We start from the raw sequence: 144179 nt of genomic DNA, 5'->3' as shown, positions 1-144179 counted from the left end.
AAGTGGCATTCGGAACCCCTGTAAACTGACACTGCTGGCTTGTACATTCATGGTGTATACTATTTGTTAACAACACTGTGGGTGGCACAGTGGTGTAGTGGGTAGTACTCTCGCCTAGCAGTAAAAAGGGTCTCTGGTTCGAATCCCAACCACGACACTACCTGCCTGGAGTTTGCATGTTTCCCCTGTGCCTGCGTGGGTTTCCTCCGGGTACTCCGGTTTCCTCCCACACTCCAAAGACATGCTGGTAGGTTAATTGGCTTCTGTCCAAAATTGGCCCTAGAATGTGAATTTGGGGACCTTGGATTGTCGGCTCCTTGAGGGTAGGGATTGTGAGTGTGCGATGTATGTGTGGAGCGATGCATAAATTGACAGCACTATATGGGTACCTTAAATAAATAGGGATAATTGTAGACACGCACACTCACTCAGGTTGAACTGGATGGACTGGTGTCTTTATTCAACCTTACTAACTATGTAACACTAATTGTAACAACAGATTTACCCTATGAAGTGGAATTATTATGTACTGAAATCTTTTGTAATATGTGGGCACAGATTTTTTTTTTTAGGTTCCTAATAAGTCAGGAGATCGCTTCACTGCTGATTCATCTGTTTATATGTTCTCTAGCCTGTTAATTTAGGATAGGAATGTCATTAGCCAGCAGTAAGCAAAGCTGCACTGACACTGGGGAAGAAATATAAAGTATTGTTACAGTGTGACATAAGTCCACCTTGTTCAACCATTAAAAACAAAATGAATAGAAAACCTTTACATACAGAAATCTATATGCACAGTTGATCCAGAGGAGGGCAAAAAAAAAAAAATCCTAAAAAAAAAAAACAGTCCAATTTGCTGCAACGGGTGGAAAAAAATCCTTCCTGATCCCCTGAAGGCAATTGGGATATTCCCTGGAAAGACAACTACTACTGACAGGAGATAGTTGATAGAAACATTTTCTAAGGCTTTTTATAAAAAAATTAAGTTCTTTGTTTTCCCATACAGTATACTGTATGTAATGGTAGAAAATTCTTGAACACCAGTGACAACAAACATGGTGTGGCTTTGTGGTGCTGCAATTTGTTGAATGGAGAAAGTGTAGCTTCACTGTTGGCTAACAGTGTCAGAAGAAGCAGGAATGTATTGTGTGAAATATCTTACAACACTTCATACATATTTCTGTGTTGGAATGGTCACTCTGTTTGGGCACTGCGCAAATTTGGCCAACCCACACAACTTTAGAACAATCAAGAACACATTCAAGTAGCAGCTGTAACTGGAACCAAATGGCACTGTGTTGTTTTGGAAGCAGAGAAAAACACTTAGGGGTTGATTTACTAAAACTGGTGCACTTAGAATCTGGTGCAGTTATGTATGGAAGCCTCAGCTTCTAACCTCAGCTTCTTCAGTTAGGTTTTGGCAATAAAACCTGAAAGCTGATTGGTTTCTTTGAAGAGTTACACCAGATTTTGCACTCTCCAGCCTTAGTAAATAAACCCTTTAGGCTCTGTTTCCACTACTGCGAGTTGTTGTGCGACTTGACACATGTAAAGTCGCATGTGACATGGAAATTTATAGATAGGCAATTCCTATCCTCATATTGATTAGGGGTTCCAAATTAATAATAACTTCTGCAGTAGGGAACAGACACAAAAGATACACTCCGCATCTTTCCAAATAACTGTTCTGCTTTATTATGACACAATTGAAGGGTTTTATACACATGATTACATAGGTATCACATTAATATTACAAATGTAACATTTATGGTAACAAGGGGCGTAACATAGGCAGACTAATTCTAATCAGGACTCGAAAGAATGTAAACATGTACTGAAAACTTTATTAGTCCCGTGTGCACAGTGAGGGCAGTGTGCAATACATATAAAATAGAATACAATTATATACAGAACTTACAAATTTCCTTTACATATGACAAGTCAAAATCCATGTATTTCAATGGTCTCAGTTCTAATTGGTGCAACTCAAGTTGCAACGACTACAAAAATGTTTTTTGCACTACTTTGTTCTGACTTCAGTGCGACTTCTTCTCCATATAAAGTAATTAAGTCACAATGAAGTTGCATGTACATGTATGTCATCGCGACTTTTTTCGCGACGGAAGTCTGTGGAAGCACATGATCTCTGCTCCTCCCAAAGACATCACTTCCCAGATGTATGTGTACATGTACGAGTGTGGAAGACAGCAGGAAGCAGGCTCAGGCCTAAAAAGAACAAGCGATAAGTTCATAACAATAAAGGAATCATTTGGCTTGTCAGACAATGTTCGGCAATATATCACCTCAGAGATCCATGTTACAAAGATCATGTAAAGAAGAAAAGAGCATGGTTGGAAGTGGCTCGCATGTATTATGAAATGTGGGACTCTTTATCAGCTACAGAATGGTCAGCAAAAAGTAAGTGGTTGATATATGCTGCTTAGCACTTTGCAGCTTGCACCTATTTATTCCTATAGCAGGGGCAGGACCAAAGCAGCTTGCAGAGGAGGACACTGGGTGAGTTGCTGGCAATTGGTGAATAGTAATAATGTGCAGTAACCTCTAGCAACCAATAGGTGTGTGGTAATAATGTGCAGTAACCTCTAGCAACCAATGGGTGTGTGGTAATAATGTGCACTGTGTTCTCCTGGTGGGGACTGCTTCCCTTGCCGGGAGATCACAATAGTTTTGGAGGAGGAAATCCTCTGTCAACACTGTCTGTGTTGATGGGGGGATTTAGCTAGTTTCTTTCATGCAACTTGTGGCTGCAGGAAAGAAACTAGCTCCATCTGTGTGTGTGTGGGGGGGCTCCAAAAAATATTTGCCCAGGGTCCAAACAATATTAAAGATGGCCCTGACCACATCCTTTAGCACATCACAGATTATTCTGTAGGTGTCATGGATAATATAGCTTGCGGTTTTTGAACTTGGTATTGTCTTTATGTTTTGCAGTGCACTCGGTACAAACTCGATGGAGAAGTCTCAAAGACTGTTACAACCGGTACCTATGAAATGTAAAAGAAGAAAGGAGTGGCTCCAGCTCTAAAAGATTAGCCACATATGCCCCATCCCGGGGATCTCAAATTTTTAAAACCGGTGTTGGAAATGCGAGAGTAAGTTATCAGCAGGCATATTTCAAGGTATTTGACATATAAAATTGTAATGCTTTCTTTAACAATTTGTTATTCCTATTTTAGAACCCAGCAAGCTGGGAAGACAGCACACAGGGTTTTCCACCGGAAGATGAGGCAGAGGAGGCTGCTGAGGAGGAGGAGGAAGAACAATTCCAAGACACTCTTGACCAGGAACTGTTCGTAGATGAAAGAAGGTCAACAACAAACTTCATTAATGAGGAGGAGGCTGAACCAGGGCCTAGCAAAGTCTCTAGGCCTTTGCGAAGATCTACAAGGGGAAGTGCTAGGGCTGGGAAACCCATGGATCAAATCTTCCTTGCGTTCAGTGAGATGTCCACTAAAATTCCCGATAACCAGTATGAAGACATAGCATTTCCCACTGTAATTTTAGGCATATGTAAACAGGTCCCCGGAGACAAAAAATATACACTCAGGATGGCTTTGATGTCAACTACTTAATCCTTTGTGGGTGAGGAGCCAACAACATCCTCAGCATGTATGCAAAGGGTGGAAAGGGTGGATTATGGTGATAAAGGGGATATGGGGGGGCTATATCCCCTTTATCACCAGTATCCATCCTTTCCAAGTACATAGTATGCCCCACCAATAAACCGCCCATTCTGTGACCAGTATGGTAATATGCTGAATCCCTCAAGGCCACGCATGTTACATCCAAATTCTGCCCCCACTACCTCCACCCTTGGCCCCCCGACTAATCACCAACTTATGCAGCCTCGACCCAGTCATGTTCTGCCTTTTCTAAGGAAAGGCAATACTACCCAACATCAGTGGAATACCCTGGACCATCCACTAGTTCAGGTTCCGGGACCACTGATCCAAAAACATACCAGCAATTGTAAGGTTTTTTTTTTTTTGGTGTTGTTTTGATACCTGTTAACCGGTTCAATACAGGGCATTTTCACCCCCTTCCTTCCCAGGCCAATTTTTAGTTTTAAGCGCTTTAAACGACAATTACGCGGTCGTGCAACGTTGTACCCCAAAAAAATTGACGTCCTTTTTTCCTCACAAATAGAGCTTTCTTTTGGTGGTATTTGATCGCCTCTGCGGTTTTTATTTTTTGCGCTATAAACAAAAGAAGAGCGACAATTTTGAAAAAAAACACAATATTTTTTACTTTTTGCTATAATAAATATCCCAATTTTTTTTTTAAAAAACAAATTTTTTCCTCAGTTTTGGCCGATACGTATTCTTCTACATATTTTTGGTAAAAAAAAAAAATCGTAATAAGCGTATATTGATTGGTTTGCGTAAAAGTTATAGCGTCTACAAAATACGGGATAGATGGCATTTTAAAAATATATATATTTATTTATTTTTTTAGCGGCGATCGCAATTTTTTTTCGTGACTGCAACATTATGGCGGACACATCGGACACTTTTGACACATTTTTGGGACCATTCACATTTATACAGCGATCAATGCTATAAAATTGCATTGATTACTGTGTAAATGTGACAGGCAGTGAAGGGGTTAACCACTAGGGGGCGGGGAGGGGTTAATATGTTTCCTAGGGAATGATTCTAACTGTAGGGGGAGGGGACGCACAAGGGGAGGAGACCGATCAGTGTTCCTCCGTTCTGGGAACACAGATCGGTCTCCTCTCACCTGACAGGCTGTGGATCTGTGTGTTTACACACACACACAGATCCACGGTCCGGCCTGGTTAACGGGCAATCGCGTGTGCCCGGCGGACATCGCGGCCGCCGGGCACACGCACCGGGTCCCGAGCAACGCGGCGGGCGCGCGCGCGCCCCCTAGACGGCCGGGAATCCCAGGACGTCATATGACGTCCACCCAGGATGGGAGATCCCATCCCAGGACGTCATATGTCTATGGCTGGGTAGGGAAGTGGTTAATTTATGTTACTTTGTTGTGGTTGCCAAAAAAAAAAAAAAAAATGGTGTAGTTCGTCGAAAAACAGTTTTTTTGTGCATTCTTGCAAAAAGCATTTGTAAAAAAAAGATATTCAGTTTATATATCGTTTGTTTGTTTTTTTTATGCCTTTTTTTTTTGGTGTTGTTCAAATTGATATATGTTAATTTTTTTTCCCTTGTTGTGGTTGGCAAAAGAAACAACCAAAAAATGGTGGAGTTGAAAATAACTTTATTTTTTGTACATTCTTACAAGAAAATTTTGCAAATAAAAAATATTCTGGTTATATTTTGTGTTTTTTTATTATCCTATTATCATTGTTATTATCATAATGACTGTTGACCCAACACACTGCATAGCCAACATGTTTGTTAAGCACTATAAAACACATGACAACTAAAAGAGGAAGCGGAAATGACTGAGCAGGAAAAGGAATTATGTCACTAGGACCAAATCGCATAACATCAAAGTCGCATGAAGTCGTTTGAAAAGTCACATGAAATTGCATCAAAAATCGTATTGCAAAGACGCACTGGAATTTGTGCGACTTTGGGGTTGCAATAGTGGAAACCTAGCCTAACACTCTACACTCTGGGTAGGCAGGGCATTTTATTGAGGATGCACAAATAAATATTTCAAGACTAAGCAAGTTTCTTTGTCAAGATGCAAAAACATATCAGTTGTACTTGACAAAATATTTATACATCTACAATAAAATGTCACCTTCTAGACTGCAATGCTCAGAACACAGTTCATTTTATTATTTTCAGTGTTCTTACATCCAAACAGAAACTGATTTATGTGCCTAGAACAGCTTATGCATGTTGCCCATTTCTCTGTAATATACTTTACAATCTGGCAAAAATGAACACTGTACAATTGTAATCCCTTGTGCCAGTCCTATAGTAAAGTGACCCTGAATTCGCTTAAATGGCTCCAACATTGATGTTGGTACATTGAGAGTAATGCCCTGGTTTTTTGAAGATCTTTCTGAAATACCAATACTGCTGAATGGCATGCAGAGTGGTATCAGCATGGCACAATCACTTATCCCTTGCCACGTGGATGTCTGGTTTACCATTCTGTAATTTTGAGGGAGGGTAGAACCCTGTTTTTTTATGGTTTTAAAATGTTTAATACCTTTTTTTTTTTTTTTATTCCAGCAGCTCTCTAACAAGACAAGAGCATGGTTAGACTGCAAGATACTAGAGTTTTACTTGTCCGGAGCAGAAGAAAAGAAAAACATCTCTTCTCTTTTACATTACATTTGTGAATCAGTTGTTTATAAAGTATTGAAATGTTCCTTCTTTGATAAATCAAGTGATATTTTTACATGTAGTGTACTTGCAATATGCCATTTTTAGCATGAAATATGTATTACTGCAGCAGGCGATGTATAAACTTACAGCATCCATCAAAGGACATCAATATACGATTTACAGAAATGACCGTTAAAATTCAGCTTAAAGTGGTATTAATCAGAATAATAACAAGATTTGTACTACACTTAGAAATAGAGGTTTTGCAAATCATAGCAACCAAAGCGCTGGTTTATTTTTACATTTATGTCTTATACATATGGGACTCAGAATTTAAAGAAGTACGAGATTTGAAATAAAAAAACCCTATGTACTCACCTATATGGCTGCAGCATCAGTCCAATGCTGCAGCTGTCCCCGGCTGGTTCTGAGACTGAGAACTGAGTGATGTCGGTCTTCTGTGTGCAGAAAGGCAATGTCTGCAGGGGAGAGGAGAGAGTGCTCGACAATGGTTGTAAATGCCTAGGAGCGGTGACATCGCCCATAGGTTTCCATGTCTCAGCCATTGATGTTGCTCCCTCCTCTCCCTTGCAACCATCACTGGCTGACACAGGGACCTGGATCACGTGACTGGATCAGAGCGGGCTGAGAATACACAAGTATACCATACAAGTTAGTCAGCATATGTGTTGGGGGGGGGGCTTTTTTAACCACCGCTCACCCAGCCTATAGTAATAAAATGGCTGGGCAGGAACACTGCTATCACGGGTGGACATCATATGATTATGACAGTGCTGGAAACTGGAAATTGGCCTGGGCAGGAAGGGATGAATGTGTCCTGTATTGACATGGTTAAAGTAATACTAAAGTCTTTTTTTCCTTTGTTTAAAAATAACAAACATGTTATATTTATCTGCTCTGTGCAGTGGTTTTGCACAGAGCAGTCTGGGTCCCCCTCCCTCTTTCCGAGTGCCTCCTACAGCAAGCAGCTGTCTTGGCCCCGCCCCCTCTCCTCATTGGCTCACTGACTTTGATTGAAAGTCAGACTTAGCCAATGAGGGAGAGTCACCAGGCAGCCGAGGCTCCCATGCAAAAATCGCTGGATCGAGATCGGACTAGGTATTTGAGGGCTGAGGGTGGGTGGCTGCTGCACACAGAAGGTTTTTTATCTTAATGCATAAAAGATCTAAATGGATTGCCAAGACCCTGAAACTGAGCTGCAGCACGGTGGCTAAGACCATACAGAGGCTTAACAGGACAGGTTCCACTCAGAACAGGCCTCACCATGATAGAACAAAGAAGTTGAGAGCACAGGCTCAGCGTCATATCCAGAGGTTGTCTTTGGGAAATAGACGTATGAGTGCTGCCAGCATTGCTGCAGAGGTTGAAGGGGTGGGGGTCAGCCTGTCAGTGTTCAGACCATACGCCACACATTGCAACAAATTGGTCTGCATGGCTGTCATCCCAGAAGGAAACCTCTTCTAAAGACGATGCACAAGAAAGCCCGCAAACAGTTTGCTGAAGACAAGCAGACTAAGGACATGGATTACTGGAACCATGTCATGTGGTCTGATGAGACCAAGATAAACTTATTTGGTTCAGATGGTGTCAAGCATGTGTGGCAGCAATCAGGTGAGGAGTACAAAGACAAGCATGGTGGTGGGAGTGTCATGGTCTGGGGCTGCATGAATGCTGCCGACACTAGGGAGCTACAGTTCATTGAGGGAACCATGAATGCCAACATGTACTGTGACATACTGAAGCAGAGCATGATCCCCTCCCTTCAGAGACTAGGCCGCAGGGCAGTATTCTAACATGATAACAACCCCAAACACACCTCCAAGATGACCACTGTCTTGCTAAAGAAGCTGAGGGTAAAGGTGATGGACTAACCAAGCATGTCTCCAGACCTAAACCCTATTGAGCATCTGTGGGGCATCTTCAAACAGAAGGTGGAGAAGCGCAACGTCTCTAACATCCACCAGCTCTGTGATGTCGTCATGGAGGAGTGGAAGAGGACTCCAGTGGCAACCTGTGAAGCTCTAGTGAATTCCATGCCCAAGAGGGTTAAGGCAGTGCTTGAAAATAATGGTGGCCACACAAAATATTGATACTTTGGGCCCAATTTGGACATTTTCACTTAGGGGTGTACTCACTTTTTTTGCCAGCAGTTTAGACATTAATGGCTGTGTGTTGAGTTATTTTCAGGGGACAGCAAATTTACACCATTACACAAGCTATACATTCATTACTTTACATTGTAGCAAAGTGTAATTTCTTCAGTGCTGTCACATGAAAAGATATAATAAAATATTTACAAAAATGTGAGGGGTGTACTCACTTTTGTGAGATACTGTATATACACACACACACACATATATACATACATATACACTCACCAGCCACTTTATTAGTTACACCTGTTCAATTGCTTGGTAACACAAATTGCTAATCAGCCAATCACATGGCAGCAACTTAATGCATTTAGGCATCTAAACTTGGTGAAGATGACTTGCTGGAGTTCAAACCGAGCATCAGAATGGGGAAGAAAGGTGATTTAAGTGACTTTGAACGTAGCATGGTTGTTGGTGCCAGACAGGCTAGTCTGAGTATTTAAAAAACTGCTGATCGACTGGGGTTTCTTAAACATGACAATGTGTTCACTGTACTCCAATGGCCTTCACAGTCACCAGATCTCAATCCAATATTTGGGATGTGGTGGAACAGGAGATTCGCATCATCTGCAATTCTGCAGCAACTGCGTGATGCTATCATGTCAACATGGACCAAAATCTCTTCAACACCTTGTTGAAACTATGCCACGAAGAATTGAGGTAGTTCTGAAGTCAGAAGCGGGTCCAACCTGGTACTAGCAAAGTGTACCTCATAAAGTGGCCAGTGAGTTTATGTATACTGTATGGCATGGCTCTCACAAACTGCCCTGAATTAAAATGATAAATTACCAGTAAATTTCCATTTAAAATTTGCTCCTCAATGCTCAAATATATTAAAATTTCCGCAGATCTCACTAAGCTGTATAGGGAAAATGATTACCCTCTTATACAATACAAGATCTTAAGAAATATGATCGAGCCCAACACTCATGGTTTGGGAGGATCAACATCTTAAAAATGGACATAGTATCGCCCTTATTTTATCTCTTTCAAACTACACCCATTGTGATCCCCTGTTTTTTTGTTATTTTACAATCTGCTTTTACAAAGTTAATTTGGGGAGGCAATAAACCTATAGTACAAAGTAGAACTCGATCTCTCCCCAAAGAAAAGGGTGGTGTGAGGGCACCAGACCTATATCATTACCACGCTGCAGCGGTCTTAACTAGACTAGTTAATTGGTTCCATCATTCCCATCTTAAGCAATGGGTTTATATAGAGCAGTTGATTGCCCCCTTCGATCTCCAGGCGCTTCCCTGGTTAGACGCTTCTGTCCATGGCCCACTTTCCTCTTTAACCCTCCTTACAGCACATTTAGTGCATGTTTGGGATAAAATGCAAATCCAACTGGGAATTTCTCCCAAAATAGGACCAATGACTCCATTATTCGGCAACCCCCGTTTTCCTCCGGCAGTTGCATGGAGTCGTTTCCTGGTATGGAGCAAGGAGACAAGCCATCAAATATCTCAAATTCTTTGCCAGGGAACTCTCCCACTGTTGTCAAGTCTAATTCCTATACAGCAACAATCAATTACACATTGGTTGTCATATGGTCAGTTATCGTCTTTTTTATCAACATTTTCTTCAAGGGATGTATTTAATAGAGAATTGGATACCTTTGAATCTCTTCTTTTACAGGACAATATACCAGATCATATCCTTTCTGCAGTATATAGGGCTCTTATTTTGAAACTCCATCCACACCTCCCAGAATTTACAGATAGGTGGACTTTAGATTTAAAGGCTCAAATTAAACCAGAAGAATGGGAGAAAGCGTTTACCCGCACTCACTGTATGTCATTGGCAACTAAAGCACATTAGACAAATTTTAAGCTTCTTTATCGATGGTATAGATGTCCGACATTGCTTAAGCGGATATACCCAAATGTCTCAGATTTATGCTGGTGTTGTCATTCCGCTAAGGGTTCTCTATTCCATATCTGGTGGGAATGCCCATCTGTCCATGATTTCTGCGGTGCCATTTTACATCTCCATACCCATGCAACTTGGGTGACTGTCCCCAACATACCTCAAATTACTCTGCTATTTATTCTACCTGGCTCGTATAAAAGCATTAAAAAAGGCCTCCTTAGGCACTGGCTGACAGCAGCAAGAGCAGTTATACCGTGCCATTGGAGATCAGCACAGGCTCCACCACTGATCGAGTGGGTTATAGAGATGGACCATATTGAGATCATGGAGACACTCCTGTCAGGTGAATTGGACACATATGAACAATGTTCCCAAATCTAGCATTCCTGTGTGCTGCTCAGGGAATCCTCCAAAATGCAAAATATATATACGGGTCGGCCATAAGACTTAAACCCATCTAGAGGTGGAATGAGCGAAGCGATGTCTGTTCATGAGCCTAATACTGGCTGCATTATATCCCCCTTGTTTTCTTTTTTTTTTTCTTCCTCTTTTTCTTTTCAGTTTTTGTTTGGTCTTGGTATATATGATGTGCCCTACACCCTTATGAGAGAGTAGTAAACCATAGACCACAATCTTGTTAGGTTGAGGAAGATATGACTGGGTTATTCTTTCCAGGGGTCCGACAATCTAAGTAACCCAGTGTATCATTTATTTATTTTTTTCCCCTTATAATATATAAGCTTTAGAATTGGTAGATGTTCCCCAATGGTATTCTAATTGTTCATGCATGCCATTTATTGGGTAAGGTTTTTTTTGTAGGGTTTCTGTATATGTTTATGTGTAACATGTTTTTATGTTAAGTACATTTCCTATTATAGTCTTGTACTGATTGTTTGTGGTATGTGGATAATATCTTTTGCTGTATAAATTTGTTTGAAAACTTCAATAAAATTAGATTGAAACCAGTAGTGGAATTCATATTGTATTTGTTTTGTGTATATAACCGTTTATACAGTATAGATGAATTCATATAACAGTGTTTAGAGTTCAAGGCATCTGGAGTAGCTATGCTCAAAATTACAGTGTTCTGAACTGCTAGCCATCTTTGGAAACAAAGTGATTGCGTGTATGTTTCTCTGAGATGTAATTTGGGTGCACTATGACCTTCTCTACCTGGTAATTTACTATTATGTTGATTACAAATAAAGACAGATTTTACGTTACAAACAAGGAAGATTCTATGTTATCTAGAAACATAGAATAAAAAGAAGCCATCATCTAAATGCAGCTGCCTCTGAACTGCACAGCTCCTATAATAGAACTCTCCCACAGAAAATATCATAAACGTGTGTTATTTTGTTTCTGCAATCCATCACTACTTTATTAGGCAGCAAAATATGGTAATGTTGTGTAATCTAAAAACTCTATTAGGTTTTCCAATGAATATCCTTGTAAGCATTTTCATGATCATTTATTTGTTAAAGTAGGCCATATTAATTTTGAGGAAAATAAAAAAAGTTGTCTTTTTTTCTACTTCGCCTAAAACTCATTTCTCCATTAATTTATTAGAGGACATATGACCCCATTCTTCAATATGTTGGTATAGCACAGCCCTATCTAGTGTCATCTGCATACAAACTCAGTAGTAACAAAGCAGTGAACAGGATAAAACAACCATTCACAACATAATTACCAAACTTTGACAACAGGTCAGTAACCCATATTAAGCGAGCCAATTGTGGTCTTCAATTAATTACTGAGGAAAAATGATTTTGTGGGTACAAATAATCCTTCTGTTTTTGTCCTACTACTGAAGTGCAGGCAAGGACACCATCCATAAAGGGAACAAAACCTAGCAACCCTCTAAAAACAATAGTCCACTTTGCCACCTGCAGGACCCTATGTAAAAAGCTAGCATCTGCTTATGCAGCCCCATTCACACTGTAATATCAAGTAAGGGTATGAACTAAGGACCAGGGAGCAGCCTTACAACTCTAGGACCAAAAAGTCTTGGGCTGAAGAAGTGCCCAGTAGAATTAAGGCCTTCAAAGCCTGAGAAATAACCTCACAAGTCCATCTGCATATGGTTGCACTGGTTCTGAAACACCTCTCTCTTAAATACTGGACTTAGCAAAGAGACCATTCCTCCAGTTCTAAGCTTTGACAACTCAGGAAATCTGCTTGCCAGGTTTTCCACTCTTGTAAAGTGGACCACCAAGAGGGCCAGGACCCAGCGAAAGCCATTTTACATCTAGAGCCATCCTGGTTTCTATTTCCAGTAAACTTGTAGGCAGTTTGAATTCCTCCCATATCTGTTGGCCCTGCACCAGAGTATCCAGAAAGCCTCCATAGACAGAGAAGCTTGCATCAGTGGTGAGGATTATCCAGTGGAGAGGGCAAAAAGAACCTGTACAATATGCAGAAAAACATCTGTAGTCAACACAACAGGGATACCCAGGTCTGCAGAATAAGAGAAATCACCCTGTCCAGAGGGAATGGAGATCGGTTCCATGTGGACTGGGCAACTGGGCTAAAGGGGCTTGCTTCAAAAAACAAAATCGGGGCCTGGGAATTTCCTTGGTAGAGAGACCCACCACTGAATGAACCACTTACATGCAATACTTCCCAGTGTGTACGAATATTCTAAAACTTTCAAGTCCAGCATAGATCAGCAGAGATGTCATGTTTGGGAAAGGCGAAAAGGTTTGAACAAATTCACCAAGCGTTTGTGAAGAGGAAAATAAACAATTACTCCTTGCTATTCAAGCCCCTGTATGGCTTGGGACAGTATGCTACATAGGAAACAAGGTAATCAGAAACCCAAAATCTTGTTTTGGGGGTGAAGGTAGATGATCTTGCCTTCTGCAGATACCAGCTTTAGCACCTAAACATTAAAAATATCCTGTAAAGATCCCCAAAAGTCAGCAGATATCCCCCATGTTATTGGCAGGTGAGTGCAAACCTCTATGCAGCAGGAGGTTAGTAAGATTTGAAGACATGCAAGAGACCTTACAAAACATCTTCCAAAAGGAGATTCTACCTTTCATCAAGAGAGGATTAGGCTTGCAGCTCGGGGGGCATCCCTTACGATTCCTTCAGATATTAATCAAAGTCATTCCTATAGAAAATGGAGTAGAATGAAAGACTTCTTGATGGCCCAAATGGCTGACCAGCCTTTCAGTAACAGAATTCTACAACAAATCATGCTACTGACTTGAGCTAAAGCAAAAAGTGAAATTAGCCAAATTAGTTCTAGAAGGCATTACAAGACTACTTTGCTACCCGCATGACCTGATCAATCAGACTGATGAGATATTAAATAGTGTTCTCAAGTTCCTGCGGAACAAAGCAGCCCTACCATCTGAAGAGATGGCCAAGGCATGTTCCAGCAGTTTGCAAATCTGATACAAACACCTCAACTCAGAAATGCTGGCTGCAGTAACAAAAATGTACTTGTTCCACGTCAATGTTTTAGAAAGTACTGAATCTCTACTGGCAAATCAACAGCATGACAACAACCATTTTCAGAACAAGGAGAGAGAAATGGTCACTTCCCAAATCTCTTACTACAGGTATCCTTAACGTTACAGCTGTGGCATACAGTCTGTGAGTGAGATCGAAACAGCATGGTTAGCACTGTGGAATGCAAAAGGAGAGAAAAAGTTCCTGATTCTTGACCTGTACTGAAATATGGAAAGGTGTCATTCCACACCTCCCTCTCAAAATACCAGTTGGAAGTCCTAACCTACAAATTGGTTCCAGGTTTATGAATCATCACGACAGCCAGAGGGTAAGCATTTCACAAACAGGATACTGGCAAGCTTTCCTGTGCCCTCAATACATGTTACCTTTCAAACAGAAATTAGCACATAGCATGCAGTTGTGTTTGAAGAGGCCTGGGGGGGGGGGGGGGGAGAGGGGCTGCTTTGAAATTGAGTTTAAGTGAACTTGTTAGTGAACAATTCCAGTACTAGATCCTGGCCACAAACAGGTAATTTGTCGTTGAACCCGAGGCCCTGCATTTCTGACATATTAGGTTGAAGATGTCTGGGTGAAGGGCCCATTCCCCTAAATCCAGACAATGGTGGCTGACGTTATCTGCTTTACAGTTGTCCACTTCTGGGATGCACAGAGATCGATGGACAGTGAGCCCTTGTTCACATTGAATGCGGCTTTCGCATAATTTCAAAGCCGCATATCAGTGTGACTTCAGGTGCGACTTTGAAAACATCTGTGCAGCTTCATGCACAAATATCTATTCAAGTCGCACCCGCAATCTCCAATGGTAGTGCTGGAACTACTTTTTCAAATCAATGTGGCACCACAAAGTTGTCGTCTCATAAATTTGAACAGCACCATTGTCGACAATAGTGTGTGACTTTTCATGCCATTTGACCTGTCAAAGCACATGACAAGTCACTCCAATGTTAACGAGGGTTGAGTCTCCATCCATGTCTGGCATCTGTTAATGCTTTCTAGTGATGAGAAAGAAAAAACTTCCGTATTGTATAAGCTGGGCTGGAGATCCACCAAGTTAGGGAATTCCTTGTTTGGCTGGACAGGAGCATAGGTATGTCGAGAGAAGGAGTATGCTTGTTCTGGGTCAACAAGCTGTCAGTGCTGGAGAGGTCTGGAATGAGATTGGGCGAATGGAGAATCTCATTGTGGGATGTCTCTTTGACCTGAATTCTCAAGTGTGAGCACTGAGAGTGTGAATATTCTTCTCTGGAAGGGAAACCTTTGCTTGTGATGCGTCTGACTAGACTCAAGTAATGCATGTGAAGAGCTTTTGGAAACAAATCACTCAAGGGAAAGCCTGGAGCATCTGAATCCTGTGGATGTTTGCTGACAGCTGGAAGAGAGAGCAGTCCTTTAAGCAAAGGTTGTCTAGATAGCCTGTGACCTGATGCTCCGAGTTTTCAGAAGGGCAAGAGATGCAGTGCAAAAAAACTGTAAATGTCTGTCTGTCACTGCAAAGTGTAAAAAATGCTAATGAGATGGAAAAATGAGAATATGACGATCTTGGACATCTACCCCTTGTCCAGCAAAACATGGAGTTTGAAAGTATTTGTTGAGACCTTTCAGTCTAGAATAGGATAAATACTCCTGTTGGGCTTTGGTACTGTGAACAGGTTTGAATAGAAACCTTTGAACCTGTCTTGTGGAGGTACTTTCACAACTAATCCGGGGACAAGAGATGGTTCAGGACATTCTGCAAGGAACTCTCCTTGGGCAATTTTGGGTTCAGTATTGAATTATATTTTGTACCTCTTTAAACACACAGGTCCCTGACCAAGGCAAATTGTAACAGGTGTCCTGAGACTCTTAGGAGTGAGGGCGCCCAATGGGAAGAAGGCATTAGGGAAGACTGTGAGCTTTGTGGGCCAGGTCTTACAGAAAGGAAGGGCTCAACTTAGGTTTGGAAGTTAAAGCCTGGGTAGAGCAGTTTTAGTGCTCTGCATTTGAAAGAGGTAGAGGCTCCTCAGGAGAGGGTTTTGGAATTCTTTCCTGCGGAAGTAAAACCTATTCAAGGTGTAACATGTAACAAATTCACCCCCCCCCTCCATGGCTTCCCTTTGTGACAGGCGGCGGGGGATCTTTCAACCGCGCTCTCTGTCACAATTTGCAAAGAGCGTGTTCTGTGAATGAAAGACTACAAGGTTGGGCAGCCTTTGAAGCTGTCGGCTTGTAGTTCTCAATGAGCTACCAGGGCACTGTTGAGTGCCGTGGTAGTTCATTGATGCTTCCTGTAAGTGTGTATCTGCTTGGCCATATGATGTATGGCCAGACAGCTTACACACAGAGTCTGCAAGAGCCCTGCATTGCACCAATGATCTACTGATTGTGGGTGCAATGCTTTCCAGGCTCCCAATTAAAAAAATGCACATTTTGTACCTGCAAAATGATAATAAATCATGTATTATTTTTTTTAATAAACTGTGAATTGATACTTTAAAAAAACTTTAAGAGTGGGATGGCAGGATCAACTACCAGAACAGACCATGCAAAAGACACTGGCATGGAGTGGGTAACAGGGTTGTGTCTCAGTCCTATTTAGTACATGCACCACAACTATTTATAGTCCATGGGACTTTAACCTAATCACACCACCAAAATATAAAATATAAGTAAAATTTATTACAAGAAAAAATACTTACATATATTATAAAACACACATTATCATACATGTATACCAACAGTAAAAAGGCATAAACAAATGGCATTCAAAACCTTAAAGTTTGAAAATCTGGCATTAACATATGTCAACTAAGCTGAAGTTCTCCATCAGCCAGGATGGTCCGTGCCAGTGTTCTCTACGCATTTCACGAGATAAAAAACTTGCTTCCTCAGGACATAGTTGTGGTGTATATACCAGAACAGACCACTTTTTAGTGAATCCTTTTTCCTCTGGACGGAGTTCAGCAAGGAATTTTGGGAGTGAAAATCTTTTCATGAGTGATCCATGATTGCCCATTCTACTTGTTCATGAACAGTAAATGTTGTTATAGATTTTGCAGGTCTCTGTGTCCAAAGAGGTATGGCAAGATGTAAGGGTGACATTGCCAAGCCTTTTGCACACAGCAAAAATGAGCATATCCACATTAACAAGCATGTTGGATTAAGCTTCAGGTGCAAAAAGAGGGTGGGGGTAAGAAATCCTACACAGCCTCCTCTAACACTGTCTCCGTGTCATCTTCATTACCTTCTGTGTCTGCCTTTTCTAAGCCAGGCATACTTGGATCTGACTGAGGAGCTGGAGAAGAGACTTGGCATTTTGCAGCCCAGGACAAAGATGACTGTATTAAAGCCCTTAGTTGGTGGAGGAACTGTAACATAAATCTGCTTTGTCAGGCTCCTTGTTGAGGAAATTTTATACTTACCTTACTGTAATTTTCCTTTCCTGATGCAAAGCATGACAGCATATATGTATGGCTAGGCTCCGCCCCCTCCCCCTATTCCAGGACTGGTTATACTATATAAGTAAGTCTCCTCCCTGCAGGCAGAATTCTCTTAACTTAGGATCACTTCAAAGCCCTTTAGGGAGGGACCTATACACTGTCATGCTTTGCATTAGGAAAGGAAAATTACCATCAGGTAGGTACTGTATAACATTTTCCTCTTTCCTGACACATCATATACGTATGGGATGTACCAATCACCAGACGACAAGGGAGGGTAATGCTGAAGTGTTGAGGATTAGATCTATTGCCACCAACGACTGAAATGTATTATAGCTAAGGCCGCTGGGTCCATTTTAAAATGGGACCACAACATGTTGAATGTAGACCAGGTCGCAGTTTACATATTCGTTATGGAGGGACTCCTTTGAGTTCCGTCCATGGATGCGCAATCCGTCTCGGAAAGTGGTCTCTGCCCTAAATTGATGGATTTGTCCTAGCCTTCTAAGCCCCTTGACTAACTTGATCCGCACCACTGCGATTGTCTTTAATGGACAGCGATTGTCCTCTTCTGATGTCGCTAGGCCTGAAGAGCCTAATGTTTGCTCTTTGAAGAAGGGCCATTTCTATGTCTCTCTTCCACCTTGAATCTATTGCCAATGCTTGTGATACTTCAAACACTTTAGTTTGGATATGCCGGAAGGATGATGTCCTAACCAAGATGCTGATTAATGCTGAGGAAGCGACTAGAGCCATTTTGCCTGATAATTTCAGCAACAAGGTGGTTTTATGGCTTGACACTTGGATGTCTGAGATCCTTCTAGACCTATTAGTCATGCAATATACTTCTTCAGTGTTACTGGCCATACTGAGGATGTCTTATCCCTCTGAATGGAGAGTGAGACAATATATCCCACACTATTTGGAAGACCCTAGGGGAAAGAACAATCTGCCTAGGTTTTTCAGAATTGGTTTACCAAGACATGCAACAGTTACTGGATCCCAGAGAGTGAGGACACGACCGAGCCTCATCTATCCTTTAATGCCGTCTCTAGGCTTACTTGTATACAATTCAATCCTTACAGCAGAGAACAGAGGATTCCATCCTTTAAATTCTGTAGGGTTTCCTATGATCTAATATACTTGAAGTTTGGAGTAGGCTCCCTGACCTCCAAAGGATTTCAAATGCTAAAGGTGAGACCGCCAGGTGAGCCTTCACTTCTTGGTCTCCAAAATCTAGATATAACTTGTTTGAATTTGGAAAATACAGTTGGCCACGCTGTATGAGGTATTGTATCTCAGGAAGGAGAATAGGTGGTTCCCGGATCCAAGACTGTACCCGCGGATACCATGGCCTGCAGGCCACCGGGCAATTATTATCTTCATCACCACTGAACAACTGCGGATCCTGATAAGGATCCCAGAGACCATTCGTTTTGTTCGATATACATATTGGCTAATCTGCAGACCCAGCTGGATGTCAGTAGTTTCACTGCTTTCACCTCTGGGAAGCCACCAAGGTTACTGTCAGATCAATATCATGATAGCCTTATTTGCTGCCGATCCCTTGAACAGCTCGTTGGTTTGGAGACCATCCCTTGACATCCAACGGCTTTGTACCTTACGGCGTCTGACAGGAAGTTCTAGGAAACCCGAACCTAAAGGGCTGGCAGACCTGACTGGGTGATACCTCTGACAGAAGTTGACTAGTCTTGCATTCCTTCTCGATAGCGAAGATAGGACTTCACAATTTTTCTGAGTCTTTGCAGCATAGCTGAGGCTCTCTTTGTTGCGTTTTTGGAAGGACTTCAGCCTGCAACCACTGCAACTCTGACTTTGGACACCTTGTCCTCCATGAATACTCGACAAGTAATAGATTTCCATGATTGGTATGCCTAGTAGCTGATAAGCTAAAAGATTAGCTAGCTTAGCTACTTCCCAAAAGGGACTTGTCTCCTCTGTGGAGTCACTGTTCCTGGTGCAGGAAGCAAGTCTTCCCTTACTACAAAACCAGTTAATAAAAGTTGTCAACTTTCCATTGGGCCCCTCAGACCACATGGCTGACTACAGGTTACTTCTCTACCCTTTTGCAACCGTGGAATGCAACCAATGGGAAAGAGCTATAATTTAAGTGAGATACTTCTCTCTCTGAGGGTAACTCTACTGTATTCTTTACAGATTCATAACCACTTCCAGGCAGGACATTGCTGTAATGAGACTAGTTGGTCTCAATGATAGCTCCTCCCAATGTGATCAGAATCTGAACTAGAACTTTTTTCCAGGACCTGGAAGACATTGCGCCAGGCTGTTGCCCAAACAAGGATCACCAGAAGCCCTTGCTCCCACAAGTCAGCCACTACTGGGCCTAATGTCCTGGGAGATGCCCTGAGTTTGTGGAAAGGCCAACGTCTGCTAGATGAACTTGTAGTGAACTCTTGAACGGCCAAGCGAAGGTACTTGCAGAAGCATGGGTGTCTCAAAGTATGTATACAGTATACACACACACACACCTGCTAAGTCTAAAGACAATCTACAATCTTAGCCTAGGCTTCCACTATTGCAATCTAAAAGCTGTGCGATTTTGCTGCGATTTTTATGAGGCTTGAAGCAATGCCTGTGTATTCTTGAAGTCTATGGACCCCAAGTCGCATCAAAGTAGGATCAACATAGTGCAGGGACTACTTTGAAGTCGCTGCAATTTGCAGTGGCACAGCTATGAACAGTACTCCTTGGAAATGATTTGTGGAAGCCGAGCATTACTGATGGCTGGAGAGATTGATTGCAACAATGCTATATTAAGTTTTGGATCCTAATCCTTCTGCTTATTGACCAAGTCTTACTTTTGACTAAAGAAAATGCAGTCATAACCCTTGACATCTTCTTTGGCTGGATGGCTCGCTATTAAACCAGGTGTGGGAACACTTGTTTTCCAGAGTTAATTGCTCTAGTGTGTCATGGAGGGAATGGAATCAGTTGGAGGAGAGGAATGAAAATTCCATTGGCTTCCTTAATGCACAGGACCCACGGATCCTAAAGCTCAAATTTACATATAATTCTGCCGGCCGACCCTACTGGGCAACTTGGGTAGACTCGGCTTTAGGCAGACAAATAAAGATGATTATTGATTCTTTATTCTCCTCTACAGTTTTCACCTGTAATTCAATCTTCCTTACTTTGCCTTTTGGCTATCCTCTGGTCATTGGCAATTAACATAAGGGATTAATCCCCCTTCTAGATATCACTGGATCCGACTTGAACAGTCACCACTCCGACTTAAAAGTGGTATGTGTTTCTTGTGGGATGAGCCATAAGGGTTAACTGACTATAATGGACTACTAGAGAAACAGCATACAGTCTTGTATCCACAGTGGCTGAACTGCATCACTGCTTACTTAATTTTCACTCTAGGATCAGCCATCATAGAGAGTTTATCACTGACCAGAGCTCTGCTTTCATCTTGTCTGAGATCCTGATAGTCTGGCTACCGAAGTGAGATCAACCGCAGGTCACAAAACACTACCTAATAGTAGTGTGAACCTCCAGATCCATTCGCTGTTCCAGGGCCTATGCAAAGGATATTGCTTTTCTGCTGGCAGAATGGCACCCCTGGCTAATCTGATGAAGACTGTTTGGCTGGCTACTTTTGAGGCAGAGGTACCCTGTAAATAACTTAGTCATTTGATTAGCTTAGTACCTAAGCATTATTGAATAGAGATCCACACAGTCAGTTTGGACCGAGTTAAAACATCCACTTTTTGCTTCTGATATGCCAACTTGCCAAAGCAACTTCCTAGAAGCAAGCTAAGGCCATCTGGCCAGTCTGATAAAGACTCCCTGGCCAACTGCATCTGAGGTAGAAGTTGCCTTTAAACAAACGCAGCTGTTTAATTAGGCTTGGTATGGAACCATTAGAGACTATAGACCTTCTCAGTCTCTGTCCATTTACCGCTGCCTCTGGCCTGCAACTTAGCATGCATTTGGGCCGACACACGGCAGCCACCAGTCCACTATCACCCCCGATGATTATTGTAGAGATTTCCTTGGTCTGCCTCTTCTGGCAGTTAAATACATAGTGGGTCCTTCAGGGCTAAAGTGGACCTGTCCCTGTTGCAGAAGCAGGTTGACTCTCCTCTTCCTGAGAAGTGGTGTTGGTATTGAGAGCTGGAGAGATTTACAATCCATATGCCCATGCTCTTTTAGGATAAAGAATATACCTACCTGCCCTCACCTTAATGAACGTTGCTGGTCTCTAGGAAGGCTGATTGCTACTGGCCCCACGGATGAGATGAATGACTGGTGCCATGCCTGGGAGTATTTGTTAAAAAAAAAAACATCAGTAGTAACCACTACAAGCAGCAAACCACATATCCCACTGTAGTGTACCACAAATAACACAAGCAATTACACATTGCTAACAGGTAAAGGACTAAGAAAATGTAACTAAGCAGATCCTGACTTTCATATTTAGCATCAAGGTCAGCATGTAAATGCATAGTAATAAATGCATAGCCATCATTAGTACTGTAGAGTCAATGTAATCACAGGCAAGCAGCACGGGTTAATAGTCATCAGACGATTAGCACTAGCAGGTTAAACCTACCTTAGAAATATGTACTGCAAAGGTCCATACCACAACCAAGCATTAATACACCGTAAGCCCAGCCTACAGGGCCAGGCCCTGCGTTAATAGGAAAGGCTCAGCACCACCTATTATCAGCCTAAGCATTAGCAATACTGCAGACAGACACAGACCGCAACCTGTGAAACATTAGTAAACAGAGTGGCACTATGGACAGCCAGTAAGCTTCACAGGTGTGATATATGCTTTCAGTGGTGCAAGCTAACAGCATACCTGCAAACAATAAGTCAAGCCTGTAGGGCCAGGCCTTGCTGAATTAATAGGAAGGCTTCAGCCCAGCACAGCACACCTTCTTACAGCATTACCTGTATTGAAGACAGAACCACAACCTGTGAGGCATTAGTAAACAATTTGAAACTATGCCCAAGCCAGAAAAATTCAAGTGTGACATTTGCTTTCAGTGGTGCAAGCTAACAACACACTTGCAGCAGTAATGGAATACTATAGATTTGTGCACCATGTGGTGCCTTACCACCTGCACGCTTCATGGCCAAACAGGAAGTCCAATGAATGTCTATCCATGGAGTCATGATGAAGGAGCAATCCCTAGAGACCAGATGATATCACCCCCCTCATCCTGGATCCTGAGGGGGGTCTCTCCTATATAGGAGATTTACAGCCTGTACAGCGGGGAGCTTCGTCACAGGAGAGGCTTCATGGCCAAACAGGAAGTCCAATGAATGTCCATCCATGGAGTAATGATGAAGAAGCAATCCCTAGAGACCAGATGCTATCACTCCCCTCAACCTGGATCCTGAGGGGGGTCTCTCCTATATAGGAGATTTACAGCCTGTACAGCGGGGAGCTTCGTCACAGGAGAGGCTTGAACCTATGTGGCTTGGCCAGATGAATCCGGCAAGGTGAGGGAAAAAAAATCCTGCTTTCAGCAGCAGCATAACCAGCTATAGCAGTGAGGAAAAAAAAGAGAATGCTGCCTGCAGGGAGGAGACTTACTTATATAGTATAACTGATCCTGGAATAGGGCAGGGGGTGGAGCCTACCCATACGTATATGCTGTCATGCTTGTGTCAGGAAAGCCTCATCACTCTGAGATTATGTGTTGTGGGGGCCTTCCCCAGAGTGAATGTTCACCTGAGATTTTGCTGTGGCACCCTTTTGCCTGGTTTTCGCCATAGCTACAGATGAGGGTATTCCTCTGTGGGGTATTCACAGAGCAGGTTGTGGAATATGGGGTGAGCGTGTCCAAAAGTAGTACACAGCAACCCAGGTGTAGACCATCCTTTAGCAAAGTTCTGGTGGCAAAAGGGCCTGAGTACTTTACAAGAGCTCCAAGAGAAAGTGGAGGTAAAGTGTGTGATCAGCATTAAGACCAAGCTCTATATGGTTTAGTTTCAGTGTTATGTTTGAAAAGGTTACATTGTAAAGTGTAGACATTCCAAACATAGTCAGTTTTTACAGTGACAGTTAAAGATACTGGGTGGAAAAAATAGTAAAATATTCTCCACATGTTGCAACCATCATAATATGCAGTTAATGTGTGCAAATGTGTTTATCCCAAATCAAAAAAAAGACTATTATAACAATTACAAGAAATGGTAATAAGGGATCAATACAAAATTACAAAACCTTTACTGAAGCACACAGTACTTAAACAGGATGGATAACCCCAGACCAAATATTCCCACTGTTAAATTAAAAGAACATGTTGTCAATCTCCTTTTAATGTCACACATGGATCCACATACAATTTGAGAAACAGAACAGCACATGGTTAAACACTGTAATAGAATAGTATGTCAACAAAGCATACCATCATGGAACATACTGAAAGATGGTGTTATATAAACCATGTAAGCAGCTATAGATGAGCAGACATTAGATCCAGCAGTGAAACTGGATTTTTGGTCTGCAGGTATCCATGCTGTCCTTAATACTGTGTGCTTTCATAAACTTTTTGTAATTGTGTTTATTCCTTTTTACCATTTCTTGTTATTTGTGTTAAACTGTTCTTATGTGTCCATGACACTGGACCGCAATATAGAGTTCAAGGCTTAGCCCATCATGGTGGGTATACCCCAAAAGGGGTCTTCAGGGTTTGGGTTCCATAGGGATGGACCACAGCCCTGGACCCGTATACTACCCTGCAGCAAAAGTTCCACTGTGAGTGTCTGTACAGGATCCAGTGAACAACACAAACAGAGGCCATTCTCCAGATGTGGGTTCTACAGTCTCCATGTTTTTACTGAGGTTGCAATGATCCGGATGCACTACTTGTATTGTGGTATTCTGAAGAAAGTGAGGAGTTGATTAAAGAGTTGATTGAAGAATCAGAAGATAAAATAGTAAACTAGTTAAGCTAAGAGTGATTTCTCCACAAGGTAGATAAGGTCCATCACCTTTAAACACTAGCAAAAAAACAGAGGACTCACGTCGTGGGGAAGGGTTATGAGGGTATGTCCTTAACGCTTAACTCCAGCCAATTTTTTGTCCTATGCAGTGGGGCTGTGCCCACACTGCATGGGTAATCTGCTTGCTTTTTTTTTCTATGGCTAAGCATAAAGTTCATACTCACCGGAACCGCCAATCCTCCGGAAAACTGCACTCTCCCACAGTCTAGCAGTGGCCTGTTCCTGTCTATGGAGCATGCTGACGTCAAGAACAGTCCCATCTTCAAAACCACTGAAGCACGGGGGTGCTGGAGTGGTCTTTGCAGGAAGGATCAGTGGATCAGGTAAGTTTATCTCCGCTGTCCTCTCCCCCAGAACAAAACGAGCAAAAATGCCTGGAGTTCTGCTTTAAAAGCTTTACCAGTGTTAATCCAATGACCTCCAGATGCAAGCTCAAACCCAAATCTATGAATACTCAGCCTGTGTCCTGTAGTTCAGTACACTAACAGTAACTGAACTTAACAGTTAAGATAACAGTATTCTGACAAGTTAGATATCCTTGTGCATCCGTTACAGTTTTTCCTCTTATATGTTTGCACCAGAAGGCCTTCTGCATAGGTTGGCCACAGGTGTTTATCTGCAGTGACCATTCATGTTCCAGACAGGTGCTTCGAGGAGCTTGCAGTGCACCCCCAGTTTGCCCTCGTCTATGGACAGCCTAATAGTCCCTATCCAAAGATTGTGCAGACTAAAGTTTTTATAGTGGTTTAAACACTTGCACATTCTTCATCTACAGTGACCATCAATAAATTTGAATCAGAGACTATGTAAGAATCTGATGCATATTGCACTATAACCCCTCTTTCATGCTCAAGTTGTTAGTAACCATAGCAAAAAGATAAACACTCTTGTAGAGCAAATGACAGGACCAGAAATAAGAAACCTAGCTTAAGTCTGGCAGTATGATGTTGGTGCCATCTACTGGTGCTCATCTAATCGAACTCCCTGCTCTCACCTCATGAGTCTAATCATATTTTGGATAATGTAAAAGACATTGAATTACAATTCAGCTGTAGACAGCAGTCATCTCCTATTTACTGTATGTAATTAGGGGTTCCTGTCACAAACCTATAATCCGGCAGTGTTACACGCAGCTAAAGCAACCCAGTGGGATCAGTGCAAAATTTTACTGACAGTTAAAATTACATCCTGGGCCTGGAAGGCTCCACTTATTAACTGTCCACTGCCAAATATCACTGATTTCCCACAATGCCATCCCTGCTGCTGCCAAGTAGGGAGGCAGAATTTGTGCGTAAGCCAGGTGTAATTTTTCATCATTTACCTTACCTGACTGCATTGCAATACATGAAATAATTATCTCCCCTTTTATCCCTAAGCAATCTCAGATCTAGATACGAACTTTGCTTTGTGAAAGAGAAAAATACATTGCAATGCAAACTAAGTAAATAAGCAATCATGACATTTATTATAATTTGCAAAAGGAAGCATTTGGGAGTTTGCTAAGAAGTTGATAGTGGCAGAACAGAGACCCATCTATAATTAAAAAGCGATGTAAAAGAATAAAGATAGATTCATTTTTTCTGTTGACTACTACTGTCTGCTACTGCCATCTAGTGGCCATTGAGATAGCCAACAGTGAAAATTCATGCTCTTGAACCCATCGACTGTCAGCGAGAGATTTAATAAGTGCTGGGAATCAGCGTTATGGGTCATGAAACCCTAAGTTCAGCATCGATTGATAGATCCATACCTTTAAATCACATCTGTCGTTTGCAAAGCAGGTTAAACTGTCAATCGTTTCAAGCTGAAACAGCACCTTCCAGATAATGGAACAGCCAAATAAATAGATCACCTCAATAACAGAGGAATAAATTGCCTGACAGAAAGTAAGTCTTGATTCTTGGTAAAAAAAAAATAAAAATAAAAAATGGGTAGTTGAAAACATTGTCGCACCAACATCCTCCAGTAATTACGGTACCCCAAAAGAAATATGAAATGATTTGCGAAAAAGACTGCAAAGGGATGCTGAAAAAGACAGAAGTGCTTGAAATGAACCTGTACTTAATTTTAGAAAAGTAAGAGCAAACACCACAAGATGTCTGCTACTACCTTTATTTGCCAGAAAAGAATTGTTTGTGCCCACTTAAAGTCAGCTTTCCTTTGTTACTTGATAGCTAAGCCCCAATACTACTGTACGTCTAATAACAGTGTTTTTATCAACCATCCTCATTGGACAGTAAAAACAACTGTTTGCATGGTTTAGCCAATTCAGAAAGTCAGGCCCCTCACATAACAGCAGGTTTTCAGAATATTGCAAATAGCTGCTGGTGTTATTAGCGGTTAGGCCAGACTTTGACTTTTTAAAAGCAAGAGTTTAAAGCGGAGTTTCAGACATTTTTTACACCCTACCCCCGCGCGTTCATGATCAGTTTCTGACACCGATTTGGACTCGGAAGGAGGAACAAGTGGGCTTCAGATGCCCATGCTAAAGATGGGAGCGTGCTTGCTGGGGACAACAAGGTGAGTTTATTTTAAAAGAATTAGAGTACCTACATGTGATACATATACCATTATGCATAGCATTAGGTGTAACCGTCATGGGGATATTTAAAAAAAATAAAATAAACAAGCTGGAACTCCGCATTAAAGCAATCAACAATTTAATGTACAATATATATGGTCAATCCACTTCTGCCTGTCATTTAAAGTGGACTTTTACCCATAACTTGATAAAAAAATACATTTACTTTTTTTAGTTGTAACATGCTAAAATGTGGAACATTTCAAGGGGTATGAATTCTTTTTCAAGGCACGGTAATTATTAAGGTGGAATGTATGTTCCTTGCAAAAAAAAAAAACATTATTTTATTGGGATTTTATGTGATAGACCAACACAAAGTGGCACATAATTGTGAAGTGGAAGGAAAATGATAAATGGTTTTCCAAACATAAAAATAAATACAAACAAATATCTGAAAAGTGTTGGCGTGCATTTGTATTCAGCTCCCTTTACTCTAAAACCCCTAACTAAAATCTAGTGGAACCAATTGCCTTCAGAAGTCACCTAATTCGTAAATAGAGACCACCTGTGTGTAATTTAATCTCAGTATAAATACAGCTGTTCTGTGAAGACCTCAGAGGTTTGTTACAGAACCTTAGTATACAAGGAGCATCATGAAGGCCAAGGAACAGACCAGACAGGTCAGGGATAAAGTTGTTAAAGAAGTTTAAAGCGGGGTTAGGTTTAAAAAAATAACTCAAGCTTTTAACATCTCACAGAGCACTGTTCAATCCATCATCCAAAAATGGAAGAGAGTATGGCACAACTACAAACCTACCAAGACATGGCCGTCCACTTAAACTGACCTGGCCTGGCCTGGCAAGGAGAGCATTAAATCAGAGAAGCAGCCATGAGGCCCATGGTAACTCTGGAGGAGCTGCAGAGATCCACAGCTCAGGTGGAAGAATCAGCCCACAGGACAACTATTAGTCATGTACTCTACAAATCTGGCCTTTATGAAAGAGTGGCAATAAGAAAGCAATAAGAAGTCCCATTTGCAGTTTGCGAGAACACTGCAAACATTTGGAAGGTGCTCTGGTCAGATGAGAAATGGAAAAAATGGAAATGTTGGCCATAAAAGCAAAACGATATGTGCGGCAGAAAACTAACACTGCACGTCACCCTGAGCACACCATCCACTCCGTGAAACATGGTGGTGGCAGCATCATGTTGTGGGGATGCTTTTTTTCAACAGAGACAGGGAAGCTGGTCAGAGTTGATGGGAAGATGGATGGAGCCAAATACAGGGCAATCTTAGAAGAAAACCTGTTAAGAGTCTGCAAAAGACTGGAGACTGGGATGAAGGTTCACGTTCCAGTAGGACAATGACCCTAAACATACAGCCAGAGCTTTAGGTTTTATTTCAGTTGTTCGTAAGCGGAGACACTGTTCCAGGTGACAGTCCATTAGTCTTGTTCTAATTTTCTGTAAAGTTTTCACTGAAATTCCGAGACACTTCACCATGACTTTGTTTCTTTGCTGTTTTGGATACATTTTCCATCGAGTTGAATGACAGAACTTGAATAGGGGGGGGGGGGGGGGGGGTAGGCAAAAGATGGCGATCTACCTGAACAACACAAAAGAGATCAAATATATCACTGGGGTTCAGCGCACTTTAATTTAATTTTTTTTTTTTTTGTTAAAGAAATTCATTAGCAAGGCCTGGCCCTAACTAAAATAGTAAGGACAACTTACAAAGATGTCACTGTAAAAATATAAACTTAGCCTAGAGCAGTGGACAGGGTCAGTAGAGCAGTAGATGGTATCAATAGTTTATTTTTTTACAATTTTATTTACTTTTTTTTTTACAATGCTTTTGGGGGAGCGTGGGCAGTGGACAGTGTCAGTAGAGCAGTGGACAGTGTCAGTAGTTTCTTACTTTTATTATTCAATTTTTTTACAATTTAATTTTCTATTTTTTTTTTTCTTGCACAATGGGTTTGGGGGAGGGGGCAGAGAACAGTGTCATTACGCCAGTGGATGGTGTCCGTAGTTTTTTACTTTTATCAATGTATTCTTTTTTACAAGTAAATTTTTTCTTTTTTATTAAAAAAAAATATGTTAAACACTTTCTTTTTTTAAATTTTATTTTCTATTATTTTTTACATATTTTTTAGCTGCCCTTTCAGGGGGGCTTTGGTAAAATATCAGGGGTCTAACAGACCCCTGATGTCTCACTTTAGAGACAGAGATAGAGACTGAGGATAGAAATGCCCCAGTCCCTTTCTCTGCAGTCTCAGCTGCACTGGACAGTGAATAAATGGAAAGCGCTCTGTGCCGAGTGGCTTCCTGTTCATTCACGGTGTATATCCAGAAAAGGAAGGGGCCGGTAATTGACATATTTACTGCCCCTTCCCTGCATCCTGAAACATCCCCTGCAGCAGTTGGCGGGAGAGGAGGGAAGCTGGCAGTGCTGTGGGGGGTCGAACACAGCCTGCTCTACTCTATTGGCCCTCCGATCTGCCCAGGTGGAAGGGGACAGATCCCCTTGCTTTTTTTTTTAAATGTATCGGATTGGAGGTAGGTGGGTGTAAACAGGCACATGTCTGTTTACATCTGCTGCTCCATAGAGGTGAATGGAGGGTCAGACTGTGTCTGCCTGTAAAACAGATGTATAGACCTGATCGGACAGATCGTGTGAAAGGGGCCTAAGGCTGCTATCACACTGATGCAATGCGGTTTACCTGCACCGTGGGTGCAGCGCAGTGCACCTGTGGCTTTCCTGTGGGTTACTTGCACTTTGCCATAGAAGTCTATTACATCCCGCAGGTGTGGTGCACTCCTGCATTCAGGAGTTTTGGTGCGCTTTTAGAAAGCACACTAAAACTGTAGGTAATAACAGAAGTCTATGGCTCAGTGCAAGTAATCCACAGGTGCACTGCACCCGCGGATCAGTTTGAAGGCAGCCCAGTGTAGCTAGTGTACCAGTGTAGAGAACAGATATGCCCATTGCTGTTTAATTTTAATTAAAAACTGACCTTAATCTTCACTTCCTCCTCACGATTCCTGCAGGCTGCTGGTGTCCCCCACGCGGTTAAGGTTGGCGGCTGTCCCCCTGGGTGAGTATGGCTGGCTGGCATCACTGGTGGGTTCTACTAGCGGATACTGCTGGTAGGTATCACTGACGGTTATCACTGGCTGTTACACTGGTAGGTACACTGGCTGGTACAGTGGCAGGTATACTGGCGGGTACAGTGGTAGGTATACTGGCGGGTACAGTGGTGGGTATACTGGCGGGTACAGTGGTGGGTATACTGGCGGGTACAGTGGTGGGTATACTGGTGGGTGCACTGGCTGAAACAGTGATGGGTACCCTGGCTGGTACAGTGATACTGCTGGGATCACTGACTGAAACAGTGGTGGGTACCCTGGCTGGTATAGTGGTGGGCACACTGCCGAGTATTGAAAGGAGAGTGGATACTCACTGATGTGTGCAGAAAGCATGTGGCTGCAGTAGAAAGCAGAGCCGATGCTTCCAGTATAGCCCGGAGTGATACCAAATGCACTCCACCTGCGACGGAAGCGATACAGGAAGCATCAGCTCTGCCCTCTGCTACAGCCGCATGCTTTCTGTTGCGCAGGCTCTGTTCTGCACAATGATACTCTGAGATAGCGGGGCGGAAACCCGCGATCTGGTGGCAGGCCACATCAGAAGGGGCTGCGAGCCCTGCTCTAGTGGCTCTGATTTTTGGCAAAGTGCCAAAAAAATTAAGAGCTACTGAGCATGTGTAGAGCAGGTTGAGATCGTGTATTACTGGATTTTAAACAGCACAGGCACTTTACTTTAATATTTTACATAGCTATAACTGCAAAAGGGGCCAGCCTGAAGCTAATTAGCAGGACATTGTTTTCTGAATAAAGTTCCATTTTAAATAATGTGCCCAATTCATTGACCCCGTTACCCTTTCAACCCTGGACCAATTATCACAGGAAATTAAAACTGGAATAATCCCTCGGCTGTATCTTCTATTACTACCTACTACTGTGACTACTGAATCTGCCACATGACACCCAGGGGAAAGAGAATTAGTCCCAGCCTCTTATGTCTCCTCTTCATCAATGCAGAGGAGATTATTGCAGCAAGTGATCCAGAAAAAGCAAAAACATACTTCTCTCCAACATCTGAAATTTCTTGGGACCTGCTAGAGAAGGAAAGACAGAAGAGCAGAGCTGATGCATCATTACATTTACATTATATTGCACAGGAAAGAAGGACTTTCATATTTGTGGCTCCAGGCTTGTCTCCTTTACACTAGCATTGCACTCCATAAGGTGCACCTGGCAAAGCCCTTAGCACTATAGGAAGTAACAGCCCTATTGATGGCATGCCTGCAGTTCAGAATAAAACCATTACTTCTTCCAATAATATGCAGTAGACGGTTTTAGAATCTACAGCTGAAGTATGGAGGAGAAAAGGCCGATGCTGTGGCCTGGAGAGAACTGGCTGGCCCTGGCTCATGCTGGGCAGTGTGAGAAGGGGATGATGTGAATATTATGAGAATTACATTCATTAAGCCAGGATTCCTGCATCATACCCTATTCCAGGTCTACGGGAAACTTTATTTGAATATACAAAGTACTCATTTGTTCTGCTCTTGGTCATTTTCAGTATGTTGTGTCTGAAAGCAGTTCCCTGAAAGGAACATATTTACTGTAATGGATATATTTTATTGCCAGAATCTGAGAGGAAAAAAAAAAAAAAAAGAAAGAAAATCAGTGCAGAAAAAATAGGTGGTTTGCCACTGTTGACTTCCATATGAATGTAGTTGCTGTGTGGCTGTCTGGTTTAACGTAACACTAAACAATATCTTAATTTCCCAGAGAGATAATCCATGCACAGTCACTACTTAATGGTTTTGTATTTTAGTTTCCATTATAACGGTGTTCTTCTGCCTCCTTGTAATATCCCCTGTGTGCTCCCAAACCGCTCCATTTCCCTCTCACTTCCTTTGGTTTCGAATAAGCAATGCACATTAGTTGTTGTAACTGCTCTATGCACACTACAAATCCCATAGTTCATCATTTCTAGTCCCTAGCCCATTTCAGGAGCGAGAAAGAGGATAGCTTTGTTCCTAGATACAGTGCAACCATAGAGAATAAACGTAGCTATTCTCCAATGGGAAGATCACAGCAGCAAAAACAAAGGAATTTAGATATTTGTAAGAAACAAATAGCAACAGAAGAAACTTTTTTTAAAGTATTATTCCGATTAAACCCTAACTACTCATAATAATGTTTCCTTCCTCTTCCCAACACCTATTCTGACTAACCTGTGTAAAAAAAATATCTGTATACTTACCTACTCATAGGCTGTTCTGGTCCAGTCAAATGATCTTCCCTGTGTCAGCCAGTGGCAGCTGCAGGGGAAAGGAGAGAGCACTTGACAACAGCTGGTAATGTCACCCATAGGCCTACTGTGGTTGATGCGTTGTCGGCACTCTATCCTCTCCCCTGCAGCCATCGCTGGCTGACAGAGGAGAGCCCAGTAACGTGACCTGACTGGAGCTTCCTGAAAATAGTAAGTATACAGATCTTTTTTTGTACAAGTTAGTCAATATAGGTGTTAGGAGGGTAGAGGGAGTGTTTAAGAGTTGTTAGGGTTTGACGGAAATTCTACTTTACGTTAAGAACACATACTTGAATATAAAGTTTTCTTTTCAAACCAGAGTTTAATATCACTTTAATATTTTCTCTAGCTTGAAACAAGTATGCAGCCAGTGAAATGAATGTAGTCAGAACACTCTTGATTAGCATACTTGCTCCAAACCTATAACCAGCCAGTATAACCAGGAGAGCAACACAACCATCAAATAACTAGCATTAGTTCTGTAATGACAGCTGACATTTTTGTCTGCATACTTTTTCCAATTAAGCAAAATGATAAAATAAAGGGAAAAAAAATGAATTCCCTTCAAAAATCAGTCAGATTGTTCCTGTCAGCAAACATCTAATGACAGCAAATACCCATCAGTGTGAGCACATTAAAGTGATAGTAAACCGTTAAAAAAAAAAAAAAAAAAATTCTCCCTGCAAATTAATGTCATAACGTGCTAGTATGCATAGCATACCAACACATTATGAAAAACGTACCTGAAAACAAAGCCCTCCAGCGGCGCACTGTCACTACTGACAAGGCTTCCATCTCCACCCAGTCTTCCTTCCGGGTTTGTGAGCAGTGGCCGCTTGACTGGCCAAGCCCGTATGAGGTCACTCCTGCGCATGGGAGTCACAGCCGTAGCACGGTTCATTCTATGGACGGCAGGCTGTTCATTTAGAGCGCAGTGCGCGTTAAGGAGATATTTCCTGTACTTATAGGTAAGCCTTATTATAGGCTTACCTGTAGGTATAAATAAAAAAAGCCTTTACTACCTGCCTCATAGACCATATTTTGCTACACACAGATACCACAGTGCGCACTGATGTACACCAGCATATGATCTGCTTTCTCCGATGTTCTGTAGACCAGGGGTAAAGAAATCATTCCAAATCCTAAAACCCCAAACTTCATGAAATTATATAGCAGTCCAAAGTTGATTAAAATAGTTCCCAAACAATGATCCCATTCAATCGTATTTTTTCAATGTAACTGAAAAAGTGTCATCTATATATACACAAGCACAGCTCTGTTTTTTTTTTACTTTAGACTTTGTGTGATATAAATAAAATGAAAATTTGCTAATACAATGTTCTGTCCTCAAAATACCTGCAATGAGGCATGTTGTATATGCCAGCTCTTTAAAGATGTCAGCATAAAAAGAAAATAAAAATCCAAACCGCTTAAACATTTGTTATTTTAATATTTGACAGTTGGAAGGCGAAACACACAAGAGCTTAGTGTATGGTATCCAAGTTCAGAGAGAAATATGTATGAGTGCACATTTTAGATAGCTAAAAAAAATTAAATTGGACACATTCTAAATCCTCTCTAGTGAAACACACCAGCAGGATGCTTTCAAGCAAGTCTATTCTGTCAGCATTTCCGACCCTTCCCCACCGGTGGCATCATGAGAAATGTGAAGATCTTCTAACATCTCTGCCAGACTGATTCGAGGAGCTCCCTCCTCATCAGTGTCACTCTCCACTGCAATGTCAGCATCTGAAGGAGAGAAAGCAAGTATGAGGTCTAGACTGCAAGGCGACCAAAGAGGAAAATGAGCATGATAAAACAGAAGAAGAAATGTGTTCATTGCTTCTTTGTACTACACTCAAGGGTGTTTCTCACCAAGTACATATCTAAAACATCTCTGCTTACATTAAATTCACGTTCTTATTTTTGCTAATCTGAATGGGAAAACTGTTTTTACATACAGAATCTTATTGATTTCCTGGTTGTTTAATGCATATCCAGCTGTCTGGTATATGACGTGATGCTAAAAACGTTCTAGACAATGTGGCCAATATATGCAGAGAAAAGCCACTACTCCAGACAATGCTTTGGTGTTTAGTTGCTTATAAACAGAGTTTTGATGGCAGCATGGTCACTGTGCTGAAGGCACCAAATGGGCATGCTCCCATCAAACAATGTACGTCACATATAGGCATATGACCGATATTAACAAGCAGCGAAAGAGCTTTCAAACAAGTCTCCACTTAACTCTCTAGCAGCTTGTAAAGTTATTCCTTTTCAAAGTTCACCACAAACACTCAAAAAAGTCTGGTCTCAGGCGTTTCTAACAGATTAGAAACCTCTCCTGGTTGTTTACAATCTGCTCTTCAGAAAACAAAACACTAAGACTACTTTCACACTGGGGCGATGGCGGTAAATTGCCGCTAGTTTTAGTGGCGCTTTACCGTAATTTTAGCGGCGCTTTTCGGCCGCTAGCAGAGCGCTTTTAATCCCCGCTAGCGTCCAAAAAGGGGTTATTAGCGCCCATGTAGCGGCGATGCTGAAGCGCTCTGCAGGCACTTCGGCAGCACTGCCTATTCATTTCAGTGGACAGGGCATTTTAGGAGCTAAACCGCCCTAAAGATGCTGCTTGCAGGACTTTTTCTAATGTCCCACAAGCGCACCTCTCCAGTGTGAAAGCACTCGGGCTTTCTAACTGGAGTGACAGGAGAGGTGCTTTACCAGCCCTATTTTTAGCTCTATAACACCTGTAAAGTGCCTCAGTGTGAACGTGGCCTAAAAATTCTGGGTCTCTGCTGTGAAATTTCAAAATAATGACTCCACAGTGCGTATAGCTACAGTGGCAAATGAGGGCTTTAAAGTACTTTTACGGTTTGTCCGGTTTTACTGGGCATAGCCTGGGCACGTTAAAGCTCAATGCACATTGGGGCTTAAAAAACAAAAAACAAAACACCAGTTCCCTTGGCAGAAAAAAAAACAAACACTCTTATAGAGCATTTTTGTACAAAGTTTAGGAGATTTTAGCTTTTTTTCTGCCAGAAATCTCCAATCAGAAACGCAAACCAGAAAGGTTTTTTTTTTCCTGTCTCTAAACACTGAGCTCAAAATATGCCTGTAATTGTCCGAATGTACATGGACACATAGGAGAACATTGAGTTGCTTCTGCAGGCAGAACACAAAACTCCTGTAGAAGCAGCCATTTTTAAGCCAGTGTGCATAGAGCCTTACTTTAAAGGAAACCTATTATGAGTGAACCAATAAGAAGTGCTAAACAAATATGTGGTTCCTTCAGGTACCTGAGGTCTAAAAGATTGTTAAGGGGATAGAAAACATGACATGACTCTTCTAAGGTGTATTTGATTGTGGCATTATGACCCCTTTCACACTGAGGTGGTTTTCAGGCGTTTTAGCGCTAGAAATAGCCTCTAAATAGCGCCTGAAAACCACCTCCCATTCATTTCAATGTGTCTTTTCACACTGGAGCGGTGCGCTTGCGTGACGTTAGGAAAAGTCCTGCAAGCAGCATCTTTGGGGCGGTTTGGCATTGAATAGAATGGGCAGCACTTCCAAAACACCTGAAAAGCGCTTCGGAAGTGCCGCAACATGGGCGTTTTTAACCCCTTTTTGGGGTTAAAAGTGCTCTGCTAGTGGCCAAAAAGCTGCGCAAAAGCATCGCTTAAACAGCGCTAAAGCGCCGCCAAAACGAGCGCCGCTTTAGTGCTAACATGGTCACGACTCAGCGTGAAAGGGGATCTATATGTAGCTGTGCGCTTCAATTTGAAAAACACATCTCTAAGCACTTAATAAGCATCCTTACTTCTGTAAATGTTGACATTCTTTCGAATAAGTTCATCTTCCTCCAGATCTTCAAGGAAGTCTTGATACTGCCTGCAAAAGACGTCAAAAACCAATTACAGAAACATTCTTTTTCTGCGAAAGGATATTTTACCAAGAATGAAATCTCTATTTAAACGCACTGTAATGGCATGGCAAATAAACAAGAGCGAACAAATGTGCTCTTGAGAAAGTCTACATATAGCAAATCCCTAATTCAGAAACAGCTCTGCTAACATTTCCACTGACTAGAATCCAGTAAGATAGGGAAAACTTTGGTAAACCCAAGAAAAGCATCCAGTTCAATGATAAAGCTAAACTGCAGGCAAACAGCTAAATACACCTGTATACATGGGAGCTATTTTATGTCATTTTTCTATCAATCCCATCCTACCAGAAAACTCGTCAGCACAACTGAATGGCACCTTGTGCGTACTCTCTCTCTCCAAGTCTGAGCTCTGCTGTACAGGAAATTGCAAATACTACCAAAGCTCACATACCTACACTCCTTGAAATATAATATATATTCATTTACGTGTCTTTTTTTATTTGCCTGGAACTCGGCTTTAATAAAGCACTAGAAGACGCCTGGCAACCACTGTATAAATTTTGCTTGGCCTAATGGGTAATGCTCAGGTAGTGAACAATTATACAATGACCTTATCATAGATTCTGTCTGAACCTTCTCTAGGGAAAAATCAATAAACTAGGCTAGATTTCTAGGGGAGATCACCATTTTCCTGTCCCGGGATCAGCTGGTAACATACATGTTAATCAAGAGCTCTACTTCCTTTTTTAATGGGCACATACAGTGGATATAAAAAGTCTACACACCCCAGTTAAAAAGGTCAGGTTTCTGTGATGTAAAAAAAATGAGACAAAGATGAATCATTTCAAAACTTTTTTCACCTTTAATGTGACCTATAAACTTTACAACTCAATTGAAAAACAAACTGAAATCTTTTAGGTGGAGGGAAGTAAAAAAAGAAAACTAAAATAATATGGTTGCGGAAGTGTGCACACCCTCTTATAACTGGGGATGTAGCTGTGTTCAGAATTAAGCAATCACATTCAAAATCATGTGTCATGTTGTCATAGGAGTCAGTACACACCTGTCATCATTTAAAGTGCTTCTGATTAACCCCAAATAAAGTTCAGCTGTTCTAGTAGGTCTTTCCTAATATTTTCTTAGTCACATCCTACAGCAAAACCCATGGTCCGCAGAAAGCTTCCAAAGCTTCAGAGGGATCTCATTGTTAAAAGGTATCAGTCAGGAGAAAGGTACAAAAGAATTTACAAGGCATTAGATATACCATGGAACACAGTGAAGACAGTCATCATCAAGTGGAGAAAATATGGTACAACAGTGAACCAAGAACTGGACGTCCCTCCAAAATTGATGAAAATACAAGAAGAAAAACTGGTCAGGGAGGCTTCCAAGAGGCCTACAGCAACTTTAAAGGAGCTGCAGGAATATCTGGCAAGTACTGGCTGTGTGGTACATGTGACAACAGACTCCCATATTCTTCATATGTCTGGGCTATGGGGTAGAGTGGCAGGACGGAAGCCTTTTCTTACAAAGAAAAACATCCAAGCCCGGCTAAATTTTGCAAAAACACATCTGAAGTCTCCCAAAAGAATGTGGGAAAATGCGTTATGGTCTGATGAAACCAAGGTTGAACTTTTTGGCTATAATAATAATAATTATATTATTATATATTATATATTAATAATAATTCCAAAAGATATGTTTGCCACAAAAACACCACTGCACATCACCAAAAGAACACCATACCCACCGTGAAGCATGGCGGTGGCAGCATCATGCTTTGGGACTGTTTTTCTTCAGATGGAACAGGGGCCTTAGTCGGGGTAGAGGGAATTATGAACAGCTCCAAATACCAGTGAGCATTGGCACAAAACCTTCAGACTTCTGCTAGAAAGCTGAACATGAAGGGGGAACTTCATCTTTCAGCATGACAATGACCCAAAGCATACATCCAACTCAACAAAGGAATGGCTTCACCAGAAGATTAAAGTTTTGGAATGGCCCAGCCAGAGCTCAGACCTGAATCCAATTGAAAATCTGTGGTGTGATCTGAAGAGGGCTGTGCACAGGAGATGCCCTCACAATCTGACAGATTTGGAGTGTTGTTGCATAGAAGAGTGGGAAAATATTGCCAAGTCAAGATGTTCCATGTTGATAGACTCATACCCAAAAAGATAGAGTGCTGTAATAAAATAAAAAAGGTGCTTCAACAAAGTATTTGTTTAAGGGTGTGCACACTTATGCAACCATATTTTAGTTTTTTATTTTTATTTCCCTCCACCGAAAAAATTTCAGTTTGTTGTTCAATTGAGTTGTACAGTTTATAGGTCACTTTAAAAAGGTGGGAAAAGTTCCGCAATGGTTTATCTTTGTCTCATTTTTTTATATCACAGAAACATGACATTTTAACAAGGGTGTGAGGACTTTTTATATCCACTGTACATTTTTTTTTTGCAAGATCTTTCAGCATGCATACTTTGCTTGCATGACCAACCACCATTTAAGATCATTAGGTAGGTTAATGCAACTTACTACATAACTGAAACACATCATGTGATCTGTTTAACCCTCAAATTATCAATACTGTTTAGCCATCGCTATGATCCAGGCACCTGCTCTACACAGATTGCAGTTCAGCATATTAGCCTAGCCTAAGAGACTCATAATGGCCTGTAACTGAAAGCAGAGCAGCACACTAATGAGGTAATGCCTGTGCTGCTGACAAGCAGAGGAGAACCAGAATGGAAATTCCACAAATTGAAAGGATTGGTCTCCTAGAAAGTGTTTGTGTGCAGGGAGGATATGTTTTGAATTTGTTAGTCTGCTCCTGTGTCTCATCCCCCTTACGCCTTAACCGCCCTTGCTAAGTGAAGGGATCCTCTGTGGGGTACTCATGGATTGAATGTGGAGGAATGAGGTTTTGCATGTCCGTGGTACCACTATAACCCAAATGCTGACCATGTTCATTGCAGGGAGTGTCAAGAAGTTCAGCAAATGTGGTGTTCACATTTTCAGCCGATATGGCAGGTGAAAATGCATCAGTCAAGAGGAATTTTGCAACTAGGTCAACACCATGAGACAAAAAGAAGATGGGAAAATACCACCAAATGTAAAAAGAAGTGTAAATACTTATATTGCCAGAGGCATCAAAGACAGTATAATAGGGATTAAAATTAAAAGTGAATAAGCCCCCATTCCTGTGCCTCTGTATCCACTTGTATGCTAAGCACTGTGGGTTGTGTATAGCCAGGAACAGTCTAAAGCATGAGGCAATACGGTCTTATCCCGCCTTACATAGTCCATGCTGCTGTGCTCTTTAAGTTCCCAGGCTTCGCCCATCACGGTGGGCATATCTCCCCTCCCAAAGGGGTCTTCCATATTTGGGTAATAACTATGTCATTGCAACAACATACCCGGTAAACCCCTAATGCAGGATCCAGTGCCTGAAGAAAACATTACAGGCCAGCCACACTACAGTGGGGTCTGGGTACATTCCCCAAGATAAACACCAAGTGCAACTGATCTGGAAATTGATAGATAACCCAGGGCAATAAGCAGTCAAATTTTAACATAAGAGTCTAAAGAAAAAAAGAAATGGTTTAAAAAATAAAAAACTCCGAAGTAAAAGTGGTTCATCATCAAAGGACATTAGTAAAAAAAATATGGAGTCTCACAAAGTGTGTGTATGCAACCCTAGCAAAGTTTGTTGCCAGTGTAATCACCCCATGCAGCACAGATTGCCCCTGCTACTGACACCATCCATTGCTCTACTGACACCAACTTCTGCCCTATTGACATGTCCACTACTCTACTTACTGACACCGTCCACTGCTCTAATAAATGTAAAATGTATTGATAAAGTATATCTATCTACACACACACACACACACACACACACACACACACACACACGCGTTTGTTTGAGCTTTGGGATGCAAATCCTAATGCAATAGGCTGTGCCCATGGTCTAGGAACGCAGCCCTGTGTCCTGTACTGTACAATTAATATAAAAGTGCATTTAATGATTTTGATTAATGTACAGCTGGATTCTTTTTTGCATTGTGTTCAGTGTTAAAAGAGTTCCAATTCTATACACTATTTGAACAGCATGAAACACCCTAAAGAATTGAATAACCAACTAGATGCTATAACAGAAAGCATATATTTGTCACAATATGCTAATTATTAAAAGTCACAGATATATCTGGAAGGGAGTAATAAGTGCAGAGCTTCATGTGAAAAAGCTACTTGTTTTCATTTGTTTGTTTAACCACCGCTGATAATAAGTAAATAGTGAAATCACTGAAGAGCTCTTTAAACTGATCTTCATAACACAAAAGGTCACCAGACTGAACAAAAAGTCCTTCAGTAAACAAGTGCTAAAATCAAACATTATAGAGGAGTTGTGCTGAACGTGTATGACAATGTTAGCTAAGACCACCAGGGATGTACAAGTGGTCATACACATGACCTTTCAGCCAGCACATCCAACCGCCCCTTACAATAATATCTGAAGAGGAACATTCTGAAGAAATTGTTAATAAACTCAAGCAAAAACAAATCACATTTCTACTGTCTCTATCACGTATGAAGACAGACAGACAGATAGATACTTCCCTTAATTCTTAGGCGCCTATTTTTTGATGGAGAGCAGATATTGTTATTCACTATATACCAAGGTATTATTTCACACCGGAACCTGCATTTTTATGGGCAATTCATAAAATGCAGACCACGCTATAAGTTTGCAGTATGTCACTTGGCTATAAAATGTGACGTGACTGGATTCTTCTTCAATGGTGTGCAAGTGTACCTAGAAACATTAACGCTGTTTTGAGTGTAAAGGGAGGTCACATCAAACATTGGTTTGATATGGATTTCTCTTCTGTTCATTTACTTTCCATTTTGTCAACGAATAGAAATAAACTACTAACACTTTTATTTCTAAAAGCATTATATAAATATATATATATATATATATATATATATATATATATATATATATATATATATATATATATATATATATATATATAGCAAAGTCCTGCCACTGCAGTAGAGAGATTAAAGACAACACAGAGATCTCACATGACTGAGGGTCCCCAGAGGGTTGTTTCTGAGTGTAAAAAACTAGGTTTTCTGTTTTCCCTGGGTTTTGTTATTCCCAAATTAGGGTCTGGAGTCCAGAGACTTCGAAGAGCTTTGGGAGGGAAGAAGCCTCTAATTCTCTGTCAGGGTCTTGCTGGTGAATACATAAGTGTGCAAACGTGTTATAATGAAGGGCATAGCAGCATCTCAGGGCTCCATGCCTCTCCGAAGGTCCGCAAGGCTGCAACCAAGTGTGTATGTATCCACCATCAGCCCGGTGAGTGTGCATAGAGAACTGAGAAAGGTGCAGAGTTATATGTAAGCACAAGCCTGCTGTGAGTTGGTTTGTGTGACCAGACTAAAGGTTAAGGCCAGAGCAGCGGTGCTGGGAGAGAGTGCCAGGAGGCTGAATATCATTTTCATGTTGGAAACCTCTGTGAGGTCACCAATGTATTTTGCTGAACTAATATTTTTATTTTGAATAAAAGTGGGCCATCAAGCCCTGAATAGTATTTCTAGCGTGGACTGAACCCACTGGAAAAACAAACCACACTTGTGCCAATACCCTGAGAAGATCGATCTATATTATACTGTATATATACACACACACACCATTTTATATGTGCATAAACCCAATCATTCTTATCCTAATGTTGCACTAATGATTGCTTATTTTCTTATGTGTTTGGTGAAGTTATGTCAAAAAGGAAAACAAGGCGCACTGCAGGGCCTGCCAGACACTATGCCAATAGTGAACATAAATCTCTGCAGAATTCTATTCAAAATTATCCATGAATAAATACCTATTATCTTTAGCAATGAGGTAAATATAATTAAGCCAAAACAGCTGAAGTTTAAATAGAGATATTTTCCTTATAAATGCCACATGCTGGCAATGGAGATGATTAGCACTTTGATTCTGTAGAAAGGACCAAGTCACACAAAATAGACAAATATACGTCAACACACAAATGTGAGCCACATGCTCAGTGAATAGAGACCTTTCATCATCTGTGTCTGTGCCTTCTCTGTCTCTCTCCAGCTCCTTCAACTTCCAGTTTCTCCTTTTCTGCCTTCTGGCACGATTATAGATCTTCTTGATTAGTATCTGTATGAGATGGGAAGAGTGAAATACATGGGCTCAATGGGTTGCCAGTACTGGATTTTTCTAAAGATGCTACTTGCTGGGCTGTGTGTGACTTTAATTATTTGCATTACAGACCCTGGATAAGCATGCAGCAAATGAAGAGCCAGAATTCAAAATGAGAACATTTTGGCACCATGAAAAGTGTTCATACAAACTGAGAAGTAGCTGCATATCTTGTTCAAATTTCTGTGAAGAAACAATTGAACTGCTAAGGCTTGTGCTCCTAATAGACTATGTTAAGTGTCATAGTCTTTTACCTAATACCAGAAAAATACTCTGGAATATTATTGTCACTACAATCAGAAAAACAATCATATGAAAAGACAATCTTTATCCGTTTGTGACCAAGTCAGCTGGAGTTTAATGAAGCAATGCAAAGCCAAATTATTCTAGTCAGTGTGGATTAACTGTAGCAGTTCCAAACAGTATCAAAACTGATGTTAAAGTAGTAGTAAACTCACGTATTTGCTTTTTACCTATAGGTAAGCCTATAATAAGGCTTACCTATAGGCACAGTAAATATCTCCTAAATATGCACCGTTTAGGAGATATTAACTCTAGCAGCAGCCGGTGACAACAACACATGTGCACTGGTCTCTGAATGGACCGTGCTGTCCGTTTAGAATTATGTGCCATAGCCATAAATCCCACATGCATGTGCAGGAGTAACGTCATTACAGCTCAGCCATTCATACAGCCGGAGCCAGCAAACCCAGCAAGAAGACCAGGTGAAGATGGAAGCACCTACAGAAGTTACAGTGTGGTGCTAGAGGGCTTCGTTTTTAGGTAACTCTGTCATAATGTGCTAGTATGCAGTGCATACTAGCATATTATGACTTAAAGTGATTGTAACCCTTTTAACCCTTATTTTTTTTTAAATAACAAACATATCACACTTACCTCCACTGTGCAGTATGTTTTGCAGTGTGGCCCCACACCTCGTCTTCTGGGATCTTGCGGCTCCTCCTCGCATCGGTAAATCCCATGGGAGAAGCACTCTCCCTGGGGGTTACCTTGCAGGCGCTCTCCCGAGTCCAGCATTTGTGTGCATAGACACAGAATGCCGGACTCGGCCCCGCCCCCTGGTGCCCACGTCAATGGCTGCACTGCTATCAATCTATCCAATCAAGAGCCGAGAACCCCGGGCAGAGAAGGTGAGTGTGTCTCTGCCAAGTAAAAAAAAAAGGGCTCAGGTGAGAAAAACAGGGGGCTGGTCAGTGTAAGACGTTTTTTCACCTTAATGCAAAAAACACGACAGTTTACAACCCCTTTAAACTGCTCGGGGTCCAATTCTTTTTTTTTTTTTCTGGTGCGGTTTACTACCACTTTAAGGAACTTGCATGATGCATGCTGGAAAAATATTAACAGATCATAACGCAAATGTGTGGCAGCAGGGCAGGTGGGTCCCAACAGTAAAATCTGTCTGTATGTGCAGAATAGCATGCTTACATAGTTACATAGTACATAGTTACATAGTAGGTGAGGTTGAAAAAAGACACAAGTCCATCAAGTCCAACTTATGTGTGATTATGTGTCAGTATTACATTGTATATCCCTGTATGTCGTGGTCATTCAGGTGCTTATCTAATAGTTTCTTGAAGCTATCGATGCTCCCTGGTGAGACCACCGCCTGTGGAAGGGAATTCCACATCCTTGCCGCTCTTACAGTAAAGAACCCTCTACGTAGTTTAAGGTTAAACCTATTTTCTTCTAATTTTAGAATTTTAGAGTGGCCGCGAGTCTTATTAAACTCTCTTCTGCGAAAAAGTTTTATTTCTATTGTAGGGTCACCAGTACAGTATTTGTATATTGAAATCATATCCCCCTCAAGTGTCTCTTCTCCAGGGAGAATAAGTTCAGTGCTCGCAACCTTTCCTCATAACTAAGATCCTCCAGACCCTTTATTAGCTTTGTTGCCCTTCTTTGTACTCGCTCCATTTCCAGTACATCCTTCCTGAGGACTGGTGCCCAGAACTGGACAGTATACTCCAGGTGCGGCCGGACCAGAGTCTTGTAGAGTGGGAGAATTATCATTTTATCTCTGGAGTTGATCCCCTTTTTAATGCAAGACAATATTCTGTTTACTTTGTTAGCAGCAGCTTGGCATTGCTGAGCCTATCATCTACTAGGACCCCCAGGTCCTTTTCCATCCTAGATTCCCCCAGAGGTTCTCCCCCCAATGTATAGATTGCATTCATATTTTTGTCACCCAAATGCATTATTTTAAATTTTTCTACATTGAACCTCATTTGCCATGCTTGTTATATTCTGTGGAACTTAAGGTTTTAATCCTCTGCATTGTGTAAAAAGGCTCTTTGATCCTGTATGGACAGATCCTCCCCCTTCTGCATTGTCTCTCTTGGCAAGGCCAGATAAGACACACTGCACACGCTCAGTTTGGTCTCTATTGCTGGAAAGAACATTTCCTTGTTGATCAGAGCTAGCCAGGTCACATGATATTGACATCACTCATGTGGGCAAGTATACAGATCCTAAATGACAGCCCAGTCCCTCCCTCCTCCTCCATGCCCAGTAACTAAAAAATAACAGTGGGTGGAATGTCACATCTTGATTGATGGATGATCCGCTTCCCATAACAGTATGAGGACACAGGCTGTAGTGAAAATCTCCTCCTAACTGAACACTCAGCACTCAGGCAGACCCTGCAGTGTATCATGTGACCGTGGTATACAGATCAGCCCAAAAGGTATATAGTGGCACTATTTTAATGTAAAGATTTACAAGCTGTGGGCACTTTGGGGGGCAGATGAACAATTTTCATATTACTGGGTTTAGTAACACTTTAAGGAATATATGCCACACATATGCCTCTGTGGGTACTGAGATTTCTGTGCCAAGAGCAGCATAGCAAGATCCCAGCATAACGAACAAGATGTCAGACAGACAGCTCTCAGTCTTTGTTTATGTTTGGGCTCTTGACCATGTGATCATTGCGATAGACACTCATATGATCGGGAAGTCTGTCTGCCATCCAGCATTAAGACCCACTTGAAAGGGGTTTAAGAATGATTATGCTAAACATTATTCAATTTGTACATTCACTTAGGGCAAACTGACAAGTTCTCATATAAGAAAAAAAAAAAAAATGACTTAAATAAATCACACCCACTGGTAACATTATATGGGGGAGTATATGACTTCCTCCCAGGATGCAGTGCTCAGGCCTGAGCAGCCAATCACCAGGTCTGAGTACTGATGAGGAGGATCAAGACAATAATCCTCCAAAGCCATCTAAGATGTCCAGACTTGCTGGTTGGAAGCTAAACAGTGGAGACCTTGAGTGGAGAGTGTAAACAAGTTTTGCTTTTGTGTCATGGCGATTGCTGGGTTGCATTTTTAGGGTTTTTTTTGTGGCTTTTCCTTGCAGCTTTTTAACACCTTTTTCTGTCACTTTTTAAACAGCCTCTTTTTTTTTCTTTGCTTCCTTCAGCCTACTAATTAAGGGGAGTGGTTAATTGGCTACAGGTGCTTGAGGCCTATATAACTTTCTCTAGAACTCATTTTGAGCCTGCTGATCTTTGAGTTGCTGGAACTTAGACCAAGTGGAACTAGACTAAGTGGTGAGTTAAAAATCAGAGTGGAAAACAGGAGGTTATAACAGGGGTCAAAGTACCTGTGTATTGTAAATACATGAGTACTGCGAGTACATGTGGGCTTTATTAGTATTAGTGTCAGGGCGTACCTGTGCATTGAGTACCTGAGTGTTGTCCCAGTAGTGTGTGGATCGTTAGTACCTGTGTATTGTGTGTGCACGTGGGTCTGTGAGTACCTGTGTATTGTCTTGTTGAGTATTAGTGTCAGGAAGCTAGTTGTTAGATAATTTGAACAGGGTATAATCCCCAATCCTCATTAAATTAGTAAGTACAATGCCCAGCGGGTGTGGAGATGCGATTTGGTGTACATCTTGCGACATGTATGCGTTCCTTGATCATCCGATCGAGGGCGAATACTACTGTGCAAAATGTAATCACATTGTTTCCCTGGAAGTCCAGGTTCTGAATCTAGGGAAGCAACTGTCAGCACTGAGAAGACCCGGAGAGCCAGGAACGTACCCGGCAGGGGCCAGCACAGAGGCAGGTGGAGACAAAGAGGTGCAGGCACTAGAAATGAGTAGATGGGTGACAGTCAGTAAGGGTAGAGGGGAAAGTGCCAGGGAGGCTGGTCTGGGCTGGAGCATTCGCAATAAGTACGCTCCATCGAGTGACATTGGTGAAACCAGTCAGGGACCAGCACTGCTGGAGCTGAGGGACTCTCCTAGCTCCCGGGGGAAGAACTCCTCCAGTGAGTGTGGGAGGGGAGCGAAGGTAAAGGAAAGACAGATTCTGGTGGAAGGGGACTCAATTCTTAGAAGGACAAAGCGGGCAATATGTAACAAAGACCTGAAGTGCCAAACTGTATGTTGTCTACCGGGCACTCGGGTTTGGCACATCACGGATCTGGTGGACAGATTACTGGGAGGAGCTGGAGAAGACCCGGCTGTCATGGTGCACGTTGGCATAACTGACAGAGGCCGATGGAGTGTCCTAAAGAATGATTTTAGGGACTTGGGAGCTAAATTGAGGAAAAGGACCTCCAAGGTAGTATTCTCAGAAATACTACCGGTACCACGAGCCACATCAGAAAGGCAGAGGGAGATTACTGAAGTAAACAAGTGGCTGGGGAGCTGGTGTAGCAAGGAGGCGTTTGGGTTTTTGGAGGACTGGGCCAACTTCTCAGTCGATCACCAGTACTATAGAAGGGACAGACTGCACCTAAAGGAGGAGAATGAAGATCTGCTGGGAGTGACGACGGGCAAAAAGTTAGAGGGGTTTTTAAACTAGGCAACGGGGGGGGGGGGGGGGGTTGGGTCCAGAGGTAGAGATAGTCAGTGCGAAACATATTCCAGAGGGTAGTATCGGGGGCATTATTGGTAGCTTGACTAAAGCACATAAACCCAAGGTAAGTATAGTAACAAGTTCTAGTTGCAATACAAGGGGAGGAAAGTGCACCAGAGATAAGCCACGTCCATAAAACATTGAGGACATTGAAGGCTCAATATAATCCCATTCTTGCATATTCAGGATACAAATACTCCAGTGTGCCCCTGGGAGACAGCATTACCTGCACACAGTGTGTGCAGTGTAATGCTGTCTCCCAGGGGTACGCTGGAGTATTTGTATCCTGAATATGCAAGAATGGGATTATATTGAGCCTTCAACATTGCTGATACTAAATCCTGGCTCTAATTGGTGCATCCGGTGTTGGCTTTCCTCCCTCTAATGGCTGCTCCCATAATTATTAACACTATCTACATGCCCCTGCTGAGATATTTAGCTATATTCAATATGCTTTCTAACTGCTGATTGAACTTTCTCATCCTACCGTGATTTTCATGTTTTTGCATTTCAATTTAAGATAGAGACATATTTCCTTCTCTGTCTCATCTGTGAACCTTGGCCGTGTCCTGAGGAAGCCTAACGGCGAAACGCGTAGACATACAAGGTCTCACTGCACAATAATCATAGATGCTTTATGTTACAACTGTCATTTTGTTTTTTAGATATTTGTATTTTTCAATAAATTTATATTTTTTATACTGCTATATCTTCTCCACTGTTTCTTAGCCTAAAAAGTCTCCCTGGTAATACTCAGTACTACCTTATTTTGTATCCTAGTTGCAATCTCGGAACACCCAATAAAGGGATAGTATTCGACCGGTCTAAAATACGTGGCAGGTTCACCAACGCCAGGAGCCTGGCGGACAAGATGAGTGAACCAGAGATAATGTTGTACGAGGAAGATTTGGATTTTGTGGGAATTTCAGAGACTTAGTCCAACAGCTCTCATGATTGGCTGGCAACCATTCAAGGGTATATCCTTTATCACAGGGATAGAGAGGGTAAAAAAGGGGGAGGGGTATGCCTATATATCAAGAATAATGTACAAGTGAATGTGAGAGATGACATCACTAAGGGAGCTAGGGAGGAGGTGGAATCCTTATGGGTAGAGCTCCAAAGGGATAAAGCTAAGGGGAAAATACTGGGAGTATGCTATAGGCCCCCTAACCTGAGGGAGGAAGGGGAGACAGATCTCCTATCACAATTTGGATTAGCAGGAAGGATGGGAAGTATTATCATAATGGGGGATTTTAATCATCCAGACACAGACTGGGCAGAGGGAACTACGTATTCATCTAAGGCTTGCTAGTTCCTAAATGTCTTGCAGGACAATTCCATGGATCAGATGGTAGATGTACCAACTAGAAATAAAGCGTTACTGGATCTACTGATTACCAACAATACAGACCTGATCACTGATGTGGAAATACGGGGCAATTTAGGAAACAGCAATCACAGGACAATTGGCTTCAGTATAAATCACACAAATAGGAAACATAAAGGGGAATAGACACCGAATTTCAAAAAAGCCAACTTCCCTAAACTACAAATCCTGCTAGAAGGCATAAATTGGGATAAAATCTTAGGAACAAAAGAACACGGAGGAGAGATGGGTTTGCTTTAAGAGCATATTAAATAAGGGCATTAGCCAATGCACCCCACTAGGTAATAAATTTAAAAGAGCAAAACAAAAGTCCTGAATGGCTCAACGCCAATGTAAAAATGCAAATAAAAGCAAAGGAGAAGGCCTTCAAAAAATACAAAGTTGAGGGATCATCATCAGCATTCAGACTTTATAAAGAAAGCAACAGGAAATGTAAGGGTGCAATTAGGGCGGCTAAGATGGAACACGAAAGACACAGTGGAGGAGAGCAAAAAAAATCCCAAGAAATTCTTTAAGTATGTAAACAGTAAAAAAGGGAGGACAGACCACATTGGCTCCATAAAAAATGAGGAAGGACATCTGGTTAAAAAGGATGGGGAGATGGGGAAGGTATTGAATTTATTCTCCTCAGTCTTCACGGGGGAATCGGGGGGGGCTTCAGTAACCAAAACTGCAGTGTTTATCCTCATGACACATCACAGGAAGCACCTTCATGGTTAACGGAGAACAGAATTAAAATTAGACTTGGGAAACTTAACATTAATAAATCACCGGGACCAGATGGCTTGCACCCGAGGGTACTTAGGGAACTCAGTCAAGTAATTGCCAGACCATTGTTTATAATTTTTACTGACAGTCTACTGACTGGAATGGTACCAGCTGATTGGAGAAAAGCCAATGTAGCACCAATATTTAAAAAGGGCCCAAAATACATCCCTGGGAATTACAGACCAGTTAGCCTAACATCAATAGTATGCAAGCTCTTGGAGGGGATGATAAGGGACTATATACAAGATTTTAGTAATGAGAACGGTATCATTAGCAGTAATCAGCATGGATTCATGAAGAATCGTTCTTGCCAAACCAATCTATTAACCTTCTATGAGGAGGTGAGTTGCCATCAAGATAAAGAGAGGCCCATAGACGTGGTATATCTGTATTTTGCATAAGCATTTGACACAGTTCCCCATAAACGTTTACTGTACAAAATAAGGTCCGTTGGCATGGACCATAGGGTGAGTACATGGATTAAAAACTGGCTACAACAGCGAGTTCAGAGGGTGGTGATAAATGGGGGGTACTCAGAATGGTCAGGGGTGGGTAGTGGGGTCCCCCAGGGTTCTGTGCTGGGGCCAATCCTATTAAATTTGTTCATAAACTACCTGGAGGATGGGGTACACAGTTCAATCTCTGTATTTGGGGATGATGCTAAGCAGGGCAATACCTTCTCCGCAGGATGTGGAAATCTTGCAAAAAGATCTGAACAAATTAATGGGGTGGTTAACTACATGGCAAATAAGGTTTAATGTAGAAAAATGTAAAATTATGCATTTGGGTGGCAAAAATATGAATGCAATTTATACACTGGGGGGAGAACCTCTGGAGGAATCTAGGATGGAAAAGGACCTGGGGGTCCTAGTAGATGATAGGCTCAGCAATGACATGCAATGCCAAGCTGCTGCTAACAAAGCAAACAGAATATTGGCATGCATTAAAAAGGGGATCAACTCCAGAGATAAAACAATAATTATCCCGCTCTACAAGACTCTGGTCTGGAGATAAGCACCTGAACGACCACAACATACAGGGATATACAATGTAATACTGACACATAATCACACACATAGGTTGGACTTGATAGACTTGTGTCTTCTTCAACCTCACCTACTAATGTAACTATATGTAACTGTGTCAAATTTTAGACCAAGAAATATAGTGGCGAGGGAGTGTGAGGAAGGTATTTTTAGATAGGAGGTTTTTTTTTTTTTGTTTTACAAAATAATCCACCACTTTGCCCTGAATGGGCATCTTTCTGGGTCATTAAAAAACAAAACAAAAAAAAAAACCTGTTTAGAGGTCCCATTATATTGAACGCTCAACTGCAGGAAACTGCAGTTGCACGGCAAGAGTTAAATGCTCATTTAGGACTGGGGGGGGGGGGGGTTAGGAAAATTAAATTTACTTACCTGATCCTGTGCGTTGCTAGACCGGTCCCCCACAGCATGTTGCCCCTTATGGCCCCTGCAGACACTAATCTGCTTTTCCTCTTTTCACTGTTATAGTAGTGATTTCTAGTCTTCCAATAACTCCTACAGCATGTCCACAGTTTCTGACCCTCTCCTGCAGCATGTCCGCAATCTCTGACCCTCTCCTGTGTTATGTCTGCAGTCCCTGATGCGCTCCTGTATCTCTGACCCTCTCCTGTGTTATGTCTGCAGTCCCTGATGCGCTCCTGTATCTCTGACCCTCTCCTGTGTTATGTTTGCAGTCCCTGATGCGCTCCTGTATCATGTCCACAGTCTCTGACTATCTTCTGCATCATGTCCGCAGTCTGACTATACTGTTGTGTGCCATCTCTGGGAATATTCTCTGAATTTATGTGCGGTCCTTTGGTGATGTTGGGGGCCGCATTTGAGGCCCTCGTATCAGAAAAGCTGACCACCACTGGCCTAAACCAAAGTGAGACAAAGTTTGTAACAGGTTTTATCTATAAATATAGCTAGCACTTTTATTAGAATCCATAGTTTAGAGAAGAATTCTTAAGAGTCATAGCTAAAACTAAAGATCATGTATTTATAAGCAGAGTGCGCCATCTAGGGGATAGAACTTGACTTACCACATCAGGAACGTTATGGGGGTTCATCTTGTTAATAAACTCATCATTTAAATTACAGTTTGCCAGATCAAATCTAAAAGAAAGGATTTGCAAAATAAAAAAAAGGATTTACAATTCCAGATGAAGTATCAGAAACACAAACAATACCGACAACTTTAAACTTGGAAAACTTATTCTGCTAAGCTTAGTATTATCTGCAAGTAGCTGAACAAAGCAGATCATTAGGGAAAAGCAGTGCCGGGATGCCTGGGAGGTGTGTGTAATTTAGCAGTACACCCACACACACTCCAATGGGAACGGAGTCTCTGAGCACTCCAAATAACAAACTGCTCAGGAACAGACATGACAGCCAGCACTACAGGGCACACAAACTGTTCTAAAATAAAACACGAATATGCCCTATGGAGTTTACTGTAGGTAAACAGTCGTTTTGCATAGCAGATCACAGAATGCATTCTATATGTAGCAATACAACTGTTTTTTTTTTTTTTAGCAGAAAACACAGTTAGCAATTATTTTAAAATGTTGCAGCTATCTATAGACCAAGAAGAATGCTTGAACTGAATAAAAATATGTGTGTCTCATTTATAAAGAAGGGGCTCTTTGGAAATAAAGAGATGCACATTGAACCCAGATTTTTGTTTATTGGTTAAATTGCACTTTTGTAGTTGCTTGTAGTATACAGTATATTCTGAAAATTAGAAAATTCATTTTAATTAGTGACATAGCAGAAGATCACAAGATTTTCCTGCCTGCTTCAAGCTAGAAACAAAAACTTGCACATCCCTCTTCATAGTTTTGCATTTTTGGTGCAGGTAAACGTATGTGCACCGGAGGGCTGAAATATTTTCAAGAAGCTATGTACAGCAACCTGCCATCCCCTCCCAACAGCCATGATCTGCTTGCATTGCATAGAGAAGAAAGTGGTGACGTCACAGATAGAAAGGTTTTATTTACAAATGTCATTGGCATGTCCACTAAGCTGAGCTTACAGTCAGGCACTGCTCTTTGAACTATACTATAGAGATTTGAAGTCCCTGCTTCTTTTAGGTCAGATCAGGCTCATAATGTCAAACGTCAGACTTAAATGTCTGCTTCATCAAGGCCAGACAAACGCTACTTAACCACTGATGGACAAAACACTTCAGAAACCTAAAAAATGTCTGACTAGGCAAGACCCCCCAAGCAATTACTTTGCATGCCAGGCTGAATAAAGCAGAGCTGAGGGCTCGAGAGGAGTACTGAGGCAGAGTGCTTTGATGTTTTCACAAAGCTATGTACAGAACCCTGCTGTGCCCCCCAACCATGAGCTGCCTGCACCACATAGAGAAGCACAATGATTTCATTGGGTCCAAAATAAGGTATGTATATAAAACAGGGTCAGGAGCACCGAAGAAGAAATCCACTGCACAGGGCAGGCAAGTATAACAGGTTTGGTATTTTTAACTAAAAAAAAAACAAAACAAGACTTTACAATCACTTTAAAGTGGTTGTAAAGTCAGAAGGTTTTTTTTTTTATCTTAATGCATTCTATGCATTGAGATAAAAAGCTTTCTGTGTGCAGCAGCCCCCTCAGCCCCCCCCCCCCCAATACTTACCTGAGGTCCCTCTAGCTCCAGCGATGTTGTAGGAATGTCTCGGCCATCCGAGACTCCCCTCCTCATTAGCTGAGACTACAGCGCTGCACCATTTGCTCCCGTGGCTGTCAAAGCCAGTCAACCAATGCAAATAGACAGGGGGTGGGGCCAGGTTGCAGCTCCGTGTTTGAATAAAAGAAAAACTTTAAAGACACTTGAAAGTATAAAGTTGCTTGGATAAGTAAAAATGTATTAAACATAGTATTACAAACTTAAAACACAGTGGAAATGGAATGATTACAGATCTGTGTGCAAGATCACCACATTCAAAGCAGAACTGAGATCCTCCTTCGACCAACGCGTTTCAGAGTGTCAGTATCTCCTTCTTCAGGGGTGTAAATAAATTATACTTTTCCAAGTAACTTATACTTTCAAGTGCCTTTAAAGTCAACCTTAGGGGTAAATTTTCTTTTGCTTAGACTTCTTGGATGTGGCACTTTATGAGGATATAAATCAGCGGTACAATTGTCTCCCTGTCTGAATGGACACAGGGAGCTATGGCTCAGCTCAGGTGCCTCATAGCAAGCTGCTTGCTGTTGGGGCACCCAACAGGAGGGAGGGGCCAGGAGCACAGAAGAGGGACTCGAGAAGAGGACTGCTCTGTGCAAGTCCACTACAACAGAGCAGGCAAGTATTACATGTTTGTTATTTTTAATAAAAAACGAGCCTTTACAATCACTTTCAGTCCACATATGTTTAAAGCATATGTCAATGCAATAAACAAACATATGCAGTTTATCTCCATAATACATGCACATTCCCCATGTTTTATCCCCTATAAAGAGCATTCAAATGCAGACATGTACTTCTCTCTAAAGTCATTTTGTAGGCTGAAAACCTGCAGCATTTCTGAGTGTCAGAAATGCTCAATGCCCTTTGCTAAACTGCAAAACCATTACCACGGTCTCATCTCTACAAAGTCTAATCATTATGTAGTCCAAGACTATCTAATAATAATAATGATGATGATGAATAAAAAAAATAAAATAAAGTGTGAAAATAATATGGAAAAGCACAAGTTAGAACTTTGTACCAATATCTTTGAATATCCACTGGAGTACTGTTAAACCAATTATATATTGTTTTTATAAAAAACAAAAAACAAAAAAAAAAACCTGGAAATTCTCCCTGAGAAAGCAGTCATCCAAAATTCAGTGACCGGGTAAGGAGCCAGAATAGCCACCAAGACATTAAGGGGGTCGATGTATAGAATGTTCATTTAGAATAAAAATCACTATTTTCTATAATCTATGTAGTTCTTGTATCACCAATGCCACCTAGTGGCCAAAATGCATTTTTTTTTCCTGTTCGAGGCATTTATGAAAAAAAACACTGGAGGGGCAGAATGCACAAAGCAGATCCGAGAACTCTGCGATCAGCAGTTTTTGATCGCTCACTTCTCGGTTTAGGGGTAGTGAGGGACAGATGCAGCCAGGACCGTTTTTTTTAATCCTGCACTTCTCTTTCAATCCAGAATATTTTTAGCTGTGATTGGAGCCACAGTTGATTCACAAACTACCAACTCGTTCTCTTTAAATGAATGCACATGCAACCAAATTACTTTTCTTTTACCCTTGTCTGACAATAAAAATATTATTTCTACTTCTAAACCATGGCCGCTCAGGGGTGCTGCCAGTTTGAGTGGACTTTTAAAAACATCCCTGCTACAGAAAATGTGTGCGTGCCAGGAGTGCACACAATGCCATCTTTAGAGACAGTGTAGATCACTGCCAAAGTGCACAGAGCCAGAGTGTAAACACTCCTACTGTTAACATTTGGGAGCACTTCTCACAAGAGAGGATGGCAAAGGCGAATACAATGAAGGAAGGGATCCTAGGGAGGTAAGCAGCATCACATTCAAGGTGGGCAAGTTATTATTTTGTGGGATTGTTGTTTAAACCCTTTCACCACCCCACCCCCCCTTCCCCGTCCTGCACATTAACCCCTCATCTCCATCCTGCCATTGTATGGTGACCTGTACATGAACACCTTCTCCGCTTCAGCCCTGGAAGATTTTACCCCCTTCCTGACCAGAGCACTTTTTTCGAGTCGGCACTGCGTTGCTTTAACTGACAATTGCGCGGTCGTGCAACATTGCACCCAAACAAAATTGACATCAAACATGGCAAATCATAAATTCTGCCAGGGTATGTAAACTTATGAGCACAACTGTATAGGGGGATGAATGCCGCAACAGCTCCCAGCAGGAAGATGGAATGGAGCTCCATCCTGCGTGTGTCAGTGACGTCAGTCCAGCTGAGACACTGACGCGGGAGAGGATCAGACTGCACAGATATTCACTGGAAAGACCAGTGTGCTGCTGTTTCTCCTCCCCCAACTCTCTAAGCCTCTTTGCATCTGAGGACAGAGGAGAATATATAATAGAGATTATATATATATAAATATATATATATATATCTATATAGATATATAGATATATATCTATATATCTATATAGATATATATCTATATATCTATATAGATATATATATATATATATAGATCTATATAGATATCTATCTATATATATATCTATATAGATCTATATAGATATCTATCTATATAGATATCTATATAGATATATATATATATATATATATATATATATATATATATATATATATATATATATATCTATATCTATATCTATATATATATATATATATATTATTTTTTTTTTTTTTTTTTTTAAATAAAATTAGAAAAAGAAACAGTATAAAAACCTTTTTTCCATGTATACACAATTGTTTTCAAAAATGCCTTAATTTCCGTTGTTTTAAGGGTGATGCTTCACATAAGGGTAAAGGGTTTTTTACCCTAGTGCAACTCCCCTCGCAGCCACAAACCCCCCCGCAAAAATATTCCCGAGCCCAATCTCAGTCCAGTGTTGTGCACTCTGCAGCAACTCTTCTCCCCTCTCCCGGCTCTCATAGGCTTGGCTGAGAGCAGCGGGAGCCAGCTCTCAGTCAAAACCTATGAGCAGAGACCGAGCAGCAAAGCTGAGCCAGGTTGTGTGTCTGAACAGCCGCAAACAGCCCGGCTTGGGAGCGAGCCCGCACGAGTGCCCCCATGGGAAGCGTCTTTCTATGGGGATATTCGTGGAGGGAGGAGTCAGGAAAGCCAGCGGGGGACCCGAAAAGAAGCTCCTTTAACCATTGCACGGAGCTGGTAAGTATTTAAGCAATAAGAATTGATTGTAGTTTGTCTGGCACGCATTTCATTTCTTTCTGCATTATACAGTCACTAATTCGAAATTTCCTATCTAACCATATATGTAGATCATATACACAAAAAATATAGCATACCCCTGGACCAAGTCCCCATGATTCAGCAGATGTCCCAAGTGTGTACGACAGTGGTACTGTTGGCTCGTGTTCATCTCAGAAGTTTTTTGAACCCAAACTTCAGCAAGAGTATGCTGTGTAAAAAGAAAATGGAAAGGAAATTATATATTTTTCTGCGATTACATGAACAAAAGTAACTACGCTCCAAGCTCCATAGAAGTCTATGAGGTTATACTGCACATACACAGGCAGCAAATGTGTGCATTGTACTGTATACAGATTGTGACAGAACCTCAATGCATTTGGTGCCAGAACTCAATAAGGAATCAGATGAGGAGGAGCAAAGTGAGTTACATCAGCACAATGCAGGAAAAGGGTAAGAAAACATTCTGAAAATACTGTTCGAAAGTTTTGTTACCTTTCATTCAATAAAGCAGAGAAAAAATAATTTGCAAAGTGTAACAACCTGGAACGTCATGTAATGTAGCAAGACTCTCAAAACATCGACTTCTAACTCATCATGGTTACCTTACTTTATATGGCCTTCCTCAAAAGGCCACATAAATAGCATGGATTGCACGTTTTCTGTCCGGTGGATGGATAATTAAAGGGGCCGGCATTGAAGATCCTTGGTGCGTAGTCTTTAGTGCACCTTTGTGTACACACAACATTTAAGCATTGTGCACCGGATTTTGACATGTCTGCCTTTGTTTTTTTATCGTCAGGACGGCTGTGCTGATGTCTTGGTTTTGTATTTCTACAAGCGCGACTCGCAAAGGTGAGATGCATACATTGATTTAAAATGTTCCTGTTCACCTGATACTTTTATGTTTACTCTGATCCTACTGATACTTTCAGATGAGCCCCACCTTTGTTTTGTTTGCTAATAGTCTGAGGACTTAAAAAATATGACTAATCAATCTACAAGTTAGGATGTGATTATACTTGTGAGTTGCTTTGTACCCAACCTTTCCTTACCTGGTTACTGAGTGATTGGACGTACCTTGATATGCCGAAACTGGACCGTGGAATTTTGTAATGCAACTTGCAACATGATATGTAATTGTGTACTGAATTGTTTATTCTTTGTGCTCATGTTGAGCATATTGGTTATTGTACCAACATGTCTTTTTTTTACCCCATCTTGTCAATAAAAGCGTTAAAAAACAAAATGACTAATCTTTTATTATTATTATACAGGATTTATATAGCGTCGACAGTTTACGCAGCGCTTTACAACATTAGGGCAGACAGTACAATTACAATACAATTCAATACAGGGGGGAATCAGAGGGCCCTGCTCTTTAGAGCAAGCTTACAATATGGGAGGGAGGGTCAAGTATCTTGAATTAGACTAGCGATTTGTACCCAGCACTGGTAGCAATGGCACAGAACAAACGTTTCCAACCTTTCTGAGACCAGGGTCCAGTAAATTCTTCTAAAACCTTCCATGCCCCAGCAGTAAATAAAACGTTTTTACTGGTACAATAAGGCCTCTACTACACAGGCAAACACTGAAAACAAAATATGTAGCCAAAAGATACTGTACACCGATACCGAGCATTTGCCCAAGTACTTGTACTCGGGCAAATGCTCCCGATGCTGCCCCGATACCTAGAGGACAGCTGTGATCGGCGCATGGGGGCGTTACAAGATTCTCCCCCAGCGGCTTTCAGTGGCTTTAGTGACATACAGTGGTGATCGGTCACCGCTGACTGTCACTGCATCCTCCTCCATGCCCCCTCCTTTCCGCCATTCCTCTCTCCTTCTCTGTCCCCCTTCGCTGTCCCCTCCGTTCTTCTGTGCCTCTCCGCTGTCCCCCTCCGTTGTGCTGTCCTCCACCTTCCTTTGTGAACGGACAGAGTCAGCTGACTCTGTCCATTCACATAACTGAAACATTGTAACCTCCTGTGATTACGATGTGTCAGTTTATGAATAGAGGAGCCGCTGTCTTCTCTCCATTCATTCTCAGTGCAGCTGAGGCTGCAGAGAAAGGGACTGGGGAATCTCTATCCTCGGCCTCTTTCTCTGTCTCAAGGGGGAGATATCAGAGGTCTGTTAAGACCCCTGATATCTCACCAAAGCCCCCCAACAGGGCTGATTAAAAAACATATTGCAATAAAGAATAAAAAAAATATTATTGTAAAAAATAAAAATTGTAAATAAAAAAAATAAAAAAACACACACACACACACACACACACATACACCGTTCACCCCCCCCCCGAAAAAAAAGAAAGCACTGTTTAAAAAAAAAAAAAAAAAAAAAAAAAAACACTGTCACGTGACATTCAAAAAAAAAGTATCGGTAATCGGTATCGGCGAGTACTTGAAAAAAGTATCGGTACTTGTACTTGGTCCTGAAAAAGTGGTATCGGGACAACCCTAGTACACAGGTGTGATGTTTTGTTTTCAGGGGCAACAGGAAATGTAACTTGGCATGCTGAGTTTGACAGGTGACACCGTAAATGTGTGGCAACCATTAACCAAATGCTTGGCCTGCAGTTGTGGCATGAGGTTTCCATGCAAAATCCCCAATTGGCTATATAAAAAAAACCACTGCTGCCTGAGTAACAGAGACCTAAAAGGTATAGGAATGCAAAATACTTATTTAAAGTATATAAAAAAAGCAGTATTATGTTGAAAATATGAGTTACAGTAAATTAAATACAAATTACAAGGCTATTGGAAGCTTTGTTTTTTCCCATGGCCTTTCTTCTGTCTCACTTCTCATTTTGTCTTTTCTTCTCTTTCTGGCTCCCTCAATCAATGTCTCATTGACCTTTAGGAGTTATACATTCCAGAGTCATTTACCTGGCTGCAGGAGGGATTATTAGAGAAGAAGGCAAGCAGAGAATCTTCTCGGAGCCTGCAGCTCCCTATCCTACGGATAATAAGCTGTGGAGTGGAGGAAGGGCTGGGAGAATGCAGGTGGTGCAAATCTGTACAGGTGGCATCCTGCAACTAGGTGCTGCTTGGCAAGCTCTCATTCTTCCACCAGTACCTGGCAGGTCTCAGGAGCACAGCCTGAGCTGAATGGGAGGACTAGAAAGGAGAAGCAAGGAAGGGACAAGCTGGAGACCGAGAGGAGCACTGTGTGACTGACAAAGGGACACACAGGAGGCATAATCACATTACTATAGGACTTGCCACTTTCCAGGGCAAACGCAAATCACAGCCTAAATTAATGAAATATGTGCAGTCCTGCAGTTCATGGATTGTACTGTGTAATCACAACAATTAACCAGACACCCTGAAATAGCAGTCAATCAGTAAGATCTAAATAATGCTGTCATGTGGTAGTGCCAGAACTCTGCTGATCGGCTGCAGTTTAAAAGTGTCTGGTTACAAGTTATGTTCACACATTACACTCAGTGAACTGAGGGACATCTACACTCACCGGCCACTTTATTAGGTTCATCTTGCTAGAACCGGGTTGGACCCCCTTCTGCTTTCAGAACTGCCCTGATTCTTCATGGCATAGATTCAACAAGGTGTTGGAAATATTCCTCAGAGATTTTGGTCCATATTGTCATGATAACATCACGCAGTTGCTGCAGATTTGTCGGTTGCACATCCATGATGCGAATCTCCCATTTCACCACATCCCAAAGGTGCTCTACTGGATAAGATCTGGTGACAGTGGAGGCCACTGGAGTACAGTGAACTTACTGTCATGTTCAAGAAACCAGTGGTGAGATGATTTGAGCTTTGTGACATGGTACATTATCCTGCTGGAAGTAGCCATCAGAAGATGAGTACACATAAAGAGATGGACATGGTCAGCAACAATACTCAGGTAGGCCGCAGCGTTTAAATGATGCTCAATCAGTACTAAGGGGCCCAATGTGTGCCAACAAAATATCCCCCACACCATCACCAGCAGCTTGAACCATTGATACAAGGCAGGATGGATCCATGATTTCATGCTGTTTACACCAAATTCTCACCCTACCACTTGAATGTTGCAGCTGAAATTGAGACTCATCAGACCAGTCAATGTTTTTCCAAACTTCTATTGTCCAATATTGGTGAGCCTGTGCGAATTGTAGCCTCAGTTACCTGTTCTTAGCTGACAGGAGTGGCACCTGGTGCGGACTTTTGCTACTGTAGTCTGCTTCAAGGTTCAATGTGTTGTGCATTAGAGATATTCTGCATACCTTGGTTGTAACAAGTGGTTATTTGAGTTACTGCTGCCTTTCTATCATCTCCAACCAGTCTGCCCATTTTCCTCTGCATCAACCAGGCATTTTCATCCACACAACTGCTGCTCACTGGATATTTTCTCTTTTTCGGACCACTCTGTGAACTCTAGAGATGGTTATACATGAAATTCCCAGTAGATCAGCATTTTTTGGAATACTTTGACCAGCCCGTCTGGCACCAACAACCATGCCACATTCAAAGTCACTTAAATCCCCTTTCTTAACCATTCTGATGCTCTGTTTGAACTTTAGGCATCTAGATGTGAAGACGACTTGCTAAACGCATTGAGTTGCTGCCAGTTTGTGCTACCAAGCAATTGAACAGGTGTACCTAATAAAGTGGCCGTTGAGTGTATTTCGTTAATTTAAAGAAGAAAAATTCCAGGTATGGCTTTATAATACATCGTTACATTGGTCCAGCTTGGACCATCCTAACTAGGTGTATACCATACCTGACCAATGCCCGTGGCAGCTGGAAATCCCTGAAATAGACAGCATTACGCCACTTGCTTCTGGGTCCCGTGCATTTTCTGAATGAATGCAAAGATGCAAAGTGTTCTCTGATTGGACAAGGTAGAAATTGTGATGTCACCTCCCCACCTTGTCCATCAGAGAAAGCTTTATTCGGAAAATGCAAAGAATTCTCTTAATGCTACTCGTGTCAGGAGGCTGACCTTCTGTGTTCAAGTAAGCAAGAGTGCAGCCACTCGTTGCAGGACCCAGAAAGTGGAGGATCACTGAAGTAGTAGTGTCTATATCTCTGATTTCCAGCTTCCAAGGGGATTGACTAGCTATGGTATATACATAGTTACACTGGTTAAGCAGGAACAATGTAACTATGTATAACATAGCATTGTCTGGAATTACTCTTTAAGCTGTAATTTCTCACAGCAAGTGTTGAGTGTTCCAAGAGTGCACAGAATGGCAGAAGGGAGTTAGAGCCTAGTGGTTGAGATCCACTGGCATATAACATGGTTCACATAAACAGGGTGATGGGCCATGAAAAAGCTTGCTGGGGGAAAAAAAAAAAAAAAAACAGAAGTGGAGTTATACCTTATTTGATCTCATTCCAGCGCCTGCTCCTTGTTTCCGGTCTCTAACAATATCTACGTCCATCACAATGAACTCCTCTAGTTGTTTAGGATGAAACAAGCTGTTAAACGGATGTCGCCAATATGTGCTCCCATCAACTTCTGTAACTGAGGGAGAAAAGAATTTTTTTTTTTTCATTATATACATATAGGAGAGAAGAGACCATCTTGATTTAAATCTTATCAGTATGTGTTAATGATCTAAATCTTATGTGTTTATATACACAAGTTGACATGGTGACAGCAATCCATGTTTGCTCATTACAAACACAAGCACCGTTTCTACACAGCAGTTGCATTTTGCTGCTCCTTCTTATACAATGCAAGTCTATGAGTCATTGAAAGTAATGCAATCTTTATGTGGGTGTTATGCTATCTGAACAGCTGTGTAGCAGCAAACAAAATATGGACCCAATGACAGCTGCTTCTACTGGGTAAGCTACAATTCTGTATATTGAATAGAACAAAAATATGGAAACACATGCACAGTAACATCAAAATATCTTTAGTATTTCTTCTAACATAAAACTTAAATATGTGCTCACATTTCCTTTCAGCTTTGATAAACATGAAAGCACTGAAAATCAATGGGTTGTATGTTCCATGGAAACTGACCCTGAAATTTGCTTAGACTTTATTCTGAATTTGAAAAAATTAAGCTAGAGAAGGTTCATTTTCAGGCAAGAGGTGAAGCCACTTATCCTCTTTATTAGGGCAATAAAAAGTTGGGTTGTCAAGTCTAATGTATTCAAGAAAGAAGTCACAAACTAGACCATTCAAAAGGCTTTTTAAAAACAATAAGATTGAACCCATATGTGTAGTAAACCCTCAATGCCCCTTCATCCCAAGCCAATCTGTTATTGTTGCTACTCATCTTGTTGTAGAAGTAGCACTCAGAAGGCCTATTTACAGACTGCTCTTTGTTAATGCATTTTATCCTAATTCATCACAAACACTCTACTTGTCTACCAATTTAAAGTGATATAAAAGAAAAAAAACAAAATGCGCCTTTAATGACAAACATGTCATACTTACCCGCTCTGTGCACAGGTTTTGCACAGGGCAGCCTGATCCTCTTATTCTGGGGTCCCCTGCCGACACTCCTGGCCCCTCCCTCCTGCCCCCATAGCAAGCTGTCCATTCACACAAGGAGCGCTGCTCAGCCCCGTTCCCACTCTCTCATTGGCTCACTGGCTGTGATTGACAGTAGCGGGAGCCAATGGCTCACGCTCCTGTCTCAGCCAATGAAGAGGAAGAGACCAGGGACAGCCACTGCTCTCATGCCCATCGCTGGATCGAGATAGAGCTCAAGTATTAGGGGGAGCAGCACACAGAAGGTTTTTACCTTCATGTGTAGAATGTATGAAGGTAAAAAATCTTGAGCCTTTACAACCACTTTAAAACATCTGTGAGTCCTTACCTTCTAAAACAACCCATTACCTTTAAAATAGAAAATGAAGGGCAAGACATTTTTGTATACGTACAAAAAAAAAAAAAAAATATATATAAATTACATATATACACACATACATACACACATACATACACACATACATACACACACACACACACACACACACACACACACACAATCCCCCCACTCCCCCTTTTTCTTTTTTTATGAGTGATGACATACCCTCTGTTCTCAGCTGCATCATGATCTTAGAGAGCTGGGGAGGAAAAGCGCAAGTATACTGGTCTTCCCAGTGAATGGCTGTGCAGGGGGGCATGTCAGGACAAGTCTGATCATTGCAGGAGAGCAGGCCGAGTTCTCAGCACAGCTAGAAAACAAACCAAAGAAAGGGGGAGGGGGGTGGTGGGAAAGGGGAGGGGTGGTCACCAACCATCGAGATCACTTTCAAGGAGGGGTCTGATGCCAGGATATCTTTTGTACGCCATGGAGTATTGGAACTGTGTCCAATAGAACCATGTCTTTCAGAAACATTCAGCATGGTGGCACAGGGACACCCATAGTGGTAATATCGTTTACTGCTTTGATCCATTGGCTAGTTGAAGGAGTCTGTTCTGATTTCAAGTTGGAAGGGATACAGGGCCTGGCGGCATATAGTAAGTATTGCTAGAGATGTACGATATTTCCGCAGTGATAATGTGCTAAGGTGTAGCAGACATGCAGCAGATAATTTTCCTGGGAAATGTCTGCAAAACCAAGGATCACCGCACACACCTTAGATCAGGGGTCTCAAACTGGCGGCCCCCCAGCTGTTGTAAAACTACAAGTCCCATCATGCCTCTGTCTGTGGGAGTCATGCTTGTAACTGTCAGCCTTGCAATGCTTCACACCAGTTTGAGACCCCTGCCTTAGATCAAGTGTGGTCAGTTTTTAATAGGAAAGCAGAGTGACTGGTAGGCACACCAGGTATTTCACAAAGAGAACAGGATATATTTTCAAGTACATGATTCAGCAGGCACATATCAAGAATATAAAATTCTGGGTTGACATATTCTTTAACGTTGACACAAACAGCAATGTCAACGTGAAGCATAAACAATGGTGAAATGCAGTCAGATTAGTAAAAAAGATGTGACAAAAAGATATGCCACTGTGGGAAACAATCCTTCTTCAGCTTGCATTGGGAATAAATAATGAAGGGTATAGCATGGTGTAAAAAAAAAAAAAAAAATGACAGAAAGGCTCTATCAGGAGAAAACATCAACAAACAGATATACTTTAATAACCACCATAGTTAATAAACTGTAGCAGAATGGGAAGGGGGAGGTGCATTGTTTAAAGCAGCACTTAAAAAAGTCAAAACTACACAAACTTATAGGTTCTCAAGAAAATATTAATGTTAACATTTTAAAATGGGCTCCAGAAAATCTGGAATTATTGGCGTGAACTAGGGAATTCGAGATTAGCAATACCAGTATTTCACATGCAGGTGGCACTGGAGGCAAATATCTGACAGCCTCATCAAATGAGTGGGAGAGCTAGCCATGAATACATACACATAACATTTTTACATATTTGTGTTACAATAGTAAAAAAAATGTAAACTGTATATTTCTAGATTAGCCACTAGACAGTTTCCTCTATGGCTCATTGTAAATACTCATACTCAATTACCAACCACTGAGATAGCATATCAGCCACATATTGAGTATCCTGTCTTCAATAATTCTGAACTGCACTGTACAATGGGTAGCACTGACCAGTAGCAATGCAAAGCCACCATGTAGAGGACATTTTTTTTGGCAATATGCACGGTTTTATTGACGGAAGAGAGGCAGCGAAACAATGTAAAAATGTAGCCATTTTTGATTTGACTAAAAACTTACTCCAGGGCACAATATGGATGACTACCACAGCAGGTAGACAAGTGTAAGAACTTTCCAACAGTATACAACCTCTTTAACTTGTTATTTATAAAGTCTCCAGGTTTTTCACCTTAATGTATTAACCACTTCAGCCCCGGAAGAATTTACCCCCTTCCTGACCAGAGCACTTTTTGCGATTCGGCACTGCGTTGCTTTAACTGACAATTGCGCGGTCGTGCGACGTGGCTCCCAAACAAAATTGATGTCCTTTTTTTCCCCACAAATAGAGCTTTCTTTTGGTGGCATTTGATCACCTCTGTTTATTAATTGCGCTATAAACAAAAAAATAGCGACAATTTTGAAAAAAACGCATTATTTTTTACTTTTTGCTATAATAAATATCCCGAAAAAATTATTAAAAAAACATTTTTTTTCCTCAGTTTAGGCCGATACGTATTCTTCAACATATTTTTGGTTAAAAAAAATAAAAAATCGCAATAAGCGTTTATTGGTTTGCTCAAAAGTTATAGCATTTACAAAATAGGGGATAGTTTTATGGCATTTTTATTATTTTTTTTTTTTTACTAGTAATGGTAGCGATTTATTTAAAATCAGCGATTTTTATTATGACTGCAAAATTATGGCGGACACATCAGACATTTTTGACACTTGTAATTTATACAGCAATCAGTGCTATAAAAATGCACTGATTCCTGTGTAAATGACACTGGCAGTGAAGGGGTTAACCACTAGGGGCGGGGAGGAGTTAAGTCAGTACTAGGGAGTGTTTTCTAACTGTAGGGGGGGGTGGGCTAGCTGTGACACGTCACTGATCTCTGCTCCCGATCTCCGTGAGGCGATCGCAGGTATGCCCGTGGCAATCAAGTCCGTGGGACCCGCGACCCGACTCACAGAGCTCCCGGCCGGCGCGCACGCAATGGCACGGCGGGAAATTCAATGGGACTTACAGGTACGCCCCTTTGCCTAGCCGTGCCATTCTGCCGACGTACATCGGCGTGCGGCGGTCGGGAAGTGAAAAACCTTTTGTGCTGCAGCTGCCCCCCAGAGCCTCCTTTTTCTTACCTGAACCTATCCGTTCCAGTGATGAGCACGAGCCCAGCAGCTCCAGCCACTGTCTCTGTCCTCATTGGATAGATTGATAGGGAGCCACTGGCTCTCGTCGCTGTCAATCAAATCCAGTGACACGAGAGCGAGGGGCGGGGCTGAGTCCTGCGGTCTGTGTCAATGGATGCAGCAGCGGGACTTGTGAGCGCGCCAGCATGGATGCCCCCATGGAAAGCGGCTCTCTGTGGGGGGCATCTGATGAAGAGGAGGAGCCAGAAGAGCCGCCGGGGGACCCCTGAAAAGGAGGATTGGGGCTGTGCTGTGCAAAATGCTTGCACAGAACAGGTAAGTATAACATGTTTGTTATTTTAAAAAAATAAATCAATTTACAATCACTTTAATGTAATAGCACTGATATCCATGTCAATAGTCATGCAGTACTGAAGACATTTTAAAGCTGAACTCCAGGAAGATGAGAAAAACACCAAGTAAAACACAGCTATGTAGTCACTAAAAGATCAAAGTGATCATTAAAGTGATTCTAAAAAGGTAAAGAAAAAAAAAACATGTTATACTTACCTGCTCTGTGCAATTATCACAGTTCCTCTATTATCAGCTGCATAAGAGCTGGGTGAAAAGAAAGAGCAGCACACTGGTCTTCCCAGTGGATGGCTGTGCAGGGGGTGTCAGGACAAGTCATTGGAGAGTAGGCCGAGTTTTTAAAACAGCGAGAGAACTGACCATGCTGTAGTGGTCAGTTTTTAATAGGAAAATAGAGGGACTGGCAGGAACACCGGGGATTTCACACAAAGAAAGCAATATAAAAAGAGAACAGGATAATTTTTCGCACAAGTACATGGTACAGCAGGCACATATCAGGAATACGAAATGTTCCGTTTACATATTCTTTAAATCTATATATCTAAATATATAGATTTATATATAAATCTATATATTTCAACAGAGAAGGACAGGGAGCCAGGACAGTGCGTACAAACTTGAGGTGTGTCACCTGATCTGGCCATGAACATGTGGGAGGGTTATTTTTTTAATTTTTTTTATTTTGACCTACATTTTTGAAGCAGTTTGAAAAGTGACACTTACATTTTTAAATGAATTTTCCAGAACAGTGTTCACTTGTATTTACTGCTGCACTCTCTTTGTGTTCTGGTAAACACAGCATGCCCTATTCTGCTGTATCTGAATCAATCCCCCCCCCCCCCCCTCCTCCAGTGAACAAATGAAGAGAATAGAGTCAAAATGATCTCAAACATAAGCCATTTACCCTGAAAGCATGTTGTGATCTATTTTCCTCCTGGGTCTGATGCCCATGTCCACAAACCATTAGACATTGCATGTGAAGCAATCTGATTCCTCGCTGTGGCAAACATCTTTGCAGGATACATAAAGTGCTGTGAAAAAGTATTTGCCCCTTTCTGGTTTATTTTTTCACACCTTATTGCACTTACTCAGATTATTAAACAAATTTTAATATTACACAAAGATAACTTGAGTAATTACAAAATGCAGTTTTTAACCACTTGCTTACTGGGCACTTAAACCCCCTTCCTGCCCAGACCAATTTTCAGCTTTAAGCGCTCTCACACTTTGAATTGCGTGGTCATGCTACAGTGTACCCCAAATGAAAATGTTATCATTTTTTTCACACAGATATAGCTTTATTTTGGTGGTATTTAATTGCTGCTGGGTTTTTTATTTTTTGCTAAATAAAACAAAACATTTTGAAAAAAAAACAAAACTGTTTCATAGGTTTGTTATAAAATTTTGAAAACAGATAATTTTTCTCCTTCACTGATGTTTGCTGATAAGATGGCACTAATGGGCACTGATAAGCACTGATGCGGCGGCACTGATGGGTGGCACTGGTAGGTAACACTGATAAGCAGCACTGATCTGTGGCACTGATTGGCAGCACTGGTGGGCATTGATGGGTGGCACAGTGGGCACTGGCAGCTGACACTGGTAGGCACAGAAAATGCAGCCGTGGCTTTCTGTGTGAGGGACCGATGTCCCTCTGACAGAAGCCAGTGATCGGCTTTTTTTTTCAGCGCGAGGGGGAAAAAAAAATACCGATTACCAAGCTTCTGTTTACATCACGTGATCAACAGTCATTGGCTGACAGCTGATCACGTGGTAAGGGGCCGGGATCGACCCCTTACTCTGATCCGTGATCGGCCAAGTCTCAGACACGGCTGATCACAGAGCGCACCACGCGTGACCCGTAGGGACGCACAGACAGTGCTTGCTCGGGAGGATGTCCATGGACACCCTCCCAGCAATTAAGGCCCGCACTGTAGCCGTCTTTCGGCTATAGCACGGGCAGCATGTAGTAAAATGATGATTTAATTTAACCACTTGCTGACCGCTCCATAGCAGATTTATTGCTACAGGGCGGTCGCGCTGCGCAGAATCACGTATATATACACATGTGAATCTGCACCTCCAGGTGGGGGGGGGGGCGCGTGCACTGCATCTGCTCAGATTTGTCACAGCAGAAGCCAATCAGCAGGTGCTGGCCAATGGAGGTCTGGAGGCACCCACCGAACATCGGAAAAATCACACAGAACGGAGCTTTGCCTATGTAAACAAGGGATGTGATGGATTTTGTGTCCCTGATAAAAACCAACACAAATAGTACACACAAACACTGGCTACGCACACGTTTAACCCTTTGATGGGCCTAGATATATAACCCCTTCCCAGCCAGTGTCATTAGTACAGGGACTGTGCATATTTTTAGCACTTTGACACTTTTGGTTCCCACAAAGTGTCAAAAAGTATCAGTGTCAGAATGTCTGCCGCGATAGCACAGTCCCACTACAAGTTGCTGATTGCCATACTAGTATTAAAAAAAAAAAAAAAATAATAATTCCAGTATATATCCCATTGTTTGTAGACGCTATAACTTTTGCGTAAACCAATCAATATACGTTTATTGGGATTTTTCTTTTTATCAAAAACATGTAGCAGAATACATACTGGCCTAAATTTATGAAGAAATTAGATTACATTTTTTATATTGGAGATGTTATATAGCAGGGGTCGTCAACCCCCGGGCCGCGGCCCTCTACCAGGCCGTGGCAGTTTTGCAGCCGTGCCGCGGGTGTGGGCGGCCGGCATGAAAGAGTCGGGCGGCCTGCATGAGAGAGCTGGGTGGATGGAAGAAGCGAGCGGGCAAGCAGAGATGACATCATCGCTCTTCCGCACTCAGACGGTGTTCTGTCAGCCTCAGTGTAGGAGGTGCGGTGGGGAGCAAAGAGATGACATCATCCCTCACTGCCCGCCCTGCATCACCGCTCTCCTGCGGCTTCTTGCTGTGAGAAAACTGAGCATAGAGCTCTCCTTATTCAGTGGCACAGATTCTCCCCCCCCCAGCTAATCAGGAATGGCCGAGGGCAGAGCCAGAGAGTGACAGCCAGAGGAGTCACTAATCCTCCCACTGCCAGGTGAGACTGGCTGCAGCATGAGGAGGGCGACACCCTGCTACATCCAGAGGGGCGAGCCCACAGAGATGTGACGTCATCGGTAACAGGTGAGCTGTGTGTGGGAGTACAGGTGGGGTGCGCTGGGACTTGTAGTTCATCCCCTCAGCTGTCTGCCTGACATACCACAAGGGTCGCTCCACTCACAGTGCTTGCTGGAAGTCTGCCAGAGATCACCCTGAAATTGCTGAGTGCCTGGCTGCCCCCACGGGGTCTGATCCTCCGTGCCTTGGAGCAGCATGTAGCAGCATGTAGCCAGTGACGGCACAGCTTCAGATCAGCATGGCAGCCAGGCACCTGGCATTTTCAGAATGAGCAATGACAACCTCCATATTTTTATCCATTCTACAGCTAGAACCGCTGCTGCTATTCTGAATGGGGTGAGACGAAGGCACATTCGGAACCCACCGCTGCATAGAGGCCTGTCTAAATAGACCAGTGCTTTCACCAATGCAGTGGTGGCAAGCAGCGTGGCAAGTGACATTCTGCATCTGGTGGAAGGCAACGTGGCAAGTGACACGCTCAGGGCTCCCACTGATTTGGTATTCACTATGGCAAGTTGAACTATTTGATTTATTACTACAATATAATAATAGAAATAATGTGCTTCAATTACCCTGACACCATATCAAGCATGGTGCCATGATGACTGAAGCGCTAACACCAGACATTGCCCGCAAAAAATAGTTTACCCCCCAGGGTACAGCATTGCATGACTGTGCAACTGTCAGTGAAAGTAATGCAGTGTGGATTTGAATTAATCAATAGTAAAAAGGCTTGATTTAAATCCACTCAATTTAAATCATAATTTTTAAAGATAAAGAGCAACTGTCATCTCTGTCCCTCAGCGGCTCCTCCTCTGACCCGCTGTTGACTCACCGATAGTCTCATTCACTTTAATGGGAAGGCTGGTGATGAGGCAGTGACACAACAAGATGAGGGATGTGACGGCAGCAGGTGAGTGGATGCCAGGGGCTGCCATGATGGATCTGAAATGACAGGTGCTCTTTAAATGTAAGGACTTATTCTTACTGGTAGTTCGAATCTTTAATATTTGCAAACAAAATGGTTTCCCCATTTAGAAAAATATGCTGTTAGATTAGTAAAACAGCGATATCAGAACCAATTCAGTCATACAGTTTGTAGTGTACATAGACAATACAATGGGATAAAGGAATATTCCTGAACTTTGTTTTATCTCATGGTTACTGTGAAATTGTGTGAATGCATCAATGCAGTGCATGTTATCTCAGCTTGCAGAGCTTGGATTAATTGAACGAGTTTACCAAAAATGTAAGTATTGCAGAATATACAGCCTCATGCTACATAACTAAGCTCCATCTCATGCTGAATAAACTAAATTATTAATGTATCTTAAATAGATTAGATAGATTTTTACTCCAAAAGCATTTTATTAAAATGAATTTGATAAATAAAAAAAAATAAAAAGTCGATTTAAATAAAAAAAAAATAAAAAAAAAAAATCGAAAAAAATTAAAACAAATCTGATTTTTTTCAATTTTTTTAAATCAGATTTGTTTTAATTTTTTTTTTTTTTTTAATCATTGATTTACAGCCACCCTGGTCGTACCACAAAAAATGCTCTGGCCATGAAGAAGGGTTAAATCTTCCGGAGGTCAAGTGGTTAAGGTGAAAAGAAAAAAAAAAGGAAAAGCTGTCCAAACATGCCTGGTCCTATGTGAAAAGTAATTGTCTCCTAAACCTAATAATTGGTTGTACCACCCTTGCACACTTGGCAGCAACAACTGCAATCAAGTGTTTGTGATAACTGGCAATGGGTCTTTCACATCTCTGTGGTGGTATTTTGGCCCACTCTTCTTTGCAGCATTGTTTTAATTTAGCCACATTAGAGGGTTTTCGAGCATGAATGCTCCATGTAAAAAGGTTGTAAAGGCAGTGTTCACAATCACTGCCAGTTCCACTGCTAGAACAAAACGTACCGCACATTGTTTGTGCTTTTTAAAAATTCTTCTAAATACCTTATTTTACCGCGCCGATCTGCGGTCAAATGACTACCTGTCACTCTCCAATCTATGCACTACAAAGGGAGGGGCCGAGTTCCCTCTCTGATGTCTGCCGGGCGATAGAAGAGGAGAGGCGGCTCACACGCAGGAGCTGAAAGGGAGAGAAGGAGGGAGAGAGGAGAGCAGTGGGATGACAGGGGGACATAACCTGACCATGGTAATCAGGGATCAGCAGCCATGATTAACGTGGTCAGGACACACATGGGGACACAGGAACAGGCAGGATCAACCACGTTTTTTACAGCTTAGAAAAGGAAAAATGGCACTGCACAAGCACTGTGCGGTTTAAAATGCTTTAAAAGAAACAAGATCGGTCCGATCATGCCCCAGTTATTATATCAATAGAAATAGGGACCCCTACCCGCAAACCCAGTAATTGGCAGCTAAACAACTTTCTCCTTCAATATGCCCCATCTAGACTGGAACTAGAGACAACTTTACAGAACTACTTTTTAGAAAACAATACCCCCAAAGTCTCCCTCCCTACTATCTGGGAGGCCCACAAGGCAGTCCTCAGGGGACGGTGCATTGCGATCTCTTTGGCTATGAAGAAAAATGCGATGGCATCTAAAATTCAAGCCGAGAGAGATCTTAAGGCTCTAGAACTCCGACTGCAAGCCTCACCATCCCTACCTCTCCTTAAAAAAGTGATTTGCCTCAGAAACACTCTCCGAGACTTAGTGCTGGGACGGGTGGAGAAGGCACTGCTTCGGCTAAAACAAACATATTATGATAAAGGCAACAAAGCCCATACCCTTCTGGCACGTAAATTAACCGAACGCTCTCACATGTCCACCCCTCACCAAATTAAAGATAAGAAGGGGGCACTTTTATCACACCCCCAAGACATAGCTCGGGCCTTCGAGGAATTCTACACAACCCTATATAATAATCCTGAAATCCCCCAGGATCCGCTTCCTCCCGATTTAAAAGATCGTATGCGACAATATTTGGAGGATAGTGGAGTTCCCAAAATCCAGGGGACGGACCTAATGTCACTTAAAGCTCCAATCACAGAGGAAGAACTAATGGCCACTATTAAAATCCTGCCCTCACATAAATCCCCTGGACCAGATGGTCTCCCTTATGAGTACTACAAGGCATTTCTCCCGATTCTCCTGTCCCATATGTGCAAGATGTTTAATGCCTTCTTTCAGAAAACCACTATTCCCGTGGACATGCAGAGGTCGTTCCTCACGTTAATCCCCAAACCTGACAAAGATCCTTTAGTATGTGCCAGTTATAGGTCAATCGCACTTCTAAACTCTGATTTAAAAATCTTCACTAAACTCCTTTCGATGCGATTGAACCTGATACTTCCCTCTCTAATACACAAGGATCAGGTGGGATTTGTCCCCCTGCGTCAGGCAGGGATAACACGAGACGAATTATTGACCTGATAGATGTGGTGAACAGAAATAAGCTAGAGGCATTAGTTCTCGGCTTGGATGCAGAAAAAGCTTTTGACCGCCTTGGCTGGTCCTTCCTGTTCGCCACGTTGAACTGCATTGGATTCCAGGGTCCATTTTTGCAAGCCATAAGACATCTGTACACCAATCCCTCATCCCAGGTAAAAACTCCCTTTGCCCTCTCGCAGGCTTTTCCGATAGCGAATGGAACCCGCCAGGGGTGCCCGCTCCCACCGTTATTATTTGCATTGTGTGTTGAGCCTCTGGCGGCGTCCATTCGAAAAAATCCGAACATACACGGGATCTCGATGAGAAAATAGGATTTTTTAAAACAGCTTACCTGTAAAATCCTTTTCTTTCGAAGGACATCACGGGACAGAGCCACAGTAATTACTGATGGGTTATATAGGTATCACTGGTGATTGGACACTGGCACACCCTATCAGGAAGTTCAACCCCCTATATAATCCCTCCCCCTTGCAGGGATACCTCAGTTTTGTAGCCAAGCAATATAGTGTATTAGAAGAGGGGCGGGACCTCTGTGTCCCGTGATGTCCTTCGAAAGAAAAGGATTTTACAGGTAAGCTGTTTTAAAAAATCCTATTTTCTTTCTCGAACATCACGGGACACAGAGCCACAGTAATTACTGATGGGATGTCCCAGAGCAATGCTACCTGAGGGGGGGGGAACCACGACCAAGTAGGGTGCAATCAGACCTGAGGACCCTGTACCGCTGCCTGCAGCACACTACGCCCAAAGGCGATATCCTCATGCCTTCTCACATCCACCTGATAGAATCTGGTGAATGTATGAACTGAAGACCAGGTTGCGGCCTTGCAGATTTGAGCCATAGAGGCCTGGTGATGCACTGCCCAAGAAGCACCAATAGCCCTTGTGGAATGTGCCCTGATCTGAAACGGAGGAATCTTCTATTTCAAACCGTAAGCTTGAATGATCAACTGTCGAATCCATTTAGAAATGGTAGCTTTTGACGCTGCCTGTCCTCTATTGGGACCCTCTGGCAGCACAAACAAAACATCCGTCTTGCGGATCTGAGCAGTTGCCCCTAGATAGGCCTTAACTGCTCTTACTACATGCAACGAATGTAGAGATCTCTCTTCCGGGGAACAGGGATCTGGAAAAAAGGAAGGTAGAACAATGTCTTGGTTTAAATGAAAATCAGAAACCACCTTCGGTAAAAAACTAGGATGAGGGCGTAGTACCACTCTATCCTTGTGTATAATCAAATAAGGCTCCTTACAGGAAAGAGCTGCTAATTCTGATACTCTTCTAGCAGAAGAGATGGCCACCAGAAAAATTAATTTCCTTGTCAACAAGACCAAAGGAATCTGACTTATTGGTTCAAAAGGCCATTTCTGTAACACAGCCAGGACCAAATTCAAGTCCCAGGGGTTTAGGGGCGCTTTAACCGGAGGATTAATCACCCCCTGCATGAAGTTTCTGACCAAAGAATGCGAAGCAAGTGGCCGCTGAAATAATACTGATAAAGCAGAGACCTGGCCCTTGATGGTACTCAAGGCCAGCTTCATCTCTAATCCCATCTGTAGAAAATCAAGGATTCTACCTATGACATATTTCCTGGGATGCCAACCTCTGGATTCACACAAGGTTATATAAGCCTTCCAGAATCTATGATAAATCATCCTGGAAGCTGGCTTCCTTGCATTAATCAAGGTAGATATGACAGGACCTGAGAGCCCACGACTCTTCAGAACGTGGGTCTCAATAGCCAAACCGTCAAATTTAGCGTTTGTAAGGCAGGATGGAACACTGGACCTTGAGATAACAGGTCTGGGCGTTCCGGTAGTGTCCACGGGGAACCTACCGTCATCCTTACATTTCTGCATACCAAGTCCTTCTGGGCCAAGCGGGGGCCACCAGAAGTACCGACTTCCTTTCCTGCCTGATCCTGCGAAGGAGTCGTGGTAGTAGCAGAATAGGCGGGAATGCGTAAATCAGTGAAAACCGATGCCACGGAATCACCAACGCATCCGTCCCGCATGCAAGAGGATCTTTTGTCCTTGCCACAAAACTGTCTATCTTTTTGTTGAATCGGGATGCAAAGAGATCTACATCTGGAACCCCCCATCTTTGGCATATGGCCCAAAAGACGTCGGGATGCAGAGACCATTCCCCTGGAAGTAACTGCTGGCGACTTAGATTGTCCGCCTGCCAATTCTCTATTCCCGGGATGAAAACTGCCGATATGTATGGCACATGCATCTCTGCCCAGACTAAGATCTGGTTCACCTCTTTTTGAGCAGCTCGGCTCCGGGTGCCTCCCTGATGATTGACATAAGCCACTGCTGTGGCATTGTCGGACTGGATCCTGACCGGACAACCCTGTAGCCTGATAGTCCAGGCCTTTAGAGCTAGATGTATCGCCCGAGTCTCCAGAATGTTGATGGGTAAGGTCCTCTCTGTCTTGGACCATACCCCTTGGACTGCAGCCTGTTCCAGAACTGCTCCCCAACCTGACAGACTGGCATCTGTTGTTACCACCGTCCAGGTAACCGGTAGAAAGGATTTCCCCTTCTGCAGGTTTTCGGGTATGAGCCACCAATTGAGGCTCTGACGCACCGCATGCGACAGGTGCATCGGAAAGTCTAATGCCTGAACCTTCTTGTTCCAGGTTGACAGAATACTGTGTTGCAGCATTCTTGAGTGAAACTGAGCATAGGGAACTGCTTCGAATGAAGACACCATCTTCCCTAGTAGCCTCATACAAAGGCGGACTGAGGGACCCTTCTTGGTCCTTACTGTCAGAATCAGCTCTCTCAAAGCAGTGATCTTTGCCTGGGGTAGAAATATTTTCTCCTGGCTTGTATCTATAATCAGACCTAAATACTCCAGTCTTCTTACTGGTTTTAGGAAAGACTTTTCTAAGTTGAGGATCCAACCCAGGTGTTCTAGATACCTGACCGTGGTCCTCAAGTTTCCATTCAAAGAGGCTACCGACCGGTCTATCAAGAGCAGGTCGTCTATGTATGCTATGATAGCTATACCCTGAGCCCTTAATCTGGCCAGAGGAGGAGCCAAGATCTTTGTGAACACTCGAGGTGCAGTGGCTATCCCGAAAGGCAGAGCCACAAACTGGAAATGGCGCCCTCCTACCTCGAAGCGCAGAAACTTCTGAGGAGCAGGAAAAATGGGCACATGCAGATATGCATCTCTGATGTCTATTGATGCCAGAAATTCTCCTCCCTGCAGGGTGGGAACTACTGTTCGAATTGATTCCATGCGGAAGGATTGAATCCTTAGGAATCGGTTCAGATCCCTTAAGTCCAAAATAGGCCTGACATCCCCATTTGGCTTTTGGAACGTAAAAAAGGTTGGAATAGAAGCCCAATCCCTGGTCCTTTTACGGGAACTATCATAATGACCTCCTGCGACAAAAGTCGCTCTAACGCTAGAAGGAGCGACTGCTTCTTCTCTGGGTCTCTGGGAACATTTGATCTGAGGAACCGAGGAGAAGGGAATTCCTGAAACTCCAGCTTGTACCCTAAGGTTACCGTGGAGATTACCCATCTGTCCTGGAAGTCCTCGTGCCAGAGCTCTGAGAACTGTCGCAGTCTTCCCCCCACTTGAGTGAGCGGGGGCGCCCCCTCATGCAGAGGTCTTAGTGTTTTGCCTAGTAGGCTTCTTTCCCCAGGACTTCTTTTGTCCCTGGGGTTGACTCTTGTCTCTGGACCCCGATGGAGGCGGCCGTCGAGACTGCCTGGAGGCTGGGGAAAGAGTCCGTTTGAAAGAGGGACGCTTACTCTTCTTCTTGACAGGTAAGAGAGTGCTTTTCCCACAAGAGATTCTCTTGATATAGTTATCCAAGTCCTCTCCAAACAACCTTGCACCACGAAATGGAAACCCAGCCAGTAGCTTCTTACATGGTGCTTCGGCTGACCAATTTTTCAACCATAGGATTCTACGTATATGCACCAACCCCAGTGAAAGACGGGAGGTTTGCACGATAGAATCTCTAATGGCGTCAACCACAAAGCATAAGGCCGCTGGAAGGTTAGCAAACCCCTGGGCCTGCTGTTCAGGTAATACTTTGATGACCTGCTTAACATGGTCTCTTAAGTATTGACAGACTCCAATCGCTGCTACTGCAGGTTGGGCCACTGATCCTGCTAAGGAGAAAACATCCTTCAATAGGGATTCCATCCTTTTATCTACAGGATCCCTGAGCATCTGAGCATTGTCTACAGGACAAGTCAGGCTATTAATTTACGGAGGAAATGGCGGCATCAATAGCCGGTATTCCCCACATTTTAATAAACTTTTCTTCCATTGGATAAAGTGTTGAAAGCTTTCTCGGCGGAAAAAAACGTTTGTCTGGGTGATCCCACTCAGAATAAATGAGCTTTTCAAGTAAAGTATGAACAGGAAAAGCATGTGCTGTTTGGAAAGGTTTCAGTGACCCCAAAGCAGAAGAGGATTCTTTAGCAGTTTCAGGTATGGGCAACTTAAATGTGGAGCGGACCAATCCAGTGAGGATCTGCACTAAGACTTTCTCCTCTTGGGAAGTCGCAGAGGGTCCCTCTCCACCTGATTCCCCCGAAGAGGAATCATCCGTTCCATCCCGATCCTCTGAAAGGGATTCATCTCCTTTATCCCAGAGCTCCTCTGTCTGAGGGTCTTGGGGAACAGAGGAAAGCCTAGTGCGTTTTCTTCCACTGAGTGAAGACGTAATCACGGCCATTAATCTTTCCTCTAGACCATTAAAGGTTGAGGAAAAAACCTCTTCTGTAATATATACAGGGGCTGAAGTGCCAGAGGCAGGTGTAGCCCCTGACCCCGATGGCTCTCCCCGGCTAGCCGTCCCTGGCCCATCTTTAGGGGGGGAGGATGCTGCCGACAGGGGGCCCTCAGAACCTGAACGAGATCCCCTAGTGTCTCTGGTTGCTGGGGTGCTTGAACCTCTTCTACCCATAGTGCAAAGCAACAAGGTGTGAGGTATACAAATGAACACTGCCCGCTGAGCGATGTAGTCTGGCTAAAAGCCTTGCTACCCAATGCTCAGTCTGGTGTTACTTCAGTAAATGCTGCCTAGGAGAATGCCTGTGTCCCACCTTACATGCGACCGTCAGCTCTGTGTCTCTCAGAAGGCTGAGTGCACCTGTACAGAGTGCCTTTAATAGCCTGCAGCTGGCCTGAGTGGGAGTCTAAACACTCTGTGCTGACGTCCCGCCCCCTCCTCTACCGCCCCCCCCCCCTCGAGTTTTGAAAAAAACGAGCGCTTCCCGCACTGCCGACTCTCCTGTCATGCTTCTGGAGAAAGGCTGGGGATGGGGGGGGGAAGGAGGGAGGCTGGTAACAAGATCTGCCTGAACGGCTATTTTCAGAGATGGTGGCCATTAGGCCGCAGAGCCCGGGTGGTATAACCACTTTCTAGACCCCTGTGGCCCCTCTCTAGCCTGGGGGGGAACATTCAAACATGAGAAATCCCCCCTTCCACCTTACCTATTTGCAGCCTGCTTGAGACGCTGGGACATAATCAGCGATTACAACACCTGAGACAGACAGTCAGCATGTGCAGGTTTGTGCTCTTGGCAGCCCCCGGTGGTCACAATAGGCATAGCATGCATTTACCTTAAAGGAGAAAAGCCACTAGAACTCAAAAATTCTGTGGAATCTCCTCTTACCTTATCCAGCTGCAGGGTGCTGTTTACACAGACCCAATCTTCACCTCTCACGGTGGGCTCTGTTTGAAAAAACCGACAGAGACTGGGGCCCCCTACGAATAGGGGGATCCAACAGTTCTGGGACCGTAAAGCACCTCGCCAGAAATTAGGAAGTTTAAAGCCATTTTCTGATCTGCGGGGTCCAGCTCTCTAAAAAGAGAAGCATTATGGGTAAAACCTCGTTTCTTCGGACACGAGGCCCGGGTACCATTCAATTCGGCCATGAAAAGACACTTTGAATGGATCCGGTTCGCCTGGCTTGCCCCAGTATAGGATCTTAGGATATTCCCTTTGGAGCTCAGCACAGGACATCTTTACACGTCCATCACCTAAGACACTGGCGTAAAAACTGAGGTATCCCTGCAAGGGGGAGGGATTATATAGGGGGTTGAACTTCCTGATAGGGTGTGCCAGTGTCCAATCACCAGTGATACCTATATAACCCATCAGAAATTACTGTGGCTCTGTGTCCCGTGATGTTCGAGAAAGAAATAGGGAATTTAAGTTGGCACTGTTTGCCGACGATATCATACTCACCTAGGATTTCACTTCCCAACTTGCACGCTGAACTCGACCTATATAGATCTCTTTCGGGTTACAAGATAAATGCAGCCAAATCAGAAGCTCTACCCATTAATATCCCAACACAGGAGACCCAACACTTGCAACAAAGTTTCCCCTATCACTGGAAAACATCATCCCTGAAATATTTGGGAGTTCAGATAACTCCTTCTTACTCCACTTTATACCGAGCTAATTACCCCCCTCTTTTCAAAATCATAAGGGACCTCTTACAAAAATGGAAGACTCATCATATCTCCCTATTGGGGAGGATAGCTTCTGTTAAAATGGCTCTTATCGAAGCTGCTTTATCTTTTCCAAACACTTCCCATCCCAATACCACAGGCTGAATTGAGGAAACTCCAGGCAGATCTGATACGCTTTGTCTGGAATTACAAAAGGCATAGAATACCAAAATCGGTCATGACGGCGGCGCAATCAGACGGCGGGTTGTCCTTCCCTGACCTAATTAAATACCATCAAGCCACCCAACTGCGAGCCCTGGCCTCCTGGTTCACCCAACATTCTTATAATAGGTGGACAGAAATTGAAAAACTATGGATGGCACCAGTCCATCCAAATAGCATGCTATGGAATGCGATGGTGAAGGTAGATTCCTCTAAGCTCTTGGGCCCCATGCTCCATCTCAGTTCACTCTGGCGTAAACTATCACGGCTTTACAAACTATGCTCAGAAAGCTCACTTCTCATGTCATTCCTCTACAACCCCAGATTGCCTGCAGGTCTTACACACCAGATGTCTTCTCCATGGGCGACAAGAGATCTGTTCCACTTTGGTCATTTGGTGCATCCATGCACGCGTAGACTGCTTTCCTTCACAGACCTCCAGAAAAAATTTGATCTACCGCGGCAAGTGTTCTATGGATACTTGCAGATTAGGCACTATTCTCAATCATTTGCCCCGAACTTACAATTTTCGGCCCCAACTCCTTTCGAGGACCTGATATTGGAGGGTTCGGCTAGACGCGGACTAATTTCCGATATCTATCAGATACTAAATTCTTACAACATTACTGACCAGGGTAAACACGCATACATGCTCCGCTGGGAGAGGTTTTTGGGCGAGGAAATTCCAGAACCTACATGGAAGACGATTTGGTCTCAGGAAGCTAAGAGTTCACTCTGTACACTGTACAAAGAGAAAGCCTATAAAATTCTTTTCTTATGGTATATGACACCTGACGTTCTTCACGCCATCTACCCCTCTAGTTCAGACAGATGTTGGCGGTGCCTGAAAGACAGAGGGACCTTATATCACATCTATTGGTCATGTCCCAAAATAGTTCCTTTCTGGACGGAAACGCAATTATTGTTAAATCGCCTGTTCGGTGTGCAGGTTCCTAGAGCCCCGAAATTATTTCTTCTTGGAGTGTCCGGATTACGTATATCTCGACACTCCAGGAAATTGCTTGGCCATGTTCTTACAGCAGCGAGATGTCTGGTAGCCCTCTACTGGAAAAGACAGATTCCACCTACTCAAACAGACCTCTATACCAGAATAAAAGACATAGAGCTAATGGAGAAAATGACAACCAGACTACAAAATAGATTGGAGGCACATGATAAGGTCTGGGAGGATTGGCACAGGCGAGAAGACCCACCCTAGGCCAGCGGCTAAGCCCCCTCCCCCCTCTCATCCCTCTTTTCTTCTTTCCTTCTTTATCTTATTTCCTATTGTATAATGCTAGATTATATTCAGATCAACAACAATATCTGCTGGTTGACAGTTTTAGAAGGTACGGAATGTGTTCTACCGCTACTGTACTTGGATGATTATATTCTGAAGTATATTGATTACCTGATTGATTATCCACCAGTTGCACTTAGTTATATGCGACACTACTGTCCTATGTATGTATATATCTTTATGTTTAATAAAAATTTTTTTTTTTTTTTTTTCAAATAACAAAGAAACAAATTCTTTTTTTTTTTTTTTTTTTTTTTTTTTTTTAGGGTTGCAGCCACTTTAAGGTCACGCCACAGCATCTCAAAGGGATTTCAGTCCGGACTTTGACTAGGCCACTCCAAAACCTTAATTTTTTTTTTTCAGCCATTCAGAGGTGGACCTTCTAGCGTGTTTCGGATCATTGTCCTGCTGCATAACCCAAGTGTGTGTCATGAACTGATAGCCAGACATTCTCCTTCAGAATTTTCTGGTAGCGTGCAGAATTCATGGTTCCATCAATTATGGCAAGTTGTCCAGGTCCAGACTATCACACTACCTCCACACCATGTTTGACTGTTGGTATGATGTTCTTTTTATGAAATACTGTGTTATTTTTACACCAGATGTAACGGGAAGCACATCTTCCAAAAAGTTCAACTTTTGTCTCATTAGTCCACAGAACATTTGCCCAAAAGTCTTGGGGATAATCAAGATTTTTTTTGTCAAATGTAAGACGAACCTTTGTGTTCTTATTGGTCAAAAGTGGCTTTTACCTTGGAACTTGCCCTTGGATGCCATTTTTGCCCAGTCTCTTTCTTATTGTTGAATCATGAACACTGATCTTACCTGAGACAAATAAGGCCTGCAGTTCTTTAGATGTTGTCCTGTGATCTTTTAGGAGCTCCTGGATGAGTCATCTGTGTGCTCTTGGAGTAATTTTGGTAGGCTGGCCACTCCTGGGAAGAGTCACCATTGTTGCAAATTTTCTCCATTTGTGGATATTGGCTTTCACCGTGGTTCACTGGTGTCCCAAAGCCTTAGAAATGGCTTTGCAACTCTTTCCAGACTGATTCATGGCAATTACTTTGTTTTTCATTTGTTCTCTAATTACTTTAGATTGGGGCATAATGTGTTACTTTTTTAAATCTTTTAGCGTGCTTCACTTTGTCAGACAGCTTCTATTCACGCGATTTCTTGATTCAACAGGTCTGGCAGTAATCAGGCCTGGGTGGTGCAAGTAAAATTTAACTCAGCTTTCCAAAAACTGTTGTTAATTACAATTCATTCATGATTTAGCAAGGGGGTTTTGCCAATTACTTTTTCACATAAGGCCAGGCAGGTTTGGACAGATTTTTTTTTTTCCCCTCAATAAAATCATCCTTTTTAAGAACAGCATTTTGTATTTACTCAGGTTATCTTTGTGTAATATTCACATTTGTTGGAAAATCTGAATCATTTAAGTGTGACAAATATGCAAAAAAATAAAAATAAACTAAATCAGGAAGGGGGCAAATACTTTTTCACAGCACTGTATATATAATTTTAACATAACATATGTCTTTTAGTAGAATATTGTATTTTTCTTTTCCTGTATGGAAACAAACACTGTCACAGCACCATAAAGAACTGCCCATCAGAACATCACAGAGAATCATTCTCAGGTGACACTTACTCTGCAGAGTATTGGGATCTATCAGATGAATTGTACTTGTTACCCGAACACACACACAGATTTGATTCATGTTCCCAAGGCTTTGAGCTAGCTTTGGCGAGAGACAAACCACATTATCCTGCATACAAAATGAAAAAAAGCCAGTAAATTATCTGTTTTAGGTTTACAAGGCAGATACTTTATACACAATTTACACAGGAATCAATACTCTCCACCAGTATATCAGGAATCCAATCTGTTAGTTCAACCCTTTACAAAATATTGCTGCTACAGGTTCTTTGGAGTTCTTAGGGTAGACATAACATCCAGATAATAATGAGACAATTACAGCAATTAAATTAATCGCCTTAAAGTGCACCTGTTCCCAGATTATGGGCATTAAACAGTTTACCTATTCCCAACAAGCAGTAAAAGAGCTCTAAAACAATTGATCAATAAAGTGGATCCTGAAGCAGGTTTGCAACTCTGGTATGTGTTAGGAAAACTATAATACGAACTACTACATAGAGAATTAAGGTACCTTGTTTTTCAGGATAAATTTGGTGAAAAATGGTAATGGTTATCTCTTCTTGTCATTACCATAACCACCACAAAATAACATAAGTAAGTTCTCCTACTTCTGGGGCAGGTTTTGCTCACTGATCACAGTGATAGCCAATCACAGTGATCTCAAGGCTCCCGATCAATAGTACAAGACCTGCAGATGTCACAGGTTGATCTCTGGGCTGGGGAGCATAATTCCAGCACAAACACTGGTGCGCATATACAGTATGAGCGCCACCTTAGAAGGCGGCCCACTTTCTGCGACACTGCATATATGTGCGACGCCAGCAGCAACATATCTTCTCATTAACATTCTTCTACCTCCCTCTTTTGCAATCACGTATAATTTTTGTTTTTGTATTTATGCAATACCTTATTTTTGCTGCATTCCCCCTGCCACTTCCTTACTCCTCACCTATGAAAGGGTGACCTACCCTTGATCGCCTGCATCCTCCTGAGATATCCAAATCACAGATCCTACAAGGCTGCAGGGTCAGTAAGAACCAAAAGTATTTATGAGATTTCATCTCTATAAAGATGTCAGCTATGCGTCCTGCAATAAATGTTAATTTCCTATCATACACTGCATATTACATGAAGTATAAAATAAGGCTGAAAATGCAAGTACATAGCCTGGCTGTTAAAATGAGAGAATTTGCAACATGAGGATGAACGTCTCAGACGTCACAGAAAAGAAGCCATATTATAGAACAGTGACAGCTAGTTTGAACTGGCTGCACAAAAAGTATTAAATGAACCTTTGATAAACCCCAAATCATTTTCTGTGCACCTGGTAAGACCTTTGAAATATTTAATACACAGGACCTTGACTTATGCCTGAAAGGTAAAGCAAATCTTTCTTCAAAGAAACATGGAGGCTGCAATTGTTGACTTCCAATTCTGCAATGCTAGTTGCCTGGCTGTCCTGCCAACTCCAATGTTTTAATACTTTAGATCACTAACCAAGGGCAATTATGTACATAAGAACTTCTGCCAGCATAGACAGTAATTAAATACTCACAGAAGAGTAGAAGGCTATGAAAAATGCATACTAGCACATTATGAAAAACTCACCTTGAAACAAAGCCTTCTGCTGACAAGGCTTCCATCTTCACCCGGTCTTCCTTTCAGGTTCACAGGCTACAGTCCATGGAGTAGCCAAGCCGCGATGATGTCACTGCCACAAAGGCATGCAGGAGTCACTGTTTGCAGCACAGGGCGCTGAAGGAACGCATGGGTATGCCATCCCTTTAGAGCGCATGCGCCGGTGATGGCACCGGCTGCAGGAGCACTGAATATCTCCAAATGAACAATGCTAAATACTACACACACAAAAAAGATGAACTTCACTCAGCCCACAGGGTACAAGGCTTACAAACACAATAACCACATGCATTTTCATCACAACTAACCTTGCATACTGGAACTATTTCCACAGAAAAGGTGCTTTTATAATTGTAGGTGTTTGAATGAATATCATGAGAGATGAGGCGCTGGGATGTTTTTGATCTAGAACACAAGAAAGCAAAAAAAATTGTTTTGTTTTTATTTTTAACGGTAATAATGCAATTGTAAACAGATATTTTAAAATTAGAAATGCTCAAGGTATTAAAGAACTGGGAAATTAGTAAAAAAAAAAAATATTAGGAGGACTATGATAACTATGTAAAAAAAAAAATACAATGAATCACATATAACACACCAGTGTTTGTGACTGATAAGGAAAAAACAAACTTGTTTTCTGAGAATCTTATTAAGTCCTTTTCTGGGTCCTGGGGCCAAAAGGCATAAAGCTTATATAGATGTGAGCTGACTGATGCCTGGGGCTTTTTCTGACTCTCTCTGCTGTGAGAACTGCTGCTGGGTGAAAAGGCCAGGTACTGACACAACACTAAAAAAAAAAAAAAAAAATAAAAAAATGAATAAGTATATATGCGGTTTGATTTGGGGAACCCATTAGGGGCACAGACCTGAGTTTAATGGCTCAGACAAGCAGATGTTTTCTTTTTTATACTAAGGACTTGCTGTACAAAGCCTTCCTGCATTAAAACTGTGTGTTTACTGCTTTGAATGAAAATTGCATAATCTATGGTCTGCCTTAGGTTAACCTCAATTTGGCCTAAAATTTAGACTATAGCATCAATGGAATTTTTAACTGCTAGGAGCAACATGAAACCATAACAAACGGGTGGGATGGTGTGCCTTGAATTCCACATGAAATAGATCATTTTCACAGATATGCATCGGCTGTTATAAGCAGACAGCAAAAGGCTGCCTGATCTACCCGTTTACTGATCAGAGATGTAATTTTCCACAACTGAATCATTAATATACAATTCAAAATGAGCTTTCCAATGAAAATTCTCAACATTAGGTATACACAAGTAAATACACAGCTGCAGAACACTAATGCCCAACATGTGGATCCTTATGTGTGTTTTGGTTTTATATCACATGGAAACCGATGTGAGAAAAACAGTTTTTATACTGCCGAGATGCTACTTTAATACATACCAGACAGTCAAAACACTTGGCTTTGATCTAGAAAAAATAGAATATTGGCAGGAACAAACAGATGAAACAGATGCCCCGGAGTTTGGAAGTTTGACATCACGTGCTTTCTATTTAGCACTAGAACAGGATTAAAGCACCTGGAACACACATTTTCCAACACGGCAGGAAAGACCACAAACAGTGTGGAGGGAAAAAAAACTATATATTTAACAGTTTCCATGTCAAGGATGTCAAATGAAGTCTTCTCTCACACTTTATGGACATCCGTTAATGTAAACAGTAAGTCAAGTATACTTCTCGCTTAGGAAAGATTGTGCATTAGTCGCTAGGCAATATACTGGATCAAGCTCTCAGTTTTCAGCGCTGCCACACTTTGAATGACAATTGCGCGGTCATGCAACACTACCCATATGAAATTTTTATCATTTTTTTCACACAAATAGAGCTTTCTTTTAGTGGTTTTTAACCACCACTGTTTTTTTTTTTATTTTCAATGCTAGCAGTAAATATTTTTCTGAATGACAGTGTGTAGATACTGTGTATTGTTATGATTATCTGTGATTGGCCACATCACATGGTACAAATGGGCTGTGATTGGCTCGGTCTGTACCATGTGATCACAGTGACCAATCACAGCTAGTAACACAACTGTAAACAATGAACAGCATGAAAGTAAGGCATTCATTGTTTACAACTGTAATGTGGTCTGCTATGATTGGTCACAGCAATCACATGGTACCCACAGTGGGCCGGTACACTGATCAGGCATCCTCTGTGTCCATTGTACACAGCGGGTGACAGATAGTGCCGGAGCACATCCTCCAAGAACAATAGGGTTCCTGCCCGTCTGTCATTTCACAATTAACCGTTGTCTGCCTGCGTCATTATGTTATGCACACATAAAGCAAGAGGCAGCTTCTTTACCCTCCTCATGTGAACTAGTGATCATCACTTTGCCTTCAATATGGGATGCCCTGCTAGGGGCTTTTCAGAGAATAAGAGTTTACCTACAGTACAGAATTGTCACATCTTCATGCACTTCTTGAGGCATGCTGACAAATTTAGCCGACACGTTCGTAAATGATAAATCAAATGGTGACTGTTCCAGCTTTTCTGCAGTTAAAACGGCATTAAACCCATCTAAATCTGCTATCACATCTAACACTCCCCTCCCCGGAGAATGACAATTCTGCTGTCCAAAGGTGCCCCCTGTACTCCTTCATCCAGAGTGGGAGGACTCTAATACAAGAGGTGTGGTACTGGCCAGATCACCAGGTTAAAAAAAAAGAAGAGGGAGAAAGCCTAAAAAAAAGAAGAAAAAAAACTAATGCAACCACCACATCTATTGATTTGTAAACTGCAATATATTAGATTCTGGGTTTAATACAGCTTTAATTTGTAATCATATCAAGATAGGAAGCAGTAAGGCTTAGGTTCTGAATGCTTAAACTCTATGTAAAACCAAAATCTAATTTTTATGTATGGCTGACTTAATCTCTCACTGTGTAAAGTTTTTTTTTTAAGCAAACAATTTTTGTGAATCTGCAATTTACCTGCAGGGAACAGTGCACTGAAGAAATTCCACCATCTTCTGTGCATGTTGCTTAGTTGCGTAATAGAAGTCCAGCCCCTCTATAAAAGAATATAACAGGTTAGCAACACTTGGCTGTACCAATTCTCATAGGTGTACAAGCTAACAAAAAACAGAAAATATGTGACCTATAAAAAAATTATTTAACAGCAAGTCCAAAATAAAAAGCAAGCACAAGAGGGCACCTCCATCTGAGTGTAAACCATAGGAATAAGTGACAATAAGGAATAAACATACAGCGGGTAAAATAAGTATTGAACACCTCATCATTTTTCTAGATAAATATATTTCTAAAAGGTGCTATGGACATGACATTTTCACCAGATGTCAGCAACAACCCATGCAATTCAAATAAGTTGAGAATTTAAGTTATATGTAAACCAATGGAATGACACAGGGAAAAGTATTGAATACACTAACTGAAATGTATTTAATACTTCGTAAAAAATTATTTGTTGGTAATGACAGCTTCAAGATGCCTCCTGTATGGAGAAACTAGTTGCATGCATTCCTCGGGTGTTATTGTGGCCCATTCTTCCACACAGTCTTCAAATCTTGAAGGTACTGCAAGTCTTTTTTATGAAGTTCTTTCCATAGATATTCTATTGGATTCAAGTCAGGTGATTGGCTGGGCCATTCTAGCAGCTTTATTTTTCTTTCTTTAAAACCAATTGAGAGTTTCCTTGGCTTTGTGTTTTTGGAATAATTGTCTTGCTGAAATGTCCACCCTCGTTTCATCCTCATTATCCTGGTAGATGGCAGCAGATTTTTATCAAGAATGTCTTGGTACATTTTTTCCATTCATCCTTGCTTCAATGCTATGAAGTTTGCCAGTACCACATGCTCAAAAACAGCCCCACTCCATGATGTTCCCACCACTAAACTGCACTGTTGGTATGGTGTTTTTGGGGTAATGTACAGTGTCATATGACCTCCAAATATGGTGCATCATGGCATCCAAAGAGTTCAATTTTGGACTCATCTGACCAGACTATATTCTCCCAGAATTTCACAGGCTTGTCTAAATGTTGTGCAGCTAACTTTAAATGAGTTTCAACATGCTTTTTCTTCAGCAATGGACTCTTGCGTGGTAAGTATATATACAGGCCATGGCGGATGAGCGCATTACTTATTGTTTTCTTTGAAACAATTGTACCTTCTAATTCCAGGACTTTCTGAAAGCTCTCCACAAGTGGTTCTTGGCTCTTGGACAAATCTTCTGACAATTCTTTTCACTCTTTTAATGTCAATAGCACCTGTAAAAATACATTCACCTAAAAAAATGGTGACATGTTCAATACTTATTTTACCCGCTGTATATAGCACCAACTAGCTATAAGTTGGTGTTAGGCATGTCATCTTATGAAGTGTGGTATTCTGAGAGACTGTAGAGATTGGCAGCAAGCACTGGATGACAGAAGCCCTCTCACTGGTTTGACAAAGGGGCAGTGCCCCAAAATGCATAACCTCGCCCACTGTACGTAGTGACATCATCCTCGTTAACAGCCAATTGCAGCTGATCCTTGCCAAGCGGACCGAGTGGACCTGAAAGCTGCCACATAGTCTGACAGCTTACGTTCCAGCTCCTAGCTACAACGCGGTCTTCAAGCTCTGCAATTCCAGCACGACTCTGATTTCACCAGCCACTTTCTGCCAATCTCTGCAGTCCCTCAGATGACCACACTTCATAAGATGCGATGCTTAACACCATTTTGTATCTAGTGAGTGCAATATATGTTCCGACATCTTGGCTCCCACTATAACACACCTCATCAACCAGTCCTTCAAAGAATGGACTGTTTCAATCGCCCTCAAACATGGCATCGTCAAACCCCTCCTAAAGAAACCCAACCTCGACCCTAAGAACGCTATCGCAAACCGATAACAAGCCTCAACACCATCTCCAAGATTATCGAGAAAGCAGTGGTACAACAGCTTCAACACCACCTGGACATGCACAAACTCCTGGACCATCTGCAATCAGGCTCCCGCCCAGGCCATGGCACAGAAACGGCACTTCTCAAAATATGGGACGATGTCCTCGAAGCAGCTGATGATGGAGAATCATGTCTCCTGGTACTGTTGGACCTCAGTGCAGCGTTCGATACAGTGGACCACAATACTCTACTCATCCGCCTCAAAGAAGTAGCAGGAGTCACAGATTCAGATCTACAATGGTTCGCATCCTTCTTAGGAAATCGCTCTCAGACAGTGAAACTAGGAGCTTTCACCTCTGAAACCCATGCAATCTCTTGTGGAGTCCCTCAAGGTTCACCCTTGTCACCAGTTCTCTTCAACATCTACATCCGCCCACTCCTCAAAATCATCAGAAAATCGGACCCCTGCTTCCACTCATACGCTGATGATACCCAACTCTACCTTCGCATCACCGGAGAAAAAGACCATCATCAGCAACTAGAAAAATGCCTCACTTTGATAGACGACTGGATGACCACTAGCTCTCTTAAACTCAACGGAGCAAAAACAGAGCTTCTTCTTCTACACGCAAACCAAAATTCCAAAACTAAGAACCCATGGACACCGCCCACCATCTTTGGACAGACCATCTCTCCAAGCACCAAAGCCAAGAGTCCCGGAGTCATTTTTGACTCAGAAATGTCAATGGATGCACAAATAGGATCAGTAGTCAGCCAATCTCACCATCTCCTCCGCCTGCTACGTAGACTCATCCCCTTCGTCCCAGAAGAGGACAAAGCAGCAGTAGTTGGAACAATCATCAATTCCAGACTCGACTACGCAAACTCCCTCTACATAGGACTACCCCAATATCAGCTTGTGCGCTTGCAAATCATCCAAAACACGGCGGCAAGACTGTTAACAGGAAAAAAACCCTGGGAATCCATCTCCCCTTCCCTGAGGAGCCTACATTGGCTAACTGTAAAGAACCAAATCACTTTCAAGACCCTCTGCCTCACCCACAAATGTATACGAATGTAAAAGGAAACGCTCCTCAATACCTATGCGAGAAAATAAAGCACTACACACCCAATCGCAGTCTTCGATCTTCTAATCAAAACCTCCTCCTTATTCCAAAAACCCACTACAAAACAAAAGGAGAACGAAGATTCGCAGTCCAAGGACCCGTGGTTATGGAACGCTCTACCTACTCACATGCGCATGGAAGAAAACCATCAGACCTTCAGGAAGAAACTCAAGACCTACCTCTTCTAAGAAGCTGGACAACACAGGACAGATCTAGCGCCTTGAGGCGATTCAGTTCGCATTTGCAGCGCTATACAAATCATTCATTCATGTCTATTTCTTATGGTTTACACTCAGATGGAGAAGCCCTCTTGTGCTTGCTTTTTTTATGTATATTAGGTTACTATAGAGGGTCAGCCACCACCAATTTCACTGACTTTGTTTTATCCATCCTCACTTCCTGGCCATTTCCTGTTTTGTCACTTGGGAGTCACAGTAGTGCTGTAGTCTGATTAGATTCAGTTTAAAATGAAAAGACTACAGAAAGGTTTATTAAACAGCATAAATGTGCCTACAATAAACAAATGTTTGGTTCTTCTCCACTAAGCGTTACTTTAAAAATAAGAACACGTGTATGGTGGCATATACTCTGAAAAAAAAAAAAACTTCTGGTGTGGCATGTGGGTAAATGGACATCTAACACGATGATTTCAAGGTAATGAAATAATTTGCACCACTAGTATGTACCTGTTGTGTCTAATGGATGTAAGCAAAAGGCTTCCTTTTGCATTTAATTTTCCCCAGTGCTATTAAATTACAGTTAAATCTGTTCCCTTTTAACTGAATTCATAAAAACATAAACGGCAATAGAATGAGTAAAAGTTTTAAACTCAGCCAGCATGGTAACCCAGAGGAGGTTAGTGCTGCTGAGCTGCATCTTTTGTGAGTCTGATTCTAACCAGAAGAATTATCTACATGTTGTGTCATATTATGTAAGTATTCTCCAAGTGCTTTGATTTCCTCCTCCTGCAATCCAATAACAAAACTGGTGCATTAACTGACTCTCCACATCTACCAAGAATCTGCTTTTGTAGAAAACTACAACATATTTTGCAGTACTTTGTATAGAACATGTAATGCTTTATATAAGCTGAAGCTGCACTCGGGCAGCTTAATAAAAAAATAAATGTGCATGCAGTTATTTTTGGGAAAAAAGATTTTTAATTCCGTTAAGCCTTATTATCCAGGCAACTGTCGCCGACAAAACAGCCAGGTCCTAGATCACCCTGCAAACTACACTTTCAGGCAATTCAGCCTGGTGCAGTGAATGGGCATGCGTACTCTGATGTGGTCATACTTGTGCCCACCCCCATTCTGTGAGACTAAAAACAGCAAAGCAATGGAGACGTAATTAGCTCAGGAGGTTGGCTCTGCCCACTGCCAGCTTGTGTGCTGCTGTGAACGCGATTACCGGAGGCTGATATTAGGGCAGTTCATACACTAGCTGCATGCAAAAATACCCTTGGTATTTTTTTTATGCATACATACACCGATCAGCCATAACATTATGACCACTGACAAAGTGAACAAGATTGATTATCTCATTACAGTAGCACCTAAAAGCTGGTGGGATATATCAGGCAGCAAGTGAACATGTCTCTGAAGTTGATGTGTTCAAAGCAGAAAATGGGCAAGTCTAACATTTTAAGCGACTTTGACAAGTGCCAAATTGTAATACCTAGACAACTGGGTCAGAACATCTCCAAAACTGCAGCTCTTGTGGGATTTTCTTGGTCTGCAGTGGTCAGAACTAGGGGTGTTGTTAGAAATCACAGGGCCCCAAACAGCCTACCTGGCAGGGCCTCCCCTCTGAAAATATCAAATGCAATGCTTCTCAGCCATGGCAATTATACCCCCAGCAAACAGGACCCATTCAACTGAATAGCACGACTCTGCAAGGAGGTTGCGGGGATAAAGCAGATGATTAGGAGAAAATGTGCCTTCTTAACGCCTGACAAATGCTCTTTGATGAGCAATCCAAAAGCTGACTGCTCTTCAGAGAGCAAAGTACATTTGAAGGAGTCCCTAATTTTTTTTTAAACGATTTTTTAGAATGTTATTTTTTTTACATTTTTGTTTATTATATTTATGTATTTTTTCTATTTTTAACTGCCCTTTTGGGGGGGGGGGGGGGGGGCTGGTGAAATAGTGGGCTAAGCAGATTCCTGATGTCTCACATTTGAGACAGAGAAATGGACTGAGGATCAGCCTCAGCTGCATAGGACAGTTAATGAACAGGAATTGTTCTAAGACTGTTAATTCACATACAAATGCATTGTAAACACAGTTTACTATGCTTCAGTGATGAATGGACACAGGAGCGATCAGTACTGATCGCTTACTGTGTTAAGTAAAGGAAGGGGCCGGTAAATTACATATTTACCGCCCCCCTCCCCGTTATCCATCCTGAAACTAATCCCCCTGTGTGCCCACAGCTCCCAGTGAGATAGAGAGAAGGATAGCCAGAAGCGCTGCAGGACAGGGGGGCACACAGAGGGTGCCAGACAGCAGGTGAAAGGGGGCGCAGATCCAAGAACAGCTCCCCCCTGCAATGCAGCCGTTGGAAGAAAGAAGAGTAGAAGCCAGCAGCACTGCACGAGGATCAACAAGAGACACAAGTGTCAGCAATAAGGCAGTGCAGTCGGCCCTCCTGCTCATCAGATGTCCAGTCCCCCTTTTGAACTGATGAGGCCAAGGCCCAGTACAGGAGGGCTGGTTGTACTGTCTTATCAGCTGCCCTGGTCAAAATTAGGGGTCGACCAATACCGATTTTTCTGCTGCCTTTCAGGCTGATAGCTGATATCAGGTGTCGATATTCTGTACATTTAAAGTTTTTATTTTTACACGGTCCTATTCATTTTATTACTTGTATTGCTGGCACAAGGAATGTAGACATCCCTTGTGACAGTAATAGGCAGTGGACAGGTACTCTTTATGGAGGGATCTACAAGACCCCAAAAATCTCCTCTGCACTAGAAAGTATTCAAAACGCCGAGGTCAGCGTTTTCAAATACTTTCTAGTTTTAAAAACTGGCGCCTTTAGGATGCCAGTAATCCGGAAGCGATGTCATGACATCGCTTCCGGGTCACTAGATCCAAGACCCAATCAAAGCCAATTCCGACTTTGTTCGGGTCTCCGGCCAGCCTGCGGGTCGCTCGGGCCTCCCGGTAGGACAGGAGACCCAGGCGGAGCGGTGGGAGGGGGGGGACGGGCTGGACGTTACCTCCTACTGCTTGTAATAACAGCCAAGAGGCTGCTTAGCTAACTTGGTTGTTATTACAGGAAAGCTGACTGTCCACTCTAAAGAACGGAACCGGCCAGCACAACCCCTTGAAGCAATATCGGTCCGTTTCTGACCGATAATTTGAAAAATCTGAATATCGGCCCCTAATAATCGGCCGCTCCAATAATTGGTCGACCCCTAGTCATAACCTACCAACAGTGGTTCAAGGAAGGAAAACTGGCGACAGGATCATGGGCAGCCAATGTCAAATGAAAGGTGTCCAAACACACAGTGCATCAGTTTGTTGCATATGAGACTGCGCAGCTGCAGACTGGTCAGCATGCCCATGCTAACCCGTGTCCAGAGTCAAAAGCTAAATTCTCCAAATCATTAATTTGTAAAAAAAAAAAAAAAAAATCTCCAGATTTCAAACCAATTGAGCATTTGTTGCTTAAGGAGATGGAAGGAGAGGCAGTAGAAGCGTGGCTGTCGGGGCAGCATGCTGACAAGGTTGAGAAGGCAGGCCCACAGACCCCCACTGCCCAGTCTCTTTCTAACCAATGCTAGATCTTTAGTCCCTAAAATGGATGAGTTGCAGTTGCAGGTTGCCACATGCAGTTTGGTTAGAAAGTGCTGTCGGTTGTATCGGACACTATTATGCACATATCTGGCCGCACTTTCTATCACCAGGATAGAAATAGCAATTCAGGGAAGAGCAAAGGAGGTGGCCTTTGTATTTATGTTTTAAATGAGTGGTGCTCTGATAGTAAACTTGAGGACACTTATTGTTCACCAGATTTGGAATTTATGCTGGTGAAGTGTAGACCTTTTTGCTTACCCAGAGAATTTACGGTGGTGATCATTATTGCGGTATATATACCGCCAGATACAGATACTGCAGTGGCTCTGGATATTTTGTCAAATCTCATAGGCAAGTATCAACGTGCACATCCTGATGGGGTTCTGGTAGTTGCAGGTGATTTCAATAAAGCGAATTTGGGGGCTGCGCAACCAAAACTACATCAGTTTGTTAAATGCGCTACTAGAGGTGAAAATACTTTGGATATGGTGTATTCCAATATTAAGCAGGCCTATAGAGCCATTCCACTATTCGATCTGGGTCAGTCAGACCACCTTTCTTTATTCCTTATTCCAGCATATATTCCTATCAGGCAGAAAATAGCTCCAGAGTGGAAAATTAGCAGAATTTGGCCAGAGGGCTCTCTCTCACGGCTACAGGATTGTTTAGAAAGAACCAATTGGGAGATATATAAGCAACAGGATTTAAATTTGTATACAGAAACAGTTCTGAACTATATAAAAACCTGCGTGGACAATGTTACTGAGGATAAGCGCATTTGGGTCTTTTCAAATCAGAAACCCTGGATGACTAAGGAGAACGGAAGAGCATTCAATGTCGGAGATAAAGCAATGTATAGTATTGCGAGAGCTAATTTGAAAAGAGTCATAAAAAGCCAAATTAGCCTATAAAAAGAAAATTTAGGACTATTTTAATGGAAACAATGCGAGGGAGGGTTGGAGGGGTATACAGTATTTGACACAACATAGAGGAACTACAAAAATGGAAGGGAATTCTAGCGTTTCACTGGTTGAAGAATTAAATAGGTTCTTCACACGGTTTGAGGTTGTGTTACCCAACCAGGATATAGGGTGTCCTTTAGGTCCAGGAAACTGTACACTCACTATACAGGAATATGAGGTGAGGCAGGCGTTTAAGGCTATAAATACAAGAAAGCCATCAGGTCCAGATGGAATCCCAGGGAGAGTAGTTAAGGCCTGTGCTGATCAATTAGCTGGAGTCTTTGCCAAGTTCTTTAATCGATCACTATCATCTGCTGTTCTGGCATGTTTAAAATCAGCCATTATTATTCCAATTCAACAAAAATCAACTGTTGGAAGTTTAGATGATTATAGACCAATAGCACTGACCTCAGTACTAATGAAGTGCTTTGAGAGGTTGGTCTTGAAATATATCAAAACTAGATTACCGGGTAGTTTAGATCCTTATCAGTTTGCGTACAGGGCAAATAGAAGCACAGAAGATGCAATAGCTTTAGCGTTGCATGTGGCACTTAGACATTTGGAGCTTTCGGGAAAGTACATAAGGACGTTGTTTATAGATTATAGCTCTGCCTTTAATACCATCATTCCAGATTGGTTGGTTGAAAAAAATGCAAAAATTGGATTTGCCGCCCTTTGTTTTTGGATAAGAGATTTTTTGGTCCATCGCTCACAGGTGGTCAAATTGGATAAATTTGTTTCTTCCAAGCGAGAAATAAGTTCCTTTGCCCCCAGCAGGGTTGTGTTTTAAGTCCCTTTCTCTATTCACATATGACTGCACCCCCTATTATAAGACCAATAGTATAGTTAAGTTTGCCGATGACACTACCGTAATCGGTTGTATCACTGGAGATGATGAGGAGCAATATAGGCGAGAGGTTGATAGGATAGTGGAATGGTGTACAGCTAAAAACCTGATCCCAAACACAGGGAAAACAAAGGAACTGATTGTAGATTTCAGAAGGAACAGGACTGAACCAGCACCACTTTTTATTAAAGGCGTGTGCGTGGAGCGGGTCTCTACCTTTAAGTTTTTGGGAATATGCATTTCTGAAAACTTATCGTGGACAATCAACATTAAAGCCATTATTAAGAAATCGCAACAGAGTTTATATTTTTTGCGACTCCTTAGGAACTATGACTTGGGAAGGAAGGTACTAGAGACCTTCTATTGCTCTGCCATTGAAAGTACATTAACGTATTGTATTCTTGTTTGGAATCCTAGTTGTACGCAGGCAGATAAAAATGCTCTAAGGAGAGTGGTTCGAACAGCGCAGAAAATTGGAGTGTGTGAACTTGTTTCTCTAGAAGAAATATATGAGACTCGTTGCCTTTTTAGAGCAGGAAAAATAGTAAAAGACTGGACTCATCCGGATTGTTATTTCTTTGAATTAATGCCATCTGGGAGATGTTATAGGGTGATTAAAACAAGGACAAACAAGGCTATCAATGCAGGAATGAAATGAAAGAGGTTACATAGTTTTATTTTTTGTCTTGTTTAGTTTTTTGTTTTTGTATGAGGGCACTTTTTATACCTTTATAATATGGGGGCAATTTTATATATATTATACACTTTTTGGTATAATTAAATCCAATGTGGTAAATGCATGGTTGAAAATTATGATGTATGAATAATATATGGAGCAGAAATGTAATTTCATTGTGATTTGTTTTACAATGACAATAAATCTTATCTAAAGGATAGGCTACTGATGGCTTGGTGTCAGATACCACAGCATACCTTCAGTAAAGTCCATGCCTCGATGGGTCAGGGCTGTTTTGGTGGCAAAAGGGGAACCTATTTAAGATTAGTGGGGTGGTCATAATGTTATGGCTGAACAGTCTAAGTGGATTACTTTATTAGATCTGCATCCCAGTATCTTTCTTACCCTAGGAACACAAGCATGGCCTCTTTCCATGCAGATTTGTTTACATACTAGCACATGAGCAGTGAACCAGCATAGTCAAGTATGAAGAACTTATGGTTTAGTTTAGCTGGGGAAGGTGGCACAGTGCACTTTTTGATAAGATCAGTTTATAAAATACATGTCTCAAACCATATTTTAAAAATGGTGCAAAATCCTTTACCATGTATTTCTTTGACACGTAGCGTGTTCTGGTGAAGTCTGTGTTTCAAAATAATTTGTTCCAAATAATAGAAAGTCTTCTTATGAAGAACCTGAAGAAGAACAAAAAGGGAAAACAATGTAAACATTATTAACACTTAACTTTTATACAGTGTGATGATAATCAAGGTTTAGCTTTAAAATACTACCCTTACAATATAGCAAACATTAGGTAGAAGATGTAGGAGAGAGGCACTTTGTTTGTCAGTCTAATCTTAGATGAAAAACGAAATGACGCACTGCTCGGATTACTGCCTAAAACTTCATTTTACACGTGCCAGGCTTTCCTTGAATGCATCATTCACACAGTAAAAATGGATTCGAACTTACGTGACACTTAATTAGGCAAAGTTGAAGCCATAGGCATATTGTGTGGTGGCCATTAACTTATTTTCCCACTACGCATCTACAAATAGTCTGCGTCTCATCAATTCCCAGCATTAACAATATCAGATTAAATGGAGGACTACAGGTTTGATGCCATGTGTTTGTCTAGTTGCCATGGTAGTGACGTCCAGCAATGAATCCCATTGAGACATATGAGGATGAGAAACCAGATGTCACTGAAAAAGCAGGACACAGAAAATGAATGGTGGTTGATATTACAACTGATGGCATCGATAATATAACCGGGTATTCCTTCCTGGACATTCAACACGAAGGATTACTATAGACACAGACATTCATTTCTAATGCCCTGTACACACGATCGGACATTGATCGGACATTCCAACAACAAAATCCATGGATTTTTTCCGACAGATGTTGGCTCAAACTTGTTTTGCGTACACACGGTCGCACAAAGTCGTCGGAATTTCCGCTCGCTAAGAACGCGGTGATGTACACCATGTACGACGAGACTAGAAAAGGCCAGTTCGGAACCAAGCGCGGCACCCTTTGGGCTCCTTTTGCTAATCTCGTGTTAGTAAAAGTTTGGTGAGAGACGATTCGTGCTTTTTCAGACACGTGGTTTTCAGATCGTTTTCTGCTGTTCAGTTTGTGCTTGTGGGTTTGTATCTGCTCTTCAGTGCGTGCAGCAAGCTACGCGTGACTTTGTCATTGTGTTCTTGTTCGTTCGGTACTGTTTTTTAGGTCGCTCTTCACAGGCCTTGCTGTTCTTCAGTGTGTTCTGTTACTTCGTTCTGAACAGCCGACCGTTTTCTAGCCATGTTGCGTATACATACTCTTCGTAGAGTTCGTGCTGTGCGGGGGGCTTGGTGTTGGGGTCCTTACCTTGACACAAGTCCAGTCCATGAACAGGGTGGGGAGGAGTTCATGGACCAAGAATTGGTTGCTTCAGCGTGACCAGTTCTGTCATATGCCTTTGCTCCGTGAGATCCGTGAGAATAATCCTGATGATTTCAGGAACTTTCTCCGGATGACGGACCCCGTATTTCACCGTTTGTTGGCTTTGCTGACCCCCTATATCAGCAGGCAGGATACCTGCATGAGGCAAGCCATCACTCCGGAGCAGAGGCTAGTCGCCACCCTGCGGTACTTGGCGACGGGGAGAAGCTTGCAGGACTTGAAGTTCTCGACAGGCATCTCCCCCCAGGCTCTGGGGATCATTATCCCGGAGACCTGTTCTGCCATCATCCAGGTCCTGCAGAAGGAGTATATTAAGGTAAGATTTTTATCCTTTAATATCACATTTTATTGTATATAATGTTTGCTAATATATTGTATTTCTTTCCACATTCCCTAATTACCATGATTGTAATATGCTGTGAATGTCCCCTTTCTCCTCATGCATGCTGGATTTTTATGTAATAATTTTTGTTGTCCTTCATACATATTTTGCCTTCACTTACCTCCCCAGCATGGTCTCCTGCCCTATATTCACCTCATGTAGTCACTTAACAATGTATTTTTATCAGCTCCATAGTAGTGCTTTACCCCAAACACCCCTAAAATGTTTTGAAATGTGATTGGTGCTTCAAATTCAGGCAGAGTGCCAGAGGTTTATTTTTTGGGGGAGTCCCCAAATCATTTTGAACCCTCCCTCCCCCCAACTGCTATGTCAGCTGATACCAAATCTCTATCTATCCTCAATCATCTATCTGCTGACTTTGCCAAACCCATACACACTATACCCATCTCTTCTGTGCTCAGATTTATGGATGAATTCCAAAAAGCATGTAGTGCAAGGGCCTGCCTGTATACTTTCAAATGGTACTGTTTAAAGTTTGGGTATCCTATTATTATCTTGATAGGTAATGGAAGAATGTCCAAATGTGCCTAAAATGTGTACAGTGTGTATTTATATCTTTGTATTATGGACACTTCCTTACCTGTCCAGTGGGCTGTCAATAGTGTAACTAAGGAGGGTCTGTTCAAAGTAATACACATTATCTAGGCATTCATCTCTCAATGAAGTGGAGAGGGTTACCTGTCCAAGAGTCCCCCCCCCCCCCCCCCCATAATGTTAGAAATGGCCCATGAGAGGGGGGGGGGGGATCTGATAGGTGTACCTTATACTTTGGTCTTTAAAAATACCCATAAATAAATGGTATCTTGATGTTGGCCAAGAATGTTTGTCTAATCTGCTTTCCATGTTTATGTGCAAAAAGACTAACTTTTTTTTTTGTTTTACTCCACACAGTTTCCTTCCACGCCACAGGAATGGCAGACTGTGGCCTCCCACTTTGCCCAGCATTGGGACTTTCCTAACTGCGGAGGGGCAATTGATGGCAAATACGTCCACATCGTCCCACCACCCAACTCTGGCTCGTACTGTTATAATTATAAGGGGTTCAATAGTATTGTGATGTTGGCGGTGGGGTGTCGGCTACTTATGAATTTCTGTATGTGGACGTGGGGAAGAATGGCCGGATGTCCGATGGTGGAGTCATCGCCCAGACGGAGTTCTACAGGTGTCTCCAGAATGGCAGCTTGGGACTTGCCACCTCCAGAAGACAATGTGGAAGGACTTCCCATTCGTCTTCGTTGCAGATGAAGCTTTTGCACTGGGGGACCATCTTATGCGGTCATTCCCGATGAGGACCCTCACCCCGGACCAGAGGGTTTTTAATTACCGGCTGGCCAGAGCCAGAAGAGTGGTGGAGAACACGTTTGGAATCATGGCCAGCCGGTTCCGCCTATTTCTTACACCCATACATATAGCAGAGGACAAACTGAATCACATTATCCTGGCGTGCTGTGTTCTACACAACTTTTTACGGCAACATTCTGCCAACTATGCTGGCTCAGTTGGGCCTGAGGCCGCAATTCAAAATGAACCAACCCTGACGGCGCTTGAAAGTGGCCGTCCTGGCTTGCCCCCCCGAGTGCCCGTGATGTCCGGCTAAGATACCTTGAATTCTTTGCAGGTAGGGGGGCTATCAATATGCCAGACAATGTGTAAAACCTTTTTCAAATAAAAATTAAAAAAAAAAAAATAAGCAAATCTTTGGTGACATTTACTGCTTGTGTTTGTTTTAGCTGACCCTGACAGAAATGTGGTGAGTCCTGAAAATGGCGTGACTGTGTAACCTTACAAAGCACTGTTGGGTGTTATTTACTAAAGGCAAAGACACTTTGCACTACAAGTGCACTTGAAACTGCACTTGTAGTGCAAAGTGGATTTGCCCTTAGGAAATAACACCCATTGTCACAGAAAACACCAATTAGAGCACCACAAAAGTGTTGTAGCGTTGAGACAATAATCCACACATTCTTGATTAACAATCTTTTTAATACCTGCACAATCACATGTGCATTTAGAAAAGGTTTTTAAAACAAACCAACATGTTTGTTGTCTAACAATTTTTGGGGTCACATTAGAAAAAGTAGAAATGTCCATTTAAGATAACACAGGCATGTTTAAAACCAACAAGAAAGACACAAATCTTGAACTTACAAAGTTCACATTTGGTAGAACTTGAAGGCAATATCAGACATGAGTATTTACAAACTGTGTTTGATATTGCGTTCAGATGGGGTGAAGTCACCCCCGGAAAAGCCAAATTTTGAAGATGCACACACATTTCCGAATGTCAACATGTGCTACCTGCCATCACGGGGGATCAAGGGACATGTTTTGGGGGTGCAACCCCTTCCTCTCAGCTACTTTATTATTGAGGAAGGGGTTGCACCCCCAAAACGCGTCCATTGATCTCCCGTGATGGCAGATAGCACATGTTGACACACTGTGTGCCTCTTCAAAATTTGGCTTTTCTCAAATTTGACAAAAAATGTTACAAAATTGTAGCACACCAAAAAACAAAGGGATTTGGAGAGGTTTTAAACTCTCCCCAAAACATCAATGATGTTCTTATTTTTTTGAAGAACATCACTGATGTTTTTCTTGATGTTTTCCAAGTCCCTATTACACCCCATGATCTCCCCAATCAGGATCTGTGCACTTTCCGAGGTGAAAGGATCTGGATCCACAACATCACGATCACCTAAAAAGTTAGAAACCAAAAAAAAAAACATGTATTATAAATATGCCGGCATTCATCTCTTACCTGAGCCTGTGGTCGCAGACACTCACCTGTTGTGGTGCCAATTTCCACCACGTCTTCCTCCTCCTGCTCTGTTTGTCTTGGGTGGATTTCCCCTTCTTCCAGAGGTGGGGGGTCTCTGGTCTCCTCGGATGAGGGGTGTCCTCCGAGTCTTTTCTCCCCTATGTAAAAAAAAAAAATAAATTGGTATACTTAGCACACAGATATTTGATGGCAGAAATATAAATATGAAACATTGTTTGGAAATGGGGTACAATTTTTTTTGTGACCAGAGTTCCAAGATTTTTCTTGTCCTTTGTCAAGCTTGAATACTGTACCTGTCTTGTACAAGCTTTACAGATGGAGACACCCCTATAGTATACACTGGAGCACCTGTGTGGGCCCCCTAATAAAAAGGATGTTCTTGTGTCCCACACTAGTGCTCCAGCGTCCAGATGTGAAAACTGCTGCTAAGTGTCCTCTCCTTACACAGAATCTAGTTTGCATTTCATTCTAGTTACAAACCCATCTACCCAACCAAATTAGTTTCAGACAAGTAGGCCCTAAAAAATGTGGCCAAATGCATATGGACAAAACCACGGTGTTTTCTAGGCCGAACGAACAATGTTTGATACGAACGAATAATGTGCCCATGAACATGAAAATTGCCATTTTAAACTGAACAACAGTTAAGAAAAGCACATGGAGCAGCACAAAAGTAATAAACATAAAAAGAATAGGAACACAGCACAACTACTTACTTTTTTGCAGCACTCTCCGGATCTTTCTGTACTGCTCATGTTCTCTTAATTTTAGGTCCAACCACCGCTTCCTGAGCAGATCTTTCGATCGTCGTACCCTGAAATTCCGGTGCAGACTCTTGACCACTTTCGCCATGATCTTGGCCTTTCTGACATTGGGGTTGGGGTAAGGTCCATACTTTCCATCATAGTCGGCCCTCTTCATTATGTCGACCATCTCAACATCTCCCCAAAGGACATATTTGATGCCTTAAATCGTCTCCTTCTGGATCGGGACGTTTCTGCCTCCGGGCTTTCCTCCTCCTCGTTGGTGTAATTATCTGACACCTGCTGTGTCTCCGCCATGTGCTTTTCCCCCACTGCGCCGAAGGAGAAGGAGCGGGGAATAGACTAGAAAGAACGTCAGGGGCGGGCGGAGTTTCACGCATGCGCAGTGTCTATAAAGCATAACACGCGTGCGTAGTACGTACGATCTGTGAGCGGAGGAAGGAGTAACAGAGGCGCCGATCGTGATAGCGAAGGTAAGATTTAACATTGGGCCTATACTGCTTCTAGATTGAGGCCTGTATTTGCACAAGTTTAGAAGACTTTAGGCTGACATTAGGGTTTGTCTTGTGTTGTGTCTTGCAGTGAAAATGGATATTTTGAAAGATAAGGACTTTATGCCAATCTTCATTGATATGTTCAGGGAGCTGAATATAAGAACCAAAGAGGAAGGCAGCGCTGGATAATTTGTTGGAATTTGTGAAGACGGTGATCCCCACAGCAGACATCATCTATTTGAAGGTTCTAATTGGTGGCCTGAGGAGCACTTATCTAAGGGAGCACAAGAAGGTACAGGATTCCCAAAAATCAGGAGCTGCAGATGACATTTATGTCTCCAGGCTGTGGTACTATGACAGACTGCATTTTCTGGCAGGTCAGACTGAACCCAGGCCAGCACTCTCCACTCTTCCTTCCACGCTTCCTTCCCCCCCAGCTGAGGCTTCTGACGCCCAACCTGGGCCTTCCAGGCAGTAACATGTGGAGGAGCCCAGCTTGAGCCAGGTATAGCATTCCTCTAAATCTTCATGGTTGTCCAATCAATGATGTTAACTAGATGTTAGTTTGGAGTACTAATTTATGATTGTGACTGATGAAGCAAAAACTAAAACCATGTCCCTTTTTTATACACAGGGAAGTCTCAGCCAGGAGGTGGCCGGGCCAAGCAGGCTGCCTGATATCCAGGTCCCTCCCCTACACCTGCAAAGACAAAGTGCCAGGAAGAGGAGTAACCTGGAGGAGGCTGCCATAGGCCTCTTTTGGAAGGCTACTGAGGCCCTGAGAACACCCCACACTGTGGAGGAGGACTTTGCTGGCATAACTGCCTGCAAAATGATGCAGATGGAGGAGGGCCAACGACTCCTGTGTGAGTTCCTAATTTTGGAAGCTCTCAATAAGGGGTTGAGGGGCCAAATAACATGTGCTACCCACATTTGTGACCTCACACATGGTCCTCCTCCTCCAGGTCCTACTCCTCCTCCTCCAGGTCCTACTCCTCCTCCTGCCACATCTCCAACACCAGAGCCACAGCCGGGAAGGAAGCGTGGAAAGAAGACCAGAGAGTGATGACCTGGGTTCAGTCTGGTCTGGCAAAAGATGCAGGCTCTTGTAGTACCACAGCCTGAGGACACAGATGTCATCTGCTTCTTTCCGGATCTCTGGGACTTCTGGACCAGACTGCACTCCCTTAGATATTAACTCCTCAGGCCACCAATTTTGCTGGAAAAGAATTGATGTGTGCCCTGGGGGTCAAAGGCTTCACCAATTTCTGCTGTTTCTCCAGCGTTGCCTCCCTCTTTGTTTGGTTCTGAGCCCTTAATAAAGGAATTTTTGTTTCCGTTATACTCGCCTATGTGTGTTTTCCTTCAAAAAGGACAGTTTGTTTGTGAGGAGGCAGAGATTAAATAATACAAGATAATAATGGTGTTGTGGTAACCTGACACACAAAACACACACAAAAATATTATGGAGTGAAACACACACAAAAAAACAATAAAAACACAGCCTTGAAAAAAATACAAACACAAAAAAGACTAAAACAGCCTTGAAAAAGAAAATTTAGTTTAAAAACAACCAAAAAGAAATTTGGTCAGAAATGACAAATCAAAATATATTGAGGGAATCCTGAAAAAGAATAAAGAAAGAAGTTTGTGAGAAGTCTGTGTGAATATGAGCAGCAAAACTACTTCATTCTTCTCTACTACAGAGTGCGCTGTATTAAACTATTTAAAACATTGCAGCGTGACGAAAGTGCTGTATCCATTCCGAACGCTCATTTTACCAGACCAGAGCTGTTCCGTCTCGGAATTTCTTCTGAGCATGCGTGGCACTTTGTGCGTCGGAACTGGCCACACACGGTCGGAATTGACGTGATCGGATTGTGTTGTCGGAAAATTTTATAGCCTGCTCTCAAACTTTGTGTGTCGGAAAATCCGATGGAAAATGTCCGATGGAGCCCACACACGGTCGGAATGTCCGACAACACGCTCCGATCGCACATTTTCCGTCGGAAAATCCGACCGTGTGTACTGGGCATTAGAGTTCTTTATTCATGTCATTGCTACCTAACAGCTCCTTTCTGTAATGGAACTACTGTCTGCAGTCCACATGAAATGTCACCTGACATTTAAAAAGTAAAAAAAGATGCCAGAAAGCTGCATTACCACTTTAAATATCAAAAAAGTATAAATAATCTTTATTCCTGTGAGAAGGAGAAATGATAGCTCACACATGTCCCAGGAAACAAAGTAATATTAAAGGTTTGGGTTTTTTGTTTTAAAATAAAACAGGTCATACTTATCTGCTTTGTGCAATGGTTTTGCACAGAGCAGCCCCGATCCTCCTTTTCCCATTATTATTATTTAAAGCGGAGGTCCACTGAAAAAAAAAATATTAAAAGCCAGCAGCTACAAATACTGCAGCTGCTGACTTTTAATATATGGACACTTACCTGTCCAGGGAGCCCGCGATGTCGGCAGCCGAAGCCGATCATCAGTCCTTCGGCTCTCGGCTGCTGCCGCCATCCTCGGTAAGGGAATCAGGAAGTGAAGCCGTGCGGCTTCACTTACTGGTTCCCTACTGCGCATGTGCGAGTCGTGCTGCTCGTCCTCTCTGGTCCCTGCTGTGTTCTGGGACCTGTGTGTCTCCCAGAATATATCGGGGGAGGACAGTGTAGGTGCCGGAAGTGGCGTAGCTCACCGCAAGCGCCGCGGTCATCTATGCCCGGAAGTGGGAGCAAATACCTGTATTAGACAGGTATCTGCTCCCTCCTCCCCCCTGAAAAATGCCAAATGTGACACCGGAGGGGGGGAGGAATCCAAAAAGTGGAAGTTCCATTTTTGGGTGGAACTCCACTTTAAGGTACTTATATAGTGACGTCAATTTATGAAAAGCTTTACATATACATTGTACATTCACATCTGTCCCTACCCTCAAGGAGCTTACAATCTAAAGTCCCTAACTCACATTCACATACTAGGGCCAATTTAGACAGAAGCCAATTAACCTACCAGCATGTCTTTGGAGTGTGGGAGGAAACCAGAGTACCCGGAGGAAACCCACACAGGCACAGGGAGAACATACAAACTCCAGGCAGGTAGTGTCGTGGTTGGGATTCACACCAGCGACCCTTTTTACTGCTAGGCGAGAGTGCTACCCACTACACCACTGTGCCGCCCTTTCTCATGGGTACTCCCTTTTGCCAAGTGCCCCCATAGTAAGCTGCTTGCTATGGGAGCACTTGTGCATGCTCTCTCCTGAGCTACACTCTGGGTGTCCATAAGACTGGCCCCACCAACACTCCCTACTCACTGGCTCTGTTTGACAGCAGTGGCAGCCAATGGCTCCTGCTGCGGTATCGGAGCCAATGAGGAGCTAGAGAGCCTCAGCTCTTGTGCACATCACTGGATCGAGATCGGGCTTAGGTATGTAATAAGGGGGGAGGAACCCGCCTGCAGGTGCTTCTGTTTACCTTCCTGCATAAAACGCAGTAAGGGAAAAAATCCTTTTGCCTTTACACCTCATGTACACTGCTGCTGGTAAACGGACGCTCAGAAGCAGTTGGCTGCTTTCTTCAGCTGCCCCTGAACTCATCCAATGTTATACACAGGTAAGTTTAATGTCGTTTTTAGGCAGTTGAGTTTAGAGGCCTTTTTGGAAAGCAAAAAAATGAGTTCAGGCGCCGAGTTTAGAGGCATTTAAAATGCCAAACGCAGCTAAACGCAGTAACTTGCATTTAGTAGAGTTTCGTTTACAGGCCTTTTCCAATTTTGGCTATTTTGAAAAAAAAAAAAATTATTTTTTTTCCAAATGCTTCTAAACGCAAACGCGGCAAAAGGGACGTTTTAAATGTGGGTTACTATCTGTCAAGTTAAATGGTTCAGGAGAGGTTGTAAAAACGTCCCATGTACATTAAGCCTTTACAACCACTTTAACCAGGCAACACCTTTCCCAGCTATTACATCTGGTTCGCACTTGTGTGAATTTAAATTGCAGGTAAAAGCTTATATGCCTTCATCTGCCTTTTTGTGTGCATTTTTTTAAACTCATATTGCCTTTAGCTGCTTTTTTTTTCTGTGAGTTTTCCGACTATTTCCTTTTCACAAAAAATACAATAAATTAATTATCTGACTAAAACACAACATAACTTACAATATTCCTGCTAAATCTAAAAGATAAAACTGTATTGAGGCAATAAAGCTGTGTGTGTGTGTGAATGAAGTTTTGGGGCAGCCACTGGCGTGTGGATGCACGTGTACACAGACCGTATGCATTTGGGCCCACTCACCCACACATCTACCAGATTGCGACATGTGGCTGTGTTCATACAGACACTGCATCCCCATAGAGTAACAGGCGGCTCCAGCTGCATAAGCACACTGTATGGGCCAGAGAACCCATATGAATAAGCCCTTTTTTAAAAATGATTATTATTTGCTATATTTTAAAAAATTATTATTTTGCAATATTTAAAAAAAAAAAAAATCACAATGCTTTGGGGGGGGGGGGGGGCAGTGGATGTTATTCATTTAGAGCAGTGGACCATGTTAGTCAGTAGAGTAGCAGTTGATTTCACAATTTTTTTTAATTTTCATAATTTTATTTTTTATTCATTTTGTACAATTTATTATTTTAACAACAGCCCTGTTGGGGGGGCTTTGGTGAAATATCAGGGGTTCAAACAGACCCCTGAAGTATCACTTTTGAGACAGAGAAAGGGACTGAGGAAACATATTCCCTAGTCCCTTTCTCTGTAGACTCAGCTGCACTGCAGATGAATGAACAGAGAACATGAATGATTGCAGAAACCAATCAGCTTCCAGGTTTTTTTCTGTCAAAGCTTAATTGAACAAGCTGAAGTTAGAAGCCGATTGTCTACCATGCACAGCTGCACCGCATTCTGAGTGTACCAGTTTTAGTAAATCTCCCCCCTTGAAACTACACGATCAATGGGTATCTGAAGCAGGAATGTATACCACACCTTTAAAAAAGGATATAGGGAAGATCTCAGGAAAAGGTTGAAGGTATTTTTGGTGGGCAGCTGCCACATGTGGGTAGGGAGCTGGTGGTTTGGAACATTTAAGTCTTTTGCTGTCACTGACGTAAGGTACAGTGAAACAGAACCACTTGCAGCTGGCCACTTTAGTATCCTCTACATCTGATACATCCCTACCACCACCCACAATGTTCCCTTTGCTCTGTACCTGCAGATTGGGTTCCAGTGTTTCCCTTGCATTTTTGGTTTAGCAGGGACCGGCCGAGATTCAAACTATGTATGGGCAGGCTGAATCTACCCAAGTTGATTAATCGATCAACTTGGGTACAACTAGCATGCTGGATTTTTACATGCAATTACATGCAGCGACTATGGCCGCTAGCAATAATCACGGTGTGTTCCCCTGCCTGGGACAGCTACCCACCCCTCCACTGGAAGGATACAATAGCTCCGCAGGAGGGATTTCCCAATCAACATCATGTTAATGGGAGGAAAATCAAGCAATTTTCTTTCCTGCAACCCATGGTTGCAGGAAAGAAAATGCTTCCATCTATGGCCAGCTTAACATTCCCATACTGGAACTGAAGGTTCCTTTAACCACTTCAGCCCCGGAAGGATTTACCCCTTTCCTGACCGGGGCATTTTTTACGGCAATACGGCACTGCAACGCTTTAACCGACAATGGCGCAGACCTAAACAAAATTGACATCCTTTTTTCCCCACAAATAGAGCTTTCTTTTGGTGGTATTTGATCACCTCTGCGATTTTTAAACACAATATTTTTTACTTTTTGCTATAATAAATATCCCCAAATTTTTTCCCCAGTTTCTTCTACATATTTTTGGTAAAAAAAAAAAAAATCGCAATAAGCGTATATTGGTTGGTTTGCTTAAATGTTATAGCATCTTCAAAATAGGGGATAGATTTATGGCATTTTTTTTTTTAACTAGTAATGGCAGCTATCTGTGATTTTTATTGGGACTGCGATATTGTGGCGAACAAAATCGGACACTTGACACTTTCTTCGGACCATTGACATTTATACAGCAATCAGAGCTAAAAATAGCCACTGATTACTGTAAACGTCACTAGCAGGGAAGGGGTTAACACTAGGGGGCGATCAAGGGGTTAACTGTGTTCCCTCAGCGTGTTCTAACTTTTGGGGGATGGGACTGCCTAGGGGAGGAGACTGATTGGTGTTCCTATATACTAGGAACACACGATCTGTCTCCTCTCACTGGCAGAACGTGGATTTGTGTGTTTACACATACAGATCCTCGTTCTGGCTCTGTCAAAAGCGATCACGTGTGCCCGGCGGACATCACGGCCGCCGGGCACGTGCATTGGCTCCTTCTCAGTACCGTGGCGGGCACACGCGCGCGCCCCCTAAAGCGACTGCCGTACAGCTACGGCGATTCGCGCAGGGGAGCCATTCTGCTGCTGTCGGGCGGTTGACAAGCGGTTAAAGGCTTTAAGAAAGATGTTCTAAGCTTGGTTGAAAAAGCATTATAAAAACAAAAAAAAAAAAAAAAAAACACTGTTGGTCAAAGCTTGCTGTACAATTTTATAAAAACTCAGCACAGACCAAGCAGACAACTAAAAACAAATGGAGAGTTTTACCTTTTGACGGACCTGGACCACAGCCTTCCAGAAATCTTTAGCTTCCACTCTATGGCAATCATCACACATTTGCGATTGGACCACATACTCTACTACAAAGACCTGCTGGAGGATTGCTCCATTCATCACCTGTGGGAGAGAGGAAGTGTTTTTACAACCCACACACTCCATTACATTCTACAGGCATATATAGTAGATGCAGAGCAAGCCACAGTTTCATGGCTGAACATGTCACTATTATAAAGAGCTGACACACTGCTATTGCTAAGAAACAGAAGAGAGGATTATTCTCCAGAAAGAAATCTGAGGCAATTACCCACACACCTGCAATATGTAGGGCCACCTACCTCCTTCTGTATTGTTAGTTTCACTTTAAGTCTCTTTGAGTGAGGTTCAGTCCAAATAAAGCCAGCATCTATAAGCCGCACCTGTGTGCAAAGAATACAAGTATAATTACATTATGCCGATTTCTACAAGGCATCGTTATTAAAAGATACATGGAAAAACATTTACATCTCCTCTGTCTAAATCATTTCAAGTAATACTAGATAAATTAGCCATTCTTTCCTGCAATGAGCCTGGGTTCACACTATTGAGAACACAGACATCGCATGTGATTCACACCCACACTGCTCTGCTGATCACATGTGCAATGCGAGTTCAGCCATACAGTTTATATGGCTGAACTCGCATTGGATTCACATAAAAAAAAAAAAAAAAGGGAAGAAGGTGCAGGGACTTTTTTTCCCCGTACTGGAATCGGATTGCATGGGTGTTCACATCCATGTGGTCCGATTCCTGTCTGAATCAACATTTCGCACTATGATCTGTGAACCGATCTGGGGGGGTCATTAACAATGTATTAGCACCAGCAGCGGTTCAAAGAGGGCAGTGTGAACTGCCTGCGGTAGAGATGCGATGCGGGAATTGGCACTGATATCGCACTGGTTCCCAAATTGCTATAGTGTGAACCCAGATTGAAGGTTTCTATGTTCCATACTGAAGAGGAGCAAATATTCAGGGAGCAGATTCTTGAATGCAGATCTTTTGAATGCAGCAAGAGCATGTATCCCGCTTAGATGGAAAAAGAAACAACCACCTTCGGTGGGTATGTGGCTCAGGAAGGTGGAAGAGCTGAATAGATTAGAGAACCTGGTGTGGACAGGAAGGCAGAAACGAGAAAAATATAGGGAGATATGTTCTCCATGGAATCTTTTTATCAAATCAGAAGAGGGAGAGACTCTCATTGTTGAGGATCTAGAGGATTGAGAAGAAGACACCAAGTAATTGTGGGATCTCGGGACGGGATGCATGTAACTGAGGGGGGGGGGGATTGATGAAGAATATGTCTGATTCACCACTTGCCGCCCACCATACAGCAAAATGACGTATGCAAAGTGGTTGCGATATCCTGACCGGGCGTCATATGACGTGGTGATCGTTGTTGCGGCGTGTCAGTCTGACACACCACAACACCAATCTAGCTAAGCAGTCTCTGACTGAGACTCTTTACCATGTGATCAGCCATGTCCAATCACAACTGATCACGATGTAAAACAGTAAGAGCAGTTGTAAAAATGGATATAAAAGCAAAGGAGAAGGCCTTCAAAAAATACAAGGTTGAGGGATCATCCTCAGCATTCAGACTTTATAAAGAATGCAATAAGAAATGTAAGGGTGCAATTAGGACGGCTAAGATAAAACATGAAAGACACATAGCGGAGGAGAGCAAAAAAAATCCCAAGAAATTCTTTAAGTATGTAAACAGTAAAAAAGGGAGGACAGACCATATTGGCCCCATAAAGAATGAGGAAGGACATCTGGTTACAAAGGATGGGGAGATGGCAAAGGTATTGAATTTATTCTTCTCCTCAGTCTTCACGAGTGAATCGGGGGGCATCAGTAACCAAAACTGCAGTGTTTATCCTCAGGACACAACACAGGAAGCACTTCCATGGTTAACAGAGGACGGAATTAAAATTAGACTTTAGAAACTTAACATTAATAAATCACCGGGACCAGATGGCTTGCATCCGAGGGTACTTAGGGAACTCAGGTGATTGCCGGACCGTTGTTCCTAATTTTTACAGGCAGTCTATTGGCTGGAATGGTACCAGCTGATTGGAGAAAAGCCAATGTAGCACCAATATTTAAAAAGGGCCCAAAAAACATCCCTGGGAATTACAGACCAGTTAGCCTAACATCAATAGTATGTAAAATCTTGGAGGGGATGATAAGGGACTATATACAAGATTTTAGTAATAAGAACGATATCATTAGCAGTAATCAGCATGGATTCATGAAGAATCGTTCTTGCCAAACCAATCTATTAACCTTCTATGAGGAGGTGAGTTGCCATCTAGATAAAGGAAGGCCCGTAGACGTGGTGTATCTGGATTTTGCAAAAGCATTTGACACAGTTCCCCATAAACGTTTACTGTACAAAATAGGGTCCGTTGGCATGGACCATAGGGTGAGTACCTGGATCGAAAACTGGCTACAAGGGCGTGTTCAGAGGGTGGTGATAAATGGGGAGTACTCAGTATGGTCAGGGGTGGGTAGTGGGGTTCCCCAGGGTTCTGTGCTGGGACCAATCCTATTTAATTTGTTTATAAACGATCTGGAGGATGGGATAAACAGTTCTGTATTTGCAGACGATACTAAGCTAAGCAGGGCAATAACTTCCCCGCAGGATGTGGAAACCTTGCAAAAAGACCTGAACAAATTAATGGGGTGGGCGACTACATGGCAAATGAAGTTCAATGTAGAAAAATGTAAAATAATGCATTTGGGTGGCAAAAATATGAATGCAATCTATACACTGGGGGGAGAACCTCTGGGGGAATCTAGGATGGAAAAGGACCTGGGGGTCCTAGTAGATGATAGGCTCAGCAATGGCATGCAATGCCAAGCTGCTGCTAATAAGGCAAACAGAATATTGGCATGTATTAAAAGGGGGATCAACTCCAGAGATAAAACGATAATTCTCCCGCTCTACAAGACTCTGGTCCGGCCGCACCTGGAGTATGCTGTCCAGTTCTGGGCACCAGTCCTCAGGAAGGATGTACTGGAAATGGAGCGAGTACAAAGAAGGGCAACAAAGCTAATAAAGGGTCTGGAGGATCTTAGTTATAAGGAAAGGTTGCGAGCGTTGAACTTATTCTCTCTGGAGAAGAGACGCTTGAGAGGGGATATGATTTCAATTTACAAATACTGTACTGGTGACCCCACAATAGGGATAAAACTTTTTCGCAGAAGAGAGTTTAATAAGACTCGGGGCCACTCATTACAATTAGAAGAAAAGAGGTTTAACCTTAAACTACGTAGAGGGTTCTTTACTGTAAGAGCAGTAAGGATGTGGAATTCCCTTCCACAGGCGGTGGTCTCAGCGGGGAGCATTGATAGCTTCAAGAAACTATTAGATAATCACCTGAATGACCGCAACATACAGGGATATGTAAGGTAATACTGACACATAATCACACACGTAGGTTGGACTTGATGGACGTGTGTCTTTTTTCAACCTCACCTACTATGTAACTATATATAAACCAATATATGTGGCCTTATTGATTTATGACTCTATGCTCATTAGTAAACCTTAAGTGCACATGTAAACAAAATAAAGGAAGAAAAATGTCTCTCAATATGTGATGAATAATCCACCCGTGCAGAACACAAATTGCAAAAGATCATCCATAAGAAACTCTCCAACTATTTATGCAGTGAGAGATGTGAGCAACCACCAGTAAAGAAGGGGTTACTTCTTACCAAACACAAATGATCCCCCATTACAGAGGATCATAGCAGGCATGTTAGCTGTATAGCTCCTGTGCTGGACTGCTGCGGCTGTGCCTCAGATCATCAAAGGGACCCGATCAGTGCAGTGGTAAGGATTGCATGTAACACAAAGTGGGAAACTCCAATCGTGTAAAACCTTTTTAATTTATTTGTATAAAAAGTCAAAGACACACTTACATAGAACACCTGAAAATAAGCCTAAAGTCCGTTGTGTCGGCCGAACACACACCCAGGGGCACGGGCAGCGCACCAATGAGCATCCAAATAACGCCGAATGGACCGCAAGCCCAGACGAGGGAGGCCGATGAATGTCAACATATAATGTCACTCCTAACAAACATGGTATAAAGCGGACTAAGTCAAACACAATACGCCAAAAGTGTCTCATATCACTCTGATGTGTCCTGTATCATACAGGGCATAAACAGAGTTCCGAAACGCCTATGCACATTGAATCAGCACCTAGCGGAAGGCATCCAGTTATACTGGTGTACATAAAAATCTTATAACATTGATTATTACACATGAATGGAAAAAATTAACTATTTTATAACAATCCCTGTTGACAAAAAACCTTTACAGATATCACAGAATTGCCAATCAAAAATCAATAGAAAATGATAAAAAACACATATAGTGTCAATCACGATTAAAAAACATATAAATGGAATAAATCAACTGTTATGGGGTGTCTGATCTATATTTAGTTTCTGTCAATCGACGATCCCCAAAAAGACCAAAATTCTCAATGGTCTAATAAAAATAAAAAATATAAAACAAACAATTAAAATAAAAAAAAAAAAAATTAATAAAAAAATCTATTAGGATCCTATCTAAAAAACTAAGCCCGGAAATCCAAAAATATGGACACTTGGGGCCACAACCACATTGGGAGTTGTTGCCATCTAGTGGTGAAAACATGTACACCATAGATGTCATTACGCTCAGGATAAGTCCTAACTCCTTATAAATAGAACACTCTTGAAGGTGCTAAAAACACCCGACCTTTGGTATAGAAACTCCTGAACTAGCTATGACTAGTGTCACAACCATATAAAGATAAATAATATAAAACTAAAAGAATAAAAGTAAACCTCAAAAATATAAAAGATAGTCCAGAGGCAATCTCATGGGTCAAGGCGTTATTACCATGGGGGGACTCCTGGAACTAAATGTAAGGGGCTCGGAACAGCCTCACCCACTCTCTCCTAGTCAACCAAGGACCGTGGTACTGATGGGTGCTCAAGAATTATTAATAAAAGCATTCACATCGGTATCAACATTGAGTCCGAATGGGACATAAGATTTGAGTCTATAGATCCAGGACATTTCACATTTAGAAACCTCCCTGACCAATGACCCACCCCTCCAATGGGGTCTGTACTTATCAATGCCCATATACAGTGTATTAGAGGGGTTCCTAGCATGTACCTCGTCATAATGCCGTTAAAATGGGTGTTTATCGAAACCCCTTCTAATATTATTTATATGCTCGGTCAGTCTAACCTTCAGTGCCCTTTTGGTCCTCCCCACGTACTGTAAACCACATGGGCACTATATAAGGTAGACCACGCCTTCAGACAAGCAGGTTATGAATGGTGCTACCTCATACGTACGAGAGGTGCTGGTGGAAATGAATTGGCTGATTTTTCTGTCTCTACATTTATGAACGGTACAGACCTGGCATTTTTTACATCTGTAATAACCTGTGAGGTTATAAAAAAAAAATTCCTATCCAGACTCGGTGGGTCCTGACTGTGGGGGCAATCTTATTACCAAGCGAGGATGCTCCTTTGAACACAACCTGGGGATTCTTTGGTAATACAGTCCCAAGGATCTGATCACTGGTTAGAATATGCCAAATGTTTACGAATCAATCTCAACACTTTTGTGTTGTGTCGAGAACGTCGTAATAAAATGGCAAAGAAAAAAGGGTGTTATTCTCATCCTGTTGTTTATCCCTTAAAAACAACAGTCTATCTTTCTCACGTATAGATTTAAGCGTTCTCAACAGAACATCAGCATCATATCCCTTATCCGTGAATCTTTTGGTAAGGACAGCTGCCTGGTTGTCAAAGGTGTCAACCTCAGTGCAATTCCGCCTCAGACGTGCATACTGACCATAAGGAACTGCCGGTAACCAAGGTCTATGATGGCAGCTATCAAGGGGGATGTACGAGTTCTTATCGGTCGGCTTAAAATAGGTGGATGTTATAAATTTATCACCTCTAACAGTGATTTTTAAATCCAGGAAGTATATTTCCTCATGGCTGGCCTCAAAGTTCAATCTAATCCCCCCTGTTGTTATCATTAAAGCGGGGTTCCACTCAAAATTTTTAACTCAATCTTACCCCCTTCAGTTAATTGCATAGATGTTCAAATGCCACACGAAATTTTTTTTATCGCTGTAATTACCTTTATATTGTACTTTATTGTGGCACTTCCTGTCTCTCCTCCCATGGGAGTAGGCGTATTTATTGCCTTTCCCCGGCGCCGCACTGTCTCCTGGGAGCTTAGTATCAGGCTTCCACAAGCTGTGAATGAACAGCATTCACCGCATCCAGGAAATCAATGCTTGTGGGCTTCACATGCCCACAAGCAAGATGGAAACAGCCAGCATCACATTTTTTAAGTTATTCTTCAGTACGAAAACAGACAGAGGCGGAAATATTACACCCAAACTGAGTATTATTTTGGGATTAGCAAAGTGTCTCAATGACCTAAAAAAAGATTGGTCGCCGGACTCCCGCTTTAAGAAACGACATGAAGTCACAAAGTGCAACCTCACTGCCATCCCATAGGAGGAGGACGTCATCAATGTACCTGGCCCAAACGATCAGTTCCGGTCTAGCCTGGACATTGACGATGTCCTCCTCCTACTTGGCCATAAAAAGATTAAACAAGCTTGGGGCATATTTAGCCCCCATGGCCACACCCCTATCCTGGCGATAAAATTGATGGTCGAACCAAAAATAGTTGTGACTGGCCACATACTCTAAAAGTTCCATAATGAAACTGATCTGGGTTGGAGCCAGACCAGAACCTCTGGTTAGATATAACCGCACCGCCTCCAATCCCAAAGAGTGGGGGATGATAGTATAGAGGGAGGTCACGTCAGCCGTGACCAACCATAATCCTTTCTTAGGAGTGATGGTAGACAACATGTTAATAACCTGTTTTTGTATCTTTAATGAAAGAAGGAACCTTCTGAACAAGAGGCTGTAGGTAGTGATCTATGCACTTATCCACTCGGGACGTAACCGAGTCGATACCGTTGACTATGGGACGCCCCGGGGGGCAAGTAAGAATGAATCTTTGGGAGATAGTATATGACGGGGGTACGAGGAGCAGCTGGCACCAAAAACAATTTTTCTTTTTTGTTCAAGATGCCACTGCGAAAGCCCCTATCTACAATGACTTCAAGCTCCCTCTTATACCTCACCACTGGATCCCTAATAAGTGGAGTGTAAGTATCTGCATCGTCCACAATGCGATGCATTTCTTTTAGATATTTGCACCGGTCAAGGATCACTATCCCCCACCCTTATCCGCTGGTCGTATGACCAGGGATTTGTTGTTACAGAGAGACTCCAACCCATTCTCAAGATCTCTATGCATCCTCACTTTTTTCACTTTAATGTGTTCCAAATCCCTAAACATAACATCCCTGAAAACCCTAACGTTCGGGGCAAGGGACCCGGGGGGGATTGAAAAGAGATGCATTCGAGAGGCCTGAATGTTGATAATCAGATCTCCCAATAGAAGTCTCTTTAAATTGGGTTGTTCAGCATGTATCATTTGATGTTAATCTTGCATACATATTTGTGTATGTCCATATAAGTTTGAAATTTGCTCAGGCTCCTAGGCGGAGCAAACTTCAAACCTTTATCAAGTATCCTGATCTCAGAGTCTGTCAAAACCTGTTTGCTTAGGTTGAAAATCCCAGTCCCTACACTCTCTTTCTTTTTTGTTGATTGGACCCGCCTCCCCCCTCTAACTCCTCTCTTCGTTCTACGGGCCATTTCTGGCCCTGGCTGTTCCTGGGAAAACCCCAATTTTGGTTCCCACGAATACCAGGCGATCTGAAATCTTGGTTGGATCCTGACTGTAGTGGACCCCCTTCCTGATATTCAGGATAATGGATCAGTTTAACCCCCATTCCTCTCCGGCCATAGTGATCTTCATACTGGCCATACGCATTCGGAGCTTCAGAGTCGGATAGGGGGAAAAAACAATTTTGTGTTGGAACATTCCAACTGTATTCCCTATTCCCCCCTGTGGTTGGGTGGGGTATAGTTGGTTATAACTATAATGAGGATTAGGAGGGCCCTGTCTAGTAGAAAAATCATCCCGCAAACGTGGGGGAACCTCTCTTTGATATTGAGATTGATAGTCATATCCTCAATTATTGTAACCCATGGGTCTTCAAGAGGAAGTACTAGGATGTGACCGAGAGGGCCCACGTTTAGGGGGTTTAACATTAGCCTTATTCTTCATGTTATTCTGGGGAACCCCACCTCTAGATGACGAGTGGGGATCTCTCCTCGTCTGAGTGGGGAGGGGGTTAGGACCCGCAGTGGCTTCCGTGAGACCTTGGATATTCATAACCCCATTTCCCTCCCTTTCAGAAGCAAGTTTTTTCTGCCAAACGAAGACAAAACCAGATTGGTAATCCCCCTTGTCTCTTATATATTAATTTCTTTTTTTGTTCTTTTGGTCCCTTTCCTCCTTCTCTAATGTGTTGAGTAAAGACCCGAAACATTCCTTATATTCCTCACTACTAGTAGAGGGGGCTAGATTGGCTTTCAAGTTTTTAATTTCCTCATCCAATCTGGCAAGTTTCTCACTTTTCCTCTGGATGAGGAACCGTAAGAGACCTATGCCAGAGTCATTAAAATACTTGAACCACCCTTCCAAATCAATATCTCTTTTTTGTGGGCAAACTTCCCACCTTAAGCTTCTAGGGACCATAGACTCTTTGATGTAGGTCTCCAGGAAGGCAATGTCCCACTGAGTATGCAATTCTGACACTGTTAATTTTAACCGAATAAACAAGCCACTAATCTCTGAATCAAGGGGAGTGGGGTCAAAGACTCCTGCAGTGTCCACAACCCTCTGGGCTCTAAAGTCAAAGATGTCCATTGTGACTGCGGAGCAGGACGACGCGCTGACGTCACCTCCAGACTGTGTGTTCTCTTCCAGCAGGATGGGTTTGTCCGTGTGTGTTCGGCCGACACAACGGACTTTAGGCTTATTTTGGGATGTTCTATGTAAAGTGTGTCTTTGACTTTTTATACAAATAAATTAAAAAGGGTTTTACACGATCGGAGTTTCCCACTTTGTGTTACATGCAATCCTTACCACTGCACTGATCGGGTCCCTTTGATGATCTGAGGCACAGCCGCAGCAGTCCAGCATGGGAGCTATACAGCTAACATGCTTGCTATGATCCTCGAGCTGCACACCTAGACTGCACATCTAGGAGGAGGTTGATGTCCTTTCTAACAGTCTGACAACTTCAAGTTGTGTTTTTTTCTTGATGTCTTTCTCATGGGGGTGGAGGACTGTTGTCCTCTTACTGTCTGCTTGTGCCTTGGATAGCGCCTCCTGTAATACCCGGTTATTGTGGCTGAGAAACTGCAATGTGTCCTGGACTGCTGGAACTGAGGATTCTGGAAGAAAATCAGGTCATGTACTGAGAATATGGATTCCTGGCTACAGCGGGTGAATCTATCGTTCCCTGGTATCCATCAATCAGCTCCTAGTATGATATAAAGCCTGGTTACCACTGTGAGTCGGTAAGCGCAATCCACAGCCACGGTGGTGGGTTATCACTCCCCCCTTTTTTTCTTGTGTGCACACCAGGGTGTTGGTATGTCTATGTGTCCATAGAAACATCTGATCATACTACACTATGGTCAGTTCCTTTTGTTACTTTTTCTCTCCTGTATCCACTGAGGGAATTACATCCTGAATCTGGACGGAGCAGATTGGTTTCCACCCCAAAGGCCCTGGCTGGGTTTAAGCCATCCGTCTATTACAATTGATGTTCTGGTAAGGGCAACCTACTCTTATAATCCTTGGACTGTGATCTATACATGTTGTAGGATCTGGAGATTGATCCCATCTCAGGAGATATTTGGACTTTCTTTTTTATCAGTTTTTTTGAATTTTTGTTTTTTAAATTTTCAATTAGCATTTTTCTGTGTGGCATTCATATTTCCACCATATCAACCTTCTAGTTTATTTTATTACTTAGCGCGGTTTAATAATATTTTTTATTTCTATTTAGTGTTGTCGCACTGTTTACTGCTGCTTATGTTATATAGTTTCTTCTAGCGCAGAATTTTTGTTTACCATATACTATACAGCTAACATGCCTGCTATGATCCTCTGTAATGGGGGATCATTTGTGTTCGGTAAGAAGTAACCCCTTCTATACCGGTGGTGGCTCACATCTCTCGCTGCATAAATACAACCCCTGGCAAAAATTATGGAATCACCAGTCCCTGAGGATGTTCCTTCAGTTGTTTATTGTTGTAGAATAAAAGCAGATCACAGACATGGCCAAAAACTAAAGGCATTTCAAATGGCAACTTTCTGGCTTTAAGAAACACTAAAAGAAATCAAGAAAATTAATTGTGGTGGCCAGTAACAGTTAGATTTATAGAACAAGCACAGGGAATAAATGATGGAATCACTCAATTCTGAGGAAAAAATTATGGAATCACCCTGTAAATTTTCATTACAAACACTAACACCTGCATCAGATTAAATCTGCTTGTTAGTATGTAGGTAAAGAGGGTAAATCATCACGCAGTGTTGCACAAGATGTTGGTTGTTCACAGTCGGCTGTGTCTAAAACATGGACCAAATACAAACAACATGGGAAGGTGGTTAAAGGCAAGCATACTGGTAGACCAAGGAAGACATCAAAGCATCAAGACAGAAAACTTAAAGCAATATGCCTTGAAAACAGAAAATGTACAACAAAACAAATGAGGAACAAATGGGAGGAAACTGGAGTCAACATCTGTGACCGAACTGTAAGAAACCGCCTAAAGGAAATGGGATTTACATACAGAAAAGCTAAAAGAAAGCCATCTCTAACACCTAAACACAAAAATACAAGGTTACAATGGGCTAAGGAAAGGCAATCATGGACTGTGGATGATTGGATGAAAGTCATATTCAGTGATGAATCTCGAATCTGCATTTGGCAAGGTGATGATGCTGGAACTTTTGTTTGGTGCCGTTCCAATGAGATTTATGCAGACGACTGTCTGAAGAAAACATGCAAATTTCCACAGTCAATTATGATATGGGGCTGCATGTCAAGTAAAGGCACTGGGGAGATGGCTGTCATTAAATCTTCAATAAATGCAAAGGTTTACATTGAAATTTTGGACACTTTTCTTATCTCATCTATTGAAAGGATGTTTGGGAATGATGAAATCATTTATCAAGATGATAATGCATCTTGCTATAGAGCAAAAACTGTGAAAAAATTCCTTGAAGAAAGACACATAAGGTCAATGTCATGCAAACAGTCCGGATCTCAATCCAATTGAAAATCTGTGGTGGAAGTTAAAGAAAATGGTCCATGACAAGGCTCCAACCTGCAAAGATGATTTGGCAACAGCAATCAGAGAAGGCTGGAGCCAGATTGATGAAGAGTACTGTTTATCACTCATTAAGTCAATGCCTCAGAGACTACAAGCAGTTATAAAAGCCAGAGGTGGTGCAAAAAAGTACTAGTGATGTGTTGGAGTGTTATTTTGTTTGTTTGTTTTTCATGATTCCATATTTTTTTCCTCAGAATTGAGTGATTCCATAATTTATTCCCTGTGCTTGTCCTATAAATCTAACTGTTACTGGCCACCACAATTATTTTTCTTGATTTCTTTTAATGTTTCTTAAAGCCAGAAAGTTGCCATTTGAAATGCCTTTATTTTTTGGCCATGTCTGTGATCTGCTTTTTTTCTACAACAATAAACAACTGAAGGAACATCCTCAGGGACTGGTGATTCCATAATTTTTGCCAGGGGTTGTAGTTGGAGAGTTTCTTATGGATGGACTTTTGCAATTTTTGTTCTGCACGGGTGGATTATTCATCACATATTGAGAGACATTTTTCTTCCTTTATTTTGTTTACATGTGCACTTAAGGTTTACTAATGAGCATAGAGTCATAAATCAATAAGGCCACATATATTGGTTTATCTATCACTGATTACTTATCAATTTCTATTATCACTCATTAGCACGATTCAGGTGTTTTTTCTATTTTTGATTGGGTATATGTGTGTCATATTTTGAATTGCAGCTTTCATGATTATTGGTTCACGGCACATTGCTTTCAGTTTTTAGCGCAGTTTTATTTTTTTCATTTCTTTCTTTTTCTTCATGTCCACCTATTTGTACGGGGACACCTCCTATTGCCACCTACTAAACAGCAGGTGCTATAAAACATAAAATAAGGGCATTATATATCTCCAATTTGGGTAAATGCATAAGCAGGATGCATTTAAAACAAACAATAACGGAACCACTATCCTGCTGCCATCTCTGTGTAAAACTAAAATGTCATACATAGCAACCAAATACAAATAGACACAAATTTACTCAAAAACAATATCACTGCCGTGTTTTTCCACGGCAGGAATCCTAGATGTTTACAATTCTGTGGCTTAGAAACAGTGAACCCACATTGGAGGGGGGGAAATTTTATTAGGCAGTTGAGCCAGTGTGAATCCATGTGGATTCATGAGACTCAGGTTATGGTTCCCAAGGGATTAAACGTAGAATTTTACCTTAATTTTTTTATATCCAACAAGTAGTTTTTTTAGTAATGTTGTTTTTGAGTAAATTTGTGTCTATTTGTATTTGGTTGCTATGTATGACATTTTAGTTTTACACAGAGATGGCAGCGGGATAGTGGTTCCATTATTGTTTTAAATGCATCCTGCTTATGCATTTACCCAAATTGGGATATATAATGCCCTTATTTTATGTTTTATAGCACCTGCTGTTTGGTAGGTGGCAATAGGTGGTGTCCCCATACAAAAAGGTGGACATGAAGGTCTACATGACTTCCGGTTCCGCTGTTGCTCCCCGCACTCATGTGTTCATAGGAGGCATCTCCGCATGGTCTGGTTGCCATGGAAGTTCTCTCTGACTTCCGGTTTTGCCGTAATCAGTGTGGACACTCTCCGCTCCACTCTGCTGGGTGACTGCCAGACTCCACCCCTCGCTGACGAAGTCCAGCTAGGACGTAACGCCGCGTACGGGGGGAGGAATTCACATACGGACGTCACCCGCTGCCACACCGAGTTCGCTATGCACCAGATCAGTGATTGTGCTGCTGCCCATTCATTTTAAAGTGTTGCGCTCCAGAACACTCATTTTTTGCAAGTGACTTTTTATTAATAAATCTATGGAGTGCACTTAGATTGTGTCCTCATTTTTTATATGCATTGGAGCGGTCATTGCCCTTTTGATATACATCTCTGCTGACTTGGTCACATATACCTCTGACATCACCCTGCTGGACGGCTGGATCATCAGGCTCCATTGAGGATTCCAGAGACGGCACCAGCAATTACCATCATCCCTGTGGGGATACATGCGAGTTTGACCTCTGCTTGCAGAGGTCCACAGAATCTGGTAAGCGCATTTTTGTTTATCTGGGTAAAGTTGAATATGGCCGATTACACCATTGGAGTCTACACATCATATATTTGTCATAAGGACATTTGACAGTAAATACACTCCAGATGTGCATTGGACTTTTTATTGTTTTTTAGTTTCCATTCATTGCACTGCACTTACCCCCATTTTTACTATACATTTTTAGGCATATTTGATTACCTAAAGTGTTCAGCTTGCATACTTTTGCGATTTAATATCTGTTTGTGCTGATTGTCCCCTATTTTACAATTTTATAATAGCAGATTTCTCCAGGACAAGAACAATTTCCTTGGGCATTTTGTCCAAGCTCCCTTGTGCCTGTGATCCACCACTGCTAAAATAAGGGAATCCTTGGTGGGGTAGTCACAAAAATGGATGCTAATGGAGTAGGGTTTTGTGTGTCCAGAAGCTGTGATAGTGTCTCTGCAAAAGAATGCAACAGGAAATACAGCAAACGTGCACAGACCATGACCCTGGACCTATATAGCACACTGTGGCTAAATACATGCATTGCATGTGCCAAGGTGAGCGCCTGATGCATGATCCAGTTCAGTGTTGCCAACTGTCAGTATTTTTACTGGCATCCTGGAAAATACAGGGCTCTTTTTTACTGCCAGTAAATGCCAGTGACAGGAAAAGGTTGTCAGTAAAGAATATGGCTGTGACACTCGGCTCATGAATGCGCAGTTCCCGGTCTGGAGCCGGCTGAGACTGTGTGCCTGCTACAGTGTGATCTAGCGGAGGTGGTGCCTGAGTATATTGTGTGATGTCCTGGTGCAAGGAACCCAGGTGGAGTGGCGGGAGCCTCAAGTGCCCGTCTACTGGACGGGAGCAAGGCAAGGTGGGAGCAGGACTGGAGTGGACTGAAGGAACCACATGGCTTGGAGAGAGAGTGTCACTGTGACTCAGGAGGGGGTGTGTCATCATCTATGTTGCTGCAGACTGCTGTCAAGGTCACTGCGAGATTCGATTTCATGTGTGTGTGCCTGCCCATTCGAATTTCTTGCCCTCCCGAGTCCTAAAATAAGGACTGTGTTTTTGCCTTAATATCTACCTTAAATCACATTTCTAATTGCAGATTGTGTTTGTAGCCTAAAATCTGAATTTTTAACGATATACGAAAAAAAAAAAAAAAAAAATAATAATAATATATATATATATATATATATATATATATATATATGTCTGGGGTTACATGGCTCCACTAAAATGTCTAAAATGTAGGAAAATACACCATTGAATAAATGGACATAATGCCAGGATTACTATAGTAAGTTTTATAAATATCTGAGTTGTTTGTGTGCTTACTAGTTTGGTGCGACGCATCTGTCTGAAATACTTGGACTCAACCAAAAAACATTTAATGTTGCTAACAGGATTTGGTTTCATGCTGCACGAAAATAGAAGCAGATACTGAGAAGGGTTTAAGCTCTTCACTGTGATCCGGTGTTTGTGGCAGGAAAGACTTCCAGGCTGGGACTTCGCAGTGTACTCAGTGCAGATCCAGAAATGCCACAAATTCTGCAGACTGGAACAAAACGAAAAGCCGACTCAGACCAAAACCTTTTTTTTCCCTTTAGACAGAGTGGGAATTGGTTTAGCCCTCACGCATACTTTAGTGCCATCTGTGTCCCATTCAAAAGACTATTCTGAAGAGTAAAGAGTAACTCTAATTTTATTGAGGATAATAAAAAAAACAAAAACAAAAAAAAACAAAAACCACACACACACCCCTCTGGGTGATCGATGTACATTGCAGAGATTTTAACAAACATTGTTGTAGATTTCTACCTTTTGTCATTCTGAAGAAATTGCTGTTTGTTTGTCTGTGTCCATGTGCCCAGTAGGTCTGTATGGGAGTGGTTATATAATTATTAATCAGCTGCACCTGCAGGGTTCCAATGAGGAAAGTGGCAGGGTCTGCAATTTCTCTTTGGGAGTATCTCACCAAAAATGACATTTTTGTTGCAGGGCATGCTCAAAATCTGATTTGAATCAGTGCAAACTGCTGGGGAAATCAGTCAACCAATCAAGCAGGAAAAAGACATTTCTGAAGGACATTCTGTACACTGTTTACAGGTTGCCATATTGCATTGCATAGAAAATGACAGAGCTGCAGATTGAAAGGGAAAGGTAATTTAATAACATTCAATCACAATATGACTGGTGTAGCATTTGTATATGCTATATATTGTTTTTAACTTGCTAATATTTTCCCATGAAAGTGGAGTTACCTTTTTAGCCCCTGTTCACACTAAACTGTGAAATCACGTGACTTCACTTGAAATAGGCAATCAGTGCGACTTGGCTGACATCTGTGCGACTTCATGCACAGATCTCTATGCAGGTCCCACCTGAATTTAACAAAAGTAGTGTAGGAACTACTTTTTCAAATTGGTGCGGTTCAAAAGCCAGATGTAAAGTATATTTACATTTGTGTAGCCAAATTAGGATAACACCTAATATGTTTTCATTCACACAGCATAAAGATCTATAAAATGCAGCTTACCTTTTTACCTGCTTTAAGGCTCTCCCCTTCTATGTAATGTTAAGGAGGGGGCTGAGAAGTTAGGTTTACAATAAATGACCACATCTGTATTATGCTGGCTGGTCTCATTATCAGTTCTACACTAGATTTAACGCCTTTTGCCCCAAGAAAGGGTTAAATACCTCAAAGCTTGGGTGGTACATTGTATGTTCATGCATGGTCTCAGTAGTGTGTCAGCTAAACATAGAGTCCTATGTACTTTTTTTAATTTTAGATATGCAGTGTAAATAGGAACACATAACAAACATAGTGGTGATTTCTAACATTTGACTACAAAAAGTGGAAACACACTTTAAAAGTATATGCAAAAGTCTAACTCCAGGTTTTAGTGATACTTTTAGACCAAGCTGGTCCAGATGAACTACTTCCCTAATATTGTATATGCAGTGGCTCTGTGCACTGTATATACTGTATATAGCATCAGCTACATACAGTGTTTTCTAGCAGCAGGACGGGAACTTAATGATGTCATCCACCTGCCTCTACACCTTAGCCAATGCGAGAAAGTCTTGTACTCATTCATAAAATACAAAGCTTCCTGCAAATGGCTGAACAGACCTCAGTGCGACTTGATTTCATTCCAGGAGTGGGACAGGAAAATGTACTTGTCCTCATGTCCTTTAGTCCACCATCACAGAGCCAAGTCTTTAAATGACCTGTGGACCACCTGTGCAGGTTAATCAACTTGCAAATCTATTAAGATTCCAGAAATAGATGACATCTGTTAATTGGTGTGGGTGTGTGTGCATAAAAATATCTTTGAAGAGAATCACAAGACACACTTTTATAAGCTGGATTCAGCACTGTTAACAACCCACATTATTTTAAACCTAAAAAATTAATTGGAGGTATTTGGGAAAAACTGAGTTAAGTTGTAAAATAACCCCCATGATGATCTAAAACCTACGTGATAGCTTAGAATACCCTTCAGCCCACTCTAGTCATACCTTGCTCAATGTAGACTTCAGTTTTTTCAGGCATAACGTAAGCAATTCTCTGGACTCCAATGCACACTGAAGCCATGTACCTGGTGGCTGAAGATATCTTAAAAAAACAATAAAATTAAATCCTTAATATGCACATCTAGAATTACATCATCAGCTACAAATCAAGTAGTTCTATAGAAAAATCTGTATTTTTAAAAAAGTAAATGAAGTTCTTAAAGTGGGACTTCACTCTCTTTTTTTTTTACATTTGTTCCATTACTTCCAGGTTTCCTGCCTAGCCAAATTATGTCATACATCCCAGGACTCTACAGGAGGAGGGAGGTGGGGGTTTTCTCAGCTAAGCACACTCTCCTGCATGCATGCCTGAGCCAAGGGCAGATGGATGAAGAAGGGTAACCTTCGAAACGCGTTAGCCAGCAGTAGCCCGTACGCCTCCTTCCTGGGACCTGGAAAACTGCTACCACTGGACTATTTGCCTCTGTGCCATATACAATGCGATTTTTTCTTCGACCTTTGTGAGTAGTTTTTATCTTGTTTTTAATTAATAAATCTGTCAAGGATAATGCACTAGGCTGGTGCGCTCTTTTTCTTTCTTTTCATTTAACACTAGGACAATCCCATCCTTAAGAGCAGCAAGGCCGAAATCCACAGTCCTTCCTGAACCCTTGGGACCTTTTAGCCAATACACCTGTGCGCAAGAGTATTTTTGCATCTTTTCATGGATTCCAGGAAGTAAATGTTACATGAATCATTTGTCCTTACTCAAGATGGCCATGGCAATAAATGCTAGGGGGAAGTTTTTCAAAGAGGTTTCTTAACAAAATAAAGCACAAAGACACAGATGAACAGAAGAGTTTGGTTTTAATATTAAAAATGAATTAAATAGTGTTAGTTTAGTTGGTGGTATTCAAATGCAGTGTAGAGATCCACTTTAAGCTGAGCTCCAGGAATTCAGACACTTTAATAAGTGTCCAATGATGTGTATGCCACATTGCATACTTATCTCTTTGATTTAGATCTGACAGTTTTAAAAAAGCGCTCCTGGAGTATAAGAAGATACACACCGGGGCTCTGACAGGAGAGATGCTATGTCCTAACACAATTATATCTGCCCAACCCTACCCTCTGCTGCACATTCACAGAAGCCTTTGTATTTTGTGAATGAGCTCACAAATTACAACAGTTTCTGTGAATGGGCAGAAGAGGACAGAGGTAGCAAGACCAGAAAGGTCCAGCAGTGGAGCTCCAGAACTATAGCGAGAGCTACTCTTCTGGATCTCTATAAAAGGGTCTGATGAAAATTAAAAAAGAAGTAAGTCAATGAGGTGGCATGTTCATAGTAGGACTGCACATTTATCAAAGTGGCTGTACTCCCTGCAGAGCATTTTGAGATATTATTGTACTCTGAATTCCAAATTTGTATTTACTATATCCCCCATATTTTGGTGCCGGTATAAGATCAACTAGTGGGAAATCACAGCAGCTCAGTGCAATTACACCCTCTTTGTGAACTCCAGGCAGATGTAAAGGATTAGTGTTTAAGCTAGGTTTGCAAATATTAAGAAATCAGCTAGTTTAAAGTACCTAAGAAACTACTACTACTACTCACTGGGAGCTTGCTACCAGGAGGAAAGAGCATGCAGTGTTTGACCAGCAGATTGGGGGTAAGAACAATGACCAAGTGGTTATTCCCATGCCACCTGCCTAATTTTCCCTCTTTTCAGTAAAGCAGGAAAAGCAATTTGTTAAACCAAACCTAAAGTTTACAAACAGAATTGCTAGTAAATAGCGATGTTTGTCAGAAGAGATTTTGTATTTGTCTTCTGACAAAAAATCCTTTATCATCATTTTTATTTATACACCCTGCAAACACATTCAGAAAACACTCTCAGCACCTGTAAAATGCCAATAGCAGGAGTCAGTTGGCAGGATAATGTGACTCCAGTGTACTGTGGTGCTGGAGATGCCTCAGTTGCCCTCTTGCCAAGTTCTGGGTGAATCACAAAATAAAAAGCAGAAGATGAGTAGATGTATTCCTGCTCATCATTCTGAGATGGGAGCCTGCCTGTCTATGGCCAGCTTAACAACAGCAAATTACAACTTGGCTATCCTTTCACTGTAATGTGCAGGTATCTTGTGTTCATTGTAAAGAAATAAAGTAGAAGTCCAGCCAAAAACTAACTAAGCTTAAACCTACTCTCACCCCCATGCCAACTACCTTGTAAAGGAAAAAGGTGTATACTTACCTAATCTAAAGGTCTTCCAGCCTGGTCACGTGATCTCCCAAGCAGCCAGGTTCAGGGGAGAGAGAGCAGTGGCAATGGCTGCAGAGCCTACACAGCAACGCTATCACTATACTTACTGTGTGCCATCCATTATCCACTGACCCGCCTCTCCCCGGAAGCCCACGCTGGGAACTGATCACATGACCAGACCAAAGTGTCCTTAGATTAGGTAAGAATACACATCTTACCTTTACAGGGAGGTTAGCATAGGACTTAGAATAGGGGTGCGAGTAGGTGTTAGCGTAGGTTTTGACCGGACTTCTACTTTATTGTAATCATTTTGTGCTCACTGTAAAGAATTAAAGTGATACTAAAGTCTTGTTTTTTTTTTTTTTCTTAAAAGAAACAAACAAGTTATTACTTACCTGCTCTGTGCAGTGGATTTGCAAAGAGCAGCCTGGATCCTCCTCTTCTGGGGTCCCTCTTTGGCACCCCTGGCCCCTCCCGACGAGTGCCCCCACAGCAAGCAGCTTGCTGTGGGAGCACCCGAGCCGCAGCTCCGTGTGTCAATTCAGACACGGGGCCGTGACTAGGCCCCCACCCCCTCTCTCTCTCTCTCCTCATTGGCTCACTGACTTTGATTGACAGTAGTGGGAGCCAATGGCTCTCCGCTGCTCTCTCAGCAAATGATGAGGGAGAGTCCCGGGCAGCCGAGTCTCTCCTGCAACATTGCTGGATAGAGATGGGGCTCAGGTAAGTATTAGGGGGGCTGAGGTGGGCTGCTAAACACAGAAGGTTTTTTATCTTAATGCATAGAATGCATTAAGATAAAAACTCTTCTGCTTTTACAATCACTTTAATGTAGGGCTCACTTATGCCACTTTGCAAATTAGTGCTGCTGCACCAAACTTCAGTTTTCTGGCTTTTATATGGCATTGTTCATGCTGTTGTAAAAAAAAAGTAAAAACACTCGCTACAGCCAAATTCATGAATTTTCCAAACAAAACTCTGAAAGAACATTCTCTTCCCTGGTATTGTTGCAAATCCTACATTCATTTAGCCTGCAGAGACAATACAGCTACAGACTACAGATGTAGGAAGATTGCGGAAATCCTAGTATATTGTGAAAGAAGCAGGGTTTGTAGGTGTACAGGTCACAGTGATCCCAAAATGACTGCAATAGCAAGGAGCACTGTGTGCAGAACAGGCAAATTCCACGTACACAAATCTATACTACCCAGAAATATCACCGCTTTGCCAGAACTGACAGGGATTCCACCATTAAAGCAAAGTGTCAGTGTCTGCTCTAAGAACTGGAGCCATTTGCCCTCGGCCACCAATAAGACTGATTCGAATTCATACTTTTTAAGAATCGATTGACAGATCAGGCCCTAATTTTGAAATATATTATTAAAACAGGATGTTCAATTTTTGGATGGCAAAAATGCACAACTGCAATTTAATCTGTCGGGTTAACTTTACATTTTTTTTTCCAAGTCAGATAATTGTTTCAGAAACAAAAGACAAACCATAGGTATTTACCAGATTCAAACTACTTGATGGCAACTTTATTGTATCTGTAGAAAGGTTCCCATGGTCAAAAACAATATTCAGGTATACTGTTACATTCAAATAAATGCAACAGAACCTTTAACATGTCACTGCTGACCTCCTCTAAAAAAAAAAAAATAAAAAAGCCTACCTTTCTTTGTAATGTTAAAGTTTAACCACTTGCCTATTGAGCACTCCCCCCCCCCCTCCTGCCCATGTCAAATATTCAGCTTTCCGTGCTGTCACACTTTGAATGACAATTGCATGGTCATGCAACGCTGTACCCAAACTAAATTTGTGTCAATATTTTGAGACAGATAGAGCTTTCTTTTGGTGGCATTTAAAGCGGAGTTCCACCAAAAAGTGGAACTTCCGCTCATTTGTCTCCTCCCCATAGGACACTCCCCTCCGGGGAGGAGCGGATGCCTTTGACAGGTACCCTGTCCCCTCTCCTGGGAGACTGAGCTGTGTCGAATTATGTCAGCAGCTCGGGTCCCTCCTCCTTCCCCTACCGCCAGGCCAGTAGGAGAGCACAGCGGTGCCTCGCACATGCGCAGTAGGGACCTGGCATGAAGCTGTAATGTTTCACTGCCGGGTTCCCTTATCGGCAATGGTGCCGACATCGCTGGACTCCAGGACAGGTAGGTGTCCTATTAATAAAAGTCAGCAGCTGCAGTATGTGTAGCTGCTGGCTTTTAATTTTTGCAGGGGTAGGCGGACCCCGCTTTAATCACCACTGGGTCTTTATTTTTTGCTAAACAAACGAAAAAAAAAAAAAGACAAAAAATGTTGGAAAAAAAAAAAAAAAAAACAAACAAAAGTTTCTCTAGGTTTCTGTTATAAAATTATGTAAATAAGTAATTTTTTCCCTCAAATGATGTGCGCTGATGAGGCTGCACTGATAATCAGTGCCCATGCCCCTGTGTGGATTTGCTGGTCTTCGGCTCTCCTCACATGCTGTCAGCGTGAGGGGAGTATTGGCGTTAACCCCGCAAATCCTGATTGCATCTGTGATCAGCTGTGACTGGATACAGCTAATCACATGGTAAAGAGCTGCCATGAAAGTATGAACCCAGCCTAAAAGTGGTTGTAAAGGCAGGATTTGTATCTTAATGCATTCTTTGCATTAAGATAAAAAACATGTGTGCAGCATCCCCCCCTCAGCCCCCCTAATATTTACCCATCTTGATCAAGCGATGTTGCCTGAGAGCCTCGGCTATTCGGGACTCTCCCTCCTCACTGGCTGAGACACAGCAGTGAGTACCATTAGCTCCCGCTGCTGTCAAAGTCAGCCAATGAGGAGAGACAAGGGGCAGGGCTGAACCACGGCTCCATGTCTGGGTTGCTCTGTACAAAACCACTGCACAGAGCAGGCAAGTATAACATGTTTGTTATAAAAAATAAAAACAAACACACACAAGACATCAATTTTGCTTTTAAAAAAATGTCAGCTTTTAGCAAGGTGGTATATTACTCCATTCAGAGGCTTTAATATCCCTTTAAACCATTGTGTAAAAATGTGAGGTTTGTGGAAATAGATCAGTGAGTTTTTCTTGTTGATATCTGAAACAGTCATGGAACTGTTGGTCAAGGTTTAGACATCTAAGGTTGTACAAAGAAGCAATACTTTTTTTTTTTTTTTTTTTTTAAATAACTCAAGTCATACAGATGGCCAATAACAGACCATGGGCAACCTCATTTCAGATACTGAATACCATTGATCTATTCAAGATCTCCAGTAGTGGCATACTTGGTTAAATAGGACATTTACTTTTCCTGAATGTGTTCCAAACACACTGCCGTTGCAATATGCTGCGGGTGCTAATACATTGTTAATGTCAACCCAAAACACAGACTGCAAATGCATTGCGTTTGCGGGCACCAGACTGCATGGTACCAAAATACCATGCCATTTGGTGCAGTGCGTTTTTTTCCCAAAAGTAGCATGGTCTACATTCCTGTGCAATTCTGGTGTGACCCGGCCCTTAACCCCAAAAAGAAAGAATGCAATATATTTGCAGCTTGTTAATTCTTAGGAGGTAGTGGCTGCATTCGTTTTCTTTTTGCCTGTATTTTCACCTGGTGATCCAACCAATAAGTCTGTTATTTTTCAGATTCTTATGCTTACTATCCAGACCTATCACTTCACTGCTGGTGGGGATACCACTTTCCATATTTGTAACAAATTGCCGTTCGATTCAAGGGTTTTGAAAAAAAAAATATGACTCAAGCAACCCAGATGTATTTATGCCTCTAAATCTTTGAGTTTGTTTCATAACAGATGCCTCAATTAGGGTCCATTCACATCAGGTGCCGTGGGATAGTGTTAGTTATTCCAGTGCAATGCCACCACATCCCCACCGCAAGATAAGGCAAAATGCCTCGTCTCTGGTGTGGCCAGTTCACACCACTGTGTTGCAGTGTGTGCTGAAAAAAAGTACTGTGTGCAGTAGTTTTATTTCAGCACAATGCAGGTCATCGCTCACCGGCTGAAAGAACTCTATGAAAAAACACAGTGCAATGTGCCAGTATCAGTGCATCAACACTGTGCTGGTCAAGCCAGACCACACCGCACACCACCGTCAGATCTTGGGTGCAATACTTTGCAGGCTCATAGTAAAGAAGATAATAAATGCAGATTTTTTTTTACCTGCAAAAAGATGTGCATTTTTTATTTTTTACAGAAGTGAACTTTAACCACTTGACCACTGAGCACTTATACCCCCTTCCTAACCAGGCCAATTTTCAGCTTTCAGCACTCTCACATTTTGAATGAAAATTACTCAATCATGCAACACTGCCAATATGACATTTTTATCCTTTTTTTCACACAAATAGAGCTTTCTTTTGGTGGTATTTAATCGCTGTTTTTTTTTTTTGCATTTTTCTTTGTTTCAGTTATAAAATTTTGCAAATTAGTAATTTTTCTTTATAAATTTTGGCAAAAAGGGCATGGAATGATCACAGATGGGCATGGATCGGGCACAGGTGTGTACAGCTGCAGTCTCCCTCCTCTCACGCTGTACCGATCGGTGGGCACAGCGTGCAAAGACAGGAGACAACTGAACCGGACATGCGCCGGTATGTTGACAAGCAATCGCTCCGTCATTGGACAGAGCGATCACATTGTAAAAGGCTGCTGTCATTGACCCTTTACCCCGATCTGTGATGCGCCAGATCCGGAGGACCCGACAATCATGGACATTCCCAGGTGCGCGCCCTCCCAGAATAAGCCAACCGCTCTGTAGCCATTATTCGGCTATGGCCCGGTCGGCAATTGGTTAAGACAGGACAGAGGGGAAAAAAAAAAAAAAAAGGATAAAAAAGAAAACAAAGTCACCACATTTGAAGACTACTAAGATGAAATTTATGAATAGAATACCGCTTTAAAGTTCTCCATGTTCAGGACACCCATTTTGACAATGTAGACATTTTCCAAATACTTTTTATATTCACTTTACAATCAAGATAAAGCAAAGGGAGGCAAATAGAAATCATTTGCATCTTACCGTTCACACTGCTTGCAGAAATGCACGGAAACTTGCTTTGGAATTCCTTCACTGATGTCAACTTGTGTCCGCAGACATGCTACACACATGTTCGCAGGGTTTGGTGGGATTGGAATGCCACACTGACAACAAAGACTAAAACAGAAAAACATTATTATAATTCTAATAATGCAATCTAGATTTTTAAACTGAACCTGTGCCCAAACTAGGCACAATAAAGTATTTACATATTCTAAACAAGCAGTAAGATCACTTTTAATCACCTCTGTATCTATAAACATTGTGGATAAGTGCAACTATGCACAATAAAAACACAAAATTTACAGTTCCTTTCCTTTGAAGAAGCTTGTTCTTTTTTGGGCTCTATTGAATGTTTTTATTGAGCTTATTTGAGATCCTTTGAGCTTTTTTTTTTCATATTTTTTTTCACAAACCCTCCTCTCAGCTAATTGTTCTTATTTTTTTGTGTGTTTGAGCTTCTTTGTGCTTTTTCATGCTCTTTCACGTGTTTTTGGGAACTTAGGCGTCTTTTCTGCTCGAAAGCTCCTCTCAAAAACGTGAGTTTGGTGGGAGTTATTTTCTGCCTGTAAACGCCTGAAAAAGCCATAGTGTACATGAAAACATTGGCTGACATGGAGGGGAGGTTCAAGGCAGAAAAAGTAAGAGCTCAAAAAAGCTTAAAAAGCTTGTAGGAGCTGCTTCTTTGAGCTTCCTTGAGCTGCAGTGTGCATGAGCCCTGGAAGCGGAGTTCCACCCAAGAGTGGAACTTCTGCATTAAGGACTCCTAACCCCTTGACATGCCCCATCTGGCATGTCATTTTTTTTGGGGGGGGGGTACCTAGTTTTGACAGGTACCCCCACTTTCGCTCAGGACGCCTAGGCGACTCGAGCAGGAAGTTCTCCTCTTCCACTCCCTGCAATCTTCTGGGACACGTCACAGATCCCAGAAGATTGCCCAGCTATTAAGAAGGCGCAGCGCGACTCGAGCATGCGCAGTGTGCACCCAGCTGTAAAAGCCGCAAGCTGTCACTGCCAGGTGCCCACACTTGATGCCAGCGACTGAGTGAATGGAGGATTCAGGCGGCCGCATTGCTGGACCGTGCAAACCTGTACCCAAACAAAATTGATGTCCTTTTTTCCCCACAAATAGAGCTTTCTTTTGGTGGCATTTGATCACCTCTGCGGTTTTTATTGTTAGCGCTATAAACAAAACAAAACAACAAAAAAAAAAAAAAAAAGGAGTACCAACTTTGAAAAAAATAACATTATTTTTTACTTCCTGCTATAAAAAATATCCAATAAAAATATGTAAAAAAAAAATCTAATTTCCTCATGAATTTAGGCCAATTTGTATTCTGCTATATAATTTTTGGTAAAAAAAAATAAAAATAATAATAATCCCAATTGGCGTATATTGATTGGTTATCACGTCTACAAAACTATGGGATAGATATAGGGACCTTTTTTCTTTTCTTAGTAATAGCGACGATCAGTGATTTTTAGCAGGACTGCGACACTGCGGCGGACAAATTGAACACTAAGTGACACCAATACAGTGATCAGTGGTTAAAAAAAAAAAAAAAAAATGCAACGTCACAGAATAAATGACACTGGCAGGGAAGGGGTTAGCATCAGGGATAATCAAAGGGTTAAATGTGTTCCCTGGGAGGGTTTTCTAACTGCTTGGGGGATGCTGACACTGGACAAAGAGAAAGATCGGTGTTCCCAATTAGTAGGAATCACAGATCTCTCTCTCCTTGTCTGAGAGAATGAAAGTCTGCCTTGTTTACATAGTCGGACCGCCTGTCATTCCTGAGAACGATCGTGGCCGCCGACCCCTTTGACTGGATCCCGCTCTGTTCAATCACAGCAGTGGTGCGTCGCCGGTGAAGCGCACGTGCCCCAGACCAGGGAGCACAGACAACGCACAGGTATGTTGTTACACACAGCTGGGCCGCCCTGCTGCCGTATATGTGCGGTGGGCAATCCGGAAGTAGTTAAAAGTCAGCAGCCACACTTTTTGTAGCTGCTGACTTTTAATAAACGCAAAACCAAATGGAACTCCGTTTTAAGCTGTTATTAGTCTTTTATTTCTGAAAAATTGTTTTATGTATATATTTTTCTAAGTTTACTTCACCATCTTAGATTATTGTGTTCTGATCCATCAAATATCATTCAGATTAAAAAACTAAAGGCTGTAATATAAATAATATAACATATTAATGTACACACAGTACCCAAACGGACAGAAAAAAAACACAGACTTCCTGATTGACAGCAGCGGGAGCCAATGGCTGCGCTGCTATCAATTTATCCAATCAGGACATGAGACACCGGCCGGAGCTGGTGTGCTCATTCCCGTCATGGGAATTATGGGGCTCAGGTAAGTATAAGGGGGGCTCGGGGTGCTGCTGCAGCACAGGAGGTTTTTCACCTTAACAGCGAGGGTTTACAACCCCTTTAAGAAGACACTGAACCAGACTAGAAGTCACAAGACTGCTATAAACTGCTGATGAGAAAAGGTGTTTAGCAGTTTATATTTACTAAATGATTGCATTTCCATGCTCTGTGTACTGTGGGAGACCAGATATAGTGAATGCAGGGTCCTGGGTTTAGTAACACTTTAAATGTTAGCAGGAGACACACAAAGCTTTTCTCTATTAAGAGAAATGGTGGAAATGTTACATCACCTGTGTGACATCAACCTTCTATATACTGTACATACACACACACACACACACACACCTTCAATGTCACTTTAAGTAACACTTATCCTTGTCCTTCCACAGTCTAAGACTGGAAAGTAAAAGTAGCATACCGATGAACACATTTCTCTCCCACTCTGCTCTCTCCTCCCACTGGCAAGTTTTTTGTTAGTGCATGTGCACTGCAGTACAACTTGCTGCTATACAGTAGATTGCAACTGGCAGGCACCAGGTCAAAAGCAGACTCTTGCAGCTCTGGCATTTACAAAAATCCCCTAATAATGTATCGACGAACACAGACCTGCATTCATTTGGGTCTTTTAAATCTGCCATAAGTTCAGCTTTAAGGCTCCATTCACACCTAGGTATTTTCCTGCTCTAAGCCTCAGCTCTAAAAACTCCCAACAGGACAAATCCCATTCATTTCAGTGGCCCTTGTTCACATCTGAGCGTTCTGTCGCTTAAAGCAAAAACGCCCGTTGCCCAAAAAAGTGCACAAGCTTCTTTTTTGGCAGATTACAGGTGTTTTACAGCTTTTGCATTGGTGACCTTTAAACCTTGAAAAAGTCTGTACAAAAATGCTTCAAAAACGCCTGAAAAAATACCCGAAAAACGCCTATAAACTAGCAACACCTAGATGTGAACGGAGCCTTAGATTTACATTTTCCCAAATAAGCTCCTTACATGTTGCCTTGGCTGCTTGTTGCTGGCCCCTTCATGTACTCCATTTTCACGACTATATATCTAGAATAGAAAAACACAAGGAAAAAAAAAAAGTCAGCAATAGACAACATGTTAACTTCAGTAATATTCTTTGTCAAGGAACAAATATTTTCATTATGACACATATAGGTCTATTTCTAAACAGTTTTCACACAACCTTTACCCAGGATTCCCATGGTTTCCAACTAAATCCAATTAGAACATTGTGTGAATATTAAGCAAATATTAAATATTAAGCAAAAACATTTAGACACCTTAATATGATTCCCAGTTTTGATTGTTAAAACCCCTAGGAACATCATAGGTTAACCATGGCGGCCTTCTGCTGGATGATCTGCCGGATCAACCCCGACCTCCCCACTGCAGCAGAAAAAAAAAAGGGTATACGCGGAATGGCTTCCCTCTTCCATTGTGAACAGAGATGGATAGGTTCACAGATATTACACATTTCGAATATCTGTGCATGCGATAATACAGGCTTCCACCTTCAGCAGAGCCTATCTCACTATTAACCTTTGAAATGCCCAGTTGTCACAAGTGATGGTAAAAGAAGGATCAGAAAAGAAGTTAAATTAGCAATTATCTAATTAATAAAACTCCGGGATAAAAAATCTTGTCCAAGTACAAATGTCATGTGTACTACTTGAATCTTTGTGTATTTTTTCCAGATCTGTGCAGTAATCCATTGTGAAAGTGTGCAGGAGCTTCCTGTAATATAGACCGGTATGTGCTGCTCTCTCTCCTTGTGCATAGTGACTGGTCTTGTATCTGTCCCCTCCTGTAGTTTTCTGTAGGCTCTCTATTGTGTGGGGCCTGCTGGTCCCTCCCACAACTCTCCTCTCTGCACAAACTATGTACAGCAGTATGATGTCAGTACTTGTCTTACAAGGCAATATCTGACTTTGCCAAGGCATTGATTTCACACATAGTAAAATGATATTCTTTGTGGCCATTAATATATTTAAAATGAAAGTATTGTGCCCAGAGCTTAGTTTTAAAACAGTTAGCAACATGGAAAATTTGTCATTAAAGGGGAGGTTTCTGGAGGTTCTGCATTAAGTCCTCCACATTTGGCAGATCAATTTTTTTTTGGGGGGGGTACCTAGTTTTGATAGGTACTCGCTCACACTTTTGCTCCAATCACCTGGGCGTTTCAAGCAGAAGATGATGGTGCCAGGGACCCAAAGGCTAGTGAAGAACTAGTCCCGGTGAGAATAACGCTGGATCCATGAAGAGGCAAGTGTACGGTTATTAAAAATCAGCAGCTAAAGGATTTGTAGATGCTGACTTTTCATTTATTGTTATCCCCCAGAGTGGAGAACTGCTTCAACTGGGATGAGCTAAGGCTTGTGATGGATTGAATTCGGCCTTAACCCAAGGGAAACGGTCACATGACAGCAGGCCGCTGTCCCAATTAGCTGTGGCTATGGAATTCCCCATGCGCACTCGTATGTAACAAAAAGGTGGGGATGCTGGTGACATATCTGACCTACTATAACCACAAGGCCATATCTGATCAATGACCCTCTCTGAATGTGGCCACAGCAGGTCAAATCTTAGCTCATCCCTAGCCATAAGCCTGAGCTATTCAAATTTTCCAAGGCTTAGGTCTACGGATTAGGTATGAGCTTGGCCATATTCTGACCCTGGTTCGAAACCTTGTGAGAGAGCCTGCCAGGAAGCAGCCACTGTCCTCAGCAAATCATAAGCAGCCGAATCATTTCCCACTCTGCAGCAGTATGTATACAATCCCCTTGTATATGTGGAGCTGCAGAGCAGGGTATGCCTTTGCCACTTATGACTGACCAAAGACAGTGACAATGGCATACTGCTCTAAGCAGCACATGTCTACTCGTAGGTGGGTGGTAAACCATCTGTTTTTACCACCCGCTTGCCAACTGTGTAAAAGAAGCCCAAAAGTCAGGCTGGGTGCCAACCTTCCACATTTTCAGGCTACTTTTTGGTTAGGGAGGCAGAAAAAGTGACAGACAAGGCCAAAATTACTTGCATGGTAAAGCCGGCCATACATGGATCAAAATTCAGCCGGTTCAGCAGGAACCAGTCAAGATTTGATCCATCTATGAGCAGGATGTTTGGATCGACTTGGGTACAAGCAGCCTGTCGGACTTTTCTACATATAATTACTGTGGGTGGCTATAGCCACTAGCAGTAATCATCATGTACTGCCGGCCCAGAGGGATCCCTGCACTCCCCATCAATACTGACTGTTGACGTGGGAATTAAGTGGTTATCTTTCCTTCCACCCACAGTGAATGAAAAGAAAATCAAATCATCTATGAGCTGCTATGAGCTGGTTAGGGATGAGCTCAGGCACGTTCAAACAAAAGTCCAAACCCACCAAAAAGCTGTCAAACAGGACAGCCAATCATAGGCATTGGAGGCAAACCCAGCACATATACAAGGGGAGTATATATTTACGACTAAGGATGAGCTCTGGCGTGTTCGCATGCTGCACGTGCCGAGCCTGACAGGAAGTCAGCAATGAACTGCGCTAATCACAGTGGTGGTGACATTTCCCGATCTCTGCAGCCGCACATCGGGAAATGTCTCACTGCCTGTGATTAGCGCTGTGCAGTGCCGACTTCCTGGCGGGCTCTGCACGTGCAGCATGCGAACACGTCAGAGCTAATCTTTCTTTACGACCTGTGGGGCAGGGAATGCTGTTGCTGCCTATGATTGGCTGTCTGCCTTGACAGCTTAATGGTGGGTTCAGACAGTCCAAACTAGGGTTGTCCCGATACCGATACTAGTATCGGTATCGGCACCGATACCGAGCATTTGCCCAAGTACTTGTACTCGGGCAAATGCTCCCGATGCTTCCCCCGATACCTAGAGGACAGCTGTGATCGGCACGTGGGGGAGTTACAAGATTCTCCCCCAGCGGCTTTCACCAGCTTTAGTGACATACAGCGGTGATCGCTCACCGCTGACTGTCACTGCATCCTCCTCCGTGCCCCCTCTGTTCCTCTGTGCCTCTCCGCTGTCCCCTCCGTTCCTCTCTCCTTATCTGTCTCCCTCCGTTCTCCCCCTCCGTTCCTCAGTCCCCCTCCTCCTTCCTTTGTGTATGGATAGAGTCAGCTGACTCTGTCCATTCACATAACTGAAACATTGTAATCTCCTGTGATTACGATGTGTCAGTTTATGAATGGAGAGAAGCTGCTGTCTTCTCTCCATTCATTCTCAGTGCAGCTGAGGCTGCAGAGAAAGGGACTGGGGAATCTCTATCCTCTGTCTCTTTCTCTGTCTCAAGGGGGAGATATCAGAGGTCTGTTAAGACCCCTGATATCTCACCAAAGCCCCCAAAAGGGCTAATTAAAAAAAAAAAAAAAAACACAATAAAGAATAAAAAAAATATTATTGTAAAAAATAAAAGTTGTAAATAAAAAAAAAAAAACCACACACATACACCGTTCACCCCCCCCCAAAAAAAAAAGCAAGCACTGTTAAAAAAAAAAAAAAAAAAAACAAAAAAACACTGTCGCGTGACATTTAAAAAAAAAGTATCGGTAATCGGTATCGGCGAGTACTTGAAAGAAAGTATCGGTACTTGTACTCGGTCCTAAAAAAGTGGTATCGGGACAACCCTAGTCCAAACCCACCTGAATTTATCCCTGGCCAAGATGTGGATATAACTTCAGCTGACAATATTTGTAGATCTATTGATCATTGTGACACGATGGCGACCCCTGCTTCTGCAATGCTTCAAGTGCTCATAACTTTTACAAAAAACAGTAGATCACCATACCATACCTCCCAACTTTTTGAGATGGGAATGAGGGACACCTATTAGCAAAAGTATGTAGGCACAAGTCACCCCCCCCCCCCTTAAAGGAGAATTGTACAAAAAAAAAAAAATAAATAAAGGGTTACCAAACTCTCTTTTTAAAAAAAAATAACAAACATATCATACTTACCTCCTCTGTGCAGTTGGTTTTGCACAGAGTGGCCCGGATCCTCCTTTTCTCGAATGCCCCATCGGAGAAGCACTCTCCTTCGGGACACCCATGCAGGCGGGCGCATTCCCGAGTCCTGCATCTATTGACACAGACAAAAGGACTTGTCCCCGCCCCGCATCACTGCATTTGATTGACAGCAGCGGGAGCCAATGGCTGCGCTGCTATCAATCTATCCAATCAGGACATGAGACACCAGCCGGAGCTGGTGTGCTCGTTCCCATCGCAGGAATTGCGGGGCTCAGGTAAGTAAAAGGGGAGCTGCTGCATAACAGAAGGTTTTTCACCTTAATGCATAGAATGTATTAAGGTGAAAAACCTTGAGGGTTTACAACCCCTTTAAACCCACAAGTGCTTTTTTTTACCACTACTTTATATTGGCTTTTTACATTTACAAATGCAGCAATCTAAAAACTGGATGAAAGGTTTAGCACTGGGAAAGACTTTCTGAAAGTTAAATAGTGCATTTTATATACAACTATATAGATCAGACCAAAATGAGGGACAAATGAGGAGGACAGAGGGACTTTATTCCAAATCAGGGACAGTTGGGGGTCATACCTATGTATCCCTCCCACAGTCTCAGCTAACAGTGCTGGGATCGGTGTGTGTGCCTCCAGCTTCCCTCTATGTGAATACACTGGGGCTGTGACAGGGTCTCTTTAACTTACTATCAAGCTGGGACTTTTAGTGCCACTACTACCACAGAGAGATCATTCGGCCGATCTGTCCCCTGTGAGAAGCATGTGACTGGCTGTCAATGCAGTGTAGGTGAGTAGACAACCTGTCCCCAACAAACATGCAAAGAATACACTCTAATGAGCAGAAGTACCCATCCTGTACACTCACCTCCGGCGGGTGTCACCATAAACACAAAGATCGTAGCCCGATCACAACACAGCGAATCTCACATCAGCACCATGTGGCAGGACATCAGCTTCCGCATGACGTCACCATCCCGAGGACCCAGACAGAGACTGCCCCGAGTACTGCCTGCACGAGCTGTGTGCAGGGAGGCGCCTGTAGGAAACATGTCCGGTGCATTCTTCTCGGATAATCCCTAGTGTGTCAGTGACACGTGTTACAGATGGACAGACAAGTAAAAGTTTCATTTGAAGGAACTCTGACAAAAGGTGACATACCTGGCCCACCTGGGGGCGTGTGGGCTCCATTGATATGTAAAAGTTTGCAGTCCTTCCTGGGGATGAGGAGCCTGCTGGCTGAAATCCTCAGTGCTGAGAGACGAGGACCCCTTTATGTGAGGAGGACCCCTTTATGTGAGGAGGACCCCTTTATGTGAGGAGGACCTCTTTGTGTGAGGAGGACCCCTTTGTGTGAGGAGGACCCCTTTGTGTGAGGAGGACCCCTTTGTGTGAGGAGGACTCCTTTGTGTGAGGAGGACTCCTTTGTGTGAGGAGGACCCCTTTGTGTGAGGAGGACCCCTTTATGTGAGGAGGACTCCTTTATGTGAGGAGGGCTCCTTTATGTGAGGAGGACCCCTTTATGTAAGGAGGACCCCTTTATGTAAGGAGGACCCCTTTATGGACCTCTTTATGTGAGGAGGACTCCTTTATGCGAGGAGGACCGCTTTATGTGAGGAGGACCCCTTTATGTGAGGAGGAATCCTTTATGTGAGGAGGACCCCTTTATGTGAGGAGGACCCCTTTATGTGAGTAGGACTTCTTTATGTGAGGAGGACCCCTTTATGTGAGTAGGACTTCTTTATGTGAGGAGGACCCCTTTATGTGAGGAGGACTTCTTTATGTGAGGAGGACTTCTTTATGTGAGGAGGACCCCTTTATGTGAGGAGGACCCCTTTATGTGAGTAGGACTTCTTTATGTGAGGAGGACCCCTTTATGTGAGGAGGAATCCTTTATGTGAGGAGGACCCCTTTATGTGAGGAGGAATCCTTTATGTGAGGAGGACCCCTTTATGTGAGGAGGAATCCTTTATGTGAGGAGGACCCCTTTATGTGAGGAGGAATCCTTTATGCGAGGAGGACCGCTTTATGTGAGGAGGACCCCTTTATGTGAGGAGGAATCCTTTATGTGAGGAGGAATCCTTTATGTGAGGAGGACCCCTTTATGTGAGGAGGAATCCTTTATGTGAGGAGGACCCCTTTATGTGAGGAGGAAGCCTTTATGTGAGGAGGAATCCTTTATGTGAGGAGGACCCCTTTATGTGAGGAGGAATCCTTTATGCGAGGAGGACCGCTTTATGTGAGGAGGACCCCATTATGTGAGGAGGACTTCTTTATGTGAGGAGGACCCCATTATGTGAGGAGGACCCCTTTATGTGAGGAGGACCCCTTTATGTGAGGAGGACTCCCTTATGTGAAGAGGACTCCTTTATGTAAGGAGGACCCCTTTATGTGAGGAGGACCCCTTTATGTGAGGAGGAATCCTTTATGTGAGGAGGACCCCTTTATGTGAGGAGGACCCCTTTATGTGAGTAGGACTTCTTTATGTGAGGAGGACCCCTTTATGTGAGGAGGAATCCTTTATGTGAGGAGGACCCCTTTATGTGAGTAGGACTTCTTTATGTGAGGAGGACCCCTTTATGTGAGTAGGACTTCTTTATGTGAGTAGGACTTCTTTATGTGAGGAGGACCCCTTTATGTGAGGAGGAATCCTTTATGTGAGGAGGACCCCTTTATGTGAGGAGGACCCCTTTATGTGAGGAGGAATCCTTTATGTGAGTAGGACTTCTTTATGTGAGGAGGACCCCTTTATGTGAGGAGGACCCCTTTATGTGAGGAGGACCCCTTTATGTGAGGAGGACTCCTTTATATGAAGAGGACTCCTTTATGTGAGGAGGACCCCTTTATGTGTGGAGGACCCCTTTATATGAGGAGGACTCCCTTATGTGAAGAGGACTCCTTTATGTAAGGAGGACCCCTTTATGTGAGGAAGACTTCTTTATGTGAGGAGGAATCCTTTATGTGAGGAGGACCCCTTTATGTGAGGAGGACCCCTTTATGTGAGTAGGACTTCTTTATGTGAGGAGGACCCCTTTATGTGAGGAGGAATCCTTTATGTGAGGAG

At 42.4% G+C, this 144179-nt stretch overlaps 1 protein-coding gene across 1 annotated transcript; it reads right to left on the bottom strand.

Annotated features, from left to right (window-relative positions):
- Nucleotides 1–33577: 33577 nt before the first annotated feature.
- Nucleotides 33578–142136, bottom strand: NMD3 (NMD3 ribosome export adaptor). The gene is made up of 16 exons (XM_073626117.1): nucleotides 141984–142136; nucleotides 137122–137181; nucleotides 133733–133867; nucleotides 126448–126544; nucleotides 109810–109890; nucleotides 109463–109591; nucleotides 97063–97153; nucleotides 87129–87207; nucleotides 84474–84570; nucleotides 82519–82636; nucleotides 61562–61707; nucleotides 56326–56438; nucleotides 51384–51456; nucleotides 42120–42226; nucleotides 35965–36035; nucleotides 33578–33896 (listed from the first exon to the last, which is right to left on the bottom strand). Exons 2-16 carry the CDS (start codon nucleotides 137163–137165, stop codon nucleotides 33763–33765), a joined length of 1515 nt encoding a protein of 504 aa, XP_073482218.1. The 5' UTR covers nucleotides 137166–137181; nucleotides 141984–142136; the 3' UTR covers nucleotides 33578–33762.
- Between the last annotated feature and the right edge of the window lie 2043 nt (nucleotides 142137–144179).

Source organism: Aquarana catesbeiana, linkage group LG04 (assembly GCF_042186555.1).
Source record: "Aquarana catesbeiana isolate 2022-GZ linkage group LG04, ASM4218655v1, whole genome shotgun sequence".
Taxonomy (NCBI): Eukaryota; Metazoa; Chordata; class Amphibia; order Anura; family Ranidae; genus Aquarana; species Aquarana catesbeiana.
Note: the sequence above shows the minus strand (reverse complement) of the source record. Positions and strands in the feature narration are given on the sequence as shown.

Bases quoted from the DNA above. Each gene is read 5' to 3' on its own strand.
- NMD3 (XM_073626117.1), bottom strand. From the start codon at position 137,165: ATGGAGTACATGAAGGGGCCAGCAACAAGCAGCCAAGGCAACAT. The intron at 126,545-133,732 runs GTAAGATGCAAA...TGTTTTTTTAAG, and splicing joins TTCTGCAAGCAGTGTGAACG to ATATCTTCAGCCACCAGGTA. The intron at 109,891-126,447 runs GTATGACTAGAG...CTTTGCACACAG, and splicing joins TGAAGTCTACATTGAGCAAG to GTGCGGCTTATAGATGCTGG.